A 144,179-nucleotide genomic window follows, 5' to 3' on the forward strand; every position below is an offset into this window, starting at 1 on the left:
GCACGCCGTTTTTCATCATTTTTGAGGATTTGAAAAAAAGAAAAAAAAAAAAAAACATGGGTTATAGCCCATCGTTTTTTGAAAATTTGAAAAAAATAAATAACCTTGTTTTTCATCATTTTTGAACATGGGCTATAGCCCATATCGTACGGCATACTATAGCACGCCGTTTTTCATCATTTTTGAGGATTTGAAAAAAATGAAGAAAAAAAAAACATGGGTTATAGCCCATCGTTTTTTGAAATTTTGAAAAAAAAAAATTAACCTTGTTTTTCTTCATTTTTGAACATGGGCTATAGCCCATACCGTATGGCATACTATAGCACGCCGTTTTTCATCATTTTTGAGGATTTAAAAAAAATGAAAAAAAAAAAAAACATGGGTTATAGCCCATCGTTTTTTGAAATTTTGAAGAAAAAAAAAAGAACTCGTTTTTCATCATTTTTGAACATGGGCTATAGCCCATACCATACGGCATACTATAGCACGCCGTTTTTCATCATTTTTTAGGATTAAAAAAAAAAAAAAAAAAAAAAAACATGGGTTATAGCCCATCGTTTTTTGAAAATTTGAAAAAAATAAATAACCTTGTTTTTCATCATTTTTGAACATGGGCTATAGCCCATATCGTACGGCATACTATAGCACGCCGTTTTTCATCATTTTTGAGGATTTGAAAAAAATGAAGAAAAAAAAACATGGGTTATAGCCCATCGTTTTTTGAAATTTTGAAAGAAAAAAAAAGAACTCGTTTTTCATCATTTTTGAACATGGGCTATAGCCCATACCATACGGCATACTATAGCACGCCGTTTTTCATCATTTTTTAGGATTTGAAAAAAAAAAAAAAAAAAAAAAACATGGGTTATAGCCCATCGTTTTTTGAAATTTTGGAAAAAAAAAATAACCTTGTTTTTCATCATTTTTGAACATGGGCTATAGCCCATATCGCACGGCATACTATAGCACGCCGTTTTTCATCATTTTTGAGGATTTGAAAAAAATGAAGAAAAAAAAAACATGGGTTATAGCCCATCGTTTTTTGAAATTTTGAAAAAAAAAATAACCTTGTTTTTCATCATTTTTGAACATGGGCTATAGCCCATACCATACGGCATACTATAGCACGCCGTTTTTCATCATTTTTGAGGATTTGAAAAAAAGAAAAAAAAAAAAAACATGGGTTATAGCCCATCGTTTTTTGAAATTTTGGAAAAAGAAATAACCTTGTTTTTCATCATTTTTGAACATGGGCTATAGCCCATACCGTATGGCATACTATAGCACGCCGTTTTTCATCATTTTTGAGGATTTGAAAAAAATGAAAAAAAAAAAAAACATGGGTTATAGCCCATCGTTTTTTGAAATTTTGAAAAAATAAATAACCTTGTTTTTCATCATTTTTGAACATGGGCTATAGCCCATACCGTACGGCATACTATAGCACGCCGTTTTTCATCATTTTTGAGGATTTGAAAAAAATGAAAAAAACAAAAAAAACATGGGTTATAGCCCATCGTTTTTTGAAATTTTGAAAAAAAAAGATGAACCTCGTTTTTCATCATTTTTGAACATGGGCTATAGCCCATACCGTACGGCATACTATAGCACGCCGTTTTTCATCATTTTTGAGTATTTGAAAAAAAATGAAAAAATGAAAAAAGATGGGTTATAGCCCATCGTTTTTTTAATTTTTTTTATTGTACAGCAGTGGCTCACAGCCTCAGCCTGATGACCTCAAAAGTCTCATATCTCCCCTGAGCCATAGGCAGTTGCTTTGGCTTAGTGGTTAAGATTTTGGCCTTCAGTGCAGGTGACCTGTGTTCGATTCCTGGGTGTTACACTCTGATGAACGTGATTCTATGTTCAACTTTTGATTCTTTCAACTTTACTATCTGAAGGCTAACATACAAAAGATCGCTTCAACAGTACAAAGAGGCAGATGTTACTGAGTGATGGTGTAGTAGGGGTTATTCCGCACAGAGAGTTCATTTTCAAATCCCACTCTTCCTAAAGTTTAATGCTAGTTATTGAGCTTCATTTACTGCTATTCTAGCAGTGGCTCACAGCCTCAGCCTGATTACCTCAAAACTCTAATTGTCGTAGTGGTTAAGATGTTGGCTTTCCACGTGGGAGACCAGGGTTCGATTCCCGGCTGTTACACTATCATATAAAAGAAGACCTCAACAGCGCTAAGAAACATCTGATTAATATGTTTCTGTGTTATTTAAACTTTACTAACTGAAGGCTAACGAACAAAAGATCACTTCAAAATTACCAGGAGACTTTGCCTGAGAGTGTCTGACTGATGGTGCAATGGTCTAATCATCAGGCTTTCAGTACAGACATTCCATGTTCAAGTCCTGTTCCTCCTACAGCTCAATGCTGCAGTCATTTGAACTTTTCAAGGCTTGAATAAAAAATAAAAACTCAAAAGCACCAGGAGACATGTGCTGAATGCCCAAAGGTGCCTTGGCGTAATGGTGTGGAGCGCTTGACCCGTTGCCTCTGCTACAGGCAGTTGGCAGGTTCAAGTCCCATGTCATGACATCAAGGTGCTGGAGGACCATCGGGAGAGGGTGCTCTCTCCCCCTGTTTCCTGAGATGTAACGGTTGGGGCTTATGTCTGAAAGAACCCTGTCCAGCTAACCTTTTACCATGAAAATGTCCAATTTAACATACTCTTACCACCTCTCAGTTTGCCCTTTTCCAACTGGCCTGGAAGCCAGACATAAAAGAGGGACTTTCCAACCAAGTTTTGGCCCAGTATGCAAATACACAGACTATTCTTTCTGTCAGATGATGGGCCAAATTGCTATTTTATTTTTAAACGTTTGACCTAATTCTTATCTGTAAAATTTTAGGTGGACAGGGTTCTTTCAAACATAACCCCCAACTGCTACTTTTCAGGAAACAGGGGGAGAGAGCACCGTCTCCCGATGGTCCTCACTAGTACCTTGCATGGGACTTGAACCTGCAGGCAGGTGGTAGCAGAGGCTACCGATCAAGCACACCACACCATTGAGCTAAGGCACCTTGGGGCAATCAGCAGATGTCTCCTGGTGCTTATGAGTTTTTATTTTTTATTCTAGCCTTGAAAAGTTGAAATTACTGCAGCATTGGTTGAGTATTAGTTTTGAACCAGTAACCTTTGGATTATGAACCTCAGATTTATCTTTTGAGCCACATCGGCATGTAAGGTACAATCGGGAACTTATATTTAACCAGCCGTTTAGAATTTAGATGGACAGTGAAAATGTTCTTCAGGAGAATTGAACCCGGAATGTTCTGCTTATAAACCCCAGGTTTATCTACGGCGCCACACTGGCATGTGAGGTACAATCGGGAACTTATATTTAACCATCCGTTTAGAATTTAGATGGACAGTTCTGTTTATAAACGTCTAAAACAAGTCTAAAAATAGACGTGTTTTAGACGTCTGTTTTGAGGATATGAAAAAAAACAAAAAAAACATGGGTTATAGCCCATCGTTTTTTGAAACTTTGAAAAAAAAAAAAAACTCGTTTTTCATCATTTTTGAACATGGGCTATAGCCCATACCGTACGGCATACTATAGCACGCCGTTTTTCATCATTTTTGAGGATTTGAAAAAAAAAAAAAAAAAAAAAAAACATGGGTTATAGCCCATCGTTTTTTGAAAATTTGAAAAAAATAAATAACCTTGTTTTTCATCATTTTTGAACATGGGCTATAGCCCATATCGTACGGCATACTATAGCACGCCGTTTTTCATCATTTTTGAGGATTTGAAAAAAATGAAGAAAAAAAAAACATGGGTTATAGCCCATCGTTTTTTGAAATTTTGAAAAAAAAAAAATTTACCTTGTTTTTCTTCATTTTTGAACATGGGCTATAGCCCATACCGTATGGCATACTATAGCACGCCGTTTTTCATCATTTTTGAGGATTTAAAAAAAATGAAAAAAAAACAAAACATGGGTTATAGCCCATCGTTTTTTGAAATTTTGAAGAAAAAAAAAAGAACTCGTTTTTCATCATTTTTGAACATGGGCTATAGCACATACCATACGGCATACTATAGCACGCCGTTTTTCATCATTTTTTAGGATTAAAAAGAAAAAAAAAAAAAAAAAAAACATGGGTTATAGCCCATCGTTTTTTGAAAATTTGAAAAAAATAAATAACCTTGTTTTTCATCATTTTTGAACATGGGCTATAGCCCATATCGTACGGCATACTATAGCACGCCGTTTTTCATCATTTTTGAGGATTTGAAAAAAATGAAGAAAAAAAAAACATGGGTTATAGCCCATCGTTTTTTGAAATTTTGAAAAAAAAAAAAGAACTCGTTTTTCATCATTTTTGAACATGGGCTATAGCCCATACCATACGGCATACTATAGCACGCCGTTTTTCATCATTTTTTAGGATTTGAAAAAAAAAAAAAACAAAAAAAACATGGGTTATAGCCCATCGTTTTTTGAAATTTTGAAAAAAAAAAATAACCTTGTTTTTCATCATTTTTGAACATGGGCTATAGCCCATATCGCACGGCATACTATAGCACGCCGTTTTTCATCATTTTTGAGGATTTGAAAAAAATGAAGAAAAAAAAAACATGGGTTATAGCCCATCGTTTTTTGAAATTTTGAAAAAAAAAATAACCTTGTTTTTCATCATTTTTGAACATGGGCTATAGCCCATACCATACGGCATACTATAGCACGCCGTTTTTCATCATTTTTGAGGATTTGAAAAAAAAAAAAAAAAAAAAAACATGGGTTATAGCCCATCGTTTTTTGAAATTTTGGAAAAAGAAATAACCTTGTTTTTCATCATTTTTGAACATGGGCTATAGCCCATACCGTATGGCATACTATAGCACGCCGTTTTTCATCATTTTTGAGGATTTGAAAAAAAATGAAAAAAAAACAAAACATGGGTTATAGCCCATCGTTTTTTGAAATTTTGAAAAAATAAATAACCTTGTTTTTCATCATTTTTGAACATGGGCTATAGCCCATACCGTACGGCATACTATAGCACGCCGTTTTTCATCATTTTTGAGGATTTGAAAAAAATGAAAAAAACAAAAAAAACATGGGTTATAGCCCATCGTTTTTTGAAATTTTGAAAAAAAAAGATGAACCTCGTTTTTCATCATTTTTGAACATGGGCTATAGCCCATACCGTACGGCATACTATAGCACGCCGTTTTTCATCATTTTTGAGTATTTGAAAAAAAATGAAAAAATGAAAAAAGATGGGTTATAGCCCATCGTTTTTTTAATTTTTTTTATTGTATAGCAGTGGCTCACAGCCTCAGCCTGATGACCTCAAAAGTCTCATATCTCCCCTGAGCCATAGGCAGTTGCTTTGGCTTAGTGGTTAAGATTTTGGCCTTCAGTGCAGGTGACCTGTGTTCGATTCCTGGGTGTTACACTCTGATGAACGTGATTCTATGTTCAACTTTTGATTCTTTCAACTTTACTATCTGAAGGCTAACATACAAAAGATCGCTTCAACAGTACAAAGAGGCAGATGTTACTGAGTGATGGTGTAGTAGGGGTTATTCCGCACAGAGAGTTCATTTTCAAATCCCACTCTTCCTAAAGTTTAATGCTAGTTATTGAGCTTCATTTACTGCTATTCTAGCAGTGGCTCACAGCCTCAGCCTCAGCCTCAGCCTCAGCCTGATTACCTCAAAACTCTAATTGTCGTAGTGGTTAAGATGTTGGCTTTCCACGTGGGAGACCAGGGTTCGATTCCCGGCTGTTACACTATCATATAAAAGAAGACCTCAACAGCGCTAAGAAACATCTGATTAATATGTTTCTGTGTTATTTAAACTTTACTAACTGAAGGCTAACGAACAAAAGATCACTTCAAAATTACCAGGAGACTTTGCCTGAGAGTGTCTGACTGATGGTGCAATGGTCTAATCATCAGGCTTTCAGTACAGACATTCCATGTTCAAGTCCTGTTCCTCCTACAGCTCAATGCTGCAGTCATTTGAACTTTTCAAGGCTTGAATAAAAAATAAAAACTCAAAAGCACCAGGAGACATGTGCTGAATGCCCAAAGGTGCCTTGGCGTAATGGTGTGGAGCGCTTGACCCGTTGCCTCTGCTACAGGCAGTTGGCAGGTTCAAGTCCCATGTCATGACATCAAGGTGCTGGAGGACCATCGGGAGAGGGTGCTCTCTCCCCCTGTTTCCTGAGATGTAACGGTTGGGGCTTATGTCTGAAAGAACCCTGTCCAGCTAACCTTTTACCATGAAAATGTCCAATTTAACATACTCTTACCACCTCTCAGTTTGCCCTTTTCCAACTGGCCTGGAAGCCAGACATAAAAGAGGGACTTTCCAACCAAGTTTTGGCCCAGTATGCAAATACACAGACTATTCTTTCTGTCAGATGATGGGCCAAATTGCTATTTTATTTTTAAACGTTTGACCTAATTCTTATCTGTAAAATTTTAGGTGGACAGGGTTCTTTCAAACATAACCCCCAACTGCTACTTTTCAGGAAACAGGGGGAGAGAGCACCGTCTCCCGATGGTCCTCACTAGTACCTTGCATGGGACTTGAACCTGCAGGCAGGTGGTAGCAGAGGCTACCGATCAAGCACACCACACCATTGAGCTAAGGCACCTTGGGGCAATCAGCAGATGTCTCCTGGTGCTTATGAGTTTTTATTTTTTATTCTAGCCTTGAAAAGTTGAAATTACTGCAGCATTGGTTGAGTATTAGTTTTGAACCAGTAACCTTTGGATTATGAACCTCAGATTTATCTTTTGAGCCACATCGGCATGTAAGGTACAATCGGGAACTTATATTTAACCAGCCGTTTAGAATTTAGATGGACAGTGAAAATGTTCTTCAGGAGAATTGAACCCGGAATGTTCTGCTTATAAACCCCAGGTTTATCTACGGCGCCACACTGGCATGTGAGGTACAATCGGGAACTTATATTTAACCATCCGTTTAGAATTTAGATGGACAGTTCTGTTTATAAACGTCTAAAACAAGTCTAAAAATAGACGTGTTTTAGACGTCTGTTTTGAGGATATGAAAAAAAACAAAAAAAACATGGGTTATAGCCCATCGTTTTTTGAAACTTTGAAAAAAAAAAAAAACTCGTTTTTCATCATTTTTGAACATGGGCTATAGCCCATACCGTACGGCATACTATAGCACGCCGTTTTTCATCATTTTTGAGGATTTGAAAAAAAAAAAAAAAAAAAAAAAACATGGGTTATAGCCCATCGTTTTTTGAAAATTTGAAAAAAATAAATAACCTTGTTTTTCATCATTTTTGAACATGGGCTATAGCCCATATCGTACGGCATACTATAGCACGCCGTTTTTCATCATTTTTGAGGATTTGAAAAAAATGAAGAAAAAAAAAACATGGGTTATAGCCCATCGTTTTTTGAAATTTTGAAAAAAAAAAAATTAACCTTGTTTTTCTTCATTTTTGAACATGGGCTATAGCCCATACCGTATGGCATACTATAGCACGCCGTTTTTCATCATTTTTGAGGATTTAAAAAAAATGAAAAAAAAAAAAAACATGGGTTATAGCCCATCGTTTTTTGAAATTTTGAAGAAAAAAAAAAGAACTCGTTTTTCATCATTTTTGAACATGGGCTATAGCACATACCATACGGCATACTATAGCACGCCGTTTTTCATCATTTTTTAGGATTAAAAAAAAAAAAAAAAAAAAAAAACATGGGTTATAGCCCATCGTTTTTTGAAAATTTGAAAAAAATAAATAACCTTGTTTTTCATCATTTTTGAACATGGGCTATAGCCCATATCGTACGGCATACTATAGCACGCCGTTTTTCATCATTTTTGAGGATTTGAAAAAAATGAAGAAAAAAAAAACATGGGTTATAGCCCATCGTTTTTTGAAATTTTGAAAAAAAAAATAACCTTGTTTTTCATCATTTTTGAACATGGGCTATAGCCCATACCATACGGCATACTATAGCACGCCGTTTTTCATCATTTTTGAGGATTTGAAAAAAAAAAAAAAAAAAAAAACATGGGTTATAGCCCATCGTTTTTTGAAATTTTGGAAAAAGAAATAACCTTGTTTTTCATCATTTTTGAACATGGGCTATAGCCCATACCGTATGGCATACTATAGCACGCCGTTTTTCATCATTTTTGAGGATTTGAAAAAAAATGAAAAAAAAAAAAAACATGGGTTATAGCCCATCGTTTTTTGAAATTTTGAAAAAATAAATAACCTTGTTTTTCATCATTTTTGAACATGGGCTATAGCCCATACCGTACGGCATACTATAGCACGCCGTTTTTCATCATTTTTGAGGATTTGAAAAAAATGAAAAAAACAAAAAAAACATGGGTTATAGCCCATCGTTTTTTGAAATTTTGAAAAAAAAAGATGAACCTCGTTTTTCATCATTTTTGAACATGGGCTATAGCCCATACCGTACGGCATACTATAGCACGCCGTTTTTCATCATTTTTGAGTATTTGAAAAAAAATGAAAAAATGAAAAAAGATGGGTTATAGCCCATCGTTTTTTTAATTTTTTTTATTGTATAGCAGTGGCTCACAGCCTCAGCCTGATGACCTCAAAAGTCTCATATCTCCCCTGAGCCATAGGCAGTTGCTTTGGCTTAGTGGTTAAGATTTTGGCCTTCAGTGCAGGTGACCTGTGTTCGATTCCTGGGTGTTACACTCTGATGAACGTGATTCTATGTTCAACTTTTGATTCTTTCAACTTTACTATCTGAAGGCTAACATACAAAAGATCGCTTCAACAGTACAAAGAGGCAGATGTTACTGAGTGATGGTGTAGTAGGGGTTATTCCGCACAGAGAGTTCATTTTCAAATCCCACTCTTCCTAAAGTTTAATGCTAGTTATTGAGCTTCATTTACTGCTATTCTAGCAGTGGCTCACAGCCTCAGCCTCAGCCTGATTACCTCAAAACTCTAATTGTCGTAGTGGTTAAGATGTTGGCTTTCCACGTGGGAGACCAGGGTTCGATTCCCGGCTGTTACACTATCATATAAAAGAAGACCTCAACAGCGCTAAGAAACATCTGATTAATATGTTTCTGTGTTATTTAAACTTTACTAACTGAAGGCTAACGAACAAAAGATCACTTCAAAATTACCAGGAGACTTTGCCTGAGAGTGTCTGACTGATGGTGCAATGGTCTAATCATCAGGCTTTCAGTACAGACATTCCATGTTCAAGTCCTGTTCCTCCTACAGCTCAATGCTGCAGTCATTTGAACTTTTCAAGGCTTGAATAAAAAATAAAAACTCAAAAGCACCAGGAGACATGTGCTGAATGCCCAAAGGTGCCTTGGCGTAATGGTGTGGAGCGCTTGACCCGTTGCCTCTGCTACAGGCAGTTGGCAGGTTCAAGTCCCATGTCATGACATCAAGGTGCTGGAGGACCATCGGGAGAGGGTGCTCTCTCCCCCTGTTTCCTGAGATGTAACGGTTGGGGCTTATGTCTGAAAGAACCCTGTCCAGCTAACCTTTTACCATGAAAATGTCCAATTTAACATACTCTTACCACCTCTCAGTTTGCCCTTTTCCAACTGGCCTGGAAGCCAGACATAAAAGAGGGACTTTCCAACCAAGTTTTGGCCCAGTATGCAAATACACAGACTATTCTTTCTGTCAGATGATGGGCCAAATTGCTATTTTATTTTTAAACGTTTGACCTAATTCTTATCTGTAAAATTTTAGGTGGACAGGGTTCTTTCAAACATAACCCCCAACTGCTACTTTTCAGGAAACAGGGGGAGAGAGCACCGTCTCCCGATGGTCCTCACTAGTACCTTGCATGGGACTTGAACCTGCAGGCAGGTGGTAGCAGAGGCTACCGATCAAGCACACCACACCATTGAGCTAAGGCACCTTGGGGCAATCAGCAGATGTCTCCTGGTGCTTATGAGTTTTTATTTTTTATTCTAGCCTTGAAAAGTTGAAATTACTGCAGCATTGGTTGAGTATTAGTTTTGAACCAGTAACCTTTGGATTATGAACCTCAGATTTATCTTTTGAGCCACATCGGCATGTAAGGTACAATCGGGAACTTATATTTAACCAGCCGTTTAGAATTTAGATGGACAGTGAAAATGTTCTTCAGGAGAATTGAACCCGGAATGTTCTGCTTATAAACCCCAGGTTTATCTACGGCGCCACACTGGCATGTGAGGTACAATCGGGAACTTATATTTAACCATCCGTTTAGAATTTAGATGGACAGTTCTGTTTATAAACGTCTAAAACAAGTCTAAAAATAGACGTGTTTTAGACGTCTGTTTTGAGGATATGAAAAAAAACAAAAAAAACATGGGTTATAGCCCATCGTTTTTTGAAACTTTGAAAAAAAAAAAAAACTCGTTTTTCATCATTTTTGAACATGGGCTATAGCCCATACCGTACGGCATACTATAGCACGCCGTTTTTCATCATTTTTGAGGATTTGAAAAAAAAAAAAAAAAAAAAAAAAACATGGGTTATAGCCCATCGTTTTTTGAAAATTTGAAAAAAATAAATAACCTTGTTTTTCATCATTTTTGAACATGGGCTATAGCCCATATCGTACGGCATACTATAGCACGCCGTTTTTCATCATTTTTGAGGATTTGAAAAAAATGAAGAAAAAAAAAACATGGGTTATAGCCCATCGTTTTTTGAAATTTTGAAAAAAAAAAAATTAACCTTGTTTTTCTTCATTTTTGAACATGGGCTATAGCCCATACCGTATGGCATACTATAGCACGCCGTTTTTCATCATTTTTGAGGATTTAAAAAAAATGAAAAAAAAAAAAACATGGGTTATAGCCCATCGTTTTTTGAAATTTTGAAGAAAAAAAAAAGAACTCGTTTTTCATCATTTTTGAACATGGGCTATAGCACATACCATACGGCATACTATAGCACGCCGTTTTTCATCATTTTTTAGGATTAAAAAAAAAAAAAAAAAAAAAAAAACATGGGTTATAGCCCATCGTTTTTTGAAAATTTGAAAAAAATAAATAACCTTGTTTTTCATCATTTTTGAACATGGGCTATAGCCCATATCGTACGGCATACTATAGCACGCCGTTTTTCATCATTTTTGAGGATTTGAAAAAAATGAAAAAAAAAAAACATGGGTTATAGCCCATCGTTTTTTGAAATTTTGAAAAAAAAAAAAGAACTCGTTTTTCATCATTTTTGAACATGGGCTATAGCCCATACCATACGGCATACTATAGCACGCCGTTTTTCATCATTTTTTAGGATTTGAAAAAAAAAAAAAAAAAAAAAAACATGGGTTATAGCCCATCGTTTTTTGAAATTTTGAAAAAAAAAATAACCTTGTTTTTCATCATTTTTGAACATGGGCTATAGCCCATATCGCACGGCATACTATAGCACGCCGTTTTTCATCATTTTTGAGGATTTGAAAAAAATGAAGAAAAAAAAAACATGGGTTATAGCCCATCGTTTTTTGAAATTTTGAAAAAAAAAATAACCTTGTTTTTCATCATTTTTGAACATGGGCTATAGCCCATACCATACGGCATACTATAGCACGCCGTTTTTCATCATTTTTGAGGATTTGAAAAAAAAAAAAAAAAAAAAAAACATGGGTTATAGCCCATCGTTTTTTGAAATTTTGGAAAAAGAAATAACCTTGTTTTTCATCATTTTTGAACATGGGCTATAGCCCATACCGTATGGCATACTATAGCACGCCGTTTTTCATCATTTTTGAGGATTTGAAAAAAAATGAAAAAAAAAAAAAACATGGGTTATAGCCCATCGTTTTTTGAAATTTTGAAAAAATAAATAACCTTGTTTTTCATCATTTTTGAACATGGGCTATAGCCCATACCGTACGGCATACTATAGCACGCCGTTTTTCATCATTTTTGAGGATTTGAAAAAAATGAAAAAAACAAAAAAAACATGGGTTATAGCCCATCGTTTTTTGAAATTTTGAAAAAAAAAGATGAACCTCGTTTTTCATCATTTTTGAACATGGGCTATAGCCCATACCGTACGGCATACTATAGCACGCCGTTTTTCATCATTTTTGAGTATTTGAAAAAAAATGAAAAAATGAAAAAAGATGGGTTATAGCCCATCGTTTTTTTAATTTTTTTTATTGTATAGCAGTGGCTCACAGCCTCAGCCTGATGACCTCAAAAGTCTCATATCTCCCCTGAGCCATAGGCAGTTGCTTTGGCTTAGTGGTTAAGATTTTGGCCTTCAGTGCAGGTGACCTGTGTTCGATTCCTGGGTGTTACACTCTGATGAACGTGATTCTATGTTCAACTTTTGATTCTTTCAACTTTACTATCTGAAGGCTAACATACAAAAGATCGCTTCAACAGTACAAAGAGGCAGATGTTACTGAGTGATGGTGTAGTAGGGGTTATTCCGCACAGAGAGTTCATTTTCAAATCCCACTCTTCCTAAAGTTTAATGCTAGTTATTGAGCTTCATTTACTGCTATTCTAGCAGTGGCTCACAGCCTCAGCCTCAGCCTGATTACCTCAAAACTCTAATTGTCGTAGTGGTTAAGATGTTGGCTTTCCACGTGGGAGACCAGGGTTCGATTCCCGGCTGTTACACTATCATATAAAAGAAGACCTCAACAGCGCTAAGAAACATCTGATTAATATGTTTCTGTGTTATTTAAACTTTACTAACTGAAGGCTAACGAACAAAAGATCACTTCAAAATTACCAGGAGACTTTGCCTGAGAGTGTCTGACTGATGGTGCAATGGTCTAATCATCAGGCTTTCAGTACAGACATTCCATGTTCAAGTCCTGTTCCTCCTACAGCTCAATGCTGCAGTCATTTGAACTTTTCAAGGCTTGAATAAAAAATAAAAACTCAAAAGCACCAGGAGACATGTGCTGAATGCCCAAAGGTGCCTTGGTGTAATGGTGTGGAGCGCTTGACCCGTTGCCTCTGCTACAGGCAGTTGGCAGGTTCAAGTCCCATGTCATGACATCAAGGTGCTGGAGGACCATCGGGAGAGGGTGCTCTCTCCCCCTGTTTCCTGAGATGTAACGGTTGGGGCTTATGTCTGAAAGAACCCTGTCCAGCTAACCTTTTACCATGAAAATGTCCAATTTAACATACTCTTACCACCTCTCAGTTTGCCCTTTTCCAACTGGCCTGGAAGCCAGACATAAAAGAGGGACTTTCCAACCAAGTTTTGGCCGAGTATGCAAATACACAGACTATTCTTTCTGTCAGATGATGGGCCAAATTGCTATTTTATTTTTAAACGTTTGACCTAATTCTTATCTGTAAAATTTTAGGTGGACAGGGTTCTTTCAAACATAACCCCCAACTGCTACTTTTCAGGAAACAGGGGGAGAGAGCACCGTCTCCCGATGGTCCTCACTAGTACCTTGCATGGGACTTGAACCTGCAGGCAGGTGGTAGCAGAGGCTACCGATCAAGCACACCACACCATTGAGCTAAGGCACCTTGGGGCAATCAGCAGATGTCTCCTGGTGCTTATGAGTTTTTATTTTTTATTCTAGCCTTGAAAAGTTGAAATTACTGCAGCATTGGTTGAGTATTAGTTTTGAACCAGTAACCTTTGGATTATGAACCTCAGATTTATCTTTTGAGCCACATCGGCATGTAAGGTACAATCGGGAACTTATATTTAACCAGCCGTTTAGAATTTAGATGGACAGTGAAAATGTTCTTCAGGAGAATTGAACCCGGAATGTTCTGCTTATAAACCCCAGGTTTATCTACGGTGCCACACTGGCATGTGAGGTACAATCGGGAACTTATATTTAACCATCCGTTTAGAATTTAGATGGACAGTTCTGTTTATAAACGTCTAAAACAAGTCTAAAAATAGCCGTGTTTTAGACGTCTGTTTTGAGGATATGAAAAAAAAAAAAAAAAACATGGGTTATAGCCCATCGTTTTTTGAAACTTTGAAAAAAAAAAATAACCTTGTTTTTCATCATTTTTGAACATGGGCTATAGCCCATACCGTACGGCATACTATAGCACGCCGTTTTTCATCATTTTTGAGGATTTGAAAAAAAAAAAAAAAAAAAAAAACATGGGTTATAGCCCATCGTTTTTTGAAATTTTGGAAAAAAAAATAACCTTGTTTTTCATCATTTTTGAACATGGGCTATAGCCCATATCGTACGGCATACTATAGCACGCCGTTTTTCATCATTTTTGAGGATTTGAAAAAAATGAAGAAAAAAAAAACATGGGTTATAGCCCATCGTTTTTTGAAATTTTGAAGAAAAAAAAAAGAACTTGTTTTTCATCATTTTTGAACATGGGCTATAGCCCATACCGTACGGCATACTATAGCACGCCGTTTTTCATCATTTTTGAGGATTTGAAAAAAATGAAAAAAATGAAAAAGACATGGGTTATAGCCCATCGTTTTTTGAAATTTTGAAAAAAAAAGATGAACCTCGTTTTTCATCATTTTTGAACATGGGCTATAGCCCATATCGTACGGCATACTATAGCACGCCGTTTTTCATCATTTTTGAGGATTTGAAAAAAATGAAGAAAAAAAAAACATGGGTTATAGCCCATCGTTTTTTGAAATTTTGAAGAAAAAAAAAAAACTCGTTTTTCATCATTTTTGAACATGGGCTATAGCCCATACCATACGGCATACTATAGCACGCCGTTTTTCATCATTTTTGAGGATTTGGAAAAAATGAAAAAAAAACAAAAAAACATGGGTTATAGCCCATCGTTTTTTGAAATTTTGAAAAAAAAAGATGAACCTCGTTTTTCATCATTTTTGAACATGGGCTATAGCCCATACCGTACGGCATACTATAGCACGCCGTTTTTCATCATTTTTGAGTATTTGAAAAAAAATGAAAAAATGAAAAAAGATGGGTTATAGCCCATCGTTTTTTTTAATTTTTTTATTGTATAGCAGTGGCTCACAGCCTCAGCCTGATGACCTCAAAAGTCTCATATCTCCCCTGAGCCATAGGCAGTTGCTTTGGCTTAGTGGTTAAGATGTTGGCCTTCAGTGCAGGTGACCTGTGTTCGATTCCTGGGTGTTACACTCTGATGAACGTGATTCTATGTTCAACTTTTGATTCTTTCAACTTTACTATCTGAAGGCTAACATACAAAAGATCGCTTCAACAGTACAAAGAGGCAGATGTTACTGAGTGATGGTGTAGTAGGGGTTATTCCGCACAGAGAGTTCATTTTCAAATCCCACTCTTCCTAAAGTTTAATGCTAGTTATTGAGCTTCATTTACTGCTATTCTAGCAGTGGCTCACAGCCTCAGCCTCAGCCTCAGCCTCAGCCTCAGCCTCAGCCTGATTACCTCAAAACTCTAATTGTCGTAGTGGTTAAGATGTTGGCTTTCCACGTGGGAGACCAGGGTTCGATTCCCGGCTGTTACACTATCATATAAAAGAAGACCTCAACAGCGCTAAGAAACATCTGATTAATATGTTTCTGTGTTATTTAAACTTTACTAACTGAAGGCTAACGAACAAAAGATCACTTCAAAATTACCAGGAGACTTTGCCTGAGAGTGTCTGACTGATGGTGCAATGGTCTAATCATCAGGCTTTCAGTACAGACATTCCATGTTCAAGTCCTGTTCCTCCTACAGCTCAATGCTGCAGTCATTTGAACTTTTCAAGGCTTGAATAAAAAATAAAAACTCAAAAGCACCAGGAGACATGTGCTGAATGCCCAAAGGTGCCTTGGCGTAATGGTGTGGAGCGCTTGACCCGTTGCCTCTGCTACAGGCAGTTGGCAGGTTCAAGACCCATGTCATGACATCAAGGTGCTGGAGGACCATCGGGAGACGGTGCTCTCTCCCCCTGTTTCCTGAGATGTAACGGTTGGGGCTTATGTCTGAAAGAACCCTGTCCAGCTAACCTTTTACCATGAAAATGTCCAATTTAACATACTCTTACCACCTCTCAGTTTGCCCTTTTCCAACTGGCCTGGAATCCAGACATAAAAGAGGGACTTTCCAACCAAGTTTTGGGCCACCAATCAGGGCCCAGTATGCAAATACACAGACTATTCTGTCTGTCAGATGATGGGCCAAATTGCTATTTTATTTTTAAACGTTTGACCTAATTCTTATCTGTAAAATTTTAGGTGGACAGGGTTCTTTCAAACATAACCCCCAACTGCTACTTTTCAGGAAACAGGGGGAGAGAGCTCCGTCTCCCGATGGTCCTCACTAGTACCTTGCATGGGACTTGAACCTGCCAGAGGCAGGAGGTAGCAGAGGCAACCGATCAAGCACACCACACCATTGAGCTAAGGCACCTTGGGGCAACACTTGGGGCAATCAGCACATGTCTCCTGGTGCTTATGAGTTTTTATTTTTTATTCTAGCCTTGAAAAGTTCAAATTACTGCAGCATTGGTTGAGTATTAGTTTTGAACCAGTAACCTTTGGATTATGAACCTCAGATTTATCTTTTGAACCACATTGGCATGTAAGGTACAACCGGGAACTTATATTTAACCAGCCGTTTAGAATTTAGATGGACAGTGAAAATGTTCTTCAGGAGAGTTGAACCCGGAATGTTCTGCTTATAAACCCCAGGTTTATCTAGTGTGCCACACTGGTATGTCAGGTACAATCGGGAACTTATATTTAACCATCCGTTTAGAATTTAGATGGACAGTGAAAATGTTCTTCAGGAGACTAGAACCCTGAATGTTCTGTTTATAAACGTCTAAAACAAGTCTAAAAATAGACGTGTTTTAGACGTCTATTTTTAGACGTTTTTTAGACGTCTATTTTTAGAAGTTTTTTATCCCATTTTTAGACGCACGTCTAATAGCCGGCTATTGCTCAGTGGGATGGTAAAAAAATTATGAAAAACGAGGATTAAAAAATAAATAAATAAAACAATGGGCTATAATCCATCGTTTTTTTCTTTTCTTTTTCATTTCTTTCAAATCCTCAAAAATGATGAAAAACGGCATGCTATAGTATGCCGTACGGTATGGGCTATAGCCCATGGTCAAAAATGATGAAAAACGAGGATAATTTTTTTTCATCATTTTTGACCATGGGCTATAGCCCATACCGTATGGCATACTATAGCACGCCGTTTTTCATCATTTTGGACCAACGTCTAAAAATTGAAGTCTAAAACACGTCTATTTTTAGACGTGTTTTAGACGTCTATTTTTAGACGTTTTTTATCCCATTTTTAGACCCTCGTCTAATAGCCCATATCGTACGGCATACTGTAGCACGCCGTTTTTCATCATTTTTGAGGATTTGAAAAGAATGAAAAAAGAAAACGATGGGTTATAGCCCATCGTTTTTTGAATTATTGATTTCTTTTTTTTATCCTCGTTTTTCATCATTTCTGACTATGGGCTATAGCCCATACCGTACGGCATACTATAGCACGCCATTTTTCATCATTTTTGAGGATTTGAAAGAAATGAATCTCGTTTTACATCATTTTTGACCATCCCACTAAACAATAGCCGGCTATTAGACGTGCGTCTAAAAATGGGATAAAAAACGTCTAAAAAGGAGCTAAGCCCGGCTGTGATGTCAAGATGACAACTCGACGAGGAAGGGGAAATGGCTTCCACCACAGAACACAACGGTTTAGGATGAGGAAATGTGTATTCGTTATACATTACAACCGGGTCGATGACGTCCCCGACGCGTTCATTGCGGTCTTATCACTGGAATTATAATGAATAAAAAGGTGTTACAAACACACGAGCTATAGTGATTGGCTGATTGCTGGCGAAGACGGCTATGTGCAGATCCCCAACGGAAGACATGTCAGCGGCCACTGTTTTCATGGCGGTCCCTCGATAATGTGATTCGTTTGTTAGTTCATAATATGAAGAAGGATTTATGGTTTTATGGCGATTGGCATATATGGGCTGCGGGCAAGTCGATGCACTTCTTAGGCTGCGTAGTGCGTTCAATCATTTTCCGAGAACGAGAGAGAGACAGACCCCGGGGGGTCTGTCTCTCTCTCGTTCTCGGAAAATCCATCCACCTCCTCGGGAGAAACCATGTAGAAACAGGAGGGGAGGGGGAATCGAGTGTTACTCTTCTATTCACACACACTAGATCATGGGCGCGTCCATTTTAGATCCCCTGACATATACACGTAAAGGAAGCCTCTTTTCATGAGGGGGGGGGGGGGGGGGGGGGGGCTTTTTTCCCCCCTCTTTTTTCAGGATCACATACCCGGAACTTTGAAGATGCGATCGGAGTTACATTATATGTTGTCCGGGCACATAGAAAGATGAACTAAAGTATTCAATAAAAAAAGCTATAAATGCGTATAGATACGTGATATGCACATGGCGATCGTCTGACAAATGACGTATAGATACTGACCCCGCAAACGATCTGTTAAGGCCCAATCAGATCCCAGTTCAAACCCATATAGGCAAACACAGGTGGCGCACACATGGTTCTGAAATAAAATGGCCCATTTGGATACCACCTAAGATCCAGTTAGAAACCCATAAGCCCATATGGGCTAACACGGGTGGGCCCTTTGTGAAAACTGGGTGCACGGCCCACTTGGAACCCATGTCCATAGCCCATGTCAAAACCCAATTGGGCCCAGATGGACATGTTAGCTGGGACTATAGCAATGATTACTGTCACAATATAGAGCTACACAGTTACTGAACACACACTCTATAGCAATGACTACTGTCAGGGCCGGTTCTAGGCATAAGCAATATAAGCGGTCGCTTATGGCCACAACCACTGAAGGGGCCACATCACAGGGAGAATACTTTTTTTTATATGCATCCCCTATCCCATACATGGGCTACTGGCGGCCTGGGGGCCACATGTGTCCCCCACCTTCACTTAATGCGACCCACAGGTTAATATAACTGGTGGCCACATGTGGTCCCCACCTTCACTTAATGCGGCCCGCAGGTTAATATCAACTGGTGGCCACATGTGGCCCTCACCTTCACTTAATGCAGCCCGCAGGTTAATATCAACTGGTGGCCACATGTGGCCCCCACCTTCACTCAATGGGGCCCGCAGGTTAACATCAACTGGTGGCCACATGTGGCCCCCACCTTCACTTAATGCAGCCCGCAGGTTAATATCAACTGGTGGCCACATGTGGCCCCCACCTTCACTTAATGCGACCCACAGGTTAATATCAACTGGTGGCCACATGTGGGCCCCACCTTCACTCAATGGGGCCCGCAGGTTAACATCAACTGGTGGCCACATGTGGCCCCCACCTTCACTTAATGCAGCCCGCAAGTTAATATCAACTGGTGGCCACATGTGGCCCCCACCTTCACTTAATGCGGCCCGCAGGTTAATATCGGAATATTGATATATTATTGATTTCAGCTGTTACAATTCCAAACATGCAACCCGCTTTAATTACTTCAGTCTATATTAGTAGCTTAATGATTAGTAATGACTAGTTTTTATGTCCAATGTATTTGCATTTAAGTTCATAAAGTTAACATAAGAACATATAAATGTATTTGAAATTAAATAAAAATGTAAATTTTCAAGATTCCAATTCAGAAATACCGGTAGCTAAAAATAATTCAGGATTCCAATAAAATAATTGCAAAAATAGCATAGCTCAAAACACGTCGCAGTTTGAGCTTGTAGATCAGCAATTTGACTATATGCATTGTGGCCCTCTGGAGTGAGTGATGTGACATATAGAAGCCCTCTCCATCATCAAAGTTGCCCACCACTGCCCTATCCAAAAAACTGTTATTAGATCTCACACAAGACACAATAGAATAATTTTAATAATATGCCACATGCAGTTGAATGCAAGTTGCAAATTGCATTATGCAATCAATACACTTGTGGCCCACTGCCCACAGGTGAAATGGTTTTGCAGTCGATTGCAGTTGGTTGATTGAATTGATGGCAATAGCAGAGTAAAGTTGTGTGTAGTTCTTTATAGATCTAACCTCTTAATTTTTATTTCAAAGTGCACCAGATGAAAGGATTTTCAGCACAAATTTACATTTTTTTCAGTACAAATTTACAGGGATTTTTGTCCAGTGTCCACTTTAGTCTGGAAATGGAATATTTTTTACCTCCGCCCTCACTAGATGGCATACCAATTTTCTTTTTACACCTCTGCTGCTTAGCGGAGGGTGTGATGTTGTAGAGGTCTCCCCGAACGCGTGCGTATGTCACACTACACTAGTTGAAACGTCCACCGGAAGTCTTATATTTGCTAGTTTAGATTTGCCAAAAAGACACTGGCTAGTCTCAGCCATGCGTTCTGCCTTGCAGAGACAATCAAATCATTTCCCCTCCCTTCTAAGCTAGCAAAACACCAGATTAATGAAATAATTGAAACATGAGAACAGCATGCATTTGAAGCTGATCAAGTTCACACAAGAACTGATCCATTCAAATAATTTGGTCCTTTAATTATACAAAATTGCAAATTGTAAAAGGACATTCAGGGAAGCACACTTATTTATACCGCATTCTACAACCATGTCACTCACCAATTTTCAAATTCAAAACAATGCATTGCATTCAATCAATGCACCAATCTTGTCTAATTCAAGTAAAATGTATTTAAAGCATTTGCACTCATGTTACACTGGTTTTATAATATCTAGTAACTAAATATGGGTTTCATTTACTGTATTACTGTATTCTCATTAAAGGTATATTCAGTGATTTCACCCTACTATAGAGTGTGCTGGCCATATAAGGAGGTCCTCCCTGTCCCCAGTTAACCCCTGGGGGTCAAAAAACCTTAGGTTTCGTTTTTGACTCTCTATCCTGATTGGACGAAAGGCTGGGTCCCACAGCCAAAAACGAAACCTACGGTTTTTTGAGTGAAATCACTGAATATACCTTTAAATAGATGTCATTACTTACTACTCAAGCAGCCATGCAGTGTATTCCAGTTACTCAACTAGCACTGCTAGTTTTTATATTAGCCATACGGTTGACCACCAGGGGGCATATGGTGACCGCATGGCTGCAGCCTAGCTGCCGGCCTGCCTGCTATATCCCCCCCCCCCCCCCCCCCTCTGGGGATATCTCTGGCACATATTTTTTAGATGGGGGGGTCAAATATAGATATAGATTTTCAATTAGGGGTCCTTCATATGAAAAAGTCTGAGATCCACTAGTAGGATAGATGATGAGCAGTTGAGCAGTGCCAGAGTTCGCAGCCAAAGGGGGGGGGATCACTTGCATTCACTTAAATAAATCACTGAATCAAAATGTCATCCTTCAAGGAATATTTCACCATCAAGAAATTCAAAAATTCTACTCTGGTAAAATAAAATAAACAATTCAATTACACTGACAGCCAATTTGCCTAATTAACAATGCTGTACCATAAAAAGAACATCCAAATGAAAGTTAGATTGACACACACACACGCACGCACGCACACACACACGTACGCACACACACACACACACACACACACACACACACACACACACACACACACACACACACACATACACGCACGCGCACACACACGCGCACTGGGAAGGAAGGCTGGTCCCTTTTGGTTTTGTCTAATGAGGTCAGACACATTCTGATGATCGGTCTCAAGAGGTTTTTGATGGCTTGATGGTTGGTCATCATCGTGACCTTTAGCCCAGCCCAACATCCAGTGACATCATGACCACGAACCCAAGAATGGAAGTCCAGGACGCCAGCTTCCCATTTCCACTGAAAGAGGGAGAAATTCTTTAATATCAAGTAGGCCTATGTGCTGTGTAAATTGAGGTTATAGTCAGGTTCATAATGGTACAGTAAAAATATATAAATGTAAATGGTAAATAGAATGAAAACACTATTAAAAATAGTCTTTCATACTGTATAGCCACATCTGTCAATCATTTGCTCTGTCCCCTCATCTACGCTGTAGGTGGATGGATGAATGAGGGAACAGAGCAATAGATTGTATGGCAGTGGTTTCTCCAAAGTGGGGTCCAGGCAGGGACCCTCAGGGTTTGGATTCTGAGAGTTATGGTGTTTCTTAAAATGTATACATTGAGAACCACTGTTCTCTGTAAATAGATTCCTCCAGCTACCCACCAACCCAACTACCATCTCTCCATCAGTTAAAAAACAACAGACAATCCGGGGACTCGAGAGTAAAAAGGAGAAACAGCCTTTATATACTGTATTAATATATTAAAGTCTAACTCATGTTGATTAGATGATGTAATGGTGATGTTAAACAAACTGCCAAAACAAACATTAAATTATCTTTATTGTTAATGGCATTTAATGTTTGTGTTAGGGGCAATATGGCGTAAAAAACATTGTCAATGGTGTTTTTAAAACAAACATTGAACTAAAAACATATAGGAGGGGCTAGCACCCCTCAAAATGCAACTGCCAACATGTTTCCACCTCTGAAGGTCTTCATCGGGGAGAAAATGTTATGGTCCTTCACCTGACTTGAGCCTCGGGTATGATGTCGTCAACCACCACGTAGACCATCGCCCCGGCAGCAAACGCCAGAGCATATGGCAACAGAGGTTCCGCCAAAACCACGGCAACGGCACCCAGCATCCCTGCGATGGGCTCTACCATTCCGCTCAGCTGGCCGTACCTGAGGTTCAGAGAGACAGTAGTTCACACACGTACAGCCAGCAAACACCACCACTTTTTACTGCATTCTGCCTGAACTACCCCGAACCGTACCTTTATTCCAGGCCTAAATGGTAGAGTCAAGAATGGCTGAATTAAATCTCTCTCAACAGAATAACTATTTGGTCGAGAGAAGAGATTCTCCAAACAATTCCCCTGCAGAATTATTTGGCAAGCCTTCACCAAAGAATTATGTAACTGTAATCTAACTGACACAAAAATTAATGAAAACTAAACTAAGCCTTTTCAAAAACTAAACTAAACTAGTACACCTGCTTTAAACCACATTAAAACTAAATTTCGAAATTAAATTTCGAAATTAAATAAAACTAAAATAACATCGACAAACTCACACATACCAGAAAGATTTCCATGTTGACATCCCAGAACCACGCAGGGGCAGGCTAACTGCTAAGCCTTCTGGGAAATTCTGGATACCAATTCCGATAGCCAAGTTTCTGAACAGGGGAAAAGTGAAATAATACCTAAAGTTTCAGATCACAGTTTCACAATGTAATTTAGCACCCAATTTAGCAAGTATATATTCTACAAACCTTTAAATTATTTGCAGTGAAAGTAGAAACGTACAACATATTGATAAAGTAAATCTCAGTGCTCACTGGTTTTTCGGTATACAAGGACACAGCAACACAGTGGATCTCAATTATAGTGTGGCGGTTACTTTTACTTTTATGCATGTGTATGTTAATTAAAAGCATGTGCCTTCTTAACATAAATTAAACAAATTCTTCCATGCCAGAAATAACATCTTTGACTTATACTGTGAAGCACACACACTGCTGATTCTGGACAACCTAGACTCGTAAGCATAAATCCAGTGTGTGGAAGTGGAAGGCAAAGGGAGGGAGATGTTCAATTACAACATTTACAAGACAACGGTCAGAATAGGTGGCATGGACATTTTGTCAGCCATAAGTGTTTAGGGTGTATATTGTAATCTTAATAATATCGATATGAAGCAGCAATAAATCTCTAGTCTAAACCAGCCTCAACAGAAGAGTTGTAGGTAATCAGAATCTGCTCGTAATTCACACATAAAAGTCAAAGCCAGCCTGGTCCCTAACACTGTCCTTGACAATTTCTCCAATAGCAACAGCAAACATTATTTTACGATGCATTTTTATGCATTTACACTTGGCTTCAACCAAAATCATAAGTTAGATATTTTAGTTCCTTTCCATGATATGTAGGGTTATGTAAACATTTGATTTTCAACTGAAACATTTTCAGGGAATCTGAACAATGGAAGACTAGCAAATATTCTTTATAATAATGCTCCATGCTTGCGTGAACGCAGCGCACATGTTTCAAGGACACCCCACCCACTGCTTGCTGGGTGCGCAGCGTTAGTCCCAATATTTCTATATTGGGATATATTACTACCCCACAGTGTTGATTTCGTCGACTAAAACTAAGATGAAAAATGTTCGTCGACTACCTTTTTCCACTGACGAAAACTACATGGAAACTAAATAAAAACTAAGCTATGATGACTATGACTAAAACTAAGACTAAATATACTGACAATTTCATCAACAAATAAAAACTAGACTAAAATGTTAGGAAGGGACTAGTGGACAAGAGATCCAGTATAAGTCATTTTACACTTGGTTGCATGCTGAAATTAGCCGATCTACAAGCTCACAACACGTCGCAGCACGACGCGTTGTGAGCTTGTAGATCGGCTATTTTCAGCAAGTGTAAAAACAGTCATTAAAACGGCATCATGGCCCGCCAAAATACATTTCAGTCGACTAAATCAACTGTAAATTTAGTCGACTAAAATCTTATGATATTTAGTCGACTAAAACTAGACTAACACTAAAACATTCCGGGTGACTAAAATGTGACTAAAACTAAATGTAAACTTGCTGCCAAAAACAACACTGCTAAGCGCCCTAAGCGCACGCGGAATCCCCGGGTGAGTCTTAACCGGACACGTATGTTGGACTAACGTGTGCCCCCCTGCTACAACCTCCTGAGCAGTGCCAAAATGGGTTGTCTGACTGAAACCCAGCTGTCGCGCATGGAAAATAATCTAGAAGCCATGAAATATATATATATATATATATATGACACGCAGTGTTAATTTTGACAGCAAATTCAAATTGTGATTTAGTCTCAGTCTTTTGAATAACACACCATTTAGTTTTAGTCCTATATTAGTCATCTGAAATTGTTTAATCTTAGTCGACTAAATATCAAAATATTAGTATTTTTAGTCTTAGTCATGCTAGTGTTCATTTTGTAAGTTTTTTGTTAGTTTAGTCTTAGCCAACAAAATGAACACTGATGCCATGTGTGGCTTAGTTGAAAAGAGCCACTATGCCAGGAGCACACAGCAGCACAAAACAGAGCCACTATGCCAGGAGCACACAGCAGCACAAAACAGAGCCGTTCCAACTGACCTGGATTAATAAATCAGTGACATCTCTGCATTTGTTTGTAAAATGCTCAAGTTTAAATACAGCAATGCATTGGTATAGTCCGGCAGCCGTGGTGGACGGGTGGGAGATTTGGTATATAGTCTTTTTTATTGGCCTAACATATTGTCTATATACATACATTCATGAAACCACTTGCTGACCGGGCAATGTTTTTATAGGGGTTTCTTGTGACCCTACCATTAAAGGGGCATTCCACTAATTTTCAACATTTTACTATGTCATTAAACCTTAGAGCTGTTGTGTGGAGGTCTGAAAAAAATCATTAACATGGTGAAACACATCTTGATGATGTCATCACAATGTGTTTCACCATGATAATGATTTTAGCGTCTTTCTTCTGAATAATCCATGGGCATCTGTTGTGTTAAACAATATCAAATAACCCATTACAGTACCTTTAAGTGAAGAGCAGTTTGTTGACAACTCACTCATCATTTAGGTCAGGGTTCCCCAATTCAATTTCCTCAAGGGCCATATTTTGACCAGCGTACCAGGCTGGGGGCCGAGTCTGCACGCGCGAGGTCGAGGTCTTGCCCTGAAAATTCATTTTCAGGGCAAGACCCCATTTGAAAAGGATGCCCAGTTTGACATGCATAGGCTACTGACCCCCATTTAATGCCATTTATATCTGGGACCCTTTTTTTGGAAATTCTTTCATGGGCCACAAGGGGGCGCTCTGTGGGCCGCAAATGGCCCGCGGGCCGCCTATTGGGGAACCCTGATTCAGGTACTGGAATATAAACCACGTGGTTTAAGCCATTAAATCTTTTGGCTACTTTAGTCAAAGGATTTGATTTCCAGCCAACAAAAAGCCATGTTGTAAAACCACTGTGTGTGTGTGTGTGTGTGTGTGTGTGTGTGTGTGTGTGTGTGTGTGCATTTCCGTTGGTCTTACCTGGCACTCTCAAAAGTGGCAGATGAAGTTTTTCCAATTGCGCCAAATCCTACTCCCACAGCTAATCCCTCTGCAAAACACACACAGACACACACACACAATGTTACTACAACATGCAGCAAAGAAACCGTGACAGAAGGAAGGACCGGGGAAAACAAGGGTTGGATGACCTAGCACCCGCCTGCATAGTGACCTGGGACTAAATCCCCTCAATATATTAAAGCCATCTGATTTAACTTGGACCTTCACTTTCCATCTAATCTTGTATTGTTAGGAAATACAGTGGGTACAACTTAACCACTTCACCCCTACACAGTACTTCATTGCACGTATATGTCAAATAGCAAAATTGCTATCTACATTTATTTACTAAATGTTTGCCTATTACGATGTGGCCAGAATAGAGATGCTAAGGTTGAAGAGCAAACTGGCCTATCTATTCTGCATTAGACAGCCAGTATATTACCAGTAAGACGCCTGAGGGCGAGAAGCAGAGCGAGGTCACGTGCACGCATCCGCCTAGGTGACAGCAGACTGCTGGGCGAGAGCTGGCGCTTTGGCATGGGGGGGTCAGATCAACATATGGAATGAATTCTGTACTGGCCACATATGGAGTGTGTCTTGAGTGTACAGGGTTTGATGTGGTCAAAACAACATATGGAATGTCAGAACAGGTCAGCTCCATGTAGATCTGGAAGATCTAAGGGTGGCAGCGGGGGCAGTGTCTTGAGTGTACAGGGTTTGATGAGGGCCCAGTTAGGGCTGGGCCTTAATTTTCAGGCCTGATGAGAACTCTAGTGTGGCAGCGGGGGCAGTGTCTTGAGTGTACAGGGTTTGGTGAGGGCCAAGGTAGGGCCAGACCTTAATTTTCGGGCCTGTTGAGAAGTCTAGTTTTCGCTGGCTGCCGGGCGCGGCTGCACTAATAACTTTGGGGCAGGCCCGTCTAGAGTTTAAATGGACAGGTATCAGTCAAAAGGGAGACATCGAAGAGGAAGGATGGATGGGGAAGGATCAACATATGGAATGTCAGAACAGGTTAGAGTTGCTGGCCAATATTGATGACATCAGGGATTTCCATATATGGGCATTCCCATATATGAGCTTAGTATTGATGACATCAAGGATCTCCATCCCTGATGATGTCACGTGATGTCACATATATGGTCATGTCTGGGGTGACCTACCAACCAACCAACCGAACAACTGCCCCGCTGACTGACTGACGGGAAATGCACGATTTCATAGTAAATGCGACCGGTGGTCGCTATAAACCCATCTGCCCATTGTCAGAGTAGCTACTATCTACCGTTCCTCCACAACTACTGCTGAGATGTTTTTGAGCAATCACCTAGTGGCTCCAATTGTGCTGTTCGGTTTTATTGCTTCAAAATATGAATACACATAAATTATAAATTGTTGGCAAAGTGGCCATGGTATAAGTAGGATAATGCACGCGCGCACACACACACACACACACACACACACACACACACACACACACACACACACACACACACACACACACACACACACACACACACACACACACACACACACACACACACACACACACACACACACACACACACACACACACACACACACACACACACACCTGTGACGTTTTCCCTCTTAGTTTCACGGCTGTCTATTCTACAGTAAGTGTGCATTGGCAGGCTGACTCAAAGCCTCTTCTGATATTGTATTTGGCACAGATTGCTATTTTAAATTACATTTTATTTTCAATAGAAAGTTTTTTCCTAGAGTAATTCTGCAACATAACCTTCCTAACCTTTGTTTGTTGCAAATTGGAATGGAAAAGTGTATGTTCTCTTTTCCCCTTCACTCTCCCCTCCTCACACCCTTCCTTCCTCAATTCTACTCTTTCATCTATCTCCCCGGTGACCTCCTCGACATCCATGTAGGACAGGGTTGTTGGTTCCCGAAGATCAATAGTGGACAAAGACCAAAGGTGTCAGCTGCTTCAGGGGTTCTTAAAACAGGAACTGGCACTTTGTCTATACAACAAAGTTCCAATCTCTCTCCCTCTAATACAGTCTCCTTTCTTCCTTTTGACCCTACGTCCCTGTCGATTTCTTCTCATTCCATTCCTGAGATACGGTCTTTCTCTCTTGGTCACTGAATGACTCAGGGAAAGGAGCTCCACATATTTGGCACAGTCAGAAATTGGGGGAATAGCTAGTGTGTGTCTGTGTGAAGGTTTCTGGAACGTCACGGAACTGGAAGAGTAGTGTCTTCCGTCCCCTCAAGATCAAACTCACTAATCAGTCGGTTTAGTCGACTAAGACTAATATGTTTTAAAATGTCAATTTCTGCAAAGCAGCAAGCTATATGGTTAGACTCATTTCACAGATTAAATAAACTAATCGATTAGTCGAGAAATTCTGATGACGATTAGTGGACTTTCTTTAGTGTTGAATAGGAGTGTTGAACAGCCCTACAGGAGATATTTCTATTATTGTACAGTTTGTGGTCTGTGTGGGTAGTATGTGGAGTATCACCATGGGCCCGAACCTCCAAGCTCGTCCACTAGGGAGAGTAGAGGCCTGGGGAGGGATCTCAGCACCATGGACAGCGCATACACCCGCTATTACCAAGACCAAGACGATGTGCTAAATCAGTAGGAGTTAGTGGCAGCTGCTTATTGTGTGTGTATGTATGTATGTATGTATGTATATATATATATGTGTATATATATATATATGCACACATCAGTGTTAATGTATCCTTTTCAACTCCCAAGAGTGTACAAATGCAGTTCAATTTGTACACTTTGTACACTGAGTTAGATTAATAGTAATACTCAGGATTTACAGTGTTTGAGCTATATACAGTAAACTGGATGATGTGTCTCTCCTCAGAACAGGCAATAAGCAACACATTCCCCAGTGAAATGCTGCATTGACTTGAGATTGAAAATGTTGAAACTTGAAAGGCTCAGGCTCTCTCCTGTGTACTGATGTCTGCTCGGTTATGTTTCCATAGGCAATGTAGCTTGTGAGTAAATCTGACACTACCCCGGTACGGAAATAACTTCCAGGCCTGTTTCTTTCTGCCCACTTCTCTACTCTCTGTACACCTACGGCTGGCTGGCCATGCACAGCTCCAACTTAGTGGTCACGTTTGCTGACAAAATAACAGTGACAGCCAAGCATGATCATGGATGAAGCAGACCAAAGAGCTGATGGTGAACTATATAAGTCAGGCAGAGAGCACACCCCATCTACATCGATGGGGCCACAGTGGAGAAGGTCAGTGTCTTCAAATGCATTGACATTCACATGAATCACATCACTGAGAAACTCACCTGGGAAGTCCACTCCACACCAACCAAGTTGTGTGACTTCCTCACACCACTTGGTTCGCCTCTACATTCTCAGGCTTCAATATGGTTCTGCAGGCTTTCTACAGAGGTAACACAGAGAGCATTCTGACTGGCTGCATCATTGCCTGCTACGGGAACTGTACTGACTTCAAACACAAAAGCAAACAAAACTAAACTAAACAATTTCCAGAAACCTTTAAGTAAAATGTATGCTTGCCTACAATAATGACATGCCCAAATTACGGACAATTTACTTGCACCTTGAACGTGACTGTGATGTTGGGAAAGGGGAACTGAAATATGGTGTTAGATTAGAAAAAGCTGCTTAATGTATTGTATAGTACAAAAGAGCACAAAGACACTTAACCAGGCAGCCATGCAACACATACATAATCCACATTCCCAATCTTCATTTTGTACTGATTTACAGCCCTTTGCTCACACATTACAAGCACAAGCACACAAATGCCCATTCCCACTAACTCAATGTATTTCACACATCATCAATCTCAGGAATAGAGAACATGCCTTCGCTAGTTTATTCATGTAATATGCAAAACAAAGCTAATGTATTCATCTAGGAAATGAGACACAGCTAATGTATTAATATAGACAATGAAAGTCTATGGTATTTTACACACGGCTACTGTAACACAGTACTAAAGATAAGACAATGCAAATGTAGCCATACAATTAATGAAAGAGCATGTATGTATGTATGTATGTATTTGTTAAAATGGGTAGGGTTTAAAAAAAGGCAAGAGTTTGCTCTGGTGCACTGGCCTAAAAGTGGGTCCTTAAAAACTGCTAAAACTTCTGAAATGTATGTATGTAGGTATGTATGTGTGTATGTATTTTAAAAGGGGAGGCTTTTTTGTAAAAATCCCTGCCCGCAATACCTTCATATATTTAAAATGAGTCCAAAATAGGGTTACCAGTGAAGGGCAAACTGCCTATTCACTGGGGACTATGCAAGGCAGAGGCGTCCACCCCCCTGAGTCCAAGTTTAAGCTAGACCTCTACTACTACCGTATTATACTGTCACTGTACTGTACGGGCACACTCGAAATCACCATATTGCGTGTGTGTGTGTGTGTGTTGCGCACAGGTGGTGAAAAACAACCATGCTGTTTTCGTGCTCAGACGCACCCACCCACACACACTCCGTAAGGGAGTGGTTGCACCACTCAAAAACCTGTGATGCGTACAAACTTGAAAACGAGGAGCATCTCCTCTTACGGAGTCACTCTGTGGAATGAGCTGGAGTATGACTTAAAGCACTGTGGAAACATAAATCAATTCAAAACTAAAGTAAAAAAAAATTTTTTTGAAGAAGAGTACTAATGGCATTACAAAAGGGAAACTATGACGTACTGTACTATATAATTATAGTAAACCATATCATACATTATGTAATATATATAAGTATAGTAAACCATATCATGCATCACTATTATATACTATTATTATTAGTATTAACTATTAGTAGAAGTAGTAAACCATAATACATATTATATACTATTATTATCAGTATTAACTATTAGTAGAAGTAGTAAACCATAATACATATTATATACTATTATTATCAGTATTAACTATTAGTAGAAGTAGTAAACCATAATACATATTATATACTATTATTATCAGTATTAACTATTAGTAGAAGTAGTAGTAGTAAACCATAATACATATTATGTACTATATAAGTATAGTAAACCATATCATGCATGACATATATTATATACTATTATTATCAGTATTAACTATTAGTAGAAGTAGTAGTAGTAGAAGTAGAAGTAGTAGTAGTAAACCATAATACATATTATGTACTATATAAGTATAGTAAACCATATCATGCATGACATATATTATATACTATTATTAGTATTAACTATTAGTAGAAGTAGTAGTAGTAAACCATAATACATATGATGTACTATATACGTATAGTAAACCATATCATGTATCATATACTAAAGTAACACCATATGACCTTTTATACCTACTATACCATATTACAGTAAACCATAACATATATTATACCATACCATATACATTATAAGTAACTCATTATATATAATCTATATTATAAGGATAACATAACATACGAATGAGACGCAGGAATTATACATAAATAATAACCCTTATCTAATAATCTGCCACCTTGCCACCTTGGCTTAATCAATCAGTATTAGTAAACCATAACGCAATGGCAATGAAAGGTATTGATTCTACACAGCAGGAACTATTGTGTTGATGCGATGTTTATTGTGGTGTATGTAAGTAGCTGTGTATACTATATATATGTTTATATATATGAATATGTGTAGGTGAATGTATATATCTAAGGACAACATGAATGTATGCACTGTGTAGGTAGACAGATGTCCCATCAGTCTGGAACACGTGCACCATAATAATGTGTGTTATGTATGAACTGTGTCCACCATTCAGAAAATGAACTGAACTGAACAACCCATGCTTAACCTTTAATACATTTTAATAGACCACTATTTTATTATTTGTTTTTAAATTAAGTTGGTTCCTTTCTTTATCTCTACAGCGACTTTGGGTACTTTAGACATTTGTCCGGTACCCAAACTAGTGACAATAGCCTATCTACGACAGAAGCGACATGTTGTGAGCTAGTAGATCAGCTATTTACTATTTCCACTACTTAAACATTTGTTTTCTAATTTATGGATTTTTTAAAAAAATTTTATGCATGCAATTCGTATTCATGAAATGCTGTACTGCATGCCACCCTAAATCTCTCTCTTTATGTCAGACTTTACGGCACTGTACGCCAGAGAAGAAATGCTCTGAGCCCGACTGATCTTTAAAAGAAAAGTCCCCTGTAGTGTTTAATTCACTTATGCCAGGTGCAAGTTCAGCTCCCTGTAAATAACCTGTAGTGTGGCTGTCACACAAGCTGTTTGATTCTTTCCTATTGTAGAGCCAGGCATATTCCACCAGTCCCAGGCAGCGCCCCTTCACAAGTTCACATCTCAGATATTTGTTCGCCTTCAATTTGCGGCTGAATCAATCACACATGAGTGGTTTTTGGATAATGGCCCAATGGATTGCATACTAAATAGTGTTCCCTTGTGTTTAGCTGGATTGTGAGCAGTATCTCTTTCTCATGAATTAGCTTATTGTAGATTCTGTGGTGTCAAATTCTAAGACAATCAAATTACTGTCTTTTGTGATAAAGATGTGTTCAATGTGTGGGTTTGTTTACATGCCACGGCTATCCAGAGCAACTGTAACAATAGAGCAAAGAGGAGGTCCAGTAATATAAATACAGTGACAAGAAAACAATCTTGTGCTACAAAATAACTACGATAGTCTGTTTACCCCGCTAGGGTAAAGATCAAACCTCGCATCGGTCTAAATCAGTGGTTCTCAAACCTTATTTGCTCATGGCACCCCTGTAAATAACGTATTCATCCACGGCTTCCCTGAATGACATTTGTTTTGTCATTTCTTTTAGTGAAAATAACTGTATGCTTGATATTAACCACTTGAAACCCAGCATCCATATTCTGGAGGCCAGAAATAGCCAATCTACAAGCTCACAAGATTGGCTATTTTTGGCACAAAGATTTGGCGTATATTAAAAAAGAACGCACTAAGTGAACAGTTTTTAGAGGGTGGTTAAATTGAAGTAATTGATGAATTCCAAATAGTATCAAAGTATTCTGCAGCATCCCTGGACTTGCGTCACGGCACCCGCAACACCCACTTTGAGAAACCCTGGTCTAAATCATACCGTCTAAAAATCATACACTATTGAAATAACATATAAAACAGTGTATGTTTATCTAAATAACATAAATAGCATAAGTGAACAAGGAAGAGGAAAATAAGGAGTGCCAAGGGTGTGGTCTGAAGAGGTGAGTTCAGACTATGGCGGGTGAGTCTGCAGTTCTGACTGGGTGTGTGGGATGTCGTACAGATATCCCGGGTTTTCTGACCATGATGTGTGACAGTGTGTGAACAGGGTGGATCATCAGTTCAGTGAAGTGAGCACAGAAGTGATGAGATGTGGGATTTAGTAAATTGAAAACCAGGTGTGCCATGGCATTCTGGATCAGTTGAAGGGATTTGAGAGAGCATGCAGACAGACCACCAAGGTCTGTCAAGCCCGGAGATAACTGAAGTTTGGATAAAGAGCTGGGCTCACTTTTAGCTTCTCATTCTCTGGATACATTGCACGTTTTCTGGGAAAATATGTATGTATTTTACGTATGAGCACGTAGCTTTTATGAAAACGATATGCAGATGAAGTCTCACTAATGAATTGGTTGACCACCAGAAAAGGATGTGCTCAATCAGTAGAGTGCACTCCGTTAATTTCTCTTATGACCGCATCGTACAGTACCTCCGCGTCACGTGTCATTAATTCACCCTCTCACTCGTACTTCCTGCAGTCAAACAACATCAGCGCACCGCCTGAAGCTGAGACCATGCATTTGTTTAGTCCTGATGGATGGAAATCAGTCCACATGAAATGTGTTTACATGTTACTGAAAGAGGACAGCGTGATGTCAATATGTGATCCATGTTGTTTTTTTCACAATTCTTGTAACACTTTTTTCACTCTGAAATCCTGGGTGCTACACTCCCTCTGCCAACCTGAGGAAAGCAACGGACTGACCTCATGCTTCCTTCAATGTATGGGGAGTCCAAGCCGCTTCTTTTCACCTGACAGGGTGGAGTTTCCCCGGTTGGACGTAGCGAGTGAACACGTTATTCCAACCTTTCCCATCCATCAGGCGCCTTGGTTGGCCAGGGGGAGGCAGTATAGAGACCAAGATTACTGCAAGTTTTTGTAACACACCATGAGTCAGACACCCTCCCCTAACCTAACCTCACAGGAAGCCATGGGTGATTTTTAACCCGCAGCACGGATTAGTTTTACCCCGCGACGCATGTCGGGAGCCACGGGTGTTTTTAACCCACAGCACCGGTTTGTCTGACTCATGACTGTATGACTGTTGGTATGTCTAACCAACGTATGCACCCCTTTTTGCCAACCCCAACTATGGCTATAATATAGTCGTGGTCTTCTACCCAGCTCAGTGGCCTTGTGGTTAGAGTGTCGGGTCATACCAAAGAACCAAGAACATCTGACCTGGAATGTTGTGGATGGTGATGGCCAGGATGAGTAGGAGAATACGTCTCCAACTGTTTCCTGTCTGCCCTGTCACTTCCTGTTGCCTGCTTCCTGTTTCCTGTCCCTCGGAGCTGGTGGACTGGGGGCCTCTCCTCCTCTGGTACACCTCGCCCACACCGTTTTCTAGCTTATCTGCCGCAGAGAGAAAGAGGGATGGAGAGAGAGAGAGAGAGAGAGAGAAAGAGGGATGGAGAGAGAGAGAGAGAGAGAGAGAGAGAGAGAGAGAGAGAGAGAGAGAGGATGGAGAGAGAGAGAGAGAGAGAGAAAGAGGGATGGAGAGAGAGAGAAAGGGGTGTGAAAAATGTCAAACAACAATTAAAAGAATAACTAGGGCTGTCAATATTAACACAATGAGTGCCACCTTGTGGACAAAAGTGGTGGCGCTTGGGTTGCCACGTGATGAGAAGCAATTCTCCCTCTGCCAACCTGGAGAAAGCAACGGACTGACCTCATGCTTCCTTCAATGTATGAGGAGTCCAAGCCTATGATGCACGTCTGGTTTGTGGCCATCTTGGATGTTAACAGCAATAGTGCCAATGCTAGCGAGGACCATCCTTGCTCCAGAAAACGCCAATGTTCCAATCACCGTAAAATCCGAACATCGACGATCTGATCAAAACCACAGACAGCGCTGTAGTTTCCAAGAAAAGAGCTTGGAAAGGCCGTGGCTAATACAGAAGCTAATGTGGTTGGCCGCACAGACGCAGTGCAGACGAGGCCCTAGCAATGTACATAGCAACCGGAGCACTTCCACAAATGGAAAATAACGAGGCATTCTTATATCGATATTAAATGCCTTAGAACGAGTATACTTCTCTAGAGCACATCGCATATTTATTTAATTGGAGAAGTATACCTGTTCTTAGCATCAAATTCATTCCATGCCACATGACGCCTTTGGACGAGCTCTTATCATGTGAATCGGAGGCCATATCCACCCGATGGCACAGAACGTATCAGTAACACACGACGCTCAGCAATTGACTTCAGGAAACAGGAAATTAGACATAGATTGGTACACCGTAATACTAACATTCTGTTTGGTTGAGTGCCTGAGTAAACCGCCTTGAGGTTGATTAGCAATGTACAACACAGTATGTCATTATGCTATATTACCACCTCTGGGGCAACAATGACACATTTTCTAGACTGATTTTCCTTTGACTGAAATAACAGAGCCCCCGGGATGCTTTCTACTGTATATCAATCAGCATCTCCGGTAACAGGAATGTGGTTAATGAATTGCCTGACAGTCTGCAGACAATTTGCTATAAAGAAAAATGCACATGAATGATAATGGCACTGTACTGTATGCGAAAGAAGACACCGCAAATACCGTTATAAAGAGTGCGGACTTCCCTGCCCCCCCTACTATTCATTTTGATGGAAGTTGCTCAGTGGCGTTTTGAAGCACCCGGAAGTGCGGTCTACTTCCGCATTCTTCCGTTTTGGACACCAACATTTGGTGTCAAAAATGCGGAAGTGCTCAATGTTAAACACGAGCTGCACTGGGTTTCCTCATGCTAAATCCACGGGCCCGCCTGCATTCTCAGTGCTGACCAGTAGGGCTCAGCGCTTCAACGCTGGAGAGCCTCCCTGGGGACTTGGAGCCAACCCAACTGCTGGAAATCCTGTTTTCCAACATGGTCTTCGCAGACAGCCCCAAGACAAGCCTCTTTTAGGGCTAGGCCAAAACCAGTGAGTTTGCTAATAAGCGAAGACTAGCCGAGTCTAGAAAATGTGCTTTGCTGGCTAAGAACTTGATTCTGCCATTCACCTTGCCAATGGTCTTAAGAGCTATGGTTTTACCACCCAGGCCACGATTTAGCAGACAACCGAGGTAGCTGACTGAGGCTTTAGCAGAAAGGGAATTTCCTCCAAGAGTAATACGGGGCGAGGCATTTAATACTAGTAATACTATCTACAGCATTTAACATTGAAAAATGAAAATGTTGGAATGTCAGTTTGTTTCCTGATCCCTTTTCAAACTGATCTCTCACTCCCCCCCACTTTCTGTGTATCCGCCTCTCTTTTTGTCTTTAGCTCTTTCGCCACTCTCCTCCACACACACACACACACACACACACACACACACACACACACACACACACACACACACACACACACACACACACACACACACACACACACACACACACACACACACACACACACACACACACACACACACACACACGAGATGAGTGATTGACCCCAGTAAGTGCATCCATTCAGCCATGTGTGAAACGACAGATATAATCTTGTCTGTAAAAGGTCAAATGGTTGATCTCACGGTCTGTATCTCTCCTCAATTTCAGTATGCAGAGGTTTGGTCTTACAATAGCCCTGTAACGTCTCATTAATTCTCAAGGTCTTATTTTGCTTTGTGAGGAAGACTCTTAAGATATTCAATAGCTACTGTAGTCTAAATGCAGCACACAAAGTCTGCGCCTGAGATAGCAGTGCGCCAGACCAGTGACCACACAAAATTGCGAGAGCATGGGGTATTACTATTTACACAATGGCCGCACAAAGTAAAAAGGAGACATGCGTTTGTTGGACGATAGCTTTAAGAAAATACGCTCCCGCCAGTGCGAGATTGCAAGTTGCCCAAAAAATACATGTGTTTGATTGATTGATTGAAGTATGTATTAACAGTTTGCAGAATGGGTAAATTTCACATGAAAGCACAACTCAATACAAAGATTGTTACTGTGGACGACACACTGATAAAGCATTACACTTGTTTACAACACGGTCCACCTTTTTCAATTCATCAGAACGTTTAGACTAGAGACTATATAAAAAATCAGGAAATCATGTAAGGAGGTAAAAAGGGCAAGGAAACATACAGTAAGGGGGAAAGGGGGCGGGGGGTATTGAGATTTATGGATTTACGGGGGCCAGTTTCGAATTGCAGCCGTCCGTAGGTGCCCTTTGAGAGCGCTTTTGAAGGAGTCAAGGGATTCGCAAGTCTTAATGGCTGTTGGTAGGGCGTTTCACATTTTGGTGGCATAGGAGCGAAAATAATTTAGCCCCTTGTTTGTGCCGAATCTGGGTTGAACACAGGTTCGTTGAACTCCCTTTGGTGTTATGGGTGTGAACTTCGTTCGAAAACGTTGTTTAATGCAATCAGATAGGACATTTCTGTTTGGACGTATGGGCTGTCAAGGCCAGAAAGTAGTTTTCCCCCCCACTCAGTAGGCATTCCCGCATAACTTACATATGATGATGTCACGTGCATAGCCTCTATAACAATAAGCCATGCCTATCCTCAGGCCTCTGTTGCTATTTATCACTAAACCTCTCCAACACACGTGTGTGCATGTGAAATATATACACACACACAGTTGGCAAAGGGCAGCTGTTGAGGGATGGCTGCAATTATCAAGTGATGTATTGGTGCCTTCACAATCTATACTGCTATGCATGTCTCACACACAAGGAAATAAATCTACATACACACACAAAATAAATACGTACAACACACAGAATACCTTAATGAAATGCACACACACGAATGGTGGGCAGGGCAGTGGGTAATCTCACTGATCTTGGAGACGCACGCACGCACACAATTAACCAATTTACCTCTGTATTTTTCCATCTGTGTCTCTGAATGCTCTCAACATCAACAAGACAAGATGTAATTTACATGAACAGCGTCGCAGTGGCGGGTTTCCTCTGTACACAAGTGATGAAAAAAGGCTCAGCGCCTGTACTGCCTCCATTTGTTCAGTGTTCACCATTTACATGCTCGCCCTGGGTCAGATTATTCGCCACCATGGTCTGAGCTTTCATTGCTATGCTGATGATACGCAACTGTATCTCAGCACCTCACCTTCCACTCAGATCCCCCCTCAGTCCCTTGTCAACTGCCTCACTGAAATAAAAGCTTGGATGACCACTAACCTTCTCAAACTAAACAGTTCAAAGACAGAGCTCATGGCCGTGGCTCCCAAGGCACTGCTCCAGAAAGTTGGACATTTCCTCCTTCATGTCGATGGCAGCTCCATAACGCCATCTCTGGAAGTCCGCAACCTGGACATCATTCTGGATTCAACCCTCTCCTACCAGTCACATATCAAATCCATAACCAAATCAGCATTCTACCACCTTAAGAACATCTCCAGACCCTTCTCTCTCTCTGACTCCGTGGCCGAGACCCATATCCATGTATTTGTTACCTCCCGCCTGGACTACTGGAGTCCTGTTTGGGGTCCCAAACAAGTACCTGGACAGGCTGCAGTATGTCCAAAACTCAGCTGCCAGAGTTCTCACCCGCACCAAGCCTTGGCAGCACATCACCCCCACCATCAAACAACTGCATTGGCTTCCTGTCAAGTTCCGTATCAACTATAAACTCCTCCTTCTCACCTACAAATGTCAAAACGCCCTGGCTCCACAGTACCTCTCAGGCCTCCTCCATAAACCTCCTATGTCACGGAACCTGCGGTCCACAAACTTGGACCTCCTCTCTGTCCCCAAGGCAGTCAAGCGAACCTCTGGGGACAGAGCGTTCAGTGTGGCAGCCCCCACCCTGTGGAACTCTCTTCCTATAGAGATTTGCCATGCTCCAACACTGGACTCTTTTAAGGCTGCCTTGAAAAGACACTTATTCTTATGGAATATAGTTTTTGATTGTTGTTGGTACATTATGTAAAGCGTCCTTGGGTTCATGAAAGGCGCTATATAAATTCAAGCTATTATTATTATTCCGTTGCCTGAAAGAAATGCAGTGTCGCCGTAACTGCCATGAGATTACTGCCTGACAGAAAAAAAAAATTTCTTCCAGCACGATTTTGGAATGCTATAGGCCTGCCTCACAGCCATTCCCCGCCCCCTTTCCACGACACCCTCTCCAGACCTAGTGGTGTTGACGTGACGTTAAAAGACCTACATTCAGAAGCCATAAACAACGCTTTTTCTGAAGGTAAACTTTATTCTATTTGGTTTAGGGGTCTTAACATCTTGTTTTCTTCATATAATATTGGTCTTTTACATTTTAACATTTGGAAATGGCCTTAAATGGTGCAGAGAAAGCAGTTAAGGATGTAGCTCTGGTCCATGAGTAAGGCTATGGACGTTGTTTATGGCTTCTGAATGTAGGTCTTTTAACATGTAATGTCTATGGAGCGACGTCATCACCACTAGGTCTGGAAAGGGGGGCGTGGAATGTCTGTGAGACAGGCCTATTGTCTCTCAGTCTCTCTCTCTCTATTCTTGTCATATATCTGCCCGTTCATTTCTCACTCTTTTTGGTGTTGACCTGCTGACCCCAGTGCAATGTTCTCTTCACTCCACTGCTCACTTGTAATTATTGCTCTTCTTTCTCTGCCAGCCAAGTTATCCATGCCCCCAGTCTCTGCCTCAGGCAACGCATGTGAGCGTGCATGTGCACGCACGCACGTGTTTTTTTGTGGCTTTCACCTTTATTTCATTATTTTTGTAGAGGGATAGATACAAAGTGGGCTGACAGGAAAGGGGGAGAGAGATGGGGGGGGTGACATTAAAATACTGGACTCTGTGATCGATAGCAAAGTGACCCAGATGCACTCCATAACAAGGCACTCACACACAGTGAAACTCTAGAGATGCCCCCTCAGCCAGCTGGCCATGGAACTCAAACTCAAACACACGCACAAACACAAACGGAGCCATCAGATAGAAAACCCATTGGATTATATTATAAAACAGCAAAAGGAAAACTATCTGACACATTGGAAAGAAGCAACTCAAAAGCAGAGTAAACTAGAATGCTATCTGGCCCTAAACAGAGAATACACTGTGGCAGAATACCTGAGCACCGTAACCGACCCAAAACAAAGAAAAATCTTAACCAGGTAGACTCAGTTAGCACAGTCTTGCGATGGAGAAAGGCTGTCATAGGCAGACCTGTATCCCGAGAGAAGACAGACTATGCACCATCTGCATCAAGTGATCTTGGTACAAAGAAATCGATTTATTGAAGACTGACTTTCAAATGTACATACATTTTGCTTTGATTGTATTGCTGTATTGTTGTATTGTGCCTTTTGCTTTGGCAATGTAAACGTATGTTTTCTCATGCCAATAAAGCCCTTTGAATTGAATTGAATTAACATGCAGTAAAGGACGTCGTGATCGGGAGTCGAACCCGCAGCACACTGCCAGACTGGATTACCAGCCAAGGTGCCTGGACCGCTGAGCTACTGCCCACACTATATTTTTATGACTGCCCTATCAGTGCCAATGATGCCCCAGCTGGGGAGAAAGAGTTCCAGCTGTGGAGCAGGGACCAGATTTTCAGAGAGAAATGATAAGCAACGAGCTCTATGAAAACAAGCCCAACACATGAGCAATTTAAACCTATAATTATACATGGGCTATTTGAAAATCGCCGATGTGACACATTGTGAGCTTGTATATCTGCTGTTTTCCAAAACATATTGGGGGAAAAAAGTGCAAATATTTATGAAACTTTTTAACAACACAAATCTGGTACGGGTGTCCACTCGATGGCACAAAATGTTTTCAGATGGCGATACACGGACAATCACATTAATTTGGAATGAAAATGTTTTCAACATTAAGAATAAAGCACAAAGAAGCAAATACATGCCTAAAAAAAACGCGACTACTGTACCAATATTTACAAGCAACGTTAAAGGAAAACAAGTCCAAAGTCGCTTATAATATGCGGACATGGCAACCCCAGCAAAGACCTGTGTGCTGAGGCGGCATAAAGGGTGGATGGATGGACCAGGGGTCTTCCATTAAGGCTAAATCACACAATTTATATTCTTGACATTTGCAGCTATAATCATATTTGTTTTTAAACATATTTGCTGTTCAATAAGCAGCTTATGGTATAGGCCTCTATTACTTTCAATTGGGACTACTAAAGGGGAAATAAAACAGCCTACCATATGATTGCAAAAAAGCAAATAATGTGAAGCTAACATTTACATTTTGTTTGTCATTTTTCAATACAAGTGAACCAGATTTGGCATTAATGTGTCTTTGAACTCTGACATGAAACGTGCAAGGCACTGCAAGCACTGGATGAACATTTATTTTTTACATGTGTGTGCATGTAGCAGTGTGTACTTCGCCTGCGTTGTGTTGTGTTATAGAATTCGCCCAAGTCTTCAAACAGGGTCGGCAGCAGCCATTTATTGATTCACATTCACAATCACTGGCACTGTAGGCTGGCGACAAAAAAGGAAATGACACTGTCAGAACCAGCGCAGCTCCACAAAAGAAAATACATGTTTGCACAGTAATCCACCAGTTCACATCCTTGAACCATTGACGTGAATTGTGTTACATTTTACTCAAATAAATAACACTTTTTGTCACGCTAAAAAGGAGCTCAGAATTCTCAACCCACCATGTGTTTCTCAAAAGTTAGACTAGGAAGAATGAAGGGGGTTTACTCCCCAAGTCTACAGGGGCACAGGCGGTGGGGGGGTGGTCCCAAGGTTGAGAATACCAAAACACAGGTAATGCAAGAAGAACTACATTTTCTCTGTTACACTCACGCACGCACGATCAAGATGACCGTTTGGTTTTAACCGTTTGGCCGACCGGATGTAATACTGTCTAACTAGTGTGTGTGTTGTTGCATATCACTTCTGGTCTCCCGCTGGACGATCAGAAAGGTTGATCACAGCGTCGGCTATCGGCCGTGGAATAAAGCTTGTTTTGACCAGAGATGCCATCTGGGACAAGCAATTGGAGATGGTGCAGTTCAGGATAGTGCGTTACTATAAAAGACCAATTGCCGAAGATCTCCGGCAATGTCGCTAAGCGTAGTATTTATTAATTGCCGAAGATTTCCAGCAATGGCGTTTAAGAACCCTGAGGGAGGGGGGGAATCACACTTGTGTGAAGTGAGTGGCGCTCCGATCATCATTCATCCCATTCCGTTCTCAGCAAAAATCACAAATCACAAAAGTTTTTTTTTTTTTTGTAGAATCCTCCGAATGCGCTGAATCTGCTGGCGGCCTAACACAATCAGTAACCTGGAACTGTGGCAGCGAACAAAACAACACGGACCCTGTAGAGGAAGAAATCCTCCAAAGACGCCAGGGATGGACTGGCCACACTCTTCGCAAGCCTGCATCTAATACCACAAGATACTCTCTGTTCTGGAACCCGCACATGGGAGAAGGAAGGGGGCCAAGAAACACCTGGCAGGGGGACCAAATGTGAAGAGATCTGGCCACACATGGGGACAGCTGGAGAAACTGGCCCAGGACCGATATGCCTGGACACGGAGAGCATTTTGTTCGTGGCCTATTCCCAAAGTTGGGCTATAACAGGGTTTCTCAAAGTGGGTGCCGTGACAACCTAGGGTGCCTTGACACAAGTCAGGGGTGACTCAGAATACTTTCATAATATTTGGAATGTATCTACTGGTATGTGATTTCAGTTTAACCGTTTTAGACCCTCTAGTAAAACTAACCTTTCAGTGGCCAGACGTAAATCTGCCGGTGACAAAAAATATATAATTGTATGGCCAAGCCAGGCTACTGTAGGTGAATGCGTCCTTTTTCAGCCTACATAAACAAAGTCTCTTTATGACCTCTTGTGAGCTTGTAGATCAGCCATATTTGGTAAATGTTGCTTTCAGGATAGGAATTTTGGGTTTAAGTGGTTAAACGCCAGCTCTAAAAGTTATTTTCAGTTTGTCCTAATGGAAACAAAATGTCTCTCCAGTTTTCCATATGACATATCATACGGTGTCTTTGGGGAAAGACATTACATTCCTATACCATTAATATGACAAAAGGTGCTATATATACAGTATGTAATCAGGGGTGCCATGGATGATACTTACGTACAGTGGTGACCTGAGCCAAAAGAGTTTAGGACCTCTGGGCTATACTATAGGTATAACTAAGTAAGTATGTAATTAAGTAAGAGTATGGCGGGAAGGAATCAGTCATAATCTGTGCTCACGATCACTTCTCCCATTGGAAATGTCCACTTGAACCCTAGCATCCCTATTCTGGGGGAAAACTTTCGGTGAAATTGAACCAAGTACAGAGCCGACCCCGGTCAAGTTGACTAAGTATAGAGGGTTCATTTGGTTAAGAGGCTCAGGACTCCTAAAGTGCTGGGACACCCACATGACACAGATACAGGAAATGACTCTAACGTCAACCATTCTAACCGTCTCTGTTGTGGTCCAACCATGACAACTGTTGCCAGGCGATTGTCCTGGTCCTGATGTAGCTACAAAGGTAACTGTTTGAATATGATCCTGAGAGATGCAACATGCCTGGGCACAGGCACGCACAGGCACACACACACACACACACACACACACACACACACACGACAATATGTGCTACTCTGATAAGACTATACAAACGTACTGAGGTAGCTGCTCTTGTTATAATACATGTGGGAGAGACAGATAGAAAGAAAGAGGGGAGAGGGAGAGGAGGAGAGAGAAAGAATGATGCAATAAGAGAGAATTAGATAGAGAGAACCACAGTACAGCACATGGCAGATGAAGAGAGACAGACATCACTGACTAAATGATGGTCTTTTTGTATTAACACAATCTATACCAGGATTTAGAATTCTTGTCTATAGAGCTTAAACCTGCCTGTGCTAAGACAAGAATTCTCGTCTTTTATTGATTTATAATTAATCCAGAATTATAGAGTGCTCTCATATTTACTGGGTGATTATCCGTCGCTAGGCAACGCTTGCCTCCGCGTTGTGACGTCATTACACACGATGTTTAGCGGCACTTTTCTCTGAATTGAGGCTCAGATTGAGGCGATAGGTGAAGGACAATGTTAGGATATTTAGGATAGTATATTAGCGCTTCTGACGATAGAATAAAGACTAGTGCTCGCCGCAGAAATGACCGGTTAGGTTACTTCCGGTTGAAGGAGTGAGTTCACGGGGCATTCTTTTGGCACTGGCGCCACCGTGCCAGAGTCAATGGTGGCCTCAAATGTAAATTTTATGTGGCAACGCACCCACACACACTTCTGCATCAATGCACTAAGGGACCACAATGAAATACGCCTTCAGACTTTATTGTGTTTACCCTTGGCTTTTGATTGTTTATGTACCTGCCTGAGGGGAGGGGGGAGACTGTGACCAGATGTATTCTAATCTGAGTTTCAATTTGAAATCTGTGTTTGGGGGGAAATGTATTTGAATCGATTGTCTGAAGTAACCCGTCTGTCTTCATGTCGTCAATCTGTCTACAAAAAACTCTGTAGGTTCAAAAATGTACATAAGAGTAACCGTCTTCCCGTTTGCCTATTTGAAAACCTGTCTCTGCCACCAGTCTGTCTCACTGCTTGGCTGCATCTCAATTACATCATTTGTCGGGAATGATTTCCCATTGTTTGAGGTAAGATACATTCAACCTAAAGTATAGGAATTCCTGGCGTACCGGTAAATGGAGAGATTTACAGGTTTATCATTTACTAAACAGATATAATAATGGCCACAGTCACCTGCATAGAACTGGACCTATCAGTCTGCCCATCTGTCTGACAGATCACTCTCATTCATTTGTCCGTCATTTGGGATCGCTCTGGAATAACCCCGGTTAAATTTATTTGTTTCTTGGTAAAAAAAATAACATGATGGGAACTATGCAGAAAAACAAATTTGTGTGTGTGTGTGTGTGTGTGTTTTGGTGTGCATACCCTTGCACTTTGGCATTTTGTAGAGGTACTCGAGTTAATTTCTCAACAGTTATTTCAGGCCGGAAGGGAGTGCATAGCGAAGGGTTCAGATAAAAGGACAAGATGAGATCATTAGTGTGTCGCTCTGAAAGGTTTTGCGGCAGTCAACAGCTGGTGTTTTCTACTTAACACAACTTGCCCTGTTTTCATCTCCCATTGGCACGGTAAAATCGTGCTCGTCTGTGTGGCCCAGCACAGTTAGAGTTATGGAAGAGAGGTACAGTATGGGGCTCCATTTTTGTCGCCGCTGTTTCCCGCGACCCAGCCCGGAATTCAGCCGCTGCCCAAAAATCACGAGTATAGGAGCTTGCTCTGTCCCTTAATGGTATTTTGGTCCAACGTCACCCGCTATCTATTTTGCCGACACCGGTATTCGCGCCTAGAGGTGTGCTATTTTGGTCACATAATATTTGGGAAGTCGATAGTGGATTTAAAAAAGCACCCGTAAGCTGTGCCAAATTAGTTTGGTAGAGCGGCGCGCACCTCAATGGAGATGTCCAGGCATAGTCAGGCTGCAATTGTAAAGGAAAACTGTAATTTTCCTATAATTAGCAGAAGTAAGTGCCTGCCACTTCCTTGTGTCCATTGTGTTTATTTATTTGTATAGTCAAAGAAGTTATTTGTGCCAGGCATTGTGCGGCGTGCGCCATTCCATTTGCTCGTTTAGTTCATCACCGCATAGCGCAACAAATGGGCTTTAATTCCGATTTACCAAACTTTGCTCCATACCGTTCCGTAGAGACGGCCTACACGCACAATCTATATACCAAATGAAAGCCCTAATTTCATAGTTTACTTTGAGCGAAAGCATGGAAGCACAACCATGCGTGGAGCAAGAATGTCACACCTTCCCTCGGGTGTGACAGCTGGAAAGACAGCAGAAGAGTGAGACAGAGACGGAGAGGAATTCAATGAGAAAGGCAATACTCACCATATACACGGATTGAATATATTGTCACTGCAGAAATAAGCCTTTTAGCTCCTGTTTCAACGTTTTGATTTTTTTTGGGTGACGTGACATGTGAGCTTGTAGATAGATTTACTATTTTTGCTTTTATTTTAGTTAAAGTGATTAAGTGTGTCTGTGGGTTTTATAAATAAAAAACAGTAGCTTGTGACTAAATAACTGCAATGGATCCGTTGGATTGGACATAAAAGCTTTCCACGGATCCGAACAGAATTGTTGTCTGCCGGGGATTGTTTTCTTTTTTTCCCCCTTCATAAATGAATGTTATTGAACACCCTTTACATCTGTGTGTTGGTTAAAAAAAAAGATTGCACCAATGGAAAGTATTAAAAAGTGCTTTGGCGAAAACCTCCTAACTCCACTGGATCCTCAAACAATATCTGCCAAACCAGCTAACTCCAACCGTTTATCCACCTTTTTTATTATAAATCTGTGCTATTGAACACCCTTTATGTCTGTAAATACCTCCCAACTCCACTTGAGCTGGATGTTTTGTCAAATTCCTGAAATATATCCAACATTTTGGAGTTAGGTGGTTTCTTCCAGACAGCAGAGATTTGCATTCATAGTGAGACAACATGGTGGAACAGTGGAGCATGGACAAATACAAGAAAAGTTTCACACAACTGAGAAGGTTATCTTAAAGCCGTTGGTGCACGAAGCTGCACGGTTCCAGCTACGTGATCAGAAAAACATTGTGGGCTGAGCAACGAACAGAGCCTGGACTAGACGCTCCTGTTTTGTAAACTGTGTACCCAGACACTTAACATTGAATTTCACCATGTTTCACAGCACATAATTCAATCTGAGGAAATAAACAAGTGCACTGCGGGCACATTTTGATTCTTCGAAATAGGGAATGAATAATTTATTGGCGGCCATGCATTGCGAATGAAAAGTTAGTGCCAGTTGTGTGTGTGTGTGTGTGTGTGTGTGTGTGTGTGTGTGTACCCACAGAGTTCCTCCACAAATAAAATGGATCAATAATTGAGGGAAAGCGTATACAAATCCACAGTATAAAGCGCCATATTTTATCTGTCTCAACATGTGTCAGCTATGTTGAGACTGGCTACTTTACAGCCAGTACCTTGGCTGTAAAGAATACATTTTAATAAAATTATAGATTTGAATAAATACAGAAAAGCTCAAATCGTATCACATTGCTATTTCTGCATGACACTTTAGTATGGGCTTACAAGGTTATTCATATAAGCATCACATACTGTACTATATACTGTACCTCTCAATTAAAAACAAAAATGTCCTTCCATACGAAAGATAGCTAGACCGCAAGGCAGTACAGGCCTACACCAAATCTCTTTGCAAAAGTAGCCAATCTACAAATGTAATGAGAACTTCTGGATATTAAATGCCAAGTGAAGAAATGCTTGCTTGATTCAGTAAATATTGCCTCGAGTGGTCATGTGAATCACTCTGGAATATGTCGAAATCAGTGTGAAAGCTGCTGGGCACCGTCATTGGGGGGAAGCTATTGGGTTATGAGCTGTTCAAATTGATGGCCGTTTGTTAAAGCGCATATAACATGCATTTTAAAACTGCTTTTAATATTTAATATATTGTCTATGTCCATTAGTTATTTCTAATGGTTTGATCCTCAATCACCACTCTGATATAACCAGCCCTTGTCATTTCTTTCTGGACTTTGAAAGCAGTTTTAGCTGCAATACCATAATGTCCTGAGGTGGTGGGGGTGCTGATATGCAGATTATTTAATATTTGAGTCATTATAATACTGATGCTATATAAAACCAGGCTTGTTTCCATTCCATGCCAGCTTGGAAAATCAACAATTGTGGACATTGTAAACAAAGTGGAAATGCAAATTTGAAACTGAAGAAGGAGGAAATATACAAAGTAGGGTGACATTGATGACATCACAATGAGACCAAAATCAGTTGAGCTGTTCCTGAGAGCAATTTCCATTAAAGCACCCATATGATATGAAAGCCTGATTGTTCAAAATTGGTTATTTGTGGGGATAGAAAACACATATGGGAGCCCCAAAAACACAAAAGAAATTGAAAAAGTTGAATTTTATGTTATAGCTCCTTTAAGAAATTAGACTAGACTAATAACATTCCCGTCTCTGGACTCTTGAATTTCTCCTCTGGACCAGTGTTGTTTTCGTTGACTAAAACTAAGATGAAAAATGTTCGTCGACTACCCACTGACGAAAACTAAATGGAAACTAAATGAACACTAAGCTATGATGACTAAAACTAAGACTAATATATAAATATACCGACAATTTCGCCAACAAAATAAAAGTGTAAAAACGGTCATTTCGACAGCATCAAGGCCCGCCAAAATACAATTTAGTCGACTAAATCAACTGTAGATTTAGTCGACTAAAATCTTATGACATTTAGTCGACTAAAACTAGACTAACACTAAAACATTTCAGGTGAAAACTAAATAAACTATTGAAGACTAGGACTAAAACTAAAATCAAAATATGCCGCCAAAAACAACACTGCTCTGGACTGAGTCTGTCTTGCATTATGCAATTCTCCAATAAATATGCTCTCATGACATCACAAGATGATGCCATGCTTACAGTATGTGATGCCGTTACAGGTGATTTTGTACCAGATAGAGTATCTTGGTTACAACTTTGGTTGACTTACAGTATCAGTCATTTGCTGCTACAACACTGTAAATGTTCCTAGGAATTTCCTACTCCTGCAGGCTGCACTTAAATGTCACTTATATGATGAATTCCTGTTCTGTTCTTTAGCTACATAGAAATGTCTATTTGTATGTCTCTAAATGTTTTGATGAATTGAACAATGTGGACCCTGTTGTAAACAAGTGTAATGCTTAATTGGGTCGTCCACTCACAGTTAACAGTCTTTGTATTGAGTTTGTGCTTGAAATGTACTGTAAATTCTGCAAACTGTTAATAAATATTTCAATCAATCAATCAAAGCACCACAGCTAACATAATTGTTGGCCGTTAGAAACTGTTGAATCCGTCACGGCATGGCCTCAGAAAGATATCGGAAAAGCCATATTAGTCTCCCCACACCAGAGCTCATACTGTACCTCCGGGGCAAGGAAGCACTGATGTTTCAAAGAATCAGCATACATTTACAAGGAAAATCAATGTGTATCTCCAGGCAGATGTCAACAAGGAAACTTTGGCCTTCATGAGATAGGTGTGTACAAAGAAGTACTCATGCATAGCATGAAAAGGCAATACATACCATCCACATTCATATACCACACAAATCAATTGGATCCAATGACATTGTGCTTACAGTATCTTCTATGATGGCTGAGAACATGCACTATCATTACAATACAAAGGTTTGAGCCTTGAAAGTCACCACTATTTCCCAAAATGAAGAAGCCAAGCAGAGGATGAGAACAATTTGGCCCTGGAAACCCAGAGTGGAAACACCAACCAATATCTCCCAAGATAAAGCTCAAGTGGAGACAGTTGAAACAACCAATCGTTTCACATCAGAAGATGGAACAGAAAAGAAGATGGAAGAGAAAGGTTTGTTTGGTGTGTGTGTGTGTGTGTGTGTGTGTGTGTGTGTGTGTGTGTGTGTGTGTGTGTGTGTGTGTGTGTGTGTGTGTGTGTGTGTGTGTGTGTATGGCATTGTAAATGACTAATCTATTTACAAATGAGTGTTCATTTGTGTTTTCTTCTTTGTGCATGTGTGTGTGTGCTGCCCTAGTTACAAATACATGTCATGAGGATTCAGAATGTATGCAGACAGCATGGTACTCTGTTTGTTCACATGTTGGGATAGAATAAGATTGTGTATGATATTTATGTGAATGTGCACACTCATTGGTATTGCCCACACCCCCCCTTTCTGGACAGAGGGCATGGGTAACGCACGCACGCAAATATACCATAATCTTTCTTTGCAGTAGGCTTCTAAAAGCTATTTTTACAACATTCACCCTTTACAAGGGTGAATGTTGGAACAAATCCACTCCCAAAAAACCAAAAACATGTTTTCCCCTCCATCAGATTGACAACTTTTTGACAACACGTTAAATTAAATGTCACTGAAATGATGCGCTCAGATTGGATGCGCAGTGCTCTTTATGAGCAGTGACCAACAACGCCCGAGGGAGCTGTCACAGAGAAAGAAGCTGATCTCATTCAGCCTGCTCGTATACACAAAGAAAAACAAAACAAAACAAAAACCTTGGAATTAATATATTCCAAGGTGCATATTGACATTGAATTTCAAATTTCAAATTTATAATGAACATGCTCAGAGCCAGCAATACCATGGGCGCCACCGTGAAAGTGGGTGCTGTGGGGTGCTGCAGAATACTGTGATAATACCTGGAATTTATCAATGTGCCTTCAGTTTAACCACTTAAACCGATTTAGACCTGAGATCAAATGTCTTCTAAAATCATGACAGTTTCAGAAAAACCTATGTTTCTATGTTTGTGGTTCTCAAAGGTTTTCGCATTTCACGATTTTTCAAAAATAGCAGATCTACAAGCACTCGGTGCCACGCTATGAGCTTGTAGATCTGCAATTTTCCAACAGCTAAAGTAAAACATAATGCTTAAAACAGCAAAAGGGGTCCAATTTCTTAGCAAATACCGGGCCAAGGGGTCCTTTTTCAGCCTACAGTAGATCCGGTCTCTTCACCAAAAATAGAATGTTCCCCCCAGAATAGGTATTCTGGGGGTTTAAGAAGTGGCTAAACCTTGTGACATACTGCATCTTTGGGGGAAGGATTTACATATTTACATACCGTTAAAGGGGAATTTCTTCCTAACAGTTTTTTTTACAAAATCATGTTGATATTATGTATATTGACAAAATAAAATAAATACATGTATATAAGGCGCTGGTCCTTTAAGAAAAGCGTAGGAGGGGTCTAACCAAACGTCAGCCCACATAGAACAGGAAGAGTGCAGCATGTAAACTAAAACTAAAACAAATCGTGCGATTGAATAAGAGTTATAGCGGTTGATCCACCGCGGCGGTAAATCCGATAATTTGGTATGGAACACTCGGCATGTTTTTTTGTGTGTTTTGTTTAATGATGAATGGATACGTGTCTTCATATGCGGTAAGAAAACAGCTTGTGCGTGGGACAAAATGGTCTCTGTGAGGAGACTAGCTGTAAGAGCAGTAGTAAAATGGAGCTGCTTCGTTAAAACTGTTAAATGCCCAATTATGAATTGTGATGAAGATGAGAGCACCTGCTAGTAGACTGCCAGAGGTCTAGATTTGTCTGGGGGAAAATGCTACAAATTGGTTTTAAAATGAATATAAATTACAATGCTGCCATGTCTGGGGTCTTTGCTGAAACAATTTCTGCCATGGAACAAGAGTTGTTTGCACAGTTGTGAACAAACTGTGGAAAACCAGGTGTGCCATGGTGATATTGACGTAATCGTTTAATTCCATGTAACCTATTTTGGCTAACGGCCGATGTAATCTACCTAAAACCGGCCCGAAAACCGCGCGTGCACGGTCAGTCGCGCACAGTCTTTATGTGCATCGCTGTGTAAAATGTGATATTTGGGGCTTGATTAGAGCTTAATTTGACTTAGTTATAAAAAATACGATGATAGCTAAGCATCCCAGAGATCTGACAGTGCTGCACAGTCCAAAGCTACTACCGGATGTTATGGTTTGGAAGTGCTTTCGCCAGATTCGCTCTATTTGGTCAAAATCGGCATAATGGTGACGTTACCGCCACCATCAGGACTGGGTATAATATACTATATATAAATTGTAAAACCCTGAATATTTCTCAATAAAGTATATATAAAAATCAATCCTTATAGAGCTTAATGCTAGTGGGACTAAAAACACACACACACACACACACACACGCGTGCCATATAAGCGCTATAGATGAAATCGTTCCACTCATTTGCCTCTGCTAATTAATGGGGATTTTTAGTCAGAGCTGATAACGATCAGCCGTGGCACTGACAACATGCGTGCGAGTGCGTGTGTGCGTGCGTGCGTGCGTGTGTTTGAGAAACAGAAAGTGAGAGAGAGGGTAGTAGAAACCCATTACCAGGTTTACACTCGACACCACAGAAACACCACTGGCTCAGCTTCAATGGCAGAAAGTCACAGAAATGAAATGGTAAAAATGGAGCCAATATAGCAAACGGGTGAGCAGAAAATGTAATGATTAATAATGATTTATTTATTATTCTTTTATGACTTGCAGGGCAAATTATTCACTTCACCCCTTTTGCAACCAGATCTTATTTTAATTTATTTTTGGGAGACAAGAAACACTTTCCTGGGGTTTTTATGTGGGTAATATGTGTTTTTAGATATTTTAGTATTTAAGTGTCCATGATTACATGAACACTGGGCTCAAGAAACCCCAAGAATGTGTTTGTTGTCTCAATATCATTAAAATATTGCAAAAGGGGTGAAGTGTCCCTTTAAGCACTATAATGGGGTTAGGCAAATTCTGCCCTTTAGATTAGTATTTCTCAGATAGCCATTCATTGTTGAAGTCCCACTTCATGCTTCATGCATTCCCAAGAGGCCTGTACAACTCTACTTCCATTTAAGCCGCTGCAATCAAAAAAGGAGCAATATTGGCAAGTCATACATTTTGCATTAAAACAGGATTAAATACACCAAAGTGAGGCATCTACACTGGTTCTTCCTGCCGTGAAGAAGCAGGCCTGCAACTGATAGGAAAAGCCAAGTAAAGACTCAAGAAATGTGAAAGGGCAGACACATTAGAAGAAAGGGTTATAGCAGAAAGCAGGTAGCCATCAACGAAGCTTACGGCTAGAGTTTTAGAACATCTGGTGACATATCCAAATGCTTTTGTCTGTCTGTTTGCTTGCACAGAAGCCTGTGGTTGGGGTTAGGTTGAGTGTGGGGCATATGAAGGGGAGGCCTTGCCTGGAATGTGTCCTATGCCTCTACCTATCCTGATGGTCATCTCCTCTGGGTCTGAGGCCTCCTCTGCTTTCTCTTTGAGAACCTTGGAGTCAGGGGGCAGGGCCAAGGCAGTGTTGGGATCTGCCCCTATGCCCTGCAGAGAGAGAGAGGGGGGAGACACAAGAGAGGGAAACAACGAGATTGAGAGAAAGATAGACACAGAGAAACACTTGGGTTGACAACAGTGCTGGGCTAAATTCAATTCATATGTAGTATTGTATTAGCCCGTAGCACTTGCCCTAGCCTCGACGACCTTACAGGCGTATGCAAAGGCTCAACTTGGGCTTCAACTGCATACTTAACAGGCTTGTGTGCCTAAAATACAGCCGCGGTGGAATTTTTTATACTTTGGCTAAAGTGTGTTTGCTAACCTCCGAAATCCATCGTTGTCAAACATAGAAAACAGCACTATGACTTGGCCATATATTGCTTTTTGAGTGGTGAAACCACTCCTATAGACAGCTATGTGTGTCCCTGGGTCTGTCCCTGGGTCTGTCCGAGCACGAAAATAGCGTTATAGCGTTTGTTCACCACCAAGTGTCACTGTTGCACAGCCTAACACACAGACACAGACAGGCCAGGGAGGGCTTGTACAGTACAGTACCACTCACTTCAGACGGGTCTGATTTCTTTTTGGTGCAACCACTCCTATAGACAGATATGTGTGTCCCTGGGTCTGTCCCTGGGTCTGTCCGAGCACGAAAATAGCGTTATAGTGTTTGTTCACCACCAAGTGTCACTGTTGCACAGCATAACACACACACAGACAGTACAGTACAGTACAGTACAGTACAGTACATTAGTTTTGCACAAAAAAACACTCCTTGGGCTAAATTAGGCCATATCCACTTGACCAAATGTGCTGACCTCATCACGTTTGTGATGACGGCTATGGCCGTTTTCCTCCCAATGAGTGTTTTTTGTGCAAAACTAATGCTTGGAATGGATTCAGAATCATGAAAACCCCCTAGTTTCATATGTCACATGCTACTAAAAGAATGATGAAATTTGGACTTTTTTTTGCCTGAGCCACTGCCGTCGTGTGTGCGTGAATATGATTTAATGGCATCCCTGTTGCTATGGTTACATACTTTCTATTGTCTGTTTATGGCCCCACTAGCTTTGGGCTCTAATGATGGCAATGTCTGTCTATCCAGCCTAAACAAAATATTTCAAAATAAATGTGTGTGTATGTGTGTGTGTGTGTGCCTGTCAGTCTTTATGTGTGTTTGTGTGTCTATCTGAGTCTGAATGTGTCTGTCTGGATGTGTGTGTGTGCACGTGCGTGCGTGTCTGAAGGGGACAGGCTGTAGTGCGAGATGATGGGACACCATTAACCTCATGTGGCCTTAGGTAGTGGAGCAGAACACAATCTCATTACTACAACTTCAACTCAACAATAAACACCTTAGCTCAGTGCTGGAGGGCACGTCTACCCATCTGTCTGCCTGCCTCTGTCGTTCTCTCTCTTCATTCCTCCATCTCTGCCTCAGTGTTATTCCTCTGAACTTTCTCTTTCTAGGCTCTTTGTCGGCTCTCTGTTTCCTTTCTCTTTCTCCCTCTCTCTTATTGTATGATGGTCGTGAATGATAAAAATTAAGTTCAGATAACTAACATTAAACCTGTGTTAGGAGGGGCCCCTCAAAAATGTTCCATGTGGTTAAATATGTACAGTACTTCCATATTTGTCTCTACAGGATAAAAAAAAATCACCCCTGTGTGAAGTGAGGGGCACTCTTATCATCATACTGGCCAATCACAATTTGCGTCCTCACTTTTGTCTTCAATATTTGTGTTTACACACTTTAGTCTTCAATGTTTGGGTTTACACACTTTAGTCTTCAATGTTTGTGTTTACACAAACCCTAAAGGCTGGACATATCCGAGGGCTCAAAAACATGTTGGTTCTATAATAAGATCCATAGAAAATGCCCCATCATTGAAGCAAGCTCTTTCAATTTGAAGATGGAACCATTTTTACTTTTTAAAATACTAGTGTGAGAGTTCCAAAAGCTGTCATGTTTCACAGCAGCTGCCTGTGGAGTGTGTCTCACAGTGGACGGCGTACGCCTGCAAACGCCAAACACAGCATGTCAAACTTTGAGTGAGGAGAGTTGAGTACATCTCAGAGGAGGACGATTTAATATTGAAGGGAGTAGAGGAGAAACTCCAGAAGTCAAAACTTCCCCGTCTACCTTTTTGGATGCATTCCTACAATGGTTTGCTGGTGACATGCGTCATTCATATCCCTCCTTAGGGAAACTCAATTCCTTTCTGACAGCAGTCAACAGTCACAAGTCAATGACAGCAGACCAGAAAAAGGTCAAAAAGGTAGTTTGCTATATACTGTTATGAACCTGGGAGTGTGGTCCTGGACAGTCTGTCCTTCAAGGCAATCACTCTGTCTGTCCTGTAGATTACACTTTATAACATGCGGAGAACCAGTCCCTTCCTTACCAGTAGTCAGTCTACCAAGAAACTTATCCAACGCCCTCCTTGGTGGTCTGCCGGTATGCTTGTGTAGACCGTATATAAACCTTGTTTTGACATCTGGGACAAGGAATTGGAGATGAAAGCGATTGAAAGAAACCGATAGAACGGGCGTGGGTGTGCACGGCGATCAAGACTGCGCACTCCAGTGTGATTGACAGCACCAGCTATAGCAACCCAATGCTAATGTGAGTAGCATCTCGACTCGACGGATCAAAAGCACTATAAATCTACGGGATTGGCGCTGGGCCAGATTAATCCAATTCACATAGTACATGAAAGTTGCACACACGCACGTGCACATAAACACCAATTTGTGATTATTTTTGTGAGGATGACTTTTTGATTTTATGCTCCATGCTGGTCCTGGAATCAGCTCGAGTGACCGTAAACTTGAGCACTTGATTGATTTGGATGATTTTTAAATCTTATTTTAGACTTTAGGTTTTACTAGAGTTTGTATAAATTGCTTTTTATTGTAATGCCCTTGCTTGATTGCTTTCTTGGCCAGGGCTCCCTGGCAAGAGAGATTGCAATCTCAGAGGGACTTTACCTATTAAATAAAGGGTAAATAACACACACACACACGCAAACGCACACACACACGCACACACTGTCTATCAATTTGAGTTTGTGAGCTACGGATCAATTGTTGTGGCCTGCCATAGTATAATTAAAGTAATAACATGCTGATAATTCTTCTGTGCTGATTTATTGGCGTGGCTTCATTTTCTCATTCAGCCTAGTTGCAAATGCTATCATTTATGTTTGAGGTCTGAGGTTATACAGTAAGTACCATAGTAACAGCAGACCACCACCTACTATAGGGGTGTAACGATATAGTAACTGCATTGAAAGTATATCGAAATGATATGCAAATAAATCGGTATTGAATCGTTTTTCTATGCAAATCAATACTACATTTCCGTGCGTGGTATTTAGCAATGGGGGTTTAATTACTTAGTTACTGTATCGATTTCAAATCATTGAATCGCATCGTATCGGATCGCCATAATGAACCAATATCGTCCATGTATCGTATCGTCAACCATGTATCGTGATACGTATCGTATCGCTGTTAAAATATATGGTTAGGTTACACCCCTACCACCTACAGAACAGTGCTGGGGGGTCCAACCTCAGCAGCAGACACGCTTCACTGTCCATCAACAGAAGCTTTGAAATGGGAGAAAGTTGACATCATGCGTATCGAAGGAGACTCATGATCGACTGTCAGTGCTCACCCTATTACCAATTGTAGGAGTTAGCACTTAGTATTCACAAGGGACTACACACAGGAATCAGGAAGATAAAGATAAATAGGAAGTTAAAGAAAAAAGGAAAAAAGTAATTGTGAAAATAAAATAAAATAATTGAGAGAAATGGAGTGGATACGATTGTTCTTCATCGTCTCAGTCAGTCAGATAAAGACAGACAGTTCTCTAGTCTATCCCATAGGAAAACCAATCGTGGCCCGTCAAATGTCCGGGCTTCAACTTGGTAGCCTGTAGCCTGTCCCTCTATTGACTTCCTGTCTTTCTCTCTTTCCCTCTATGTAATCTTTGTCTCTCTTCCATGCCTACCTACGCAGTACGCACCCTGATCTCTTCTTGTCTCTCCATATCTCAGTAGTTGTGAGTGAATGACTATAGACACATGCAAAACAGAACATAGAAATTCTTAGCACACGACATGCACTGTGGGACATGGCATGTGTACTCTATCATAGAATAAATTTGTATTGAACGTTGCTAAAACCAAATGCATGGTGTTTGGATCTAAGAGGGTGATCCTCAACTGAGCCCGTCACTTGCCGGGAAGCCAGTAGAACAGGTAACAGAGGCTAAACTACTTGGAGTGGTATTGGATCCTAAGCTTAATTGGACTAAGCAAATTGATAATATAGTAACTAGAATTGGAAGAAGCATGGCTATAACCAGGAAATGGTTGAGGTACATAACACTAAACACTCGGAAAGCAGTAATTCAAGCTAGTGTTATCACATCTTGAGTATTGTCCAGTCATGTGGTCATCTGCTACGAAAACAGACTGGCTTACTGTTGAGAATAGATTACATTCACATACTCACCTTTTTCAGAAATCTTTTAATGGACAAAAAAACCACAGTATTTCTTTGAACAAGAACAAATATGCTCAAATCTTCTATTATTTATAGAGCTGTAATAGGTTGGAACACATTACTAAAGTGTATAACCAATACAAATTCATCTTTAAAATCAAGTTAAAAGAACATCTTATGCAAACCATTCTGTAGTAACCCCTGGAAAAATATTGCCTTTGTTAAATGTTTGTCTGTGTCGGCCCCAGGAAGACTAGCTTTTGTCAAGGCAAAAGCTAATGGGGATCCTAATAAACAATAAACAATCATGTGCTGTTGAATATTACATATAGTAAGATAGTAAAGAAATATAAACAAAATAATAAAACATGTACCGGTATGTAGAAGTGCCCTGTCATTTTCATGCCAAATAATTCATAAGACAGGCAGACCCAATAAACGGAGTTGAAAGATGCTGTAGTGCTGTATTGTTGCAATTGATGACAGAGTTTTATGTTGCACGATTAGCAGTCAGAGGAACGTGTATTGCAAAACGAAAAGTGATAATAGCCACAGTGTTTATATTATGGAGCATTTTGAGGTGACAACAGACCACATGGCGCTGTACAATGCAAGTTTTAAAGGTCTGCACACTGGATCAATGTCCCATGGATAATTATTGTATTGATGAACAAATAATAAATATCCATGACTGCAGAACCAGTTTTGTGGAAGAAATCTGTTATCCCATTATTAAACTATGGTGCATTATACAGTACAACAAAGAACCTGTTACAGCCGTACACAAGAACGTACGTACTGAAGTCTCCCCCTGCCTGTGTTTATGTGCACATACGTACTTATGTTTGTATACATACAGTACAATGCATGACACACAGACACACAACTCCCACTACCACCAGCTATTGTATATTTAATAGACAATAGCTGGTGGTAATGGGTAGTGTGTAGCTACGGTATAATAGACTCTATTATACCGTAGCTACACAAAGAGCTGCAAAATAAAGTCTGGCAACATGAATAATACAATCTTCTCCCATACAGCTCTTGGAAACACAGGGGCTTAGACAAGGACGCCATAGACACACTGGGGATAAATAACTCCTCCTAGCATGCAACATCACAAACTACATCAGCATTGAATTCTGAGCCAACAACCCATTCCCTTTAACATGCCTCTATACTTTTCCAGGACAGCTAATCAAACTGATAACCCACTGTACAGTGGGTTATAAAACCAAAACACCACCAGAAATAACAAATGCTTTTACATCCGCCATGCTGTCATTTTCACTTTATTAACGGGGTTCATTTGCATGTAAATGACTAGTGTAAAGTGGGTTGTCTCACTAGCACATTGTCTGTTATTCTTTCTCACAGTAAACGGTACAGACACATTAGAGGACAACACCATATAGTGTCAAATACAGGCAGGCTGTCTGTGTCAGTATTGGCCTTTTCTTACAATGCAACAGAATGGTGACATTTATTTGTTACCCTTACAGAGGGAGGATCTACCCCTCATCCCCGTGACCACTCAAGAGGCCCTGACTTTTAACACCATCGGGGCCCATGACGTAAATCACCGTCAAGTCATGTGCCCGAGATGGAGATTGATAATCTCCGTCAAATTCGTGCTATGAAAACTGATCGCATCGCTCTACAGCCTAGAGGCGCTTGCTGACGATGGGCACATTTTATTAATGGATTAAATAGGTCCGGGCCCTCAAGGTGTTAATCAACTACTGTATCATATTAACCGGAAAGATTATTACATTTCCCCTTGAGCCCGTTTTCTTCCCTTGCTTAGGAACCAAAGACAAATTGCATAGTATTAACAAAAGTAGTGTTATCAACTGTTTCGTGATGCAGGTTGAGCTGTAATTTGTCTGCTTTTGAGAAGACATACAGATTCTCAGTAAAAGTAAAAGTGAACTGGTCGGAATAACGTGTCCCTTCCACGCGCTACGTCCGGCCAGGGAAATTCCCCTCTGTCAGGTGAAAAGAAGCAGCTTGGACTCCTCATGCATAGAAGGAGGCATGAGGTCAGTCCGCTGCCCCCCCAGGTTGGCAGAGGAAGTGTAGCGCCCAGGATTACATAGATAATTGGCACTGGGTGATAAGAAAACTGGGTTACAAAATCGTGGGATAAAAATTTAAAAAAAAAAGAAAAAAAAGTAAAAGTGAAATATTTGACAATATCAAAGCACCTCCATGACATTGTAAAATGTAAATGTAAACAATTCTAAAGCAGACCTTATATAATAGTTCCAATTGTAAGGAAGAAACAAGGGCAGTTGGATTCCAGGATAGTCATTCCAATGAAGCAATGTATCATGCATGTGCCTGCGTTTTTTTACACTGTGTGCATGTGGTTATTCTGTGTTCAGCCATTTTAGGACTAAAGAACGTATAGTTGTATACGTATATTGCGATAATAATGTGTAGTTAACACAGAATCCCACAGGCACACCGGGACTTGTCTCATGGCACACCATTTGGAAACCACTGCTCCATCTCACTTCTCAGACACTCCAATTACAGGGATGTCCTGCTCCAATAAGACAGGTCTTTCATGCAATGTCAAGCAGAGATTTGAAATATGTTCTCTCCGGGAGATTTCTCTGACTGTGTTGAGTGTTCACCGACAGTACTTCAGCCAGCAATTTTCTGACTGGGCACAGTATAGGTCAGTGGTCCTCAACAGGCGGACCGCGGTCCACGACCGGACCCTGGAGAAATGATAGAATAAAGAGAAAAGGCCTGGGCCGTGGCTCAGCGGGAGTGACCCCCCATCTGTCTCCCCATGTGTGTGTGTGTGTGTGTGTGTGTGTGTGCGTGCGTGTGGGCATTCGTCAATGACAGATTTGTGTGAGCAATGCAACGGCAGAGTTAAAGGAAACAGTCTGACTCTCTCTCTCTCTCTCTAACACTAAGCTTATTCTACCTTTGCTCTGTCACGCACAAGCACGATGTGATGCGCAATTAACACTCTGAATGTGTGTAGGCAATTTAGGCATTTAGCAGACGCTCTTAGGCCTATTATGGGCCGGCATGTCATGATGACAATGTCGCGCTGACTGGCTCACTAGCAGTCACACATTCACACATTCAGTTCATGGATTTTTGGAGGTGTGAATAATGAATATTTGTAAAAGTGAAAAAATATATTTTCATACTCTGCCACCCCAGTGTTGGTTGGGATGGGACCAGAGCAGAAGAGTTTGATCAATACTCAAGGGGGACAGTCCCCCCCCCCCACCCCGCAGCCCCGCCTCCCCGCACCCCCCGTCCCCCGCCGCATCGCGGAAAAAAATACGTTGTTTTCGCTGGTACTTTTAAAGCAGCTTCTATAGGCCAATGTCCAAGCCAAGGTGAGGACTTTCAGGACTATATTATTATTATATGAGAGAGAGAGAGAGAGAGAGAGAGAGAGAGAGAGAGAGAGAGAGAGAGAGAGAGAGAGATCATAGGCGGCGGGTGCGTTTTACCTTTGGGTAGGCTACAGAATTGCGTTGGGGGGGACTGTCGCGGATTTATTTATTTATTTATTTCCCAAATGTTCTAAAAATGAGTTATTTTAGCATACTTTTACCAATGAATTAGCCTATACACAGACAACGACTGATCAGCCTATTTTGGACGATATGGGTCTTTTCTCGAGTCAGTGTGTAGTCTCACTAGTCTGTGTAGGGTTAGGTATCTTTGGTGAATTCTTGATCAGTGTTATTATGTCACGACTCCAGAACAACTACCATGAAATTCTGACACGCTTTGATGTTGTGGACATCTGGCTAGGTGAAAACAAAAGAAACCCGATTAGCATTTGAGTAGCCTACTTTTTAACACCTCTTGGACAGCCGGCGGAGTACAGGGGAGGCGCTGTTTTCCCGAATATTTGCCGGCGGAGAGGTCCAAAATGTTTGGAATTCCCAGAAAATATGTAATGTAAATGTAAAATGTCCACGAAAATCTTCATGGGGGCCTAAAGGGGCCCTGGGAGTCTTCATGGGGGCTGCGGCCCCATGGCCCCCACAGACTCTACGTCGTTGGATGGGACCCGGTTTGTATAGCTTGGTTTGACTGTACTAAACAGGCATAGTTGTTTCTAGGGGAGGGGGGCGAGGGGGGCAGCCCCACCCCATGGGGCCCACGTGGCCCGCGACCCGCAATTTTATTTGCGTGCGCATGAGACTGGACCATGGTTTTATTCAAAAAATATTTGTGGACCTTCAGCATTTCTAGTTGAGGACCCCTGGTATAGGTATAGGTCTGCAATTAGGCTCTTAAAGAAGGTTAGGTGCCTCATGCTGCATTACTGACTGCATCCCTGGTTGAGATTTATGTTATACATGCAGCATGCATTTAAATGGTTGTCAGACCTGTTTCATAGCTTAGCTTTACAGGAAAAACTCTAAAAGAGAACACCAGCACTCACTGAACTATATTTTTTTAAGGCAGGTTTAATTCATTAAATGGTTGACATGGTACGCTGCAGCCGAGCACAACGAATGCGTTTCAGCGCTCAAGCCTTCATTAGCGTTTCAAAGTCGCTGTTGTGCTGCCCTGCAGCGTACCATGTCAACCATTTCATTACTTAAAAGTGCCTCAAAAATGGGGGTTCCGTGAGTGCTGGTGTCCTCTTTTAGAGATGTTTCTGTGAAATCACTTACCCAACCGCACGTTCGGTGACGAATGCTCAGAGTTTGAGACTTGTTGGAATCATGCTAATTACTACCTTGATGTTAATCTGTTTCATAGCTTGCCAATGTATGTGCAATTAGTGGACACAGTTGCTCAATTGATCTACAGATGCAAAATCTGTATCTCCATTTCAGAAGGATCACTGACTGTGTTGGGAATGGTCCACGTTGATCACCAATAAACATACTTTTCATGAAAATTATATGATTTATCATTACAAACAAACTCATTGCACAGGCACAATCACACGTGCACGCAGTCGCACACGCGCACACTTAATTAGTTTAATTAGTCCGACTTAATGCATCTGTGTTGAGTGATGAAATGAGTGTTGCCAAGGTGTTTATGGAAGAATAATGTCCCGCTAATGCTGGCCAGGCAACCTTTCCGTCTCCACAATGGAGACCGCCTCCATGGTGTATATACGGTATGCAAATGTCACACATGCATTCAGACACACAAGTCATGAGTCACACGACTGTCTGACTCTGTACACACGCCTTCACTCATACACAGTACACATATACGTACAGTAGTATATACAATATTAGGTTTGTGCTGATAGCCCATAACATTGTGTATTGAGTTGACACAACCTCTTTTTTTCACTGTACCGTACCGAAAGAACAACAAAAAAAATGTTTTTCTTCCAAAACTAACGGACAGACAGACAGACAGACAGACAGAGTCGTTATGCTGTTACTGACCAGGCTGATTGAATGATTAACAGAAAGCAATGTGGTGGTGCCCTCTGAGGTCCCCATTGGCTGATTGGCTGCCGTTTGTCCTGGTGACACTCAATTTGAATTAATTTGATTGATGGGATAGTGCAAGTGCATGCATGGGTGTGCGTGCACACACACACACACACTTCTCCGAGGAAGGTCTGTCACAGACTGGATGATGATTGATGAAGACATTATGCAAAGTGTGTGTGTGTGTGTGTGTGTGTGTGTGTGTGTGTGTGTGCCCAAAGGTGCGTGCGAATGTCAGTGTGCATTTGTTTATTTGACAGGCTCCCAGATAAATCAATGAGTCCTAGCTTGGTGCCTGGCCCTTAATTAACAAGCCACTGGCCTGTGGGACACCGCTATATATCACACGCACACACACGCACACACACACACACACACACACACACACACACACACACACACACACACACACACACACACACACACACACACACACACACACACACACACACACACACACACACACACACACACACACACACACACGGGTGTAATGAAGTGTGAATCCGGTTTACAACAGTGTCATGATGATGATGTGGAAGATTGTGATTGATGATGTCAAACTGCCTCCAACATAATGTAGGATCCTCAGCCTGGACACTAACTCCCATGATCTCGATACACCAAGAAACACATCTTATGATCACCAACATGGTCTAAGTATAATCCGCAAGGATGCCTTTAATTATCTCCAGTCCACCTGGCCAGAATGGCTGGGAGGTGGATTTTGTGCAACATATGGAATGTCAGAACAGGTCAGCTCCATATATGGAGATTTGAGATTTGAGGTCATATGTAGAGTTGCTGGCCAAAATTGACATCAGGGATCTCCATATAATTTTATGGGCTTAATATGATGACATCACGTGATGTCACGGCATCACCATATATGGGGCATGACCAACCAAACAACTGACGGGAGATGCACGATTTAAAGGTATATTCAGTGATTTCACTTAATTCAAATATCACTTATGTTTTTGTTTTGTTGTGATAATCCTCCCTACTATAGAGTGTGCTGGCCATATAAGGAGTTCCTCCCTGTCCCCAGTTAACCCCTGGGGGTCAAAAAACCTTAGGTTTCGTTTTTGACTCTCTATCCTGATTGGACGAAAGGCTGGGTCCCACAGCCAAAAACGAAACCTAAGGTTTTTTGAGTGAAATCACTGAATATACCTTTAATAGTAAATGTGACTTGCGGTCGCAATAATAATTCTATAATCCAGATGGTGAGCAAAAAGACATCAGTCTGTTGATTCACTGTCAGATAATCTTTCTTACATTTGATTTGCCAATTAAATCCTCAAAGTGATTCTGAAATGACAAACTAAACATGCACACGCACACGCACACACACCACACACCACACACACAGGAAGTGGGATGACAAAGCTGGGTAATTAGTGCAGTTCCGGTCAGAATAATTAATGGATTATAGATATTTAAAAAAAATAGATGCCTCACTGGCCACTGCAGTTCATTGGATCAACGTGTCTCCATTGAAGGCAGGAAGTCAAGCGGAAGTGCTAAAGGCATTTGCTGAATTTTCCGGGACTTATGTTACGCACGTGGAAGCTGCATCCGCTATGCTTCGCAAGGAATCTCGGGAAAATTGTGCCTTCAATTTTGACACTCTCCCCAGAGCCGGAGAATCTGAGAATGAATAATGCATGTTAACAATGTTAAATGTACGCAAATCTAAGTGTGTGGTATGGAAAGGCTGTGGAACTGGGAATGTATGTCTTGTTGTTTGCTTTATTTTGTTATAAGAAAGACATAAATAAATAGATTGTCATGTTTGTTAAAAAAATTTAACTGGTTTCCAGTTCAAACTTTCTGCCGAGCCAATCAAACAAAGCTATGGGAAACAGGCGTTCCAACTGGACCAGAGTCATACCATAGCATAGAATATATTTATTTTCTTTCTTTCTTTTTGTCTCCCAGCAAACTCATTGACAGTGTGACTAAGCTCAGGGTCACTGGCCTCATGTCAGACCAATGTGTAAACATGAACAAACATCCCTTAACCATACGTTTCTCTCTCTTGCTCTCTTTGAGTACAAAAAAAAATCACACCCGTGTGAAGTGAGGGGCGCTAATATATTTAAGTCTAACTCATGTTGATTAGGTGATGTAATGGTGATGTAAAACAAACGGTAAAACCGCATTAGAAAATGTATGCCAGGGACCCCCATAAGAGAAGATTTGTACAGCTCTAGCAGTGATTCTCAACCATTATCATTTCAAGGACCCCCAGGTTTGACATGCATTAGTCTACGGACCCCCATTAAATGGCATTTCTATCTTTGGGACCCCCAATTTATATTGTAAAATCAATGTTAATTTAACTCCGAGTGTACAAATGGAACCAAATGGACCCGTTGTACACAAATGGTTCCATTTGTACACTCTCTGAGTTACAGGGGATCCGCACGTAATTCAGCCGGGGTATTAGTCCGATATGCGGGAACCGCTGGAACATGCGCTGCTACCGTGCGGTTGGTTAGGTTAGGGTCTGAGCCTGAGGTATAGCTTGTCGTTTGTCGGACCAATGACTAGTCTGAACTAAGTACCACTGCACAGACCCATTTGGTTCCAAACTATCATTTAGCTGGGGGACCCCCTGGAACTCCCTCAAGGACCCCTGGGGGTCCCCGGACCCCACTTTGTGGAACCAATGCCCGGCCTAGAACGTCCTCCCTCGCTGTCTCTCTTCACACACACTTGATGTTAAGTGATTCATTATTGATCCCTTGTGAGGATCCCACTGCTCCCATCGGAACAGTAGGCAGCCACCGAGCAGTGACTGCAGACCAGCTCCAGTAGACAGTGTTTGTCCCCAACATGAAGCTTTTTCTCAGGCAAACTCTTCACGCACACACACGCAGTCACGCACACGCACACGCACATCTTGTGACGGCTGTCAGGACGAAAGGAGTGAGTGACAGACAGACAGACCAAGCCATGTCAAGTAAACTGTAAAATCCTGAGTGTTTTAAAATAACCCGGTGCAAGATAACATTACCCGTTTATAGAATTGGCCCTGGAGTCTACATGGGGCCACTTCTGTCTCTGCATTCTGGTCATCCCTCTCTAAGAAGGTCAATTTTACCTTTGGGACAACTTAATATTCAAATCAACATCCAACAATTACTCAACTGAGCAGACGAGAAGGCAGCCAGAGAGAGAGAGACAGAGGCAGAGGGGAAAAGGGTGAGTGACAGACGACCATGATGATGATCAATGTTTTAATACTAGATGCAGTTTCTCTTTGAAATGGCCACCATACAGATAATAATCAATCAGGGGAAACAGAGACTGTGTGTGTGTGTGTGTGTGTGTGTGTGTGTGTGTGTGTGTGTGTGTGTGTGTGTGTGTGTGTATGCTTTCATCTAGTACATGAAAGTGTGTGCATGTGCGGCACTCGCAGGCTTATGTGTTGCCAGGTACCCATGCTGCATGCATGGACGGCAGTGTCACAGCGTCTGATATTGCCTCTCTCATCTCTGCTTTAAGCCGTGCCTGAGCCTCAGTGGAAAAGATAAAAACCTTGGCTAGACTGACACAGACCAGACTTGTCCGGGGAGTATACGCTCTAAGCAAAGGTGTTTCCTCTTTCAACACCCCTTCTAAAGAGGCACCGCTCATAGAAATTGTGTTTTGATCATTGCATAGTGTATGTTGGGTTTCCATTACATTTGTGAAAATCACACCCGTGTGAAGTGATAATATATTAAAGTCTAACTCATGTTAGGTACCATGTACCTTCATGTTAGAAGGTACATGGTACCGTCCCTGCAGGCTAGGGCCTCAAGATCGTTTGTTCCCATAAGTATAGGACTTATGAACAAGCAGGCCCCATCTCAATTCGGTTCATAAAATGTGATGTGATGACTCTTGGAACTACAGTATGACTGGTGGCCTTCTGTTGGCACTGTTTCTTTATTGTCTATGTACTGTGTGATCTGTTTGTTTGCATATCTTTTATGTATATCCTGATGACTGCTGTGCACAAAACAAATTTCCGAAAGGACAAATAAAGTATCTATCTATGTTGATTAGGTGATGTAATGGTGATTTTCCCTTCATTGTCAATGGCGTTTTTAAAACAAACATTTAACTAAAAACAAAGATTAAACCTGTATATATGTAGGAGGGGCTCAAAAATAGGATGACAAAACAGCAATACACGATTAACAGCATCGATGAAGATAGATGCACCAAATGCTGGTCTTAGGGAAGGCTTTTTTTGTTTTGTTTTTTAATATATATTTTTTTAGATTTTAAAATGTTATGGAGCTCACAAGCCTGAGGTCCAAAAGGAGGCTGTTCCAGTCTCTCCCTGATGGCATAGGCCAGGTCACCCATATAGCCACCATCAGGGCCGGATTTACTATCCGCCGCTATGTGCAGCTGCACAGGGGCATGTGGCAAGGGGGGTATTGAAAAAAATAATGAAAAAAACTGACAAAAAAACAGCAAATCCGATCAAAAAAGCTAAAAGCTGCGCAGTTTAGAATTTACATCCAAAGAATGTGTCACTCTCTCGGTTCTGCACTGCTGTACTGGAGAAGTATATCACTGTTGAGGGCAGGCAAATTTGCTTTTAGTAAGCGACTTCGTCATTCTGGGCTTGTGTTGTCTGTAACGTCGCTTGGGCTTGTTTTTCCATACCTGGTTGCTGGTTTCTCTCTCGAAATCTGGCGTGCGTGTGTGTGTGTGTGTGTGTGTGTGTGTGTACTAAACGTGGTGACGCGCAAGTTTGTTTACTGTGTGACTAGTGTCATGGCGGAGCCCATATCGCGTTTCAAATGGATATATTCCTCCTTATTTCCTTCAACTGCTCCAATCCAGCACAAAGAACAGTCAAAGTAAGTTGTTGAGTCCCATGCAGATTATGATCCCATTCCCACCGCCGCCACCAAGTTCTAAGTCTGTATTGCAGCTAACAGTAAAACTGTCAAACCATCAAAACAAACTTATTCTTCTACACTGTATTACATTCTGTAATTAGTATTAATAGCAGTGATTTTCAACCTTTTTCATATCGGGGACCTCTAATTTAGTTGACATTAGAGATTAGACCCTTGACTTGGTGAGATCTGCCTCTGAAAAACTTTTGCAGGTAGAACAGTCAGTGTTTCCCAAACTGGAAACCCTGACACTAGGGACATGTGGGCAAATGGACAACTGCCCAGTTGTCCAGGTGCCCACATGTCCCGGTGCCCACATGTCCCTACTGCCCAGTTGTCCTGGTGCCCACATGTCCCTACTAGTGCCCAGATGGTTTTGGTGCCCTGAAAATGGCCAGAAAATGCCATTTATTTATTTAAAAAAATGCATTCGCATTTCTGAAATGCATTTTACTGGTAAAAAAAAAAGAAAACCAATGTAATGTATTGCAATGGTTGCCAGTTGTATTCCACTATGTTCCATGTGTTCGGGGTTGGTCGTGCCTGCGCTATGGGGGCATTAAAAATGATCTGCACAGGGGCACTCATGGGGGTTAATCTGGCCCTGGCCACCATCCTAGACTTAGGAACAACTACTAGAGCCCAAACATATCAGGCTACGGACAGGAAATAAAGTAACACATTACAATACGTACATTTGCAACCATTGAAATAATATTAGACGTCTTATTATGAATGTGAATGTAAAAATTGTATAATTATGTAGGGGGATTATTCATTATGTGAGTTTCAAATGTTACAGAAAAATGTACTAAGCTTCGGCCTATGCCTTTTCCATCAACTACTGTATAAGAGAGTGTGAATATTTAATGTAATGATTTATGTTACACTGTTGAATTGATCGAAATAAACTAAACTAACATACATTGACTGGTTTTCCGACAGCCTGCCTAATAGCCTACAACCCTCCTGGGCTGCTCACAATAAACAAGGTGCAAATCGAGTCGTGCAACCAACCAACATGAAATGGGGAGAATAAATTATCAGAATTGATATTATCATGATATCATATTGCAGGAGCTACAATAAAGGAGTAGTTGCCGTATATTGGAGTTGAAAGGGTTTACAACATCGTTCATCAATCAAATTGCTATAATCTGTAAAAACCCCTGACTTTGTAAACAACCTGGAAATAATATCGTACAAGCACAGTGACTATCAATGGCATGGAGAATAAGTGCTGAACAGGCAAGTGAGTGACTATGGCATCATGAGTAAACGTTACAGTAATAAACAAGAAAGCTGTTTTGCAATTCTCAGCCTCAGCTAACTGATTGCCATGGCAACCCCACACCTGCAAATTGATTACTTAACCAGTACTCTTTTCACAGTCCATTTGCACTCTTCAGGCACAGGCAGACAGACAGATACAGAGATCACCATATACAGTATCATACTATCATACTATGGGCACAAAAGGGACACAGACAGATAGTTAAAATAGGTGCTATGACAAGTTGACAACGGGTATTATTAGGTTCCCAAGTTGCATCGTTCTCAAGTAGGCCGGTGGCCGACGGGCACGCACAGGTCTAGTACATGTAAATGTGAGATATAGAGGGTATGCGCATGCACACAGTGAGTGTCAAATCAAGTGGCAAAGTGAGTGTAAAAGTTAAATGTGTGCGTGCGTGCGTGCGCTAGCTCAGAATGAAGGAATGACTGGTAACAGATAGAAATAAAGTCAGATGTTGAATGCAGTTATGATGACAAAATATAAAGATTTAGACACACACACACACACACACACACACACACACACACACACACACACACACACACACACACACACACACACACACACACACACACACACACACACACACACACACACACCACACAACTAACGAGTGGCCCCACTGCCAGCCAGAGACTCTTGGTGTCAGGTTATCAAAGTGTGAACATTAGATTGCCTCAGAGTTTACTCTCCTAGAAAATCAACTTAGATGCTTTCCCAGACCCTGGGGGGGCAGCCTATAATAGCCAGCCTGGGTACCTGGCTGAATGACTCACCATGCTGCAAAAGGGATTTATACTTAGTGCAGTGCGGCTAGGTTTTCCTTCAAATCAGGTAATGGATCATAAAGTGACTTTTATAACATTCAAACAGATATAATAGGGTTCTGGAATGCAATTGTTGGATTTGACGGTCCTTGAAATTGATGACATAAGACGTTGAATCTGACCACGTGAGACCAGGCTTACACACCGACCAACCAACCATCCAAAGCATCTCATCACCTAGCCACAGCCCGGGGCCAGCGAGGTTGTTAGGTGACATTTGGAAAAAGGATAATTATTCATAGGTAGGACAGAGCTGTAGAACACACACACACACACACACACCTATGTGTGTGGAAAAACGTGCAAGCCCAGAAGAAATACATCCAAGCTGACGTGAATACAGACACACACACACACACACACACACACACACACACACACACACACACACACACACACACACACACACACACACACACACACACACACACACACACACACACACACTATGTGATATTCAGTGACAAGGTCTCTGTGTCCATTTGGGTGAATAAATGTGGCAGACGTGCTGGCGGCTGCATGAACCATGAGCTTTACAAACGCTCTGTGCTACGCTGCACTGCTGCCATACCCTGTTACACACACACACACACACACACACACACACACAAGTACCACGTTATTAGCAGAGTTCTCCCTAAAGCTTAAACGAATGTGGACACATGCACTCATACATGCAAAAATACGAAAAGTCATGTACATTGTTTCTCAATGTCTGGTCCAGGGGTCCAAATGGATCCTTGCAGGTCTATTCTGTAACTCTGAAGAGTGTAACACATGGAAATACGTTTAATCTTATGATGGAACCCCCGATCTACAGTTCTACACAAATACACACACACATTTTCAGTGTTAATTTAACTCTGAGCGTGTACAAATGGAACCAAATGGACACCCTGTTCAGACCACCTTCGGAGGCCGGGCCTCTTCCAAGTGGATCCAGAGATAAGGGTGTGGCTAGATGACACAGAGTTGGACATGCAACTCAGACCTGCAGCAGTCAGAATTTAACCAGTTTTGATGATGACGATAACTGGGGGGAGGGATGGGGTGAGGGAGGAAAAAAAAAAAGGTATGTTCAAACTGTACTAAATTGTTGAAACCTACTACCAATAAACATATATTAAAAAAAAGAAAAAAGAATTGAACCAGCGATCATGTGGTCATTGCATGTTCATTACAGAGAAAAGTAGCAACGGGCATGTTAGAGCCAGTAAAGCAGTTAAGGGGGAGAGAGGGTGGCATCATTTCTCTTCACATTGAGGTGACCGCTAGTGATATCCTATCAGTGTTTCACCAGGGATATTCATTAAACACAAAGACAAGCCGAGTGGCTCCGGAGGCCACAGTCAGGGCTCTGCGGACAAGGAAAACATCACTTATTCATGGGACAGCATAAATCTCCGTCCCACAGGGGTACATAGATGAGGGCGATCACTGTGTTTTGTTGTATTAACTGGGAAAACTAATGACGTATTTAGGAGTAATGAGAGCTCAGAGACGCAATGACAGCAGTGGGTTCAGAAAGAGAAAGTGCGTGCATGCGTGCGTGTGTGAAATAGACTACCGGTATGCCACCAGAAGTCATGTACACTGCCAAATGTGAACAAAAGCAACTACTCCTAAAATAAACAAAGTATCCCGCCGGTTTCCCTCATATGGATATGAAGATTGCGCTGATGGGCCACAATGCTTAAATGAGAAACCCAATGTTACAGAGAAAAACATCCGCGAGCCAGGGGATAAACGAGTGACGCCAGGAGTCAGGACTATACTCTATACCTCAGCTTTTTCCACATAGCGCCTTTGATCTCAATCCAGCCCCATATACTTATATTATACCCATTATACTTAGTATAGAGGCACAAATTACATGAAGTAAAATGCCACTAAGCCAGCTGGTTCCCAACCTGGCTGGAAACCACTGGGTGTCTTTTTGCTTTTCAAAGGCATCACTACTTGCAGTATGAAGCTGCAGCTGAATGCAGATTAGAAACAGAATGAATGAAAATATATGCCACTACACGTTGAACGTCTGAACGACTCCTAACCAATCAAAGACCACCCGGCCAGCCCAGCAGGGAAGAAAGCCATCACGAGAAAATGGGGTCAGGTAGAGTCTCTCAGGGAGGCTCTCGAGGACATGTCGAATAGGATAGAGAGAGATAGACACACAGAGAGAGAGAGAGAGAGAGAGAGAGAGAGAGGCAGAGAGGTGACCATGAGAACCAAGCATGCTCTCATCATCAACATGCTTCATCCTGCTCGATCAGCTCCTATACTATGGTTTACGTGGCAATGGCACAGCATGTCTCAAGACAGTTATTACTGGAACATACACACAAACCCTGACACGCACGCAAACACACACACACACACACACTCTCTCTCTCTCTCTTTCTTTCTGGGGGGTAGCTGGTATTTGGACAGCTGCTGGTGGCACTTTTTACTAGTTTCTCCGCAAACAGCAGCGCTGAATGAGAGGAATGATAGACAGAGGAATAGATGGATGTAGAGCACAGGCTGGGGCTGACAGAGAGGAAAAACAATGGTCTGGTAAATTAGCAGAGGATGAGAGAGAGAGGGGGGAGAGAGAGACTTGGCTTGATGATGACGACAAATACAACAATGCAGCAGTTCCGGGAAAACACGTTATTCACTCTCTCTCTCTCTCTCTCACAGTTGACATGGATCGCACTCTCCTCTGGTTTTGTCATTCTGTCTGTTGGCAGGACAAGCTGTCGCAAGATTAAGTGTCATAGGAACAGCAACTGTAGCCTGGAGCGAGACATGAGGAATAGAAGAGAAGATGGAACACCCTCCCTGTATCCATTAGAGTTGACCACACTTTGGCGGTGGTACATGGCCCTCAGACCTGTGGAATAGTCAACTAAAGTTGTGTAAAATGTGCTATATAAATATAGATGGATATGAGTGATTGGCCACCTTTTGGCCAACGGTTGTGGGTTTCGTGTCTAAGCAGGATGACATAGCCCTCTACCACAGGGGTTCTCAACGTTTTTGGCTGGGGACCCCCGAAAATGCTTTGGCCATGTCTCGCGAACACCCTCTCGTGTAATATTGCAATTATACAACAGTTACCCAGACAAAATGTAGTCACTACGACCACAAATGTACCCAAGAAACTAGTTGGCCTAGCCACCGAGTCTGAGAGAAAATCACGGCTGAATTCTTTGTTTTGATTAGCCGTTCCTATATTGTGGTTTAAGCACGGCTAGAAAGCTGTTTCAACCAATCAGATTGCTTCCTCGAAAAGACAAAGTTTGCATTTTCAATTGGGTGCTATGGCGCCACCCTTTGGCCAATGGTTGTGGGCTTCGTGTCTCTACCATATTGCAGAGTATCGTCAAAACCGATTAAAACAGAACTGCAATAAGTGGTGGAAGAAGGAAAAACTAAATTTGTCATAAACTGAACAAAATTCGTCTATAGACATGGCCACACATGACATGCCCTTAGCCATAATAATATATAATAGCAGTGTAATAACCTATATTATTTACTTTATGATATATTATTATAATTATAATATTCTGTAATATGCATGGATCATTTATGTTTTATGCTGTCTTTTTATGTGATGTCTGAGACACTTGTTCAATGTTCATAATGAACTCTAAAACATTGATTTGATGGAGATTTGCAAGGAGATTTGATGGAGTCTTTTCCTTTCGGCTTTTCCTTTCAGGGGTCACCACAGCATATCATCTGCCTCCATCTCACCCCCTCCTCTGCCTCCTCTTCTCTCACACCAACTAACTTTATGTCCTCTTTCACTACATCCATAAATCTTCTCTTTGGTCTTCCTCTAGTGCCTAGAACTGGCAGTTCCAACCTCAACATCCTTCTACCGATATACTCACTCACGTATACATCCCTCCTCTGTATGTGTCCAAACCATCTCAGTCTGACCTCTCTGGCTATATCTCCAAAACATCTGACATGCACTGTCCCTCTGATGTACTTGTTCCTGATCCTACATTTTAACATTTTAGTCTCTGCTACCTCCAGCTCTGCTTCCTGTCTTTTCCTCGGTGCGACTGTCTCTAAAGTAACCACACAACGTAGCGTGTCTCCTTCACTTTCATCCTTGCTGATACTTTCCAATCATCACCCATCACACCTGACACCTTTCTCCACCCACTCAACCTACTTGCCCTCGTTTCCTCGAGATATGGACACATGAGGCCAGAGAGGAGATGGAAGAAGCTTGTACACGGTTGTGCTCAAATAGCGTGCATGCATGCATGCATGCGAGCGAGCGTGTGTGCGCGCACGTGTGTGACCGCATGGATGAAAGATACAGCATCACTTCCTCGCCTTATAAATCCCTGGTCTCCCTAACAACCCTGTAAAGCTCTGCAGAATTAATGGGGGTCCTTGGCACTGGGAACGAGAGCATTGCATCATGGTACATAATACGGTATATCATCACCACCGCTTCCTGTCTGCCATATATATATATACGGGTGGCGCTGCGCCAAACAGCTCATGGCAAACACATGACGGCTTCAGTGTTTGCCGTGTCCAGGGGAAACGGACTTCTGGGTGGATGGATGTTTGGAATGGAATGGCTGCCAGGGACGCCCCGGGGGGCGCAGTTCAGTCACGTCAGTGTTGATTTCGACGACTAAAACTATGAAGAAAAATGTCCGTCGACTACCTTTTTTTCACTGACAAAAACTAAATAAAAACCAAGCTACAGTGAATATATAGTATAAATATATTGACAATTTCGTCAAGAAATAAAAACTAGACTAAAATGTTAGGGAGAGACTAGTGGAGATGCTTGGTTGCATGCAAATAGCAGATATACACGTTCACAACAAGGTTGTAGATTGGCTATTTACAGCATGCAACCAAGTCTAAAATATGCCAACAATATGTCACCATCAAGGCCTGTTCAATTCAACTGCAGATTTACCAAACTATACAAACACTAAAACATTTCAGTTGACTAAAATGCGACTAAAACTAAATGAAAACGTATTCAAAAGACTTTGACTAAAACTAAATCAAAATGTGGGATGCACAAGGCAGTTGTTGAAGCGGACTCCAAACCCAGGATGTTGTGATTACGGGGTTAGTGAGCAGACATGCCGAATTTCGAGGGCATTTCATTTACTGATAATTTTTTTAGACCGTCACCTGATTGCGTTGCCAATCATTTTGTTTTTATTAAATTCGTAATTTTTGAGGATGTGTGGCTACTGGCTAAACATGTGGTCCTAGCAGAATGCTTATAATTAGAAATGTCTATTCTCATCATATAAAATCACAATGACTTTTTAATGTTGGCATTTGTTTTGTAGACTGGTGAATAAATCACTGCAGCCAACGTCAGGAACCTCTGTCTAGTTTTGGAAAATGTGTGGGAACCTTGTACAGTATACATGTATTAAGTGCTTTTATTATGCTTTTATTTCATGCCAAACAGCCTCTTGACTGGCTGCTTGTGTGGTAATGACTTACTGTCACTTTGAAGGGCTCATTGTTCTTGTTGCACAATGTTTGACAGAGGCACAGCACTTTTACCCTTTCTTTTGTTGTAATGTAAAGTATTGTTATAGTGTACCGTATGGATTGTATTTCTTCTATTCTAGGTTATTTAATGTTGTTGCAGACATTGCAGTCTCACGAGGCCTGACTGTTGACTTGAATGTGGTGTTCACAAAAAAACCTAATTGTCCATATAATTGCCTTGTGTATTAATTCTGACAGGTAAACAGATTTATCTTTGGATAATTTGTACTATAATGAGTTGAATACAGTTAAAATATTGAGTAAATGTTTAGTCAGATCAACCTAGCATTTCATATTTGTGTGTGGTTTGACCTAGGTTTTCTATTGCATATTAAGTTTAACTACTCAAATTCTTCATTTCAAGGTGCTCATTCATAGCAGTCAAAATTGCTCAATATGTATGAGTGTAAAAAGTGTTCACCAATATAATTGAGTAGATAGTAGCCACTTGTAGATCTGTAATTTTCATTGAATGTTTGCCTATTGTGACATTCCCAGACATTCCCAGGATAAGGATGCTATAGGTTTCATGTAGCTAATGACAGAATGAACAGAATGAATTGAGTAACGTCCATGCTGTATAGTTGTCATAATTCATAGTGCTCATAATTGTGTCTTATCACCTTAAAGTGCGAGAAGAACCTCCAATCCAACCAGGCCCACACACTCTCACTCTTTACAGATGGAAATAAGAGGAATTCTGTATTGCGCAGTAAGAAGTAAAAGTTGGGGAGCCATCATAAATAAATTAGGATGGTACAAATGCACGCACACACGCACACACACAAACTGCCAAGTGGATTTACAAGAGCAGGCCTCATTAACGTCTCTCCAACATGGGCAGCAGTGAGGTAGCCTGGTTAATAAACCAGACCGAATCAGCCGTTGGCAAACAAAAATTGCCTGCCGGCGGATTACGGTCTGGAGAGGCTCAATTGTACGCCCATTTCCAACACCAGAGAAATGGGGCGGCCAATCGGGACACGGTTCGGGACACGCCTCCCCAAACTGATATCCCGCGGTCCGTGCGATATTAGTCTGGTTTATTAACCAGGCTAGCAGTGAGGTGCATGGGTTCTGTCCAAGCAGAGCTCCCTGATGCTTCACTGACAAATTATACAACACACCTCTTTGCTGGCTTTACAGCCTTTGCATACACAATTAGGGGCGACTGTGGCTCAGGAGGTAGAGCAGGTCGTCCAATGATCCATGGTTCGGTGGTTCGAATCCCGGCTCCTCCGGTCTACATGTCGAAGTGACCTTGGGCAAGACACTGAACCCCAAATTGCTCCCCATGTGCTGGTTGGAACCTTGCATGGCTAGGCCGCAATCGGTGTATGAATGTGTGTGTGAATGGGTGAATGTAATGCACAATCTATGTAAAGCGCCTTGGATAAAGGCGCTATATAAATGCACCATTTACCATTTTTTTATCATTTACCAATGAGACATAATTCTGATATGCTAATGATGACATAGGTCTTGACGTTTTAAAGGCATATAGAAAGAAATGTTTACATGAACAATATTCAGGGTGAAAAAAGAACTGTTCTTTTGGTGCCACCCACATTTAGAACATGGGTAAATTCACCTTCCACAGCACTGCCACTCATGGAGAGAAGCTGATTGACACCCCCCCCCCCCCCCCCGTTGTATATTGTTATTCCAACCTGTACATAGATTTCATGTTTTTGAGATATCTCAATTGTTGTTGTGATTTTTGCGATTGTGAATGAAAGGAAACAAGACCGCAAAGTCTTTCTCCTGTGCTATCCTTTTGGACCCAATGTGCCTGACTGTACCCTGTACTGTTTGCATTTTGTATTGTCTAATAAAATAATCAAACAATTCTTACCAACAAGGGCAGGGCGAGGTCAGCGAAGTAGACAAAGGCTGCTCCCAGAGCGAAACCCACCGCCACAGGCACAAAGGCAAACGAGCCATACTTCCCAGAATCCTCAGCCATGTCGATCGCTGGGGCCAGCAACGACCAATAAGAGGCAGCCAGCATCACCTGAGAAAAGGGAGAGAGGCAGACAGACAGAAATAATGAACATTTAGTCAAGCATAATGGTGTAAAATAACACATTTTCTATAAATACATTAAATTAGGCTTTAGCCTAGTTGTATTAAGCCTTGAGGTGTATCCTTTATTTTTCTGTCCTCTCACTACCAAAGTGTGGCAGACACATGAAAGGTCACCAACCAAGTAGCCCTTGAGGAAACAAAAAAAACATTTTGTGACAGACTTAGGTTGAGTCTCATTCAAAGTAGAAAGGGGAAACAAAAAGTAATCATTAGTATGCATATGATCCCTGAAAATTGCTGTGAAAAACCTGTGCATGTGTGCGTGTGTCCGTCCTCCAGGTTACCCTGTGGCTGTCTTCTAGCTATTCACACACAACGCACCTGTTCATTGCCTTTGGATAGAAAAGTCACACGTTTCTATGGCTTTTCCACAGTATCTGCTCCATGACAACAATAAATAACTAACCATTAGTCATCAGTGCATTAAATGCATCGACACGTCCACGTTTTCACAATTCAGCTAGTGGGCAATGGGTATGCATGTTCATGTGTGTTTCCATGTCTGAGTGAATAATATGTGTCCTCAATCTGTTGCGTGCGTGCGTCTGTGCTCATGTGTCGGAGTACACCACTGGTGGTGTGTCAGTGCATGTAATTATGTTTGTTGATTGACATACAGTGCTAATTATCAACACATCATTGAGCAAGTCAAAATCTCAAGGCACACCTGTAACTCATTTACAAGCTTGCGATGTATTGCGAGGCCTGGCATGGCTGCATGTAATCATATGGGGCAATGTTGACTTCCACCGCTGTCACCTTGTGAATAGTTTGTACTACTAGACCTGTATGTGCCCGTCGCAGTCGGCCACCGGCCTACTTGGGAAAGATGCAACTTGGGAACCTAATGATATACGTTGTCATAGGCAGCACCCGTTTTAACTGTCAGCCGGTGTCCCACATGGAGATCTGTGTATGTGCCTGTGTGTGTGAAGAGTGCAAACTGAAAAGTGTACTTGGCAATCAATTCGGCCCACTGGCAAAGCCTGATTGGTTGACCCTCAATTGGCTGAGGCAGAGGCTAGAAATTGCACAGGTGAAAGGAGTAGGCCTCATTCATTAGGCCCACTGGCAGAGCCTGGTCCAGGTGAAAGGAGTTGGCCTCATTAGGCCCACTGGCAGAGCCTGACCAGAGCCTTCTGTGGTGGTTCTGGAGACCCGTGGGTCCGACAGACTCTATACCTGGCATTGCACTCCCTGTGGGGGTGTGGAACGCGTGTGTCGAATGTGAAGTCGGTGGATCAAACGGTTCTCGAGTTACATGCATTACAACCGTACACACACGTACACACACATACGCACGCAGAGACATGGCGCATTTATAGTAGGATAGCTTGTACTAGGATGAGGATGAGGATGATGATATTCCTCCCTTCGTACTCTCTTATCTGAACCCAACAGATGCACACACACACTCCCTGGATGACAAGAGATGAACCTCTGCCCCAATGTTTCCACATGGGCCTGTTATAGCACCACTAGGAGGCCGATTTCTGCAGAACACACTTGTTGACAGTATACCTACAGATTTTGTCCAACCAGCACGCAAATTCGTACACAGTCTCTTTACAGTCATTAAACGAAACGGGTCTTTCAGATTTTACATACTCCATCGCAGGGTTTTGAACAAAATGCTGCACATCATGAACACAATTTTGCACGCACATTCCTAATATGCAGAGGAAGAAATGCCACTTGAGAATTTTCAACTCAGCCTCATGGGTGCGATTCGTGGTTTTACCTATAACTGCACCAAGCTGTGTAAAACCTTGTATGCACACTCCCTAGAGGCCAAGGAAAAACCTATGCCCGGTATTTTTCACATGTGCTCTTTATAGTGCCACCAGGAGGCCGACATATGTAAAACTTTGTTTTTATATTACTCCTTCAGATGTGATCCAAATCTCACGCAAATCAGCACACATGATCTCTAGTCATGTGATCAAGATGGGTTTTTTTTTTCACGGCCCGTGGTCCGTTTTGTACAAAATGCTGCAAATCATCAACACAGTGTCTGATTGTGCCGTTGAAACTGTGCATGCATATTCCCACTAGGCTGAGGAAGAAATGCTACTTGACATTTTTCGAATCATGCTCATGGTGGCGCTATAATAGGCAGAGTCGGGTCTTTACATAACTGCACCGATCTGCGTAAAACTTTGTATGCATAGTTGCACACTCCCTACAGGACAAGGAAAAATGTCTGGCCTGCATTTTTCAATTCTGCCTTTTCGAACGCCACCAGGAGGCCCACTTATGTGCAACACTTTTTTAATTAGTCCTTCAGATTTGATCCAAATATTAATCCTGGTGGAGACCTGTGCCCTGAGGGCCACTACTTCCAGTTTTCCCCTGCAACTGACCAGAGGCAATGAATAGATGCAGAGGACTGCCACTAAAGTAGTTTTAGTTTAATTCAGCTCACGAGAGCACTGCATTTAACAAATTTAAGCTAGAAAGAAATCCTATAAATATATATATCTAATATACTCAACTGAACATTATGCATCCGTTGCCGGAATATGCAGTCAAGCTGGATTCCATTCCAATCTGCTCTGCGTAATGGAATCACACAGATAAGAGGGGAATGGAATGTTTGAGTAAATGTGTGCGTAACATACATGCATATTTTATTAATTGATTCCAAGTTGCCAACCCTCTCTTGATATGCAATGCTGGCTAACCATACCCTTATTGTGAAAATGATTAGACAGGTAAATGAGACTCCTGTCTCTCTGTGCCAAATGAGTCTAACTGGCAGGGTGCCTTCCTGTAGTTTACTATCAGCACCGAAACCTCCAGGCCTCTAAGATCTTGCATGACTAGTCTTAAACTAAGCAAATTTGAAATTGAACAAAACTGTGTGTGTGTGTGTGTGTGTGTGTGTGCGCGCGCGCGCGTGCGTGCGTGCGTGCGTGTGGGGGTGTATAATTAATTAATTATTGTTATTGCTTTTTATAATGATTGTTTGTTTGTATAAATTATAGTTTGCTCATTGTGAAGCGTGTAAATGGGAGTGCCTCCCAAACATAATGGTTTTAAGTGTAAAGTGCACGTGCATGTGTGTGTATGAGTAGTATGTAATGCTCTCAACCGAGTGTGTAACACACACACACACACACACACACACACACACACAAACACACACACATCCACATTGGGAGGATTACATCGTAATTATAAATTGAGCACTCAATTTGTTGAGAGGAAAGCAATTCTGAGAACGATTTTTATAGTTCAGTCAGATGACTCATGAATAGTTTTAACCAATATTTATTATAGAATGAGAATACAAGAGTGCATATAATATGTTATCTTGGCGTTTGGCTCTGCTACATACCCTGCTCGGCACAATTAAACACCATCATTAAACATTAAGGGCAGGGAGATAGATATACAATAACAACCCCCTATGGGGAACAGAAATAACAACAACAACCAGGAACCATTATGCAGAAGGAAGGCAGGAAGAAAGCATGCAGTCAGGTAAGCTTGCAAACACTATATACACCCACAAAGTAATGCTGCGATATTAACCCCTCGAGTATATCTGACTGAACTAACTCTGCAAGCTACGCATCATTTATTGGACCAGATTCACTAAGGAAATTTACACCCAGGTGTAAATAAAGTGACTAAAGGAGGGTGTAACTGTATGCTCAATATCACGTGTAATTCACCAAAGATGGCGTATTGGCTTCAATTGTGTGCATCGCGGCTGTAGCTCATTTTTGCCTCACAGTCACGGGGTCTCTACCCATCTTACCTCCATAAATGGTAACCGGAAACTAACGTGATGATGTTTATGATGGAAAGATCTTCAAGCTAACAGCGCATTAGTACCATAGAGTTATACAGTATATAAACGAAACAGTTGGTACCAGTTCGGGAAGCACCGCATAGCAACTTGTAGATCAGCTTTTTTGGCACAAGATTCTTCACTCCTTGCTGAACGTTAATAACTTTAGTTAATAAAGTTACTCTCGCGTATAATGAGATTTTTTTTTATTATACAGTGCAACATCACAACCAAATAGCTATAAAAGAAATCGGCAAGGATATTATGAAAGCCCTTTCTACTGATGAATATCGCACTCAGCTTTGCAGAGGTAAAAATAAAATCAGATCATTTTCATCAGAGCTTTATTGATTACTGGGGTCGGACCGGGATGATTGATTCCCTCCACTGTACCACTACATCGGATATGGAAATCAAATTAAAAAATTTACATGGACACAGATTTTATCCATACCGAACCAGAGTAATGCCTTTATTGGTTACTGAGGGTTAATCCGTCTTTTGGATTAATCATTGTTCTATAGGCCTATGTCGGAAAAGCTAGATTTCATCCAGCTGTTTCCTATAGGACACACATTTTAGGCTATTTATGTGTGGCGTTCATGTGATCAATATACAGCATTATCTTACACTTTAGCTATTGAAAAATATCAGATGTTCTCTCCTCAACGTCATCAGTGCCCATACCCGAGGCAGGGTTGGTGTAAGGGCCTTTCTGTGTGGAGTTTGCATGTTCTCCCTGTGTCCCTATAGGGTAGGTAACCTCACAAAAACATGCAGTAATCCTGGTCTCTAAACTACCTCCCCCTGGCCTGATGGAGGGGAAAGCAACTGGTCGGAATAACGTGTTCCTTCCACGCGCTACATCCGGTCGGGGAAACTCTCCCTGTAGGTGAAAAGAATCTCCTCACATGCATAGAAGGAAGCAGGTTGGCAGATGAACTGTAGTGCCCAGGATTACATTAGAAAATTGACACTGGGTTGCAAAATCGTGTGATAAGAATTTTGTAAAAAATAATAATAATCCTGGACCAATGATGCATTTCCAAGGAAATTATGACGTTTATGCCCGGATCGGACTACCGTACTTCAGCTGGGGCAAAAATGTATGTCAGTTCGGGTAGGACTTAAAATATGCAATTATTTGTTTGTTTGTTTACGTATATATTTGTATTCTTTTTTTTGGGAGGGGTTCTGGCTTCTAGAATCTACCATGATGGACTTGAGAGTCCTTGAGAGTTTAATGAGTATTAAACGGGCTCTCAACAGGGACTCCAGCCTATTGGCCGGCCTGTCAGTGACATCGATGCTCTCAGCCAATTACAGGGCTGTTGCCCCATGCAGCGGCGCCTTACGTTTCTCCTCTTTGCTCCTTTCATTACTCCATAGCAGGTGTGACTTTAGACAGCAACAGCATCGGATTGACCTTTCTGCTTTACAGTCAGAGAATGAACGATGAAGCCAAGCCAGTTAGTCAGTACGTTCTAAAGTAAACTGGCTGGCTGGATAGCGGCAGCCAGGCCGAGTAATTAGGCTTCTGGCTGCTTTTTTATTGTCATGCGTTTTAGAGTTACTGTAGGCATTTTCATACCATATTCAAACTAGAAAGGTTCCGCCCTTTGTTTGGGAGAGCTGTTGAATGTTGCCATGGTTGTTTGCCATGGCTGGGGGTCCTTCACATTAAACTCAAGAGTTTGAGAACCACTGGTTTATACAACGTGTTAATGGTTTACGTCAGAGAAAGAAACATTAAGAAACTATCACTTGAAGTTGAAAGAACCATATCACAGCTTGAAACATAATTATCATCTCTTCTTTCTCTCGATCCTTGGGACAAGATACGGAAATAGAGTCGAGACTTCACAGTGTCATCAAGGCTAAATTACACTTCCCATGCTCCATTACAGCGACACACAGTTGTCGTTTCCGCAGAGCGCTCTCTCTCCTCTGTCTGCATACAGATGAGAGCTGCTGGAGATTGCAGCTGTGTACATGTGCCCATGCTCCAGAATAATCAGTCCCCCGCTGGTGAGGTATTCCACCTCATTGCGATTGCAGAGCAAATTTAATAGCCGGCACTTTGTAGCCGCTACACAACAGGTGCCAACCATTGGCAAAAGATAGGGGTGGAATCGATGGACTTGATGGAGAGGAAGACATGACACAGATGACTGGTCATTGACCAACAACTATCACTATCACTCTACGTCTCGGTCGGATTCTCCATCTCCACTCCCTATAAACGATCTTCCGGGCATCTTGCCAAAAGCTCCTGAGAAAAGCTGTGTAGTAAATTGGGCCTTGAGGGGGTTCTGGTTGTTTGCTTCATATCACTCATCGATCTCATGACTAATTTATCTATCCATCATTCCTCACATCCTATCCCTCACCCGTGCTCCATCAATTCACAACTTCCCACTATACCGTACATATGTAGATGGATACATCTACTGGTGTACACAATCCATGTTCCCTTTATGACCAATCCATGTTCCCTTTATGACCAATTAATCTACTTACTATTCTAAGTCTCAAAGACTTCTGCTGATTCTTGGCTTCAATCTTCCACTGTCTGATTATCATTTTGTCACTCCTTTTCTGCATCTATCCATCCATGTCACTCTATCTGCTCCTGAATGTTTTCTTTCATTAAAATCAGTATGGTGCTCTCTATAGATAGATAGATACCTTTATTATCCCGTGAGGGAAAATCAGTCGCCCAGAGGCGGCACAGCAGTTCAGGTTACAACATACATGTAAGGATAAGAAAGTATTGTAGTACAGTGGAAACAAGGCAGAAGGAAAGGCAAGGTGCAACAAGAAATAATAATAATAATAAAATACTACAGGGCAAACAAGAGTAAACCAATAAGATGTCTATATACAGTCAATCAGTGCGTCATCATAAAGTGTATCACTGCGTCTCGTCATAAGACAGACAAGATAAATAAAGTCAATTAAAATGCAAAGCCAAACAATAAAGTGACCATTGGTCAGTGCAAGAAAGCGTGAGACGTGAAAAAACAGTGCACGAACCCCAACGAAAATCAGCTTTTTAATATTTTCTGATTGCACACAAAGAGAAGGGTCCCGCACAATCTAGAACTTGCAAAACACTAGAAAGCGATGTTTCGGTCATTCATAAGGACCAAAACCAAGCTAGGCTAAATTGGCGGTGCCCGGGATTAAAATCAGAATACTGGTTTTCCAAAAGGCGAGCAGCGAGCGCTCTACCGACTGAGCTACAGTACTTCGGAGGAGTTGCATATCTATGGTAATATTATACACTTCACTCATAAACACATCATCACTATAAGCATGCAAATTGAATTGCAAGACATGGCTAGAGCTGTTTAAGAATCAAGTGTTGTTACTCATCACGCTCTTCAATCTTTTCTGCCAGACTGCCACCCCCACATCTGCCACCATCTCTTCGTTTAGTCCTCTACAGTCTACACTCTTCAATTCCTCCATTGCATCCCCCTAATGCTTTAAGAGGGTGAGTGGGGTAAAGTAATATAAATTATGAACTGAGATGACAATCCATCGATTGCATGGATTAGAAAAGCCCATGTGTGCAGCGGCAGATGCACTGTAGCCAGAGTAAAGGCGAAGGCCTGCTTCGGCTACGTTTGTGCCTCCCCTCAGATAACCGGTTATTTGTTAAGTATACAGCATACACTATATTCAAGGCAGACAGACAGTGTATCAGACACAGAATACACATCTATTCTCTCTCTGTGTGATGCATGTCTGGACTGGACTCTTCATTTGATTCTTGAGACAGCATTATTTATTTTCGACGTGAGGACGACAAAATGTGTAAGCTTGGCTTCACCTCGTTGTGGGGTCACAGTCTGCAACCTCCCACACATCCTTGTGATTGCACTGGGAAGACTAACAAGTATTGACTGAGACAATTGACAAAGGCCATGATTGAAAATGTTATAGTGCTACTGATGATGAAAATGAAAAAGATAATCCTGTATTGATACCCGGAGGAAAAGTCAGGTATACAGCAAGTGATAATGAAACACCGGAGAGGTACTGTAGAGTTAAAGGGGAATGCCACTCATTTCAGAGAGATTAAAATAGGGTTCATTTTGCATCCCAAAACGCAGTTTATAGTTAAGGGACGCAATAAAACATCGACCTCTGCATCCATCCATAGAACTGAAGGTATAGAACTTGGGGTCATGTGATCAGTGACATCACGAAAGTGTACTCTGGCCTTGTTGGCCTGCAGAGTACACCTTTGTGTAAAAAGAAACGCATCTCAGTCTCACCGTTATCCACTCTTATCAAACATTAAGCACAGTCTGGTGTCATCTCAGTCTCACCGTTATCCACTCTTATCAAACATTAAGCACAGTCTGGTGTCATCTTTTTCAAGGCTACTCAACGACAGCAGATGGATGAGACCTCAAAACAATAATATAACCAAATAAATAGTCTATATTTAATATACTGACCAATAGAATATATTAAATGATGAGATGGAGAGGGGGAGAGGGGAAGAGAGCGAGAGTCTACAAACATTTGTGTAGGTTACATGAGAGAACATTTAACAATAACGTAGATAGATAGTGATACATACAGTGAGTGGCCTACTACAACATGTTGACATGCAGCTACAGTATATATAGACATAGGCTATCATTAGAGGCAGCTGTGCATAATTGATCAAATAACACAAGCTCAGATGATTCCAGGAGGAGAGAGACGGGAGAGGGAGGGGGAGTCGGACAAAATAAAGGAAACATTGCTTGTTTATTATTAATTAATTTAGTTAGTTATGTTAGTTGTGTGTTGACCTGCCCCGCGATACTTGCACCTGAACTCTTGACCCGTCCCCCGCCCCGCAGGAGAACCCACGGGACCTGCGGGCAACAGGCCGGCCCGGGCATCATAATCTATGGAACACCACTGGCCTGGAATATGATTAGGGTATTTCAAACAACTCGGATTGAGTTAATTGGATTGAGTTAATTGGCAACAACATGTGAGTAATGTCCTTTACTCAAGACTATACTGTAGTTCAGGGGTGGGCAACTTTGATGATGGAGAGGGCCACCATATTTCCACACTCACTCCAGAGGGCCACATTGCACATTACTGCAAATAGCTGATCTACAAGCTCAAAAGTTTTGAGCTAGATTTGAGCTGTAGATTTTAATTGAACCCCTGATATTTTTTTTGAAATACAGAAAAGTTAAAATTTTATTTAATTTCAAATGCCTTTCAAATGCGTTTAATTATTTATGTTAACTTCATGAAAGTACAAATACATCAAACGGACATCAAAAAGTAAAATAACCTTTTAATACTACTCATTAAGCTACTAGACTGGAGAAATGAAAGCATGTTTGTAACAGCTGAAATCAATAATACAGTATTATCAGTATTCTGATATTAACCTGAGGGCCTCATTAAGTGAAGGTGGGGGCTGTATACAGGTCATACTGTATACAGTACACTCAGAGGGATGACAGCATTCATACATAGTTTAAAGGTCGATAGAGCCCGCACACCAGAATAGGTACCACAATAGATCTATATTTCATTTTTTCTGACGTTTCGATCCTGTGATGAAGATCCACAACAGGATCGAAACGTTGTCAGAAGAATTTAAATAAAGATCTATTTTTGTACTTATTCTGGTGTGAGGGCTCTATCGACCTTTACACTGAAGTCTCTTTAACCCAGCACCCACCTGCCGATTCTGTCTAATAAAGTATGCATGTTTTTTGTAAGGGTACCTAACCTAGGGGACACGGGGAGAACATGCAAACTCCACTCAGAAAGGCCCTTTCGCAAGATTCTAAATGTTCAACAAGGTTTTATTTCTCATTCACTCATACAAGTATGTGCAGTGAACTGTTGACATGCTCAGCAGACGGTGCAAACAATATATAACATTAACACACATAAAAGTAAACAGATTTTCGGGGGGCTAGTGAATTATGGTGTGTGATGTGAAATGTGGAGAAATGAGTCACTTTCAGTAGTAGAGCACTGTAGAGGGGAGCTGTGTGTGTCTGTGACTATGCCCAGGTGATGATGGTCGTTGATGCTCATCAAGGAAGGCAATTATGTTTCTGCACTGTCAAAAGTAATGCTACTTCTTTTGCAATGTATAGTTAAATAATGTTCGGCGGGGGAGATATTTCTGGGAAATATTTTTTGTTTAAAATATCGTGAAAAATCGTATCGTGAACCTCATATCGTGATACAAATCGTAATCGTGAGTTGAGTGAATCGTTACATGCCAAGAAAGGTGTTGGGAGAATAATTTAGCAACTTGTATAACTATATGATATACAGTGTGCAGACTATCCAACACCAACTGAGGACTCCTAAATCGCTGTCCTCTACTCCCTCCTGTCTAGCATCAGGGTCTCGAGCTCTGCAGTGTTATTAGCCCCAGAGTCGCGCTGCAGTAAGTTTTCTCCCCACGAGATCAGGATGCCTGACATTGCCCAGCCAGCCTCATCCCTTTCTCTCTAACCTTGTCTGTGACCCGTCACCCGTGGGAGGGAACCGTAGAGGTGATGTGCTCCGTCTACACGACACCAAGGTGCAAGGTTCTATTTCGTTATCTTATTGTCTTGTCTGGGACAGTGTCTGGGAATGGAGTTGTTCCATCTCGTCTTTAGTGATGTAAAGACAACCAGAACTCGTGCAGTAAGTTAATTTATAGAAGGAGAGAGATTCATCAGCTTTTGTATTATTGGCTGGGTCCCTCTCTCTTGAACAACAGTCCTTTTAAAATCCCTTCTTTCCCCTGTTGTAGTCATGACTCATCATGATCCAAGTAATGTTTATGCATGCACACAAACACACACAACTCCTACAGCTTTCTCATTACTCACTCGATCAGGTCATAAACGAAAGGGAGAAAACACAAAACGGAGCATGTGAGCGGTAGCAGGTTTTCAAAAAGATGGAGCGTCTTCTCTCTGTTACAGGTTTCATGCCGGACCAGAGAGTAGGAATCCATACATCCCAGGGTCGGGCCGGTCTTGTGGTCAGATATGTCTTTCTTTATAACTAAACCTCTTGAGAACGATGCATCATCTAGTTTTCAAGGGGGTCCTCAAAACACCTAACCTTAATCCCTTCTCTACAGTAAACCCGGAACCCAAACCCGATATGAAGGCTTCCTCAGTTCTGTGACATCTGGCCCTCAGACACACAAGGAGGAAGTTAACAAAAATGCCACATGGTACAGAATGAGTCACACTAGATACAGTTTACAGTCTCTCCCAGCAGAGATTTCATCCTACTTCAACTATATGAAAGGCCAGTATATATGTTACAGTATGATTGAAAAAGGAGTGCTTGTTTTCTTGATCTGTGTGTGAAAACAAAACTATATGGTCATGCAAACCCAAGGCATCTCTTGTGTGCGTGGAGCAAAGTCAACTGCAGGTTGAAAAGACCCTCAGCTCTGAACTCGGTAGAATCTGCACCTGGCTCGCTGATAACAAACTATCCTTACACCTGAGAAAAACTGAATCCATTCGCTTCGGATCAAATAGTAATCTCAGCAAGGCAGATGGCTTCTTGGTTAGAGTGGGTGACAATATTATCACACGAAAAGATGAAATTACCTACCTAGGTTCCATCCTGGAGGCCAATCTTTTTCTTTTTTTTTTAAGATATTTTTTTGCGGCTTACGCCTTTTATTGATTTTTGAAGGGACAGACAGTAGGCTGACAGGAAACGGGAGAGAGATGGGGGGATGACATGCAGTAAAGGCCGTGTCGGGTCCGGGAGTCGAACCCGCGGCACACTGCGACTGGATTACCAGTCCGGTGCCCAGACCGTTACGCTACGGCCTGGGCCCTGGAGGCCAATCTTTTCGGTGATAAAATGGCCACCAACGTAATCAAAAAAGTCAATCAAAGAACAAGATTCCTTTACAGAAACAGCACTTGTAAAAGTAATGAATGATCTTAGGGTGTCTGCTGACAAGAAACATGTATCGGTTCTTTTACTTCTAGATCTAACGGCTGCATTTGACACGATTGATCATTCAATTTTAATACAGCGTCTGGAGAACTGGATAGGCCTGTCTGGTACGGCCCTGTCCTGGTTTTCCTCCTACCTATCAAACAGAAGTTACTTTGTCAATCTAGCCGAGTTGGACTCAGACAAACACGACATCAGTTCTGGTATTCCACAGGGCTCGAATCTTGGCCCTCTGCTTTTCTCCTTGTACATACTGCCATTGGGCGAACTCATTACCAATCACGGAGTCAATTTTCATTTCTATGCTGATGATACCCAACTATATCTCTCTGTGGCTCCAGATGATCCCTGTGCTTTAGACCCGCTGTTGACCTGTCTTTCTAGCATCAAATGTTGGATGAGTGAGAACTTTCTCAAGCTAAATGAGGATAAGACAGAAGTTCTCATAATCGGTTCTAGTGAGCAGAAAGAATCAATAATAAGCAGACTTGGCAACCTGACTGTAGAAAGTAACAATACAGTAAAGAACCTGGGGGTTATTATTGATTCTGAATTGAATTTTAATTCACACATTAATCATGTTACCAAGATTGCCTTTTTTCACCTTAGAAATATTGCACGAATCAGAGCCTATTTGTCCTTGGACGATGCAAAAACGCTAATCCACGCCTTTGTTTTTTCTCGGCTTGATTACTGCAATGCACTTTTTTCAGGACTGCCTAAGAAAACAACTGACAGATTACAACTTGTCCAAAATGCAGCAGCCAGAGTTTTAACTAGAACTAAGATGAGAGAACATATTACTCCAGTTTTGGCATCACTGCACTGGCTTCCGGTTGTTTTTAGGATTGATTTTAAAATTATTTTACGTCTATAAAGCTCTCAATGGTCTCGCACCTTCCTACCTACATGACTGCCTGCCTAAATATGTCCCAAACCGACCCCTAAGGTCTTCCACTGCTGGCCTGCTCGCTTTGCCTAAAAAATGGCAACTAAAAAATACAGGGAAGCAGCTTTTTGCTTCTACGGGCCGTCGGCATGGAACAAGCTCCCACTGTACCTTCGTCAGGCAGCCTCTGTAGACATTTTTAAAGCTCAGCTCAAGACCCACTTCTACAACATTGCTTTTAATTGATCTTTTATTTTTAATTTTTTGTTATTCATGCATTACTGCTTGTTTTTGTAATGTCGTTGCCTTGCTTTTCTTTTATTCTCCATTGTTCTGTAAAGCACTTTGAGCTGCATTTCATGTCATGAAAGGTGCTATACAAATAAAGTTGTATTATTTATTATTATTATTATTATTACAGGATCTCCTCACTGGTCAACAAAAACACCTTGAAGACCTTAACAGGAGCCCTCGTACAAGGTTTCTTTGACTATGCATGCACCTCTTGGTACCACAGCACCTCAAAGGCCCTTAAAACAAGGCTCCAGACCTCCCAAAACAAACTGGTCAGGCTCCTACTTGGCCTCACCACCCGAACCCACCTCACCCCTGCCCACTTTGACAGGCTGGGATGGCTTAGGGTCGCTGACAGAGTACAGCATCTTGCAATGGGTCTGGTCCACAAGATTCGATACACCACCAAGATACCCATGTACCTGTCTAGATACTTCCTTAATGTAAACGAAGTCGACACCCACAACACCAGAGGGAGTACAACAAACCATGTACAACCCAGATTCGGCACAAACAAGGGACTAAATTATTTTCGCTCCTATGCCACCAAAATTTGGAACGCCCTATTAAGACATGTGAATCCCTTGACTCCTTCAAAACCGCTCTCAAAGGGCACCTACGGACGGCCGCATTTCGAAACTGGCACCTGTAAAATCTGACCCCCCCCCCCCCCCCCCCACCCTTTCCCCTCACTGTATATGTTTCTTTTCCCTTTTTGCTTCCTTTATGATTAATTCCTGTTCTGTTCTTTAACTATATAGAAGTGTCTATTTGTACGTCTCTAAATGATTTGATGAATTGAACAAAGTGGACCCTGTTGTAAACAAGCGTAATGCTTAATTGGGTCGTCCACTGACAGTTGACAGTCTTTGTATTGAGTTTGTGCTTGAAATGTACTGTAATTCTACAAACTGATAATAAATATTTCAATCAATCAACAAAAAAAACTCACCCCAGCTGCAAACCCCAAACTTCCATCCAAAATGCGCTTCTGATAAAGAGCAGAGAGGTACACAAGAGGGAAAGAGGGGGGAAAGTTTTTTTCAAGGTCAATTTAATGGTGTTATCTTGTGTACATGTATTTTCTGTGTAAGTGTATTTTGTTCTGATTACTCAGACATTCACGTTTCCTACTTAGCAAAGGTTTCTAATGTACCGTTTAGTTATCGCACAGGTGAACCTGAAATCGGTGGCACCATGAATGAATAGCAAACTGAAATGCATTACATGTTTTCGAATCATTTTGAGATCATTGCATGCCTAGAGACTTAAGTCTTGTGTGACACCCCGGCCCATCCAGTTACCTGTCGACTGTTGAATATGAAAACCAGGGCAGCCCCAGCAGCGGTCAGGCCCCAAGTAAAGAGAGTTCCCAAAAGGGCCTGGGTCACTGGGCTGTAGCCTGGCAGCATGGTGCCTCACCTGGAAGGGAGCACACATATAGACATTCAGACTTCAGAGACACGCCACACACAAGAGAGAAAGATTCACCAAGACACAGTGACACATAAAAAAGACATACATGCAGGTCTGGAGACTCTGGATCTTTTTTTTGTTTTCTTTGTTTGGGGGGGGGAGGGGGGATCAACAAGGCCATCCAATAAAACAATGATATTAAGTCCACTAAAATAATTTGTTGAGTTTAAGGGATGAGAATACATGCGTGTACTATAAATAAATGCTTGATATTTACAAATTACCAGTATTTGTACAAACTCCTGAAATGGACTTCAAAAGTCCATACTCAGAGTTAGTAATAATCAAATTGACAGTGAAAAGGATTTAATTGTAATTCTGTATGACCTATGTCCTGTAATTGTTGGCCCAACCGTGTGTGCGTGTATGTTCTGAATATGGCGTCACATACTGTGTGGTTTCAAGTTGCCCGACCGGGAAAGTGCTCGTTTGAGAGGAGACGCAACCGTCTATAAACACGAGATATCTGGCGAAACACATGAACGTGGCCAGAGCGCTCTGTCTTGTGGTGTGTGGAATGTAAAATAATATGTTTACCTATAATATGCTGTTTTCACTGTTGCTACACAAAAAAATATAAAATAACAAGTGTGAACGCATAGTCATATTCTTCATAGCTATGTAGATAATTAACATATTTGTATTGCACAGCCCCAGAAGAAAATTAAATAAGTGATTGAACCGTAATTAATTTTTGACCTATAATTGTATTATGGACTATTTACTTTTTGGGCAAGTAGAACATGACCTGTACTTGCCCAATGGGCAAGTACCTCCCCCTGCAAGCACTTGGACTGGTAGAAGTTGAGGCATTACATTTAGTTTGACTCGGTTCCACATTGTGAAAATAGCAGATCTACAAGCTCGCTTCGCAAAGACTATTTTTGTTTGCCTCTTTCTAATATTATTTGACAAATGCTGTAGAGTGCCAGGGGTGTCAAACTGGTGATCCGCGGGCCGCTTTTTTTTTGTTTTTTTTGCTGCATGATATATCGAACATGTACCTTCATCAGAGTGGAGAATATAAGTATAAATCAAGTTGAGCAAAGCCACTCTTCTCTGCCCCTCTCTCTAACAGACACAGTTAACGATCGCTTGTTAAGTGCCTGCCAGACAGACAATCAGATGAAATGAAGGCAGGTGTAGAGTAGAGTGTAGACTAGTGAACTGAACATGTTCTCTTTATATCAAGTACTTCATACCAGCCCCTTATGAAACTACTTCTCCCCAAATCCAAATGGATTTCATTTTCCATCCTGAATGGCAGTAACTAGCATACAATGAGAACTGAGATCTCCAAAAAGGTTTACTCATCAAAACTGATTATAAAACTGTAACCATCAAAGCATACACTCAACATATAATGGTTATGTGACCATGGCATGTGCATAATATAAAATCTTATAAGTTGTATCTGATATTGATTAATATGGGGGGTGGGTTCAATGAATTGATTATTAATCGGCAGAGCTGTCGACTATTGTCAACATATTCCCCAATTTCCACTGAGATTATGGGGTGAATGAATGTGGCCAGACCCATCTTCTCTTTCTGTCATAGTGACATTGTCCTGCATCAGATCATGTCCAAATCAGGTTCTCCAATCTCCAGTAGCCTCTTCAGTTTTGTGAAGATTTTGAGTGGTGCAACCACTCCCTTACGGAGCTATGTGTGTGGCTGGCTGGGTCTGAGGCGCACTATGTGTGTGTGTGTGTGGCTGGCTGGCTGGCTGGGTCTGAGCATACATAGACAGATAGATAGATAGATTATAGCAGTGACTGACTGAGACATCGAGTGTGCGTGTGCAACTGGTTGTGGCCCCCATCAAGTGACCTTTTGACCAATGCGGCCCTCGCCCCAAGTTGAGTTCGACACCCCTGCTGTAGACCTTTGCACTAGGCAGATTACTTTAGATGCAACTATTTTTCATCATCCCCTTTTCTCCTCTTTTGTCAATCTACACTATTGTAAGGGTTCAGTTGTATGTGTCCTTCTCTGACCACAAACGGTTCACGTCCTGTACTATCTATAGAAGGTTGTCTATTGGGAATTTTCCTCTCCTGCACAATGATGAAGGCCAAACAGAGAGGGGCAAAGGCATTCATTCAATTCCTACCCTGCATACATTTGCAAAAAAGGATAAGATAAAAAGCGGTAACCTTTCGAAACATCACAGCTTTTTTGGTGCAATAAAGCATGGAGACCTCAGTGTGCAAGCACTTATTAATTATTCTCTACTGCATATACATGTATACATCTATACACACACAGATATAAAAGGCATTTAGACAGACATACAAAAAACATGCAGAGATAAATCAGATAACATAAACACAGACAGATAGGACACATTCTGAATACCAATAATCTTCAAAGTTCACTTGTCTATTTGTGGCTAGAGCAATAATAATAATAATATGATGGCATGTAAAAATGAGACATGAAGCACCTTGGCTTTCCTAAATGTACACGTATGCACAGTACACACCCATTGAGTTAAGCCACAAACTAGGTGTGTGCCAACGGTGCCATATCCTGTGTGATTAAGAACTTGATACTCATGTAATTTGCAGTTATGTAGCACAACCTGTTAGTACAAGTACAACTTGTACAACAGCTATAGCACTTAATAAATAACTTAGCATTCACTGTGTAGTGTCACACTACACAGTGAATGCTAAGTTATTTATTAAGGGGTATAGTATGAGTTAATTGTTCACTGACATTATGCTTTCACAGGAATAAAACGAGTACTTTTGAGGTGGCTTTAATAATAATTATAATAGTAATAATTGTGCTATGGCAATTACAGTACTAGAACAGTCAAAACAGCCACAGTAAAAGGGGTACCATGTGTCGCACGCACAGCTTTAATTGGACAGACTTAGTTTATCGATTATTATATACACAATACACAAATGTCGGAATCAATTAAAACATAATATGTCTTGGACCTGGTCAAAGTACACAGGTAACTGTATTTAATTATTGGTAATGAATGAGTGTCTGTCAGTAAAGGCTGCTATAACTATATCAACTGCCACAAGCTCAACTTGTACTACACAATTCCCTCCTCCAACGTTATCTTCAAAGTCGTTAAGACACAGCTGTATAACATTACGAAGATCACAGAACATGCATGAGTTTAAATACTATTTTGTCCCGTGTTTTCTCTTTATTAGACGGTAGCTGGGTTACTTACTTCTCCACAGGCACCTAAAGAAGTCCAGTCGTTATTTACTTCCAGTTCCTACTTCCCTGTACACGTGTCTATGACAGTCATAATCCCCGCCCCTTCCCTGAGCCGATTGGCCAATCACTCCAGTGCGTTGGCCACTGGAGTGGGATCTGGAATCTGCCTGGACCAGAAAACCACAGAAAGAAGAATGCATGATGCTAAAAACTGCACACTACACAAAGCTGCAGCTGTTAAATCGGTTCAAATCGGTACATAAGGAATTGACATAGCCTACTGTATCTGTCAAGGTTATTTAAATCATGCCTAGACTTATATGTCCAATGTCCAAATGTGTTTTAAACGTTTAATGAAGTGCCTTAACTTGGCTTAACTTGCAGTCAGTTGGTAAAAATAATAATAATAAAAATAATCTGGGAAGTGGGAACCCATTCGGTAAAAGAAAAAGTGTTTCTGCTGTCAGCAGAATCTGTATACAGAGATTAGGCAAAACACAATCAGAAGACTATTATCATAACGTAACTCGATGCACCATTCAAGGCCAGACATTGACTGATTGAATACTTTATTACAGAATGGCAGTATAGGCATGGGGCTGCTGCTTTGCTGCATTCACTCTATTCCTGTGTCCAGTGTTTTTTTATAACTCGTTAACTACCATTTGTGACTTGTGAGTGATCTATATATGAGGAATCGTTATCCATAACCAACTATTAACAAACATTTAGTACACATAAGTCATATTAATAACTAATTAACTAGCTGTGAATGAACTATTATAAAGTTACCATACCGTAACCAGTAAGACGACCTGAGGTCGAGAAGTGACCCCGGTCCGCCCTGGTGACAGCAGACTGCTGGGGGGGCGCTGGCACTTTTGCATGGGGGGGTCAGATCAAAATATGGAATGAATTCTGTACTGGCCATATATGGAGCGTGTCTTGAGTTTACAGCGTTTGATGAGGTCAGATCAACATAGGGGGGGCTTTAGCCCCCTCTGGTGGAGGCTTAGGGCCGATTCATACTCCTATTTTAGAGCCGAATAAAAGTCGGTTCTGCGCTGTAGAGACTACAATTTGAGGTTCGGGGGGCGGGTACCGTCCTAAAGTCGGCTCTTCGGTGCTACTGAAATTTTCTGACGAGCCGAATTTGCCGAAACAGCGGTAAAATAGGAGTATGAATCGGCCCTTAGCCCCCTCTAAGCCCCCCCTCAAAACAAGCCCAATTGACTGACTTCTATGTAACCCAAGATTAATTAGCCCCCCCTCAAAATAGCCAGCCCCCCCATAGCACCCCCATTCACAATTTTCTGGAGCCGTCGCTGAGCATATGGAATGTCAGAACAGGTCAGCTCCATATAGGGAGATTGGCAGCGGGGGCAGTGCAGTCTTGAGTGTAAAGGGTTTGATGAGGTCTGGCCATATATGGAGCGTGTCTAGAATGTACAGAGTTTGATGAGGTCAGATCAACATATGAAATGTCAGAACAGGTCAGCTCCATTTATGGAGATCAAAGGGTTTGAGGTTTGAGGTCAGATGTAGAGTTGTTGGCCGGCTCCATATATGCAGATCTAGGTGATGATCAAGTCTTCTCCATGTATGGCTATCCAGGGTTTGATGAGGTCAGTGTCGTGATCTTCATATATGGAGCGTGTCACGAGTCGTGACGGACCGGCGGCCATATATGGTGGCGTGACGGAGTCACTGGCAGGTTTTGCAGGTTTTCATAGTAGTTTGCGAGTTGCGACCTACAGTCGCAATAAATGTAGTAAAGCCAAACATGCATAAACTGTGCTGCAGGTGGGACCTAAAACACACAATATTGATGTGCAAGTCCATTTTCCTCTGTGTAAGCCATTTAGAAGTCATTGAAGCAACACTGCAATTACTAATTTAGTTGTGTGAAAGTCCCTTGAGAAAATGCAGGCCAAAAATGTAATGAAACTGCAGGATTTATAGGTGTGTGATATGCCTGTGTAAACCAGAATGCATGCATGCGTGCGTGCGTGTGCGGCTGCACAACTGCATGCATCTATATTAACAAGTCTAAAGTTGTCACGTGCGAAAAAGATGTGCGCATAGCCAATGAAAAGATGTGCGCATAGCCAATGAAAAGATGTGCCACTAGCCAATGAAAAGATGTGCCCATAAAGCTCTCAGCCCCTCCCTCTTTGGCTGCTGTAATGTGATCTCCCCTATGGATCTCCGCACTCCGCAGAGAAACCTTACCTATAGTCGCCTCACCATTTCGCTTATTTCTTCTAAACCTCTGCATTTAAAATATAGGTCGCTCAGCGAATGTCTTAGTTACATTAACATTGTTCTTAGAAACTACTTGGTTTGTACCTAACTACTACGATTAGACAGATCGCATTTCCTTCTTCCCATAGTGCGCGGCAAAGTAACTCTGCGAAATTCTAGTACTGTACAAGTCTGTACTAAGTGTGACTGCTACATTGTGTGTGTGTGTGTGTGTGTGTGTGTGTGTGTGTGTGTGTGTGTGTGTGTGTGTGTGTGTGTGTGTGTGTGTGTGTGTGTGTGTGTGTGTGTGTGTGTGTGTGTTAAGGCTGTACCCTAGCCCTTATTTTAGGACTCGAACTTCGGCAGGAATTTCCAAGTGAACATTCGGACCATTTGTTTTTAATTAATTCAAAAATAACCGTCTCGATCAGAGCGCACAGCGCGTCTCCCCCGCTCTTCTCTCGTCCCTTCCAACACACACAATTCAATTTTCAATTCAATTCAATTCAATTCAATTCAATTCAATTCAATTCAATTCAATTCAATTCAATTCAATTCACACACACACACACACACACACACACACACACACACACTTTTCTAATTAATTAAAAAAATAACCATTGAGATATCAGCGTGTCTCCCCCGCTCTTTATAAATCTCTCTCGTCTCTCACAACACACACACACCACGAAAACAGCTGATCTGCGCGTTGCTCGTTAGCTGTTCCTCGTTAATTTGTTCCACCTGTGTATATGAATGCGGCTTCAGAAGAAGTGGGCACAGGGAAAAAGCAGATCCTCCGTGACAGTTTTGCTTAACAATGATCAGAGTTCACTCCTTTTGTGATGCTATCATGCTAGAGAGCATATGCTAATATATTATGGCTGCTACTGGTAAGTACAGTTCCCCCTATCAGCGATCATGCTGGCGTGTGTTTGTGTGTGTGTGTGTGTGTGTGTGTGTGTGTGTGTGAGAGAGAGAGAGAGAGATGCGTCAGTCTCCAATCACCAAATGAATGTGCACAGCAGAACAAGGAGAGATTTCTTAAAAAAATCATAACTTCTGACAGGAATGCACTAGAAACTTGTTTTTTTTACACGTTCACATCGCATTCTCGCCGAGATATATTTTCAAGTTAATAAAAAAGGAAAAAAAATAATAATAATAATAATAATAAATATATATTTTTTTTAAATTAAAATTAATAAAAAAAAAACGAATGGTTCAAGCCCATTAATTAAGATTCGAGTGCCAACCCTAACGAGCGAACATTCGAACCTTGAATGTTTGGGGACAGCCTTTGTGTGTGTGTGTGTGTGTGTGTGTGTGTGTGTGTGTGTGTGTGTGTGTGTGTGTGTGTGTGTGTGTGTGTGTGTGTGTGTGTGTGTGTGTGTGCGTGCGAATGAGTGGTCCATGCTGTGTTTTGACAAGGGAAAGGGGGCAGGGTTTGGGATAAGTGATGTCTTTTGGGAATTTTCCTCTCCTGCCCAATTTCCAGAATTTGTGGTCTGCTTTCTGACCCCACTGACTGTCCTCCACGGTAATTCCTAAGTATCTTGATCCCTGACCTTTCAACTGATCATCAGAACTGATAGGGCCTCCCTTCTTAGGTTCGCTCATAAAATTAAACCTCAGCTGAAACCACACACAATCAAAGAACTTTATTTAACCACACAAACCCTAGTATACTTTGTTGACAGGGTCCCTTTCTTGTATTCCCTCTACACCAAACCTTTTCAAGCTGATCTACAAACTAACTTGGATAATTATGGCAGTGAGTGAGCAGAATCTGAAGTGTACACAGGTGAGTATATACAGTACAGTAGTCCTAAAGTACCAAAGTCGTCACGTCACTCGATCGTTCATCTCCTGGGTCACGGAAGTGTTTCTCTCTGGGGAATAACATTGGGTCATCTTAAAATCGTCTCAGATAAGCATTGTGGTCCAAAAATAAACAAACTGTCTCAGCTATAGTGTTGGGAAGGTGGCTCTGTATCATTTACGATAGTCACTCATATAGTCTGGCACAAATGTAACTAATTCGGTGGCAGTAACATTAGCGTATTAGCTGAATACTGAATACGGAATTGTCTCCGCAACGGTATGCTGCCAGCCTGCCACTATAATCAATGGAACCCGACTGCGGTGTGTAGGTTGTTATAGCTCAGCATGTGAATCATTTATTTTTTATTTTTTCTCAAGTGTTCTATTTTTCCTCAGCCCTTCGCCTTGCCTTCAGAGGAAAAAATTGATCACACCTGTGTGAACTGAGTGGTGCAACTCCCCTCTCCCCCTGCCTCTCTCTCTCTGTCTCTGGCACAACAGCGCCACTTTTGCCCGTACTGGTACTCTAAACATAGTCACATAGGTTAGGACGGACATTGCTGTTCCTTGGAGTGGTTGCACCACTCAAAAACTGTAAATATAGAACTCCCCACGGGATGGACGAATTGTCGGTGCAGCCAACTAGCTGCATACACATCTGTTCCGTCCCCAGTGTTGCCCGGCCATAGGAAACATATAAAAACAACACTAGCTGATTCTCAGAAACATTAAATTAACTGATAAGAGGCAGAGCCAAAGCGTTTATTCTGTAGCACAGCATCCACAGCATTCCTAACATTACTGAGGGTCCTCCTATTATAAAGTAATATATGTATGGACTGACACTGGTATAATCTGCAGGTAGGTCCATGAGGAACAGCCTGGTCGGGTCTCTATTATTGAAGATGCCATTGGAAATTCCAGTAGTCCATGAGTATATAGGCCCTAGTCGCCAGAGATACAGTAGAAACGTGAGACATTAATCCGAGGACAAGGCTGAACGCCTAGTGTAGGAAACATCTAGGGATGTGTAATTTTATTGTTCCATGGATACCGTCAAAAACTCCTTGCATGGGGGACGATGAATCTGTGTATACTGACTACTGAGGCAATGTGTGTTGGTGTGCTGTGCATTGTGTGTATTAGGGAAGTTTGCGCAGGGGTGTGTGTATTTGTGTGCAGTGTGGGCATTCTGAGGGATGTCCCGGGGTATTCCAGCAATGTGTGTCGGAGAGAGAACAGGACGATGGTCATCACTCATCTGGGGCCTTTTATTTCGAAAGAGAAAAGCCTTCTCTCTCCCATCTCCCATCTCTTCTGTGTGACTTGAACTGTCTCCCTCTCTAAACAATGCAACAAGCTGTTCTGATTTGGGTTGACCAACCATGTGCATAGAATATAATTATGAAAGTTTCACTTTCTGAATTATATTACTGACTTTTTGTGTGCTCAGAGTTTGCCCCCCCCCCCACTCCCTCCCCAAAAAGAGAGAGCGAGAGAGAGAGAGAGAGAGAGAGAGAGACTTTGTAGAAGAGTAGGGAGTTATGAAAACAAAAGTATTGTAGCAGATGGGGCCAGGCACTACCTTGGAAACAGCCCAGGGAGTGAAGAGCCATTGAAGGGAGTGTGTGTGGGTGTGTATACTGGGTGTGTGGGGGGGTGGAGAGCCAAGCTGGAGCTTTTCACACTGTCTGGAGCCTGACATGAGGGAATGTCCACACTTGCACACCATCCAGCAGACGCACTCCTAAAGATGTTTGTGGGGATATAAAAGGACTCCCAGGGAGAGAGAGCGCTCAGGCAGGCGTCCATCCGACCTACCGACCACCCGTCCAGCTCATTTTCAGTTCTGCTGTTTGTGTGTGTGTGTGTGTGTGTCTGTGTGTGTGTGTGTGTGTGTGTGTGCACAGGAGTCAGCCGGAGTCGGCATGCTGCTCAACAGAACATCACAGGCATCAACTTTTAAGAAGAGTGAGGGGAAAACAGGGGCTGTATGGTGAGGAAGAGGGACTTTGAAGTTGGTCTGATTCTGAATCTGGAGGGGTGATGATTCCTCAGTTTTCTTCTAGGCTAGGGTTGTTTGGTCTGTTTATCCTCTCTTCCTGGATACATTTTTAGTGTCAGAGTAGTCTACGCTTTTTCCAATATAAGTTCCCTTTTCACCTTTTCACAGGAACAGGAAAATAATCTTTGCCTCTATCGCCTTTCAGGTCTTTTCCCTCCCTTGTTAGTTTTTAAATACTTTTAAATTAAAATGAACTACTTGGATCACGACTTGGATAACTACAGCATGTCTGTAGCTCCGGCAGCTCCAGACCACCTGGATGTCTTCAGCATCACCATGGCGATCTTCTATCTGGCCGTGTGCACGTTGGGCTTGACCGGGAACATCCTGGTGATCGTCGCCATCCTGAAGTTGGACAAGATGGCGTCCGCCACCACAGTGTACATCTTCAACTTGGCGCTGGCCGACGGGCTGTTCATGGTGAGCCTCCCCTTCATCGCCATCCAGAACTTCCGCAACCAGTGGGAGTTTGGTGAGCTGGTCTGCAAGCTGGTCATGGTCCTGGACGGCATCAACCAGTTCACCAGCGTGTTCTGTCTCACTGTGATGAGCGTGGACCGCTACATGGCCCTGGTGGACCCGTTGCGCTTTGCCCACTGGCGCACACCCCGCAGAGCCAAGGTGGTGTCTGCTGTCCTCTGGCTGTTCTCGCTGGCGCCCGTCCTCCCCATGGCACTCCACTTCTCTGTCCACCACGGGTGCTGCACGCTGACCCCGCCCCTGGGCTCTGACCCGGGGCTCTGGTGGCTGGCGTTCATCAGCTACACGTTCGTGCTGGGCTTCCTGCTGCCGTTCACGTTGATGATTGCCTCCTACGCGTCTCTGGTGTCCACCATGCGCTCCCAGCGGCTCCGCCAGGTAGGCATATCACTATTACATCGTCTAATCAGTTATTTGAGATAACCGCGGGTTATTTGAGAGAAACAACGCGTGTTGTAAGCTTGTAGATCAGCTAGTTATTTGTCATATCTGCCCTGTGCAATTTTTTATTACGAAGCCGAAAAGACAGATTAAAGAAATATAATTGTAAGAATTCGTATGACAAATCATCGTCAACTTAAACTTTGTAATCTGTAACAGCGCTACCGGCAGGTGGGGGCCAGCGGCACCAGTCCCAGCCAGGAGAGTCACCGTCTGGAGAAGCAGGTCACCAAGATGGTGGTAGCAGTGGTGGTGGTGTTTGGTGTGTGCTGGATTCCCTTCTACACCTTCAACTTCTACTCTGTGTTCGCGACTGACCTCGTCGCGACCTTCGCCCAGGCTTTTGAGTTTGTGGTTCTGCTGTCGTACTCCTGGAGCTGTGCTAACCCCATCCTCTACGCCTGCTTCTCTGACACCTTCAGATGCTACTTCCGCACTTTGCTATGCCCTGCCAAGCCCTCTGCCAACGTAGATCATCACGGCAACGCTGCCGTGACAGAGCGATACAACCTGACAGATGCAGATGGCAGGGATGTCAGTGTGGTGGCGACGGCGTAGAGAGAGACAAGAAGAATCTAATGTCCTTTTTCCATGGAAGGCTGTGTGAAGTGAGTAAAAAAACTAAATGACACTTGTGTGAGTGGCGCTCTTGTCGTCATACATCATCATACATCACATTCTGTGCTCAGCCAATCAGCTGAGCGCTTTCCGTGCTGTACGGACAGATCTCAGTCAATCAGCTGAGTGTATTCCGTGCTCATACGGACAGAGCTGTGCCACTAAAAAAATATATATATATACCCCCTTGGGGAATGGGATAAGTGCTTTTTGAATTAGGATGCTCTCTGTATCTCTCAAGCCTGGAGGTTGCTCATTAGGAGATGTGCTGCTTAACGAAGTGGGAATCCCATCCAGAATAAGCAGACACAGGATTTATATTAAAGATTAAAAAAAAGAAGCCATGAAGGATAAAGAGAAATTAAAATAAACTTTCCTTTTTCAAATGGGATATTTTAATTAGTCTCTGGACAACACTCTCCCTCTCTCTCCAGCTGAAGGACTACTTCACCGAGACCAGAGGCTTTGTTATCTCCTGGACTCTGACTCGCTGAGTAAGGATAACACTTGTGGTTTTAGACAAATGGGACGTTTTGCTGCTCTATCGCAACCATAGCTGCTGGATGTTTTCCTGGAACAGATTAAATGAAGCACACAAAGAAAAACAAGACTGATGAGGTGCGGACAGGTGGCATGTAAACATGATAATGTTGAATACCCTGTCTCTGCTGTGCCAATACAAAGACAACTCCAGGGTACAACCTCTCTCTCTCTCTCTCTCTCTCTCTCACACACACACACACACACACACACACACGCACACGCGCACAGACACACACACTCACACACACACAAAGAGCAGTTGACTCAAGGATGGCTCATTTGCTCTGTGCTCACCCCGCAGCCAAACGACATCTAAAAGGGGCTAAAGTGTATGGGGGGGGGGGGGGGTGTTCTGTGTGTTTACATAGTACTTGCGTGTGTGCATGCTCATGCATCCAAGAAAACCTGCACATCGGAGCAGACTTGCGTATACATACCAGTGAATGCCAGTGTGCAGGCATGTGCGCTTGTCTGTATGTGCGTCCAATTATGTAATGCATGTTCTGACTCCCATACAAGCTGTCACAACTCAACTGTGGACATTACAGTAACGTGTCATCGTTACCCACATGAATGAGATTAATTCTTTAAGGGGAATAATAATAAAAAACTTGTGAGACTAAGTGAGAAAAGTATAAAGATATATTGTGTTGCTGCAAATGTTCACAGTAGTAGCCAATGTCAGTGTTTATCCAGTGATGCAGACAACAGTGGTTTTTTTACATTGTACGATAAAACTAAATCAGTATAGTGTGAAATTTAGCTAGCGTTATGTCAAGCAATGAATTACCAGGCCATTTGCAGCATAGAACAAACAAAAAAACAAATGTCCTCCTTAGTGTCTAATTATCCAATAAGTTATTGCTTCAATGGGACACTGGATATTTTTGCATTGGCTTTTTTCCCCATTGGCTTTTATTTTTCATTACACATGACCATGTCCATGGCAGAATATAATGATGATTTTGATAACAGCAGCCTCTATTATTGTTAGGCTACTATACCTGTATGCAGTATGTGACATTTCAAATGTCTCTGTATTGCAAAATTATTGTTTGTATGGATTATATTGTTGTTCACATGTATTGTCAATACCATAAAGGAATACTGAATCACAAATCTGTTTATGTTTATTTATTTGATATGGACATAACAATTACATTGCTCATTGCACAATTGTACAAATTGTAGATGCATCGTTTACAGTGTGTTAGCACATGTGCTGGTTTTCACCACTTGTCCACAGGAGACTTTTCTAAAAAAAAATACAGTGACACTATAGTTTAAAAAACACCCAATCAAATACAAAACATTATACATTCTAACAATATTTACAGCAAAATTACAATACCCATTACATAATCTCCAATACAAAAGTAAACATAATCACTCTAGTAACCAGTCAGAAGCTATACATGTTGATTTGATTTCAACCATATAGTTTGAGTCCTCTGTAGAACACGTAGCCATCCGTCTCTAGTTTTAGAACCGTAGGCAAAGAGTTCCAAAAGTTTGCTCCCTTTACTGTTTACTGTGATGATTTTCTGTTAACCTTTGGCATATTATGATAATCCATACAGTATACCAATTTATTTCAGTGTAAAGTGGTGTTTATTGGATTTGTGAGCAGAGTGGTTGTTATTATAACTGCATTCATAATCGATCTACAGTAACACTACCTTCTTGAACCTATCCGTATATTACTGTACAAAATGTTTATTTTCTCTAAGAGTATAGTCCTACTGGCAGACAATGTATCAGAACCAGCCACTGAAAAGACGACCATTCATTTTTGGAGAAGAATAATTCGATCTTTCCTAGTATTCCTATAGTATATCAGTATGGACTCAGCAGTATTGTGGCTCAAAGTGGAATTTCACAAACATGTCAAGGGCCCCCAGATTGATATGTATTTGGCTGCGGACCCACATCTGAAAATATTTTGTGTCAGGGACCCCACAAAAGAAGATTTGTATTCTTAAAGATTTTCAGTCACATGGTTTGACACAACATTTGTGTTGTAAGGCTTTCGGCTTTCGACTGCCCCCCTCCCCCTCATACAACAAAAATGTTGTGTCAAACCATGTGACTCCCATTGGAAATTAATTGCGAGCTTGCATCAGTCAATAAGTCTCATGCATCAGCTATACAACAATCTGTTGTGACCGTGTGAGTCAGGCCTTCGTGCTCATTTGGGCTTTCTTTGACAATGTTTATATGTACAGACTATGTGCACACATGGGTACATGACACAAAAGGCAGGAGGATAAACAATAGTATAAAGATACAGCATTCAATGTACAATAATTTTTTTATAATAGTAAAGATAAAAACATTACAATTAAACAGGACTGGGGAAATCGAAACAAAAGATATTGATTGAATTCTTTATTTCACAGTATGTAGAATGGGTACATTTCAAATGAAAGCACAGGTCAATACAAAAACTATTACTCTGGAGTCTGAACGCACCATGATTAAGCACTCACACTTGTTTACAACAGGGTCCAGCAATTTCAATTCATTCAACATTTAGAGATGTACAAATATATACTTCTATAAAAACAGGAAATTATCATAAGGAAAGTAAAAAAGGCAAAAAAAAACATGTATAGTATGGGGAAAAAGGGATGGGGGGAACTCAGACTATATTTCTTTTCACGGGGGCCAGTTTCGAATTGCAGACGTCCATAGGTGCTCTTTGAGAGCAGAGATATGGGTAGGATGTATCCTGCGGTTTAAGTTTAAGTTAAATCCAACTGCTTCAGCCATTCAGCGAGGACTTAAATGTGATAGGGGAGCTGATATGTTTAAGCTTGTTTCCTAATGATGTTTATAAACCAGTGGTTCTTAAACATTTTCTATGAAATCGTACATTTATCGTCTGTCATTCAGTGTATCACTCAAAATCCCCATACATGGGAAAGCCCCCCATATATGGTGCCCAGGTCTCGTTACATCATGTGACATAAGGATGATGATCCCTGATGTCATAGTAAATGCGACGTGCTGTCGCAATTAAGCCATTATATGGAGATCCCTGATGTCATCAATATTGGCCAGCAACTCTACATCTGACCTCAAACCCTAAGATCATGTCAGAATGTCAGAACCTGTTCTGACATTCCATATGTTGATCCTGGGGATCCAGGGGGTCCTCAAAGATATAGCTACTGTAAGGCAATATATGCATGAGAAGGAATTGGCCCTTTTAACCTTTGTGTAAAATATACAACATTATCATTGCAGCATCTTCTCATCTGGTGTTACATGGAAAATAAATCATCAGGCCTGACAGATTGACTATGATTGTCATGGAAAATAAATTGTCAGGCCTGACAGCTTGACCATGTTTTTCTCTAAGATATCTTTTTTCTTTGTATGTGGCACTGGTGGCAGTAGCTAGAAGTTTCTTCAATTGTGTTCATTCTGTGTGCGTGTGTACTGTATGTGGAAAGTGAACAAGCAGAGAGTAAGGCAGAGCCATATTGTGCGTATATAGTTATGTCCTTATATGAAAACATCTAATAAATGTAGCCATGTTTACGGAATGTTTTAAAGGGAGCTGTGGGTCTGCATGCTGGCCAACATTTGTCTCTTGCCAGAACTCAGGGGCTCGTTTCAGCGCCACGCTGGGTCACGCTGATGTTCCACACTTGTGCTAACTGTGAAACAACGTCAAACCATTTTATTCATGTGGAATCTCCACTTATTAAACTTTATTGTAACAATCCGTTGCCATTGTTTTTCCTTGCAGAATGACGTTAGCTCACAGGGTCAACTGGCTGACTGCTTTAATTGGATCATGTTTTGATCAGAGTTGGACAGGTGTGTGCGTGCATGCATGCACTCGCAGACCACAGTGAGAAGGTTGAGGTTAGTAAGGTGACAGGTCATTGACTCTATGGTTATTCAGACCACAGTGAGAAGGTTGAGGTTAGTAAGGTGACATGTCATTGACTGGTGGTTATTCTATCTCTCTCTCACTCTCTCTCTTTCTAGATTTTCTTTTTCCCCTTCTTCGCACTCCTTGCCTCATTCACTCTCTTCCACCATCTCTCCTATAATCCTTTTCTTTCTTTCAAACTGCGAAAGAGTGAAAATAGCAACCCACTGCTCTCTTGCGACACGGACACAAACGCGCATGCACACACGCACACGCACACAGCCATATTTGATCAATCCGTGCATGGGACAGGGTGGCTGGGGTCATGTTTGCTTGACTGTGTCATAATCCTGTGGTCTCCTGTTCTGACAACTTTTTTTTTAAACCTTTATTTAACCAGTAAAAACCACATTGAGACTGAAGTCTCTTTTACAAGTGTGAACTGGCCAAGACAAGAGGCAAAATAAGTGACACAGCTCTGCCAGTAACAAAAAATACACAACAAAAAAAACAGGACAGACATACAATGCTCATAAATACAGTACCCACTACCGAAGAAGCTCAAAGGGAGAACAGGAACGCGACTAATAAATAAAAACTAAGCAACGGAAATTGCTAGTAGACTAAAAAGCAAGCAGACATTTGCTATACGTTAAAGCAGGAGCAATGTATGGGAAGTGTGCCCATGGCAATCCTTTTAAAGCTCACTAGGGGAATCACAGCAGCCAGTTTGAGTCTGGACTGTAGGTCATTCCAAGACCAGGGTCCGAAATAAGCAACTAAAGACATAAAAGCTCAACCAGGTCAATAGAGCAGACGAAATCTATGGAGGGACATAGATCTGAGATGAGAACATCCCCAAGGGCACATTCAAAATGTAAAACAGATCAGTGTGTGTGCACGCATGCACGTGCGACACACACACACACACACACACTGACACACACACACACACACACACAGACACAAACATATGTACACACACGCGCGCGCACGCGCACACACCTATAACCAGTATGAGATGAAAGTCTCTTTTACAAGCAAGAACTGCATAAAACTTAAGATGACTTGCTTATAGAGGACACTCAGGACAGTACAATACAAAGCAAAACCACATGAAACACAGACTACCGATATTACTCACATGAGACTAGGTGACATTTTAAAGATAAAACACACTTGAAGATAAAAAGATAAAACTTGAAACAGGAACAGCTACTGGTGAGAGCTTCAGCTGTAATCTTTTTTTAAACATTCTTTGAAAGAATGATGTCAATTTTAGTCAGGTCTGAATTTCCTTCCAGGAACAAGGCCCAAAATGTAATAAACGTTTGTTAAAACGTGATCATGCTAAAAGGATCTAAAACAGCCACGAAAAAGTGCCCATTACTTGTCAAACTACTTGTAGTTAGAGTGAGAGGTCACAACACCAGACGGATGAGCTCTGACCTTGTTCCCCCTAGATTTGACATAGAGAAAGGTCACGATTCCTGATCCAAATTTTAAACTGACCTAAAAACAGGACTGTTCTCAATTGGACTAAACTTCCCCCCCTACGTGTTTGCCAACACACTTTACATTACGGAGTACTCCCTCAGCAAGCTCTATGGAAGGAGCCCGTGTTGGCAGCATACACTTTGAAGTTTGACACGCTGTGTCGAACAACGGACATACTGCAGCGTACATGTGGTACACGGAGTGCTTGAACTGACTACATGAATGTGAGCAGTAGGGTAGATGAGTGTGTGTGTGTGTGTGTGTGTGTGTGTGTGTGTGTGTGTGTGTGTGTGTGTGTGTGTGTGTGTGCGCGCACATGTCCATGTGTTTGCACACGTGTAGCCTATGTCGTGCTCCTGTGTCTGCATACTTGTGTATCTGCATGCCTGTGCGTGTGTGCGCGTGCGTGCGTGCATGTGCGTGTCCTCTGAGAGACAGCTTCGTCTCTGATCTAACATTCACCTTCTACATGTAATTAAGACCAGCTGCTAACTGCTGCAGGGCTCAGCAGTAAAGATTAACAATACCCTAGGGCCTAGGCACTCTGTGTGTGAGTATGTGTGCGTGTGCCGTGCATGCGTACGTGGCGTGCATGACTGCATGCTTGTGAGTGTGGGTCAATACAGGTCAGCGAGACAATTGACATGGTTAGCTAACTATCTTGTATAGCTTTCTTTTCCCTCTCTCATTCTCTTCCCTTCCCCAACAAACACAGGCAGACACATGCACACATGTGTGTGCTCAGTAGTGATGGGAGATTAATCGGCAAACACATCGGTATCGGCCGATTCTAGTTGTTTTTAGATTAATCGGCATCGGTTAATCAATCAGAGATAAACGAGCCCAAAGTAACAGCTGGCTTGAACAGATCTACAAACAAAACAAATTTTAATGTTTGTTTTGTCTGTTTGTTTTGTCCTCGATGTTGTAAGCAGGCGCGGAGCCAGGAATTCTTTATGAGTAAGGCCAATAGCCAATACGAGGTAGGCAGGCACCCTGCGTCGACACAGATTGATAGACAGAAGTTACCGAAAGTCCGAAATACAATGTATATTTATGTTGTAGCTGTAGCTTAGCCTATATTCTTATAGGCTACACATGCCTACAATAGTTAGATGATTACTAAATTATGACAACATACACTTTTATTTTGTGCTTTCATGAACCACAAGCACTGCACCAGATTTAAATGGAGCCTAAAAAAGCGTCAAAACAGAGTCTTGTTAAAAAAAATTGCTATATTGAAGCCAAGATACCGCAGCTGCTTGTTATGCGTGTAATTTCCCTTTGATTTCTAATTGATTTCAGTAGCCAAAATGTCTCATCCCTAGTGCTCAGTGGTGCAGTCTAGTGTTTTTCAGAGGGTACACACTGCCCCTCGTTTTGGCCTATGCCCATAAGGCCACAGATGCCCAGTCCACACTGACCCAGTGTGCCAGCTGATTTCAGTTTCCCCTTTGCTTTTCTGTTAATAATTTTCTAGACATCAGTGTATTGTTGAAATTCTGAATTTTAAAATGTATTTATTTAGCTGATAGTTTTGCCGTGTATAAATTGACTACACCAAAGGCCAAGTGACCGTGTCCCTAAACCGATTAAATTACAGGCCTGGTAAGTACCATATAGATAACATAACATGTAACTACCATAGTAAGTACCACTATGTATCCATACTATGTAGCGGACCCAGCTGGCCATGAAAGGTTGAAGACTGAACTGATGATTTTGAAGTTGCTTTATTTGTAATCAACGTAGAACTGCCAAAAACAAGGACATAAAATGCATCATAAATCAGACAAATATAACAGCATAACATAACATCTATTCATCATCCAATATCAGCATAACAATTAAGTTCCAATAAACCATAATTGCATCATAACCCACAGGCCTACATTACATAGCTTAAACTACCACATAAAATGCAATATGAAAACTACAACAATAAATCACAAGAATAAGAACCTCAGACCAAATAAACATTAAAAAGATTCACCTTGTCCCCTTTCCAGCTGGGTGCTAAAGTGGCGTGTGCTTCATTGCATGGCATCCATTTGTTCCATAAAGTTGTCCTGTTTTAACTGTTGCCATCTGCAGTACCATGATGGGCATCAGCAGCACCACAGGTGAACTTGATCAGCCTAATCCGTGCCCTTTGATGTGCTTCTGAAGTTTAGACAGGAAACAAGTGAAATAAAGGTCTGTGAGACCCAACATGGCAGGAAGCCCTTCACAATAAAAGTTTCACCATCCCGGGTTCCGTTACACTTAGTACAAACTATATAATTGATAATAGCTAACTAGTCAATCTAAGAGTGATATGGTCAAGCTTCTTATTTTGTTAACAATCTTGTGAGAGAGATCTGATAGTTGTAGACGGGATAAAACGTTTTTTTGCTAAGGGTGGGATCGAGTTGCAGTAGTCTGTGTGAATCAATAAAAGATTTAATTCGTTTTTCATGGTCTGCAATTTACAGGAAGGACTTGATTTTGGCAATATTCCTCAACTGAACATAGCAAGATTACACAACAATTGTTACTTGTTTTTTCAACAATGTATTTATTGATTTTCCTTTTTCCACACGAATGACAATACAAAAATTACAATGGTTGAATGAGGGATTGGAATTGAAAATCGTGGTTACGGCCTGCATGAGTGACATTGAAGGATAATGTGCCAAGTAAGTAACCCAAGTTCTCAGTGGAGAGAACAGAAAAAGTCTGGGACTTGCATCCAGTTCTTGATGTCGGACAGCCATGACAGAAGGCGGGACACTGCTAGCCTGGCTAATAAGCCAGACCGAATCAGCCGTTGGCAAAAAAACATTGCCTGCCGGCACGACAGTGTGATTTGAGTCTGGCTTATTGGCCAGGCTTTTGATTGATTGATTGAAATATTTATTAACAGTTTGCAGAATTACAGTACATTTCAAGCACAAACTCAATACAAAGACTGTTAACTGTGAGTCGATGACCCAATTAAGCATTACACTTGTTTACAACAGGGTCCACATTGTTCAATTCATCAAAACATTTAGAGACATACAAATAGACACTTCTATGTAGCTTAAAAACAGAACAGGAATTCATCATATAGGAAGGAAAAAGGGAAAAGATACATATACAGTGAGGGGAAATGGGGGGGAGGGTGGTGGGGGGATTCAGATTTTACAGAGGCCAGTTTCTAATTGCAGCCATCCGTAGGTGCCCTTTGAGAGCGGTTTTGAAGGAGTCAAGGGATTCACATGTCTTAATGACTGTTGGTAGGGCGTTCCACATTTTGGTGGCATAGGAGCGAAAAGAATTTAGACCCTTGTTTGTGCCGAATCTGGGTTGTACATGGTTTGTTGCACTCCCTCTGGTGTTGTGGGTGTGGACTTCGTTTACATTAAGGAAGTATTTAGACAGGTACATGGGTATCTTGGTGGTGTATCGAATCTTGTGGACCAGACCCATTGCAAGATGCTGTACTCTGTCGTCGACCCTAAGCCATCCCAGCCTGTCAAAGTGGGCAGGGGTGAGGTGGGTTCGGGGGGTGAGGCCAAGTAGGAGCCTGACCAGTTTGTTTTGGGAGGTCTGGAGTTTTGTTTTAAGGGCCTTTGAGGTGCTGTGGTACCAAGAGGTGGATGCATAGTCAAAGAAACCTTGTACGAGGGCTCCTGTTAAGGTCTTCAAGATGTTTTTGTTGACCAGTGAGGAGATCCTGTAAAGGAATCTTGTTCTTTGATTGACTTTTTTGATTAGGCTAGGACACTGCAGGGTTTTAGGGGGATGTGCATGGCGTAACAGGGAACATTTAATGCATGTGTGCGGATTATGTTGCAATAGGAAGCAAATTGTAAACAATAATGTTGTCACGTTCTTAAACTAATGGCCTAAGACATTTTTTAAGGTTTTCAGGAAAAATTTAAAACTGATCCAAAACTATAAATTATATATTTCTTATCAGTTGTCAGTTACAACATAATATGATAAAATTTAATTAAATAGGATTAAACCTTAGTAGTAAATGTACTTACTGATCGACTTACTCCTGACTATGTCACTAAACCATTGACATACTGTAGGCCATAATATTGCGGTGGCCAGTGTCATCATGAAGAGCTGAATTTAGGCCAAAAATAAAATCCTCAAATTACTTAGGCCATTACTTCAAGAAGGTGACGAATGACGATGTGGGTCCCTAAATTATTTTGTCAGGTCCCCAGGTGAATATCAACAATACATCATAAAACTGATCAACAAAACAAAAACTAACACTCATTTCATTTCGGGACTAATCAGAATCTTGCATCCAAAACCAAACGTATAACAATTGTCTTGATGGTACGTAGAGTTCATCAAATACCTTGGCCTATGGCTTGATTCAGAACTGTCAATGTCATGCACATTGATAACATTATTATACAGTATATATGGTGCTGGTGTTCTCTACCATAACAGAAAAGAATTGAGGGGCGCTAGGCCTCCTATGCCCAGCTTTGAGTGTTTGTGTAAACACAATCATTGAAGACAAAAATTAGCGCCCTTCACTTCACACAGGTGTGATTTTTTGAGTGGTGCAACCACTCCTACAACCAGCAATGTCCGTGTACACCTATGTATGTATGCCGTGTACACCTATGTATGTATGTATGTGGTCATGAGCACGAGTATATGACTATAGGGTACCAGTAGGGGGCGCCAGAAACAGAGAGGGATAGTGCTGCAATGTTGCCTGCTAATGAGAGAGAGAGAGAGAGTGAGAGAGAGAGAGAGAGAGAGAGAGAGAGAGAGAGAAAACTCAGTTCACACGGGTGTGATTTTTTATTTTACAGTCAGAAAGAATCTGGTTCTTGAATTCATACGACCCATCATGGATTATGCTGATGTAGTCTATCAGATCTGCACCTAAAAATATCCTTCTTCCACTCAATACAATACAGTTTATGCAAATGTGTCTTGGCTATCCATATATGACGACTCATCATTACACCATCAATCTAAACCATGAAACCCTTAACTTGCCATCTCCCAAAGTGTTACCGGTAAATGGTTCATCTTTTACATATTAAACGCTACTGTACAGTACATCCAAACGCAATTATGTGATCTCTTTTTGTGTGGTCTCTCTCTCTCTCCCGAGTCCCGGCTGGCACTATCCTCTTCACATGCATCATCATTCCTCCCACGGTCACATATTTAGCTTCACTTTGCATTCCAACTTCCGACCCAAACAAAGATCACAAAGACAAGGTTAAGCACACAGTGATTTACAATTCACCTTCCAGTGTCTGTCTGACTCTGACCTGGTCAAGGAATGGAGTTGAGAGTCTAGACAACCACAAAGGTGTGTTACATCAGTGGATACTGTACTGTATGTCAGAAAACACATCCTGGAGAAAAATTCTTTATTGACATGGGGTCTGTCTGTATTATCATATCTACTGTATCTTTGTGGCATGTTCTCTTTATGTATGTTAGATAGCTGTTGAGTGTTTATATATATACGATCTGTCTCTCTCATCAGCTTCACCATAGGAGCTATAGTTACACTTTCCCATAGAAACTAAGGAACATTCTCGTGGCTTCTGTCCAGAGTTTGAGAGTCTTGGCTCAACAGGATACTAGAAAATAAACAAAGTGGACCGAAGACATTATTTTTGCGTAATTGTTTTTCCTATTGTAGCCTACTTGATGTGACTTGCTCTGCTGCATAACCTTGACCTTGGCTTGGTTCATATCCAACAGAGGTTCATACCCACCCTGATTTTAACACAGGCTGTGAAACAGCCAAAGGCGGATAAATAGACGTGAAGGAAAGGTGGCGTTTGCGCGATCCTTTGAGGATTGGCAGAGTGAAAGGATGTGACCTTGTCCTTGCTCTTGTCAGAGCATTTATAGGGAAGATCACTTAATTGCCATAGTCACTGGAGGAAGTGGGGAGAATGAGTTCTGTGTTAATCTCGTGGAAAAGGTGGCAATTGTATTCCATCGGGAGAGAGAACTCACACAGGATACATATTAATCAGGTGAATTTAAAACTATAGCATTTAAGCTGGTAATATGAATTCAGACAGACAACTCATGAATAGATTGACCAATATTTATTGCAAGAATGAGTAACAAGTGTGCATATGATATTTGACTTGGCGTTCGGCTCTGCTGGATTTCTCCCTGCTCGGCACGTTTAAGCAACAACATTAAAACATAAAGAGCAGGGAGATAGATATACAATAACCCCCCCATGGGGAGCATAAATAGCAGAGCCCACCGGTGGAGCAGGGGTGGTGGTGGGAGAAAACATCACATACAACCCTTGCATACAACCAGGAACCATGTGCAGAGGAAGGCAAGGAAGCTCTTAGAAGGAAGTGAAGTGGTCACGTGACTGGGCTGCGCCATGACACTTTCATGGACACTTTCACGGGAGCCAAACTACACCCGGAAGTTCGGCAGAATGCACTGGAGTCAATGAGAGCTCAGTGACCAGCTCATGAAGAAACATTATTTATGAATGACTGAGACCTTTTGTAAAGTGATCGCTTCTGGAAAATAAAATAATATATATAACACGTTATTTTAGGCTGTCTTATTTTTTGATGTGCATACTACTTAATGTGATTTATTTTTTCAAAGAGCAGAGAGCAGCCCAGGCAGAAAACTTACTATGTGCTCTTCTATAAATACCTCAATAAAAATAAATAGTTATTAAGTTATTAAACAATCACTCGGAAAAAACGTGTGATATCACTTATGTCTTCTTTCATATTCCTGAACCAATTATATGACAAAGCTCGCAATTGTTCATGTATAATGTTTGTTATGAGCTGGTCCAGCCGGCTCCATTCACTGCCATGTATTCATTGCACTACTGGTGTGAGTTTGGCTCCCATGAAAGTGTCCATGAAAGTGTCATGGCGCAGCCCAGTCACGTGACCACTTCACTTCCTTCTAAGAGCTTCCTTGGAGGAAGGCAGGAAGAGCATGGAGTCTAGTGAGCTTAAGTAGCCTGCCCGATTGGTCAGCTGACTGCCGCATCGGCGAATGACGTGTGAGACTTGCACACACTTATACGCCCACATAGTAATGCAGCATGTTAACCCTTTGAATATAGTATGCACCTTTGAGCATGGCATGAACTCCCTTGAGGTTGACTGACTGAACTGCCTCGCAAGCTTCGTATTATTTATCCTATGGCCAAACACTACACCGAAGCTCAACATGGGAACGATACAACTCTAAGAGTGCATATATTATTAAAGCTAAATTAAATCTCACGACTGAAAATGTTTGCATGACCAAGTCCTAAATGTGTCATTTGTGAGACAGCACTAGTTCTGATTCCTAAACAATCAACACAATATGTAAATGAACGATGTTTTAGACTTTTAGTAATATTGTCCCTGCTGTCAACCAGGTTAAATAAATCACAGATTGAGGCTTTAATCTTTGGTTTAATATGAGATATCCGACTGAGACTATTACAGATTTTATGGAAGATGCTTCAGAACATTTTGCTAGTTTGACCACATCAAATGCTCTAAAATAATAACCGAAAAAAGACAATCTACAAGCTCTCAATGCGCGACACATTGAGAGCATGTTTTTGCTGTTTAACATGCCTCCAAAGAATGGATCCTATATGTGATCGTTGCAATCAAGATCAAGCTACCCTTGCACATGCTTTTTGGTTTTGTCCAAAGCTACATACATTTTGGCAATCAATATTTAAAACATTTTCAGATGTATTAGAAGTGCCCATAGAACCCTCTGCCACTATTGCAGTGTTTGGAGTTATTTCCCAAGATCTACATCTTAGCCGGCAAAACAAGAATATGATAGCCTTTGCATCTCTTTTGGCTAGGCGGCAAATACTATTTAAATGGAAGGAGAAAATACCACCAACCTTTAAATCTTGGGTTAATGATGTTTTACATCATCTGACATTGGAGAAGATTCGCTACTCCACAAGAGGGTACGCCGGTGCTTTAAAATTTTACACCATTTGGCAACCTTTTTTGACACACATTGAGAGGATGAACGCGGCTGACATCAACAATCCTTAACTTATTACACTGACCCTACTGTAATTTATTTTTATTTTTATTACTATTATTATTGTTTTATTTTATTTTTATATACATATTCTTTTTTATTATTATTATTATTATTATTATTATTATTATTATTATTATTATACATACTTCTATTAGTCTTCTATTATGTCTATGTATACTTGTATGTGCCTTTTATTTCATATGGTGCAAGATACCGGGGTTGTGGCTCTTTCAGAGCGGGAACTCTGGGGGGAGGGGAGGGAAGAAAGGAGGGAAAAAAAAGTTCAAAAAGTTGTATAATATTTTCGTGTGAACATTAATAAAAAAACTTTGATAAAAAAAAAAAAAAACATGCCTCCAAAGAAGACATGATGATGGCTTCTGGAATCAAAAAGACTAAAATCAGTTAATAAGATATTAACCCAGTCGATGCCAAATTTTGCACACACACTCCCTGGATGCCAACATGAACCTCTACCCCGAATTTTCCAGAATGGCTTGTTATAGCGCCACCAGGAGGCCGACATTTGAAAAACACATTTGTTGATATTACTCCTCCAGATTCTGTCCAAAAATCCTGCAAATCGTTACACACTATCTCTATAGTCATGTGTTCAAGCCGGATCTGTCCGATATTTCATATTCCATCCAATTGGCTAACATTGGCTTTCAAAGTTTGCAGGATTGCCTCAAAAAGGCTCAAATCATGAACGCAGCGTGCAATTTAAATCTTGCACAGACTGAGGAATATATCTAGGCTGAGGAATATATCCAACCCTTTTCACATTGGCCTGTTATAGCGCCTGTTATAGCGCCACCAACAGGTGGATTTTTGCAAAACACATTTTTGGAACAAAATGCCTCAAATCATCCAAGGCGTAAGTAGAAAATGGCACCCTTTTCACATTGGCCTATTATAGTGCCACCAGGATGCCACAACCTAACCTGCCCTGGTGGAGACCTGTGCCGCTTTTTTGGCATAATTACTTTTCCTCTCTCTTGAACTGCAGGTATACTTTTTGACTAATACTAGACCTACAGTACTGTAAGCATACAAGATACCATATAAAAATGGGGAAATTGACATTCCTCACTTATGCCATGGGAACCAATGCTATAGGGATCTGTGGAAATGTAATATAAATCAGACAACTTCATAAACCAAACTATTCTTATGGTATGCAGAAACTCAGGACTAATTCCAGCTGATTCCAAGTATTAAAATAATGGCAAGAATATTGCAATATGATTGTTGGTTAATAATCAGCCCCATTTGTAAATGAATGTTGACGGAAGCATTCACCCCCGTGTCTGCACTGCAGTGAATGGGTCTAATGGGGTCAAATTCACAAAACTCTTAGATCCCTGAAAGGTAATTTGGGTTAGGGTCGATCACACCAAACTTTGATTCTGCCAGAATCTGTCAGGCACATAATATAGCCCTGGAACATGACTGCCATGATGATTATCATGACAGTCATGCAGTAACTTTGCCCTGTTTTTTGCGCTCCCTGCATTTACAAGATTTCCGTATATATAAACATTCAGATTTCAAATATAAAGTACTCACAAAGTGTCCCACGGGTGTTAGTTAGTAGCAGCGCCAGCGATTAGAATTGCTGCGTCCCGCGTTGTTTAATAAAAAGCATTTTTGTCCGAGCTCCCCGGCTACTTTTTTCAAACGGGGTTCGTTTGGGAAATCCACAGTTGCACACCGGGAGCGCACTCGCCTATTAGTCTGTATTGGCAGGGCGGTCAGCCTACCTATATCGAACACACCGAGTGCCACCCTCCTCCCGACCGATAGGGGCGCGTAGTTGAAAGCCAATGGCAAAATAACACCTTGGATAAAAATGCTTTTTATTAAACAACGCGGGATGCAGAAATTCTAATCGCTGGCGCTGCTACTAACTAACACCCGTGGGACACTTTGTGAGTACTTTATATTTGAAATGCGAATGTTTATATATTTTAATTCTTTGTAAATGTAGCGTTCGCAAAAACCAGGGTGAAGTTGCGTCATGACTCTCGTATGAATACGAGAGTCATGAATCATGGCTAGCACATAACCTGCAAGATTCTGACAATGCCTTTCAATGGCAATGGAATGTCTTTTAGGCTGCACTGGTTGCACAAAGTAGGCGGCGACACACAAGCTACATTTATCAGCCTGCAGCCATAGTTGGGTTATGACTGGCCGTAACCGTAACGGTAAGGCCAGTATTAGTCAGAACACTGTATACAAATTGTCAGTCAGGAACCAAGGTAATAAATAGGCCTTATTGGTAAGGTTCTTACTTTCCCTCAGAATCACTTGGCACCAAACTTTGTGTCACAGTTCGCTGTTCTCGAGCAGCGAGTCTGAATCTGTCACAGGCAAGACACTGTGTGCTTAGAAAGCCAGGGGGTGGTAATGAAAACGCTGTGGCTCCGTTTGAGGAGGATGCACAAGGACAGCTTTTGAGGACAGAAGAGAGCAGAGATGACAGCAGCCAGAAACGTCTTTCCTCATGCATTTATTGCAATTCCCATTGCTTTGGATATGATATGGCCAAATGACAAACCCCTAGGAGTACTATGTCGATGGAGATGCATGCTGATGCACAAACGTAATGGCTCCATTTTCTCTAATGCACTGATTGTTTTCATTGTGTTCTTTACAAAATAGAAAAACAACAACTGAATGATTAAATAGTGTGTGTGTGTGTGTGTGTGTGTGTGTGTGTGTGTGTGTGTGTGTGTGTGTGTGTGTGTGTGTGTGTGTGTGTGTGTGTGTGTGTGTGTGTGTGTGTGTGTGTGTGTGTGAGAGATAAATGGAGCACAGCGTTAGTTCATACAGGAACATGTTAGTCTACATAGTTACCTCAGCTGTAATCAGATAATCAGCCCATTCTATTCCTCATTCACATCTCAGCTGACCAATAATATTGGTCAGCATTGTCACACATCCATACTCCAATCAGAGCTCATGCTCAAACATAGCCCCTATAGGTCCCTTTAAAATGTAAAGGGGCCTATAGGACTATGTATTTAATTACGGCTTTTACACATGTCTTCCATGTGTGAGTGAGGTCTAGTCATGTTTGGAGCAAAGGTTGGAGGCTAATTGGATGGAAAGTCAGTCATGAAGGCTATACAGAAAAAGAACAAGTCGGTCTTAAAGGGATTGTGACATTAAAAAAAAGGTTTTGGATTTTTTTATTTATTTTTTTGTTTTCTAATCTCAATTGCACCCAAAAAACATGAACTTTTAACATTCAGTAGATTTTCTGTGATCTGGGGTTTTCTGGCTCAAACAGGTGCTCTGATTTGCCGGCAGTTTGTGATGTAAGAGCCTGCAAATCCCATATATGTCAATGGGATTTGCCAGCAGATGTCACTGTTTTCAATGTGTTGCCTGTTTTCATTGTAGCTCAAAAGGCTTCCAAACCCCAAAGAAAACTTCAGACCACAGAAAATCCACTGAATGTTCAAAGTTCAGGTTTTTTTGGGTGTAATTGAGGTCATAAAACCTAAAAGAAAAAAGAAAAAGAAAAATAAATGAAAATGAATGTCATAAAACCTTTAATTGCATCCCACCACGTCATAGTGAAGTGAAATTCGAATCACCAATTGGTGAACAAACATGCAGACCTGCTGTTCCGAGGCTATTATAGGCCACCTATAGAAGAAAACATCGTTCATCATTATGTCTGTAAACAGGACTAGGCTATTAATCTTCTGCATGGACAGCACTTGAGATTTCTATGTTGGTATACCGTATATGCTTTGGTGGGGAGGGGGATATTTTCTCATGAGTTCCCACCGTCCCACCATCATGTTCCAGCGCACTCCTATAAAAACGGGCTCCTTCCGTCTAATAAAGATGGAAGAGGTCTGCGGAGACATTCGTTACAGTATTCCGGGATCGTCTCGTCCTTAATTAGGCCTACGCTGAGTCTTGCTGTCTGGGTGGGTTTAACCTATGGATCCACTCTGACTTCAATCCATCATAAAGGAAAATAAACTGCTACGCATTCAGGCCTATACAGGCTACAGACTGAGGCATCACTCTGCATGGAGGCGTGAAGGAGGCACGAAGAGGAGGAAAGGACCAGCCATCTGCATGCAACAAGTGGCAAGTATAGCCTATACCACTGGCCCTCACTCATGCATCCAACTGAACAGTCAACACGCATGAACGACACATGAGCATCACGAGAGACACCAGTTTGTCTCTCTCCACCTGGACCCTATACTTATCGTTATCTTTCATTACCTCACCAGTCGCTCCCTCTACCACCCCCCCCCCCCCCCCCCTCTCTCTCTCTCTCTCTCTCTCTCTCTCTCTCTCTCTCTCTCTCTCTCCCCCCCTCTCAGTCCTGGATGACTGGATCTGACAGTTTTCGCACGCTGCTGTGGCTTTTGGTCACCATTTCGTAGCACTTAAAAAATCTGTTATTTTTCACTTTCGATAATACATTGTTTCAGATTATACTGTTGGTAAATTACATAAATAAAAATACATAGCAGATTAAAAGGGGCGGTAAAGTAACAGCGCATCGCGTGCGTAATGGGAGAGCAGGTTCAATGACAGAGACTCCACGGCATGCACAATATGCAGCGTTCTGGAGGCTTTCAAATGCCGCTGCCCGCGGGCTGGACTCACCGGAATATGCTTGCCATTATGGATATAGGCTACTATATCTATATAATAATTAACTGAAGAGTTTTACGGTAAGTAACCATGTCGATTTCACACAGGTGTTACTTTATTAGCCCTATACCTGTCCGTCAGCTACAATTTGAACTGTTCCGCGCCGACTTATCTAATCGAGACTTGATTTTACATGTGACATTGAAAATCAACATTGAAAAACAAACAAACAAACAGTTTGCAGTTTTTTTGTGATAACAGTAATAACACGGCCGGGTGTCAGTCATTCGCCTTTTACGCAAACACGTGCCTTAGTCATATGGAACATGATTTTTGCCCGGACAACATGGACAATTTTCATGATTAGCCTATCCTCAAGCCAAACTCGACAAGACATGGGCTATTGGCGTGGAGGGTTTGTTTTGGATTCTAAATGTCTAATATGAAATGCAATCAAATCATCTTTTGTGGTGTTTAAATGACGTGGTAAATGAATCTTAATCAATTAACTCGTCACAGCGCGCAGGTAGTCTACGGGCGGCCGTTCGTCCTCTCTCCAGGAGAAGCGTGGTGCGCACACAGCGCAAATCCAATGTAGCTACCGCTGCATGCAGCAGGGCTCCTGGTACGATCTTCACCTAATCACCCTGGAGGAGCTCAACTCAACATGACTGCTGGAGGAAACATTCACTGGTAAATTCCACTCTCACATGACTCTCTTGCCATTTGAGATAGGGGGATATATATATATATATATATATATATATATATATATATATATATATATATATATATATATATATATATATATATATATATATATATATATATATATAATACCTATAATCACAAGTAGCCAATTTGAATTTAACTTTCCATTTGAAGGCTTGAGACTACTCCATAACGTATACTATTCTAGTATTTTCTAATAAACTCCAAGGATTGGCGCGCGCATACACACACGCACACACGCCTCCTGCAATACTTATGTAAAGCATATACAATATGTATAAGCATTGCTTGGATGAAAAATTGCTGAAAGCTTTTTTATTACTTGAACATATACAGTATAGGCAGCAGGCTACTACTGGTGCAATCAGTATATCTGCACAAAACAGATGCAAATACTGCCTATAGGGAACTGTATACTGTAGACCCCACATGTACAGTTTGTACACAAGTTTATTAAGCAATTGATACTTGGTGTAGCCATCATTTCAAACATTGTGCTGATAAATACTTATATGTATTCATTTACTGGATAATGAACAACAATGCAGCTATTTCTATTTCAATCAATCATGTAGTTGACACTTTTGCAGGGAGTGTATCCAAAAATGGATTACAACTTATAAGATAACTATAAGACATATGAGCGAGTGTTATAGCCATAGTGTCCTGCAGGCAATGCTTCTGCTTCTGCTACAATGATTATTATTCAAATCAAGAAAATGTTGCATGTTAATTGTATTATCAATAATAAAATGACACATTCCCTATCCATTAATTCATTATTATTGCATGACCAGCTGTGATAAAAGGGGTCAGTGTAGCCGTAACAATGTCCTATACCAGCTGTTTGACGCACAGATCAATTAAATAAACATTTGCCTTCAGCACATGCAGCACACTGCCCTCGTCTTTCCCTGTCAGCACAGCAGTGCACTCAGCACGCATAGCCTATTGCTGGAGAAGTTTGATTCATTTGACTCAGAGAACATAATAAACTTTGACAGAGGAAAGGTGTGGAGTTGAAAAGCAACGGAAGAGCAGGAAAGGATGGGAGAGACGTCGGGGTGAGAGGAATGGAAAGAAAGTATATAATAGGAGTGGAGAAAGAAGAGAGGAGAGGAAAGGACTAACTCAACATTTGAAGGCTAAAGCGTGATGCCAATAGCCTCACAACTGTTGCCATGGTTCTCAAAGGAATGTACATATAGTAACCTTGCCGAGCCATGAGGCCCATAGGGCAGGAGCCTATCTCCTGTTTCTGTAGTGTGAGGCAGCTCGATGTACAACTACACCCCCTGGACATGACACTAGTATGTCGCCGGGACCAACCCTTGATGCCGAGTGTCAAGCAGGGAGGCACTGGGTCCCATTTGGTATGACCCGGCCAGGGATTGAACCCCGATCTCCCAGTCTCAGGGCGGACACTCTAACCACAAGGCCATGGCTGGTGTACATATACTGAACGTATTTGTCAAATGAGCAATACTTCTCGCTGTGTCATCCACGCTCATCTCTTTTCCCCCACTCGCTCTCTCCCTCTGTCAAGTGGAGTATAAGATTCTCAAGATATAATCATCCTAACTCGTCTCCCCCCCCCCCCCCCTACACACACACACACACACACACACACACCCCTATCTCTACTCTTATCTATCTATAGGTGGTATCGGTATGTGATACTGCTCTAAGACAAATTCTTCCAAGACAAGTCCCTTACTATACGCTTGGATCAAATACAACTAAATTCAGGTAACCCCAAACCCTCTAATCTCCCTCCCCTTCTCCCATTGATACCCCAAGACCTACAACACACATGCATTTTGAGCCAAACCACATATCTGCCCTCAGAAGAAAAACTTAGTATTTTAGGTTCAAATTATTCTCTTAGAGAGCCATAACTCAAACTATTCATGAATAAAATAACCATCTAGCACGTTACGGAAACTAAGCGGGCATCACCCTTGACAAATTAACAAACTGTCCTGGTCAAAACACATAGATTCTGTGTAAAGAAAATGGGGAAGTCATTAGCAGTGGCAAGGCGATGCAGAAACATTTTTACATCTGATCTAATTAAACTGCTACCAAACAGCTTGATTACTGCCAAATAATATGTTTGAATGCTACAAAGAAAGATTTAAGAGAACTCCAGCTAGTGCAGAACAAGGCACCACGCCTTTTTATTCTATGTCCACGTATAACAAACATCAACTCCATTGCAGCTGCATCTTCAGCTGCATTTCAACATGGAAGCTTTTACAATCCAAAACGCCCATAATCTTTTGTCAGCTAAAACACAATTTTGAGTCAGGGTCATTCCATTCCCTGTCAAATCTAGTTGGCAAATCATTTATTATAATTCATGCTTACAGGGAATTAATTAAATGGGACAGAGCCGTCACGGCCAAATATGCTTAAATATTTATGATCTATAGATTTATGCTAAATAAATATATTTATTCAATCCAAGAGTCTGAAATGTGTTAACTTTGACATTCTCACTATGTGGACTTAATGCACTAGATTGTTTGTTTATTATGTTCTGTTTATTCATTATTAGTTTTTGACAAATATAGAAGTAAATTGAGTATGCACTAGATTGTAATAATGCATTTTTATTTGTCTTATGTCTTGATAAAATGTACGTACATGGACTATAAAATGTAATGAAAATTATTGTAATTTATATATGTGGTCTCCAGGAAGACTAGCTGTACTTTAGGGCACTATGGGGATCCTAACAAATAAACAAATCATAGGTCCATAACATTAAATGGACATAACACATAACTTGTGCTTTGACACCTAGAACCCTTGGATGAGTTTCTTGGACATCATTGTCTTGGAGTCCAGAGTCCATCAACACCTCCAGATCTCACCTTCCTATCATCATGGCACTGGATCAGTGGTCCTTCCTCCCAGCCCCTCCCAACTTCTCTGTCCCTGAGCCCCTGTCTTACGAAAGCTACTTCGGGAACGAGTCGGATCCAGAACTCCAAAATGGCACAGTATTGGGCGAGCATCACCAGGACCACGCCAGCTCGGTGGTCATCACCATCATCTACTTCCTTGTGTGTGCTGTGGGACTGATCGGCAACACACTGGTCATCTATGTGATTCTGCGCTACGCCAAGATGAAGACAGTGACCAACATCTACATCCTGAACCTGGCCGTAGCTGATGTCCTGTGTATGATGAGCCTGCCATTCATTGCCATGCAGTTGGCTCTGGTCCACTGGCCCTTCGGACAGGCGCTGTGCAAGGTCATCTGGACCGTAGGTGGGTGGAGAAACCATTGCTAAAACCACTAATGAATGATTGCGAATGCACTGAGCACTAACTATGAGACCCTGCAGATCATGTCTGTCTGTCTGTGTGTCTGTCTGTCCCGCTGTGACACCACCCGCCCGCCACCAGAGGGCGCAGCTGTAGCACACACACACACACACACACACACACACACACACGCACACACACACACACACACACACAGTAGAAAACTTAAAAAAATTACTAACTAAAAAGAAAAAAAAAGTACGTAATTTATTTTAATTGTTATTGCAATTTACGAGCTGCGTTCGCTTCCCGCGTTTGCGTCTTACTTGTTATAGTATCGTATAGTTATCTAATATTGCAATAACAGAGGAAACTGGGGACATGTGGAGAGGTACGTACCATCCAGTGTCACTGTACCTAGGGCTTGTGGACGACTAGGATCTGCACTGCATTCATTGCTACCACGTACAATAGAGGTTATGCACGTGACATCATTATCAAACCAGGAAGTTATGCGGGAACGCCTACTGAGTGGCAAAAAACATCTTTCTGGCATCGACAGCCCATACATCCAATCAGAAAAGTCCAATATGATTGCATTAAATTACGTTAAACAATGTTAAACTCACTTTGCCACTCGATTTTCCATTCACTTTATGCATGCGCATACCCTCTATAGGTCACAGGGACTTTTTTTTGCACTTTCAAAGGCTTGGAACTTGAGACGCAAAAACTGGAAATTCTGAGCAGCACATGACTAGTGATCATGTTTAAATTGATTTTATTGATTTTATTTTTCCAGTGGTGGAAAAAGTACCGTATTAAAAATGTACTTGAGTAAAAGTACAAAAGTATTGGCATGACAATTTACTTAAGTAGGCTACGAAAAGTAGAAAGTACTATATGAAGATAAGGTTGCCTAATTGTCCCCAACTGTGAAATTAAATTATTTTGAAGCAAGCAGCATGTAACCCACCATGCTAATGAATGCAGCGGTTCTCACTGGCAAATTAAGTTGAGCGATGGAATGGGGGGGAACGGAACGGGGGGTGAGGGGTTGTGGGCGAATGAGTGAGAGAGACAACAGCCCCCTGGAGCGAGGAGCGTCTCCACGCCGCTCACATGCTCTGGTCATAATTTTCTCACAAACCCAGGAGAGGCATTAAACAAACCCATAAAAAAACCAAATCACACTTCAGTTAATTGTTTTGGGATTTTATTGAGACTGAGGCAGCAATATATCGCTTAATTATTCTCTTCTTATTCCACCTTCCCCTCATTTCCATGTCTCCCCTCTGCTTCACTCCCCTCTCCTGTTTCCACCCTCTCGTCTGCACTATGCTAACTTTCGCCGACCTTTTTTTCTCTCTCTCACCTACAATCTGTCACTCTCTGCTTTTGTCATGCTCCCAGACTCCCTGAACCAGTTCACCAGCATCTTTTCTCTGACGGTAATGAGCATCGACCGATACCTGGCGGTGGTCCACCCAATCAAATCTACGAAATGGCGGAAGCCCCGGATGGCCAAGCTCACTAACCTCACGGTGTGGGGTGTATCACTGCTCATCAACCTCCCCACCATGGTCTTCAGCGGCCTGAACCAGGTTCCCGTGTGTGGGATCATGTGGCCTGAGCCCGAGGAGGTTTACTACAAGGCCTTCATATTCTACACCTTCATTGTTGGATTCTTTCTGCCCCTGGTTGTAATAATCTTGTGCTACCTGCTCATTATATTCAAGGTGAGCACATGTAAAATGCATGTGCATGTGCAATGGCAGCTCTAATGCGATGCGTTCTGAGCTTGAAGATGCGCTTTATTCATTATTCATTGTACATAGTATGTAGGACTTAACCACTTAACTACTAAACCCAATACTGTATATTCTGAGTTGACCAAGAGTCCCCCAGGGCTTGATAGGACCGCTGATTTCTACCCCAAAATCTCTTTGGAGAAAATATCTGATCTTGATCTTTAAGCTCACTGAGCCGAGGTTGTGAATTTGTTATTTTTAGTAAATGTACGCTTCTTCCATGATGTCCCATGCACACAGTCTGAAATGTCTTGAATTCATTCATTTCATTTGTCCCTTTTACAGCACTGAACATAAAACCTGTTCCATTTCGCTCTCCTCCAGGTTAAGTCCTCGGGCATTCGAGTTGGCTCCAGCAAGCGCAAGCGCTCGGAGCGGAAGGTGACGCGCATGGTCTCCATCGTGGTGGCCGTGTTCGTGTTGTGCTGGCTGCCTTTCTACATCTTCAACGTGGCCTCCGTCACCAGCTCCATCAGGCCCACGCCCGCCTTGAAGAGCATGTTTGACTTCGTGGTGGTCCTGGGCTACGCCAACAGCTGTGCCAACCCCGTCCTGTACGCCTTCCTGTCAAACAACTTCAAGAAGAGTTTCCAGAACGTGCTGTGTCTCCAGAAGGTGGCGGGCCTGGACGAGGTGGAGCGCAGCGACAGCCGTGCCGCCGACCGCACCAGGATGGTGCTCAACCACGACACCGGCGCCATGGGGGTCAACAACGACACTGTGGATGCGCACCACACTGCCTTGCTCAACGGCGAGCTGCAGACCAGCATATGATGATTGAGAGGACGGACTTTTGGGGATGGAAATGCGGATGGAAGAGTGGTTTGGGGTTTCAAGAACGAGAACCATCAGTCTAGAAATCCCATTCTCTGCTGTGTGAATGTGATGGAAGCCACATGGTGGGTGAGGAAGAAAAAGAAACCTCCATGTGAAAAACCGGTGGTTGGACATCGTTTCTCCTGGAATGGTGACATGGAGAGTTGGAGACCTTGCGAGACCCAGTTAGACCAAAGGTGGACCTCAACTAAGCATGCTAATGGCCACCATCCCTAAATGACAGTGATGGAAAATGAACAAGAACACAGTTCACCCTTGCCAGACAGCGCTTGCTCCGGTGGAATTGGACCAGTGGTACATTTTGTGTTGTTTCTCGTTACCCTGAGGCAGGGAACTGTCCCCCCCCCCCCCTCCCCCCCTCTATGGAAGCATGAAGGGGTTTTGGTAGATTGGCACTGCTTTTAATATTATTAGTCAAGCCCAAAGGGCGTAGACCCCTTATTGTTTATTATTAATTATAATAATTATTATGTAAGAATATTGTAATTATGGTATTGGGACAAACAATCTGACAATGCAGTATAAAATAGAGGGACCATGGTTTCTCTTCAAAGCAGAACAAATGCTATTGAGCCCAGTAGATTAAATAAATAAATAAAATGAACCGCAAAGATACACCCATGTTTTATTTAAAGAGTGATACCGTGTTAAAATACACAAAAGAGCACTTTTTAGATACGAGAGGTGCTCTCCTGGCCACTGGACACTTGAATAACTGTCGATGAGGGCAGAAACAGCATTGCTTTCAAGCGCTCCTGGAGTATCTATTCACAACTAGGATGGAAACATTTTATCTTCCCAAGGACCTTTCACACTTAAGAGTGGATATGTATAAATTGTTTAGTCTTTGTGTTTTTGTGACAAGCTGTCCTAATGTTTTTTTGTTTGTTTTGTAAACAGACTAAATGTCGCTCTGGACTCAAAAGATGTTATGTCAATTTATACAAAAGGTTTCACTCCGAAATGCTACTCTATGACCACATTCTTTGTAGAAGAAAATGCTTGCATGAAATTAACATTTGGAAAGGATTTAGGATTTGGAAAACACAATAATTAGAAAACTAAATCCTAACTATAATTGCAAGGAACAATTTACAGTAACTTAAGTAAGTTGTTTTCTTCATTCAACTTTTCTTCATTAGTATTTTGGAGTGGACTGTCTTTCCTAAAGATAAAAGACAACAGATGAGGCTCAGAATCAGAAATGCATCTTGACATATTGCAAGCTTGTAGATCAGCTATTTTTTAATAGGGCTTGAATATTCATGAATAGGGCTTAAAGATGGATTGTCGTGATTCCCCCAGACCTTAATTAAAACTCTGGTGATGTTCAGGACTAGGCCAGATCACAGCCCATATGGGGATGATCTTTACGTCATTTCCAGGACGTCTTCACCAGTTAAAATAATATAGCTTATTCTGGGCTAGATCTGACTAGTTATATGACTTAAGTTGATCTGGTCTCTATGGGACTCTCTCTGATTCATCCAGGGACGTCTGTCTTAGTGGGCAGAATTTATGTTCGTTGAAATCAGGTGATATTCGGGGCCAGATCTGACTATAGTCTTAATTGGTTTGACTTGATCTGGCCCCAATAGAGACGTCACTAATACGTCCAGGTCCTGATCATGCTTGCTGGGATCCTTTACGTGTACTTTATGGAAATATGAACCTGTTGTTTTCAATTCAGGTCCTGAGAACAAGACAATTGCAAATTGTCTACTCTACCGGGTATATCCAGCTGTTGTCCCAGTGTAAATTACTCCCTGAATACAGTAGATGGCTATGGAATGAACCCCGGCAGCAGTCGTGGGTCAGTGTTAATTATGACAGCCAACTTTTATATAGTTTTTAGTAATACTCTCTCTTCTCACCTAGTCCCTCCTTAACATTTTAGTCTAGTTTTTATTTGTTGAAATTGACAATATATATATATATTTAGTTTTAGTCACAGTAGCTTAGTTTTTTGGCAATGAAAAGAGGCAGACGAACATCGTCATAGTTTAGCCGACAAAAATAACACTGGTTTGGGTCCACGGTATCAAAGTTGAGAACCACTGTCTTATGGTGTCTTGGTAATAACATGACAACACAGCTTCTCACTGTATTGTACACATTTGTAACCAGTTCCAATTGGGCTATCTCCCATGCCGAGATGCTGTCACTGCCCCTGGACTCAAGGGGTAGGTTCGCCAGCCCAGAATAACTACAGACGAAGAAGGAAAGAAGATACACAAAGTAGCAGAGTGAGACAATAAAACTCAATCACCATAGTAAAAATGCTACCATTGTACAATTGGACATTATGCAAACAACAGATATGTTGAATATCATTGCCATCAGCGGGTGGGCTTGAGCCCCCATGAGGCTAACTTACACGAGGCGCTAGCCGAGTGAGTGCCTGTGCTGCTGAGCAGTGTGATTCCCGCTGCCACCGACCGAATCACTGGATCCAATGGTAGTTATTTAGTCAAAAACGTGTTAATTATTTTCATTGGTTCAATATTTCTAAAACCCACAGACACACATAACCACTTTACACATAGCAGATGGGCCGTTGTGACACACCACTATGACAAAGTAGCCTAGTATTAGGGCATTCACAAGATTCATTTATTTGACTTGGAAATCTAAGATTGAATTGACATGGCCTGCATCTGGAAACGTCGACATCCAATATATATAATATTCAACATATCTTGTGGTTTAAATAAAAGTAATGCAAACTTTTTCACTGGAAACCAGGCTGAACTAGAAAAAGTGCCCTTCTGGGCACAGGTCTCCACCAGGATGAGCAGATGTGAAAAATTCCAGGCAAAGGTTTTTCCTTGGCCTCTAGGGAGTTGGCATACAAAGTTATCCACAGATCCGTGCAGTTAGAGGTAAAAACACTTTTCGGCCAGGTGTACTGTGCAAAAACTTGTTTTGCACAAAGCGGCCTCCTGGTGGCGCTATAACAGGCCGTTCTGGAAAGTTTGGGGCAGAGGTTCATCGTTGGCATCCAGGGAGTGTGTGTGCAAAATTTGGCATCGACCGGGTTAACGGTGGCCGAGATTAGCTGCTCACGGACACACGGACACACGGACGGACGGACACACGGACACACGGACGGACGGAGTGCAAAACATACTCTCCCCCCATGCCTTCGGCCTGGTGGAGACAACAAAGAGAACAGAGGGAGACAGCTCACAGAGAGGGCAACGGAAAGATACAAAGACTATAAATAACAGTAGATATATTGAATGAGTTCTAGTAGTAATAGTAGGTGTGTGTGGGTGTGTGTGTGTGTGTGTGTGTGTGTTACATTAGATTGACATAGAATTGACACTGGGTGATATCGTGATGAAATCGTGGGATAAATATATATATAAAAAATAAGAAGTTTGAGAAACAAAGAGAACACAGGTACAGGGCATGTGTAGTTGGTACTTAGTAGCACATGCACAGATGTATGTCATTTTACTATAGTATATGTGCACCTAAGAGAGCTAGAGAGGGGGGGGGGATAGAGAGACAGACAGACAAACAGAGACAGTGTGTGGGTGACATTAATGCAAGTGTTACCATTGCACGTGCTGTGCTCAAACTGTCATAGCTTATTACAATACAAATCCTACATACTTTGTTGACCAGGGTCCCCCAGGGATCTATAGTTCTATACTCTAATGATTGCATGTGTGTCGCAACACTGTGAGCTTGTATTTTCAGAGCAAGACACTGTTGTGAAAGATAGGATAAATTGGGCTGTTCGGGGAAAATTACTTTTCCTCTTTCTCACTCTCACATCTACACGTATGCATGGGCATGCTTATACACAAATAGAGAGTGTGTGTGTGTGTGTGTGTGTGTGAGGGCAAGCTGGGATGCTATGTGAAGACTCTCAGCACACATGGAGTGAGCACACATGTGCACAGCCACACACACACACACACACACACACACACACACACACTGCCGCGAGCATTTTCTTTTGCACCGGCAGATTCGCGTCTGGCGACTGTGAGGCTAACAAACAAATTCAATCACACACACTCTTGGACTCTTGTTGTGTCAGATGATGATCTGTAACATCTGCTGCAATTCAAAGTATGCGTGTGTCTGTGCGTGCGTGCGTCACTGAGTATACAGTAGTGACTGAGAAAGACGGTGTGTGTGTGCGTGCGCGCGTGCATGTGTGTGTCACTGAGTATACGCAAGTGGCTGAGAAAGACGACGTGGGTATGTGTGTGTGCATGCACGTGCGCAAGTGCACCCATCTGTATGTGTGTTTATACAGTTAAGTGTCATGGTCCAAGGCCAGAGGCGATGGTTGAACCATGGCTATCCTATTTACACTAACCCAGTGTGGATGGGAGCTCCAGGGCCATTGACCTGCTTCTCAAACAGCACAGCAGGCCAGGCAGACAGGCCTCCTCCCAGTGGAAAAAAAGGATAGGAGAGTACACCGTTTCCGAAACAGTGGGTCGGGACTCGGGACCCATTTGTGGGTCGTAGCCCCATTTTTATGGCACCCTTTATTTATTTTTTGTTTTCTACATTTTGTTTTTAATTATTATTTCAAAACATTAACAAAACACATCCCCCCCCCCCAAAAAAGAAACATGAATTAAAAACAAATTCAAAGAATTAGAAAACGAATGTTTAAGTTAGGAGTGAAAATAACCGAAGATCTGCTATTTTCACTAGTTTGGGTCCTGGACGAACATTTCATTGTTGGGAACCACTGGGATAATACGTTGTATGCACATCTCTATTCTGTTTGGGAATCACTGGGATAATATATGCACATCTCTATTCTGTTTGGGAATCACTGGGATAATACGTTGTATGCACATCTCTATTCTGTTTGGGAATCACTGGGATAATATATGCACATCTCTATTCTGTTTGGGAATCACTGGGATAATATATGCACATCTCTATTCTGTTTGGGAATCACTGAGATAATATATGCACATCTCTATTCTGTTTGGGAATCACTGGGATAATATATGCACATCTCTATTCTGTTTGGGAATCACTGAGATACTATATGCACATCTCTATTCTTTTTGGGAATCACTGAGATACTATATGCACATCTCTATTCTTTTTGGGAATCACTGGGATAATATATGTACATCTCTATTCTGTTTGGGAACCACTGGGATAATTATGCACATCTCTATTCTGTTTGGGAATCACTGGGATAATATATGCACATCTCTACGGTTCTGCTGGACCAAAAATACTCGAGTTAAAAGAAGGGAAAGTCCGCTTTCCCATTTTTTTATTTAACTCACAAAAGCTAAGTTTGGCCCATATAAGGGCTTTGATGGAGAGCCTGATAAAGCCTAATGTAGAGAAGGCACGGGAGCTGCAGCTTGGACAATTGTATCCTCTTTTTTTTTTAAGACTTTTTGGGGGACAGTAGGCGGACTGGGAATGGGGAGAGAGATGGGGAGTGACACACAGCAAAGGCCGTTGGGATCGGGACTCGAAATAGCGATACGCTGTCAGGCTACATGGTAGCCTAACGGTCCGGTCTTGTTGTAGCCTCTTTTATTAAAGTACAAAGAATCTACTCACGTTTCGAGGCTACTGCATCTCACCTCAGAGTCATGAATGATGAAGCTCTTGCATGGACTATGATGATGATGATGTGGCTATGATATGTAGCTTGCGGTTTTAATAGTCACAGTTTTCATTATAACACAGTTATAACATAACACGACCCTAACTGAAGTATAGTGGTCGTACAAATGCATTGGTCTGGATTTATCACATTTTGTCAGGGAAGTTTGAGGAAATTTCAAATTTGTGAATCTGTATGCTATCAACGTGTGTGTGTGTGTGTGTGTGTGTGTGTGTGTGTGTGTCTTAAAGTATAATACTCTAAGGTGTGTCTGTGTGTGTGTGTCATCCTGTGTACTTATGGTAGTGGGTGAGCTAAAGTAGAATGAAACGTGTGTGTGTGTGTGTGTCATCCTGTGTACTTATGGTAGTGGGTGAGCTACAGTAGAATGAAACGCATGTGTGTGTGTGTGTGTGTGTGTGTGTGTGTGTGTGTGTGTGTGTGTGCGCGCGCGTGCGCATGCATGTAATCTTCATTTCACACCCCACTGCGGTGAAGCCAGCCGTTGCAATTAATGGCAATAAGCTGCAGGCACCAACGATGACTCTTTTCTTACTCACAGTGTTATGTCCCTCTCTCTATCGATGTGTCACTCTCATGCATAGCTGACAGAATCTGATACTGTACGTTTGAATATGTAGTCTGAATTGAACTGAGCCATACTGAGAGAACACACTAAATGTTCATTCATTACATTGTAGAGTCAATTCTAGAAGTTCCCCTTTGCGAGTCTAGTGCGGTGAGCATTATATCATTATAAAGAAGACCACAGTACATACATATAACAACATATAAGAAAATTACTAACTAGGTAAAACAGTAATCATCAAACATGTTTTTCACAGAGTGGTTGTACTGGGCAGCTCCCATGTGTGGAATAACATATGTAGTAGAACTGCCTGAGGATGGCTATCCTAGGGCTACTGTGCTATGTGCTTTAGAAGAGCATCCATGCTCTTGTCAATTTTGCATGATTAAATAATAAATAGGGTAAATAACCATGCTAGAGTGCAAGAAGAGAGAGAGAGAAAGAGGGAGAGAGGAGAGAGAAGAGTTGATTACATCTTGAGAATCTTATTTTGTACTTGACAGATGGAGAGAGCGAGAATAATTGCTCAATTGACAAATGAATACGTACAACATTCCTTCGAGAACCATGGCAACAGTTGCGACAATACATTTGGCATCACTCCCTATACTGTATTACACCTCAAATGTTCAGTTAGTGTTAGTGAACAGGGTGTTACTAGTTCAGGTACAGTTCTTCCATGTCATCCGCCGCTCATTCACAATGGAACACACATACATATGCGTTCCACTCTTTCAGCCAATTACTCATTATGCAAAATGTTCCATTCAATGTATAAATATGTAAAATATGTAAAATAGCAGATCTACAATCTCTCAATTGCAGTAAAAGTACAACATTTGCCTCTAAGATGTAGTGGAGTATAAGTAAAAGTATTGAAAATTGGGAATACTACCACCACTGTGTAGAAGTCACACATTTATGCATTTAGCCATTTACCCTGCATCTGTCCTGTATGGACTATGGAGCCGACGACAGCTCGGTCTGTAAAGTGTGGAAACAAGTATTCTCAAATGCCCGTTTTATTTAGACCAATTCCGAAACCAATAATTGTGCAACAATGTTTCCGAAAACATAGAGTAACAATAAACAAAAATTGGAACTCAGGATGAAAGGGAGGCAGATGAGGAGCCAGTGGAGAAAGTAGGGATGGATCGGTCACACCCTGAGCAAACCGGCAGCTATAGTACCGCTACTACACGCCAGGCCCCGACTTGGAACCCTCAGGTGAAGCGGAAGAGAGGGCGGCCTAAGAACACGTGGAGGTGAGACACTGAGGCCGAGCTGAAGTGACAGGGAGAGGCAGAAAGGACAGCCGCGTTGGATGGAGAAGAGTCATCGATGGCCTACCTACAGAATGCTGCACTGGGAACAATGGGCCCAAGTAAGAGTAATAATAATAAGTAGGGCTTCTGCAGCACCCATATCTAAATGAGTTGCACACTTTTGTAAGTGTGACATTGATGAATGTAAACGGATTGAGCGGTGGCTACAATATGCTTCGCTAGGAGGTTACAGTTATCACTTATCAGTGTGCCTTGGGAAACAATATATGTTAAAATGATACCATAACACAAACACCATGCACGCTCAACATAGCTACTATGTATTACTAGCGTTTACTAGTTACCAGCACAGACAGGCAGGCCACTCCTGTAGGAGTTATTTAAAACACTGACTGACCTCTGTCTCCATCTACTGGCCTAGACAATAGACATGATACTAAAGAACAGGCCCCACAATTCAGAATAACTAACTCAAACTCAGGGACATCTTCAGCAGAGTGTGGGTGTGTCCAATCCTTATGTTAATACAATATAACGTATGAAATTGGGGTGGTTGTGTTTTGTCTATTGAAATATTTAGACCATGTCTCACTTAGACACAAGATCTGACATGAATGTTGACCTGATGGTCAAGATTCAATTCATGTCCAGAGCAAGCATAGCAGGCAGGCTCTATTAAAAGCTCTATTAAAATGTCAGCACTTGCACAGGAAACTGTGTTCAAATCTGGGGTAGAAGAGGAAAGTTGGTGCAGCTTAAAATTAATTTCAAGAAGAAGAATGATGAGAGGTTTCTGCTGAGCTGTCAATAGCAATTCATAAGCCGACTAAATGTCAAAAGCGGCACAATAAAAAATGCAAGACTGGCTCAGATGCAATTTCTCATGTTTATTTGCAAACGCTGCTTTATCCATTTAGTTGGCTTATGAGTTAAGTTATTTTCAAGGCTGAGCACCCACTGCCTCAACCAAGGGCAGTTTCCAGAGGAAGCGCACCTGTTTCTCTTTCTTTAATCGGTCAATAGCAATTTAGTACACAATGAATGCAACATTACTACTAAAGACATCTAGGGATGAACAGACTACAACACAGTATTACAAGACCTTGAAGACACTGAAAAAAACTGAACATAGAGCTACACAAACTAAAGTAAACAATCAGGAACTATGACTAAACCTTGAGCACTCTGACTTTTGGCTTCTTAATTTAATAATTTAGCTATCAAGGAAGTCATCTATAATCGAACATCCAATTAGGTGGACAATGCATTCTTGACATTTAGCGATGTCACTGTGCCAGGTGCAGAGGCCAAATTTACATAATGGGAACACCGGAACAGACAGTATTGTGAAACTACACTAAACATTGTGAAACTGTGAAATGTCAGTCTTAGCCGATTCCGATTACACTGGCACTCACCATTCCCACATTTCATACATATACATGTATGCATATGCTGTCATTTTTGCAAAAGAGATTGAGGTACTCGGCCAATTTTTTGTACAATTTTGAAGTACATTTCATATTGTCCGTTTTGATATTTTATATATTTTTATGTAACTGCAATTACTCTAGCTTGTAAAGTAAATAATTTCACCCACTCTTACTGTATGTGACACAAAGTGAGGTTGAAACTAAAATCTGTATAGTTTCACAGTGAGTCAGCATTCATGACATCCCTTCATCCATTGGTCATTTGCTACTGTATTGAAAAGAGAAAAGTATTGTAAAAGAAAATGAAAAATCATATTATGAACCTAGTATAGTGATATTGTGAGTTGAGTGAATCGTTATATCTCTCCACTCAGAGAACCTGGGTTACAGTGTAACCCTCCGTTCTCTATCGTGTTCGAGACTGGCTCTCCACTACATATTGTTCAATATGTACGGGAAATGACCCCACGGGGCAGTGTACAGTTCCCGTACATATTGAACAATATGTAGTGGAGAGCCAGTCTCTCCACTCAGAGAACCTGGGTTACAGTGTAACCCTCCGTTATGCACCACAAACAACGGAAAAAGTACAGAGGTACAGTTACACAATAATGCTAAAAGGATATCACAAAAAACCCTGAGGGCTTGTTTGCATTGTCATCCTATGTATTCTGAGGATTATTTAGATTTTTTGAGACAAAAGCACTCTGGGGGGTTATCCCAGCGTAATGACTTTGCCGAAAATACCTGATGTTAACTGATCAGTGTGTGTGCGCGAGCGTGCGCGTGTGTGTGCGCTTGGTGTGCGCGCGCGCACAAGTAAATCAGTACACATAGACACCGACTTAGAACAAGTGCAAACACAGAATAATATGTCCGTTTCTACGAACACTAGTTGGCAGATGTTCCAAGAGCACTGTTACAACGACTAATGAACATAGACTTATCATAGAACACTGCAGGGATCAGATATTGCGGAAGGAAGAACAGCTAAGACAGTTGGGTTCGTGTTCAATTTACAGTACACTAGATGTTAAATTAGATATGTCCCTGTTAGTAAAATAACATGAAATAAAAGCAAAATAAAGAACATGTTATTAGGCTTTGTTAGGTCTTATGCGATTTTGTATAAGACCATGTAGGGATAATTGTGTATAATTAGGGTATAACTTCTGTCCAATAAACACATTATTTCTAATTACGCCTTATTAGGTGCAATTAGGTGTACCGTAAATTGTGCTGCGACCGAGATGGGTCGGTTTCTAAAATTGAGACAAGTCATGTTTCAGGGAGGTGATGAGCCAGAACAATACTATGATTCAAACCCAGGCCTTGTGTGTGAAACCAGATGACGGTTTCACATGAGACAAAGTGTAGTTTTTGTCTCACCGTGTGTGTGTGTGTGTGGGGGGGGGGGGGGGGGGGGGGGGGGGGGGGGGTCCTTGCTTCACTGAGTGTACACTGCTCAGTGGAGCAAGGCAGAGTCTCGCTGAGAAATATGATTTTGGATGAAGAATGGAGAAAGAGCAACAGGGCCTGTGTTTTTTTCCTAGGAATATCCTCTGTAATATATCTGTAGGCCTAATAGAAACCTATGCCGAAAACAATCTGTACACACTATAGGATTCCAGGTCTACAATAAGGTGAGTCTACAGATTATGGCGGAAGATTGGGGGGTATAAATCAGCCAACTGTATATCTGTAGTTTAGTGGTTTTCAACCCTTTTCATATTAAGACCAATTATTTATCCTGCATTTGCGCCACTACCACCATTTGATGAGATTTAGCATCTCAGACCCAAGTTTTCGTTGGATACGATTTTGTCCACATTTCCATGCTGTATTGATGTAGTACCATAGGAGAGATAACAGGCAAACGTTGATCAAAACAACAATTCTTCTACATTCTATAATTGTGTAGACTTCTTGTAAATTAAGAAATGCAGATGTTTAACAATAATTTAACTCTTGAGAGTGAAAAAATGAAACCAGTTGGGGTCCAGTTTGTTTTCATTTCACACTCTCAAGAGTTAATGATCTATAAGGGTCCATTTGGTCATTTAGCTGTGGACCACCTGGATTCCCTTCAAGGACCATGTGGTCCCCAGACCACGGGCTGAGAACCACTGGTCGATACCAAGAAAGAACTGTATGTGGAACAGGTTCTCATTTTACCTTCTCGCTTCATTTTCTAGATTCAGCCCATTGATTTTAATATTAATTTAACAGTTGGAATCTGTCTGTCTCAGGTTTGAGTTCTAAAAGGGGCAGATGGGAGGGCGTTGCTCAGGGGGACAGTACTGGGATGTTCTGCTCAGAAGTTGCCTGCCCTGTCGCCTGGTCTGTAAGCAGAGAGACACGCCTGCCAGGTGTGCCGAGTATTGTGGTGAGTTTAACATAAGATAATACTATATGTACGGTATGTGCATGTGTCATGCAATGCTCGCATGACAATATATCACATTGAGCCCACCACACAACCCCTGCACAATCACTCTAATCTCATGTCCATTGACCCATTCCACACAATACTGCATGCAAATCTTGCAGTCCAATAGTTTTAAGTCTTCCACTGAAGTGCTGCATGCACATTGCACATCATTACACAAAGGGGCATATTTATTACCAATCGATCAAGAGGGACTAGTGTGCTTTTACGAAGATGAAAATTTGGTTTGCTTTATCAATATGGTGGACAAGTCACTCTGCTGGATAAAATAATGATCTGGGGAACACACTAGTACTAAGAGATATCCGAGTTTCAAACAGCTGAGCCTGTCCCAGAGAAAGATAGCCTGGATTTGAAGGATAGCCTGAGTTCTTTCCACACATAATTCATTGTTAACTGACTGTCATACAAGAATATAATGCTCACCTGGCCTCTTCTTCAGCAGGAGATAGGTATGGGTGACATGGTGGCTGGAGATGGTGAATCTACAGGATGTGGCACAAGGGTCATTTTATTTAGCATGGAAAGCTTGCTAAAATTGAGCCTGTGTTGATTAATTACATTTAGAATAAGAAGTATATTAATTACCTAGCTTTATCTGTGCCATCTGTATGATCTGTAGCCAGCTGAATAATATGGATAGAAAGTTACAAAAGTAGACTAACATGAGTTTAGCAAGTTAGCAGCACAAGATGAGCTGTGATGTCATAGCAGGGCTCATCTGAGCTGTGTTGGTGTCTAATGATGTGGGGAATGTGATGGTGTACGAGCACCAGCAAGTTAGCAACACAGCTGTGTAGTTTGCTGTGAGGGATTACATTATGTAGGCCTACATGGGCAGATTATACCCCAGGTGTGTTTTGGACCAAAATGCCAAATCTCATCTCAAAGTGCACAATGGAAACCCAGGAGGACAGTGTACAACGTCTTTACTTAAATAAATAATTTGGTGGGTGAAACTCAAGACACAGGGGAAATACAAGGACACTCACAGGAAGCAAACATGAGTACAATGATCCAGTGCACTGCAGAGAGCAGTCACAGGCTGAAGCTCGTTAGCGTCTGGCCCTTGGGCAGCCTTGGGCCATGAGGCTTAATGACAATTTACTATGCATATAGGTTAATTAATGCTCAAATAAGTAGGCCCCTCAGTTTATAAAGTACAAGGGTACCGGTAGATTGTAAAGTTCTCTACATGTGCTTTCTTGACACAGTAAATGTCTTTAATACAACCCAAGTACTGTTTGCATGCCAGATTGCCCACCCGGCTGTCCATTTTTAGTAGTCAAAAGATAAATGGTCCATGGGCCCCTGCAAGGCTTAATCTGTCTAAATCCAGAGGTGGATTTTGCCATCTAATAAAGATGCATAAATGGTCGATGGAAACACTGCCCTCTGTGGGTCCAACTGAACATGTACTAGTAGGCTACAGGTAGTGCCACAACTTGTTTTTTTACTTTCCAAATGACATCTAACCAATTTGTAAGATCACCAATGTGTCCCGCTGACTGTGTGGCAGTGGCAGAGAAGTGCAAGGCATTCACCGGCCAGTACTATGACAGTCTCCTGAGGACATGTCTGAGCTGTGCAGAAGTGTGTGGAAGTCACCCGTCACATTGCTCCCAACACTGCAAGAGTGAGTGCGCACACGCACACACACACACACACACACACACACACACACACACACACACATCAACCGTGCGTACGCCAAAATATGGGTGCACGTCGAAATTACGACATTTTCGGCATTTACCATTTCCGCCAAATCTTGAAATTGAACTTGAGTAGGACAAAAAGTCACGTCTGGTCGGGAGCTGTCGTACGCTTTGTCCTCACCAGATTTTCTGTCTAGAACAGCGGAGCAGCATTGTTTGACCAGCTGAGAGGCTGGGAACTGAGAACATATGTTTTCACTCCTAAAATGTATAAAACGAATAATACATGTGAAAAAAATATATTATGTAAAGGTATGTCATATGAAATTGGTAGTGTGCAAGCAATTAAAATTGCGCAATTAAAAACAATGTTGCAACTGCAAGTCATGCTTTAATTAAACAGTGTTTTGCATGAGCGCATACCGGTAGCCCCCCCTACTGCAATAGTTAACTTCCATGACATGGATCGAGAGGCATTTGCATAGCTGCAGCTATAGCTCTTCTTTTCGCAGATAAGTATAAGCCTGGGACCGAGGTCAAGACCGAAGTCAAGTCTACCAACCAACGGGTAGCCTATGGCTACTGCAATCTACAGCCATGTGCCGCCATGTATTTCTCGCGTTACGTCTCGTCCTTTTAATTAAGGATAAAACCGACGCTCGAATGCCAAATGTGCCGTGCCGGCGTGCCAGCCAGCGCAAGTGCAGGGGAATCGAGTGGACCGCATCGGAGATAGGCTAGCCCAGGCAGCCCACCAGTGCCATAGTGCCATGTACATGAGGCTGGTTTAGGCAGCACATTAATATAATTAACAGTTGACACTAGCCCAGCCACTGCGACTCGCGAGGCAATCTAAATAGATTGTCATAAACGTGCATGGTCACGGTGTCATGGACGGGCCACCACAAGAGACAGACAGGACAGGAGGGAGGAGATGCACCTAAAACAGCAGCGTGTGTGCGTGCCTATTTAATTCATGGTTCGCAGGTTCAGGTTTTCGTTCACTAATATATTTTGTTGTATATTAAATGAATGGAGACTTTAATAATTTAATATAGCCTACAACTTACAACACACAGCAGGCGCGTAGCGTGTTTCAAATGATTGACTGGGCAAATTAGCATGGGGGGGGGCGCATCCCCGGCCGTTAGGTGTGAAGTGTGGACGGTTTGGGGGACCATTTAAAACAAAGGTGGCTTGCATGTGTCGTATAATTCCGTATAAATAAAACCAAATTACTAGGCTAAATCAGTAAAATGTCTCATCATTGTACACACTCCTCAGAGCCAGGAATGTTTACACTTCAGATCTGAATCCGAAGCTATTGTTCTAAAAACCCTTTGAAGCCTGCTCTCCTGGGGTGGGACTCCAGAATTTTCTGGTGACCATTAGGTCACTCTCTGTCACTGACTTTCGCTGAGTAACTGTTCCACATTTAAAGAATGACTTTTAACAATCCGTCAGTATAGAATAATGAGAGACGCTATAACTATTAATAGTGAGTTTGTACTGATTTAAAATGTGCTATAAGATAATGTTCGTTACTGGGTTGAACTGTTTTAATTCATTTCTTTAAATATAGTCGGTTCAGTTCCATTTTTAGTTATGTTTAACCGTCACATTTATTAACGTCGGAACGAAATTAAGGAAGGATCAGCTGTTTGCGATCACTTTATAAATGCCGTGGCGACGTGGGTGTACTACGAAACCTGCACTCGAATCTGTGGCAGATTTTACACTCGATTGATAAATGAGGGCCTAGGTGTTTGTGTGTAGTGTGGTGGGGTTAAGAGAGAAGAGGGTAAAGAAAACAAGGCAGTGTCAAGGTTCAGTCCAGTGTACAGCAAGATAATGCATGATAACAGACTTTGACTTACCTACAGGAAAGCTGGAGCTTTCAAGTCTGCATTTACAGCATAGGCAAGCAACCATGGAGACAGAATATTTACATTCAAATTGAAGCGTCTTGGATTCTTTGGCTTTCAATTGTCAACTGCAGAGCTTGGTTTCTAATAACAAACAAAATAATAGCAGTAGTAGTCAGGATGCGATTCTGAGAACCATCACCACCACTTACTATATTTACACCATGCATCGCCATGGGAACAAAATGGCTTCAAACACCTGTCAGGCAGAGGAAGCTTCCTGCAGAGAGGACTGAATGGTAGGAGTCAGCAGAGACACGTTAGGTTGAGCGAAACACATTAACCACTAAATTAAATTACCACAGTGAAAATGGTTATTAAAAATGTAGTTATGCAACTGCAACTTGAAGTACATTAATAAATGGTACATCATTCAAATAGAAAGGGAAACTCCACAGATCTACATTATCTACAAATGTAGATAGTACCATTAGGGATCAAATGCAGGCTAAACAGTACAATTCATTGTCAGAAGCTACAACTATGTTTTCATTCTCCCTCCATCCTGTCATCCAGCCTGGCCACCTGCCTTGGCTTCCTCCACTCAGAACCCTGCAATTGAAGAGACCATACGCACAACAACCTCCAGGGGACACTCCACTCCACCCACAGTCTTACAAGGCCCCACTATTCTTCTCTACTCTCTACTGTCTCTGAGCACGGTGCTGCTGGTGTCTGCCTTGTCTGTAGGCCTGCTGGTGCTTCTCAGGAAGGCCAGGACCAGAGCTCACAGACCAGCGCTCACAGAGGTCTGTGGCCAGGAGGCTGAGGCCGGGCACGGCCAGGAGGTCAAGCAGCGTGGGCAGGACTCTCAAGGTCAGTTTTACTGGAGTGAGCT

The 144,179-nt window shown here is 41.6% G+C and overlaps 3 protein-coding genes across 3 annotated transcripts; 2 read left to right on the forward strand and 1 right to left on the reverse strand.

The window, feature by feature from the left end:
• Positions 1 to 20,452: 20,452 nt before the first annotated feature.
• slc39a11 (solute carrier family 39, member 11) lies at positions 20,453 to 95,522 on the reverse strand. The gene is made up of 10 exons (XM_083788212.1): positions 95,466 to 95,522; positions 92,092 to 92,209; positions 91,740 to 91,778; positions 77,599 to 77,757; positions 53,119 to 53,227; positions 34,482 to 34,655; positions 25,999 to 26,068; positions 22,995 to 23,093; positions 22,439 to 22,597; positions 20,453 to 21,705 (listed from the first exon to the last, which is right to left on the reverse strand). The coding sequence occupies exons 2-10, from the start codon at positions 92,197 to 92,199 to the stop codon at positions 21,627 to 21,629; spliced, it is 996 nt and encodes a 331-aa protein (XP_083644338.1). The 5' UTR covers positions 92,200 to 92,209; positions 95,466 to 95,522; the 3' UTR covers positions 20,453 to 21,626.
• Positions 95,523 to 101,666: 6,144 nt separating this feature from the next.
• Positions 101,667 to 104,187, forward strand: LOC310874207 (somatostatin receptor type 5). The gene is made up of 3 exons (XM_083786915.1): positions 101,667 to 102,449; positions 102,672 to 103,120; positions 103,565 to 104,187. Exons 1-2 carry the CDS (start codon positions 101,781 to 101,783, stop codon positions 103,068 to 103,070), a joined length of 1,068 nt encoding a protein of 355 aa, XP_083643041.1. The 5' UTR covers positions 101,667 to 101,780; the 3' UTR covers positions 103,071 to 103,120; positions 103,565 to 104,187.
• A 17,493-nt stretch (positions 104,188 to 121,680) lies between these two features.
• LOC310874189 (somatostatin receptor type 2-like) lies at positions 121,681 to 129,112 on the forward strand. The gene is made up of 5 exons (XM_083786895.1): positions 121,681 to 121,811; positions 122,251 to 122,424; positions 125,273 to 125,742; positions 127,153 to 127,478; positions 127,875 to 129,112. Exons 3-5 carry the CDS (start codon positions 125,355 to 125,357, stop codon positions 128,322 to 128,324), a joined length of 1,164 nt encoding a protein of 387 aa, XP_083643021.1. The 5' UTR covers positions 121,681 to 121,811; positions 122,251 to 122,424; positions 125,273 to 125,354; the 3' UTR covers positions 128,325 to 129,112.
• Positions 129,113 to 144,179: the final 15,067 nt, after the last annotated feature.

Source organism: Protomyctophum parallelum (genome assembly GCF_964188405.1).
Source record: "Protomyctophum parallelum genome assembly, chromosome: 17".
Taxonomy (NCBI): domain Eukaryota; kingdom Metazoa; phylum Chordata; class Actinopteri; order Myctophiformes; family Myctophidae; genus Protomyctophum; species Protomyctophum parallelum.

Excerpts from the sequence above, each read along its gene's own strand:
- LOC310874189 (XM_083786895.1), top strand. The coding sequence starts at position 125,355 with ATGGCACTGGATCAGTGGTCCTTCCTCCCAGCCCCTCCCAACTTCTCT. Across the intron at positions 125,743-127,152 it reads CAAGGTCATCTGGACCGTAG|ACTCCCTGAACCAGTTCACC; the intron begins GTGGGTGGAGAA and ends TCATGCTCCCAG. Across the intron at positions 127,479-127,874 it reads ACCTGCTCATTATATTCAAG|GTTAAGTCCTCGGGCATTCG; the intron begins GTGAGCACATGT and ends GCTCTCCTCCAG.
- LOC310874207 (XM_083786915.1), top strand. The coding sequence starts at position 101,781 with ATGAACTACTTGGATCACGACTTGGATAACTACAGCATGTCTGTAGCT. Across the intron at positions 102,450-102,671 it reads GCTCCCAGCGGCTCCGCCAG|CGCTACCGGCAGGTGGGGGC; the intron begins GTAGGCATATCA and ends AATCTGTAACAG.
- slc39a11 (XM_083788212.1), bottom strand. The coding sequence starts at position 92,199 with ATGCTGCCAGGCTACAGCCCAGTGACCCAGGCCCTTTTGGGAACTCTC. Across the intron at positions 77,758-91,739 it reads GTTTGGGGTTTGCAGCTGGG|GTGATGCTGGCTGCCTCTTA; the intron begins GTGAGTTTTTTT and ends CCCTTTTCTCAG. Across the intron at positions 26,069-34,481 it reads CACCATCCACAACATTCCAG|AGGGATTAGCTGTGGGAGTA; the intron begins GTCAGATGTTCT and ends TGTGTTTTGCAG.